Source organism: Rhopalosiphum maidis, chromosome 2, assembly GCF_003676215.2.
Source record: "Rhopalosiphum maidis isolate BTI-1 chromosome 2, ASM367621v3, whole genome shotgun sequence".
Taxonomy (NCBI): Eukaryota; Metazoa; Arthropoda; class Insecta; order Hemiptera; family Aphididae; genus Rhopalosiphum; species Rhopalosiphum maidis.
The window spans coordinates 68,628,838-68,751,285 of record NC_040878.1 but is presented as its reverse complement, the minus strand read 5'-3'; the positions used below and the strand labels follow the sequence as shown (position 1 = coordinate 68,751,285).

The 122,448-nt window shown below is 28.2% G+C and overlaps 5 protein-coding genes across 9 annotated transcripts; 4 read left to right on the top strand and 1 right to left on the bottom strand.

Annotated features, from left to right (window-relative positions):
* Positions 1 to 2,375: 2,375 nt before the first annotated feature.
* Positions 2,376 to 24,201, bottom strand: LOC113553132 (excitatory amino acid transporter). Of its 2 annotated transcripts, none has more exons than XM_026956300.1 (12): positions 24,048 to 24,201; positions 14,993 to 15,142; positions 12,339 to 12,464; positions 10,454 to 10,664; positions 10,125 to 10,167; positions 9,677 to 9,747; positions 9,301 to 9,447; positions 8,816 to 9,049; positions 7,419 to 7,610; positions 5,924 to 6,058; positions 5,693 to 5,780; positions 2,376 to 3,348 (listed from the first exon to the last, which is right to left on the bottom strand). In XM_026956300.1, the coding sequence occupies exons 1-12, from the start codon at positions 24,076 to 24,078 to the stop codon at positions 3,232 to 3,234; spliced, it is 1,545 nt and encodes a 514-aa protein (XP_026812101.1). In that variant the 5' UTR covers positions 24,079 to 24,201; the 3' UTR covers positions 2,376 to 3,231. The 2 variants fall into 2 exon arrangements, with proteins under 2 accessions (XP_026812101.1, XP_026812102.1); XM_026956301.1 differs by lacking the exon at positions 24,048 to 24,201 and adding an exon at positions 15,316 to 15,687.
* Positions 24,202 to 29,825: 5,624 nt separating this feature from the next.
* LOC113554570 (fatty acid synthase-like) lies at positions 29,826 to 44,787 on the top strand. Its single transcript, XM_026958468.1, has 32 exons — positions 29,826 to 29,938; positions 34,082 to 34,219; positions 34,355 to 34,507; positions 34,584 to 34,757; positions 34,826 to 35,026; positions 35,092 to 35,330; positions 35,387 to 35,617; positions 35,684 to 35,881; positions 35,939 to 36,067; positions 36,134 to 36,370; positions 36,434 to 36,853; positions 36,952 to 37,256; positions 37,329 to 37,473; positions 37,593 to 37,706; positions 38,891 to 38,999; positions 39,058 to 39,306; positions 39,363 to 39,539; positions 39,599 to 39,750; positions 39,814 to 39,969; positions 40,033 to 40,344; positions 40,408 to 40,610; positions 40,682 to 40,903; positions 40,963 to 41,050; positions 41,124 to 41,300; positions 41,366 to 41,545; positions 41,622 to 41,805; positions 42,039 to 42,210; positions 42,274 to 42,398; positions 42,458 to 42,705; positions 42,887 to 43,132; positions 43,244 to 43,484; positions 44,019 to 44,787. Exons 2-32 carry the CDS (start codon positions 34,084 to 34,086, stop codon positions 44,192 to 44,194), a joined length of 6,099 nt encoding a protein of 2,032 aa, XP_026814269.1. The 5' UTR covers positions 29,826 to 29,938; positions 34,082 to 34,083; the 3' UTR covers positions 44,195 to 44,787.
* An 8,718-nt stretch (positions 44,788 to 53,505) lies between these two features.
* On the top strand, positions 53,506 to 66,384 carry LOC113551934 (fatty acid synthase-like). Its single transcript, XM_026954524.1, has 31 exons — positions 53,506 to 53,641; positions 53,775 to 53,927; positions 53,989 to 54,162; positions 54,235 to 54,435; positions 54,501 to 54,739; positions 54,796 to 55,026; positions 55,093 to 55,290; positions 55,348 to 55,476; positions 55,543 to 55,779; positions 55,843 to 56,262; positions 56,362 to 56,666; positions 56,739 to 56,883; positions 57,003 to 57,116; positions 57,979 to 58,087; positions 58,156 to 58,404; positions 58,461 to 58,637; positions 58,697 to 58,848; positions 58,912 to 59,067; positions 59,131 to 59,442; positions 59,506 to 59,708; positions 59,780 to 60,001; positions 60,061 to 60,148; positions 60,222 to 60,398; positions 60,464 to 60,643; positions 60,720 to 60,903; positions 61,137 to 61,308; positions 61,372 to 61,496; positions 61,556 to 61,803; positions 61,907 to 62,152; positions 62,226 to 62,466; positions 66,162 to 66,384. Exons 1-31 carry the CDS (start codon positions 53,506 to 53,508, stop codon positions 66,335 to 66,337), a joined length of 6,099 nt encoding a protein of 2,032 aa, XP_026810325.1. The 3' UTR covers positions 66,338 to 66,384.
* Positions 66,385 to 73,389: 7,005 nt separating this feature from the next.
* Positions 73,390 to 90,514, top strand: LOC113551933 (fatty acid synthase-like). Of its 4 annotated transcripts, none has more exons than XM_026954518.1 (32): positions 73,390 to 73,535; positions 76,748 to 76,885; positions 77,001 to 77,153; positions 77,215 to 77,388; positions 77,461 to 77,661; positions 77,750 to 77,988; positions 78,045 to 78,275; positions 78,342 to 78,539; positions 78,597 to 78,725; positions 78,792 to 79,028; positions 79,108 to 79,527; positions 79,621 to 79,925; positions 80,002 to 80,146; positions 80,234 to 80,347; positions 80,681 to 80,789; positions 80,857 to 81,105; positions 81,162 to 81,338; positions 81,398 to 81,549; positions 81,613 to 81,768; positions 81,832 to 82,143; positions 82,207 to 82,409; positions 82,481 to 82,702; positions 82,762 to 82,849; positions 82,923 to 83,099; positions 83,165 to 83,344; positions 83,421 to 83,604; positions 83,838 to 84,009; positions 84,073 to 84,197; positions 84,257 to 84,504; positions 84,686 to 84,931; positions 85,043 to 85,283; positions 87,734 to 88,332. In XM_026954518.1, the coding sequence occupies exons 2-32, from the start codon at positions 76,750 to 76,752 to the stop codon at positions 87,907 to 87,909; spliced, it is 6,099 nt and encodes a 2,032-aa protein (XP_026810319.1). In that variant the 5' UTR covers positions 73,390 to 73,535; positions 76,748 to 76,749; the 3' UTR covers positions 87,910 to 88,332. The 4 variants fall into 4 exon arrangements, with proteins under 4 accessions (XP_026810319.1, XP_026810320.1, XP_026810324.1 ...); XM_026954519.1 differs by lacking the exon at positions 73,390 to 73,535 and adding an exon at positions 90,375 to 90,514 and having other exon boundaries at positions 76,750 to 76,885; positions 87,734 to 87,943; XM_026954523.1 differs by lacking the exon at positions 73,390 to 73,535 and adding an exon at positions 88,399 to 88,580 and having other exon boundaries at positions 76,750 to 76,885; positions 87,734 to 87,943.
* A 17,731-nt stretch (positions 90,515 to 108,245) lies between these two features.
* Positions 108,246 to 121,294, top strand: LOC113552187 (mucin-2). Its single transcript, XM_026954927.1, has 2 exons — positions 108,246 to 108,708; positions 118,745 to 121,294. The coding sequence occupies exons 1-2, from the start codon at positions 108,597 to 108,599 to the stop codon at positions 119,842 to 119,844; spliced, it is 1,212 nt and encodes a 403-aa protein (XP_026810728.1). The 5' UTR covers positions 108,246 to 108,596; the 3' UTR covers positions 119,845 to 121,294.
* Positions 121,295 to 122,448: the final 1,154 nt, after the last annotated feature.

Below are 122,448 nucleotides of genomic sequence, written 5' to 3'. Positions count from 1 at the left end.
TTTATAATTTCAATCCTAATTTTGTTTGTTTTTCTAAAAATAATCAACAGATAGAAGCACGTGATTATTACTAAATTATTGATAAAGTAAATATTACTAGTATCACAGTTCTGTGCTAGTATAAACAAAATCACAGATGTATAATAAACATATTAATATATAATGATATATTTATTTTACTACTTATATGTGCATAAAATATAGTTCGATTCTGATGATAAGTTCTGTAATAAAAACAATTTTGTATTTTGTTATTTCAAAAAATTCATTTAAAATACTATGGTTGCTGTTCTAAAATTCATGTACATCTAGATATACATATTTAATACAAAAATTATTATCAATTTTTAATTACTATTTCTATTAGGTAAAGGTAGGTAGTAAGATTATCGGAAATAACTTCCAATTTTTTATCAAAATGACTAGATGATACAATCAAAGCATATTTAGCTTATTTTATTTTAATGGACAAAATTCGTGTCATTATTAGAGCTGTATGAAATTAGTCTTCCTGTTCCTTCCCTTCAATTTATGGAAAGGGGCTGAGGGGGCTTCAGACCCTCCCGAAATCCAGGAAAGATTTATTAAGTCTGCTTTATATTACTGATGATACATAATTTAAAGGGCAAATAACAAAATATTTTAGGACAAATTTGTGTATCGTACTACCGTTGTATATTTAATACGTTTAATTTAGATTTTTGGTGTATTAAGTCATATACTGGGCTTAGGACAATTATGGGCTTATGGCAGTATTATTATTATATATAATATTTGATGTAAATCTACCATTATTGTCGAGATTTAACTCGGTTAGATAAATATTACGATAAACAGATCGACTATACTATTTGACTGGATACACATTGCAACATACGTATACTTGGATCCCACAGTTCAATTAAATCTATAAAGAGTTAATGCTGAGAGCAAGAGACAGGAGCTTCCTGTAGACGCTTTTGGGTAGGTATTCGATTTCGATTCTAATAGTGTCTTGAGTCGTAACTAGTTTGCTATATAGACACTTATTATTTATAAACAGCACGATCGCTTGATTAGGAAAAGTAGGCTGTTGGCCTATAAAAGAGACTACGGACTGATAGTATGTACCTATACGATTAAGGAAGTTCGTTAACCTCTGCTGTAAAGAAACGAGAAAAACATCTATTGTAGGTATAGATTTATTTTATTAATTCTATATACACGCAGTTTCGTGAAACATTTTTTTATACATTTAAACAATAGTAGTACATAAAATAATTTGTTAAATTAATAAGATATAATTTTGTCATATCAAAAAAATATTAATTTTCATGATAACCATCTCTCCATGTTAATCATTATTTTGTTGATTTAACCTAGATTTTTATTAATTTAACTCGTAGAACGTTTTTTGACATAAAATATATTATCTATTTATAGTATAATAAAACCATCATAATATTATGTGCGTATGAAGTCAAGCTTCGTCGTTAAGAAATGTATTCAGCGATACGTGTTTGAGCCGTTTGAGGTGGTACTATATAATATAGTATACTCAATAAAGCTACGTACGCATACCTTACATCATAATTTTGAGCTGGATGTAAGTCTGTATACTATGTATAATGTATATTATAATATATACTTTTACTCTGTGTTGCTTCGGATTTAGAAATCATTTTCCCATCAAAATTCCATTAGTCGAACATTCGAGTTCTTTTATATTAAATCGTAAATATTTTGGAGAAAAATTGAATTATTTTTTCTGAAGCTATAGAATGTAATCGTTTAATTTGGATTTTCGGCTATAATGTAAGTATTCGTATGTACAATGCAGGACACAGTTTTTTACTGTTTCCCCCCAAAAATTGGGCCAAAATCAACACAAACGGTAAGAAACGGAAGCTCATCACTCTGTACCTGTAGCTATAACTCTTGGTTACCTGATGCAGTCTTATAACTTCCGACGACACCGCGGTAATAAATTATTAATTCATATCGATGACAATCTTTTACGCCCAGTTAAATGTTTTGTTTTGTATTTTCGACAGTTTATATTATTATATTAATATATTACGCAATTGATAAAAATAATCATAATAATACAACATTTAGGTAGTCAAATCGGATGATAATCAGTTGTGACTTGTGATTTAAATACTATATAATAATTACGTAATAACTAATAAGTAATAATCCATAAAATATAGATACTAAAACGATTATAATTCAATAAATGTAAATGTTTATATTAAATATATATAATTTAAATAAAAGTAATTAAATAAACATATGGCAGATATATATAATATTCAATAGGTATTATATCATATTAGTTAATAATAATATATACTGACACGATAAAAAACACAAATAACTTACTAATAATAATTTCAAAAGGGCACGAGGGTAACACAAAATGTTTTAAACAAAATTTTAAATTGTTTAAATGTTGTACAAATTGTATTATTAATATTGATTTCTCGAATAAATTAATACCAAAATAATGAGTGTTATCTCTTACTATGGTTACGAGGTGTATTTTAATTAAAAAACGATTAAAATAAACACAAATAATGAGGTTCTGATCATATGGCAATCTAGGCAGGTATATGTATGATAATTATTGGTCACAGGCTAAAAAATATAGCATATAAAATATAATGCAATTATCATTCGTTTCTTTTTTTTAGTTTGCGTTCACGTGTCATACAGATTCACAGATTTGTATACAGTAAATATATTAGCAAGAGTGTATAAACCGGAAACATTGCCGGAAATGCGGCGTATTTAAAAATTGAATCGTTAATTAAAATTCGAAAAAACCCGACGTCATCGTTTAGGTACTCAAATAAATTATTCGACTGTTTCAATTTTCAATTATCATAATACCCGCGAAGTATATTGTACACACTACGTCGAATGATTGTATAATTTATGTGCAACTTGACGCGGAGACAATTTTGGTTTTACCATCGCGCTTCTTAAAAACATTCATGACAAAATATTAGGTACGTGGTTTAAAATTGGGTCATGGTCATACGAACACGGAAGAATAATAATAAAAATAGGTAAAATACTAATACTATTTATAATAATAATAATAATAATAATACGTTCGAGTCATAATATATGAATTGTCGTCTGCAGCACGTGCGATTTATCAGCCTCCGCCGTACATATAAATTATAATCCCGGAAACTCGTCGCAGTCGTTACGTATATTATAATACGATTGATATATTATACTTTATACTGGCGTGTTGGTAAAACTCTGATTTGTATGTGCGTTTTGTTCTTGTTCTTGTATAACAAACGTACCGTTGACGTGCGCTTCTTCGGCTTCTTTCTCATTTAAATCGTCGTCCTGTTGAGAGTAGGAAAAATATATTTTAAAAATCTGTTAAGCAATAGCAGCAAGTAATAAAGTATCGTGTATATATGATATTTATTATAAAGCGGTACATATTTTTCATTTAATTTCATTAATATAGAAATCGTATTTTTTTCCGGTCGTTGTACGCTTTTTAACTTTTTAGTTTAAGCTTTTTAACTTTGCAACGTTCTATTAATATATTATATCGCGTATGCACCAAGGGATAAAAATTATTATTATGTGATAAAGATAACATATTATGTTCGTATTAATTATTGTACAATACAAAATTGCAGTATTATTGAAATATTGTAACAAATATAGAAATGTATATGTATTAGATAATAATAAAAATAAATAAAACAAAAACCTTTAAGAGTGACGAATATAATATAGTATAGATACTAGGCATACTATTATAGGTATCTTTTTTAAAATAAAAAAAAACTATGGAAACAAAATATTTATTGTCGAAAATGTTGATGTGGCGTAGACGCGTAGTAGCAGGTTCGGCTGATCATTCAATTGAGTGTAAACAGTAACGATGGATAGTGCATAAGTACCTACCTATTACTAAACATTGCTCGTGACAGTTGCAACTTGTAGATACTAGTTTATACTACTATACTTACTATCGAGTGTCGATTGACGATTGTAATTTCTACATATAAAGAACATAAAATAGTATTGACTATTGGTATACCTAACCGTATTGTATGTACCTATCTGAATAGATTAAAATATATCGAAGTGTATTACTAATCGATTATTCAAACCAACCAAGGACGTTTGAGAAAATATTTTTTTGAGAGCCTCTCGATTGTTTATTGTATATACTATCTATACGATGATTGGCAAATTTATATTATTTATTTTCATATTATTCTGCTGTAATCATATTTTTCGATAAACATGAAAATGGATGTTATTTATTATTATTAATATTATTTGTTTTGCAGGATTGCGTAACCACCACTATCACAGGGACAGAGCATACATCTATTTACATAATATACCAATGTGCCATGCTGAAATTATACACTTAAAAACTTTAATAACGAGTAATGACGTTACACCTACGAGGCTACGAACTATAATAATACTGCATCGTGTCCGATGAAACCTCGTTTTTGAAGTTGTGAATTTTCACCGTTTTCCTGATTGGCAAGCAGCCAAGTATTACAGGATGTCAGTGATGTAATGATGTAAATAAAATATAGTCATCGGTATACCTTTAGGTATATTTGTCATGCTATAAAATGACGGGAATACATGTGCAATATCTATTCGGTGATTTATAAATCGTAATGAATATCTGAAATGCGATAGTCGAATTAACTTTAATTTATGTACATGATACTACTAATCTACATAATTAGTGTACAATACCTATACACAAAACTACATGTTATACCTTATGCATAGATATCCCTGGTTCTATTTATAAATATATATATATGTAGTATTATATTATTAAAGTTATTAAATTAACACATATGCATATTTAGAAAGGGTTGAAGGGTAAAAGAGACTTAGTTCCCGCAATAATGTCCATAATCCACGGTAAATAAAAATAAATACACCTTAGAAGTTACTTAAAAATGCCGCTGACTAATGGAAAAGGGAAATACAATGATTCATCATATAATCAGATTTATAAATTTTATAAGCTACATGGAATTTATTTTTTATGGATATATTATGGTAAATTCATTACCATAATATACAATTATTTTTATATAATTCAATAGATATTATATTTACTAAGTTGTCTATAATGACACGTTTTAAATTAGGACATAGCCGTGCGCAGGAGATATACCCCGAAGTTTTTTAAGGGGTGAACATCGACTCTGGAAAAAGCTCTTTTTGAGCAAGAAAAATAATTATTGCATATACCCGGAAAAAAGGTCTGCGTATTTATTGCTTAATTTTTTTTAATTGAAAATACTTTTTATGGTTAAAAATATACAAAAGATGGACGATAACAACTAACAAGTATGATAGTATATATTAAGTTACAGCTGTTTAAAATTTGTGATTATTTTGTCGTGAGGCGGTAGGCACTACTTCATACGTGTTGGCGATTACGCGTATCTTTATATTTGCTATAAAAACAAAAAAACTATAGTAGGTAGCACTATCGACTATTGTCATTATATAGGTCCTCGGTAAAGTGAATTTACTCCGAATACAATGATAATAACGTCCGTAATAAATGTTGAATTGACAAACTTTGTTCGAACCAAGTTTGACCGAAAAATTGTGATTGTCTAACTATACTCTAGCTTATTATAATACATTAATACATTATACATATATTATTATGTGTTACCTGCTCTAATTCCTCTTTGGACAAATGTTGAACAATAGCCACCGTGTAACAATCTCCGATCAGGTTGTTCGTAGTCCTGAATCTGTCCCTGTTTTGCGATATATATTAATATTATAAATTATGATTCTTTTGTAAAACGTGTGTATTATACATTTATATATTATATAATAGAGATACTAGATATAATGGTATATATCTGTGAACTGTCGTAATGTTGTATAGGATACTCACACTAGCCAATCGACAGCAAATAGTAGAGATACGTCTTCGGTGGGTATGTTGATGACGCTACACAGCATTACCACCAAGACGATAGCAGCCGACGGAATAGCCGCCGAAGACATACTTGCCGCCGTGCAAGCCAACCTGCAGTCGATTGTCAGCAAAATAATAAATTACTGATTTGTGAGAGGCAGTACAGACATTATGTGCATTTTTTTTTTTGTTATCAACAAATAAATTCAAACACTGATCGTTATTATACTTATTGAAGACACGTTTTTTACCTATTGGCTTTTATTAAAAAATATATATCCATGAGGTGGATTGCGTCATTACTGATTTGTAACGATTAAAAAAATATTCTAGGTAGTGCCCCGCTGTTACAGATTAGTGGTATACTATATATAACTATTTATATTTATTTTACATATGGACATATACTTAATAGTTAATTACCATATTTTGATCGAAGTGTAACTGGTCCGGTGTTCGAATTTTTATCAGAACTGGTTTTTTAGTCAAGCATTTTATTATAGATATAAAAATAGCCCAAATTGTATTATGAACACGATAAAGTAACTATAATAATCACTTTTTATTAATCAATGAGAGTAAGATACGATTTGGTATGTTAATTTTATATGCAATGTAAAAATACTTCCATTATATTATACAGGGTAATTCACCAAGTATGTTCACCCTCTTTTAACGTTTAATAATGCGTTTATTTGAATTCTAATTTTTTAAATTTCTAAGGTAATTAAAGACCATATTTTTAAATACTTCGGTTTCTATACCATTTTAGGAGTGAATGGTCTTATATCTATTAAGCTTATTATCATAGACTTATTATCCTTTGTACGGGAAATTGATAACTTAAAAATTACCCAATAACATTTCAATTTAATACTTCAACATTTTAAAAAAAATCATCTGTTTAACAATTTACAAAAATATGCTAGTTCTCATTTTTCAAAAAAAAAAAAAACCGTTATTGCTACAGTACAGTAAAGAATACTTATTAATGGCATAAAAATCCAAGTATTTGAAAATATGGTCTTTATATTTTTTACTTATAAGAAAAAAAGTTGGAAAACATACTAAGCGAGTTATACTGGTGATATACAATCGACATTGTGTCTTAGTCTGAATACAATTGTTTACTACACTCACTAATGAGTAATAGTAATGATAATTATCTTTTAATAAATATTAATCTTATATAATATTATAATCTATAGAGAACAGATCATATTAAAATTTAAAATATACGTTTATTGTTGTTTTGGAACCGTTATTGTTTTTTTAATGTAAAATATTCTCATATTGTATTGGCGTTAACTGTTAAACAATGTTGTTTATACATAATATTATTGAACGGTTTATGGAAAAAGTCGAAAATCAAAATGGTGAGTATCGAATAACGTGTAATTCGATACGTATTATACTATTATATTGTTATAAGGTTGTATTATATATATCATAGAAACCTTTGATATCATACCCGATAGTGAAAATTTCTCCAATGCCTAGTTGCAAGTTATTGATTTGTGCCAAGAATAATAGTGCTACACTTAGGTATAGAGCCGAGCCGTCCATATTGATTGTACCAATTGGAAGGACAAATTTAGTGATTTTCGGATTCATCTTTAATTTTTCGTCCAACACTTTAAATGTTATTGGAAGAGATGCTGACCTAAGATAAAACGTTAAATTATAAATTAAAATAAAATTTTTAAAGCTTGAGATCATAATATAATATTAATCAGAAAATAACACGTAGGTAAAATATTTGAATGTTATAGATACCTACATTATGATTTATGAATCCTTGAAGTATTTAGTTTTCACTAGTCATTCATGAGTCATCATTATTGATTATAATTATAAAATATTAGTATTTATTTATCAATTTTTTAAAAACAATATTTTTAATATCTATTATAGGTTAAGTAGTTAGTATCTATAGTCATCTATACAAACGAAATAATATGTAGAATTATGTTTTATAGCTCAAATTAATATTCATATAACTGAAATGTGTATACACTATACAGTGTATATAGTATCTATTTTAGTATATAAAAAACACTTATAAGTCGTAACTATTAGTTATCAGTGGCATTGCCTAACTTTGCTGGTCAACCGTACTGTAATGTTAGCTATTAAGTAAACACAAAATATTCTTAAAAATAATTTTGTTTATGAAATATGTTTTATGAAAATGTGATTAAAATTAGTTTTAGAAAATATTAGCCCATAATAATTAAAAAGTTTTTAGGTTAAATTTGGTCTTTTTTTATGTTAAATTGCATTATTTTATAAATTGAATAAAATTTTAAAATAATTTCGAGAAAATAAAAATTAATTTTTTTTAAAAACTGACAATTTATAGAGATAATTAAAAATAAAATAAATTTAAAGTATGCTTACCCAATTATTATTGATACCAATCGTTTTATTTTTTTTTACATTTTGCTATAATTTCTAGATTAGTTTTCAAAAACTATAATTACACAATAATAAATAAATATTTCTGTAACTTGTTTTATATTAATTTGAATTTAAAATTATACTTTCTTTTTTTTATATAAAACGTGGTTTTTAATCCAAATTCTATATAGTTGTAAATGTTATAATGTTTAATAGGAATTTATGTATTGTTATTTGTTTGAAGAAACTTTGGTTTCCATAATAATTTAACAAGTGTATATGTAGGTGGAATAAATTCAGCGATTAGGTAGTGCAGAAGTAGAATATTATAGTCATATTTTGTAAAAACGAATACTGTAATATAGTTATTATTTTTAAAATGTCGATAGTTCTATCCTTATATTTGTATACATTTCACGGGATGATATTTGATTAATAGTATTATGATTATACGAAAACAAGTCTTACTTGGAAGCAGTGGCAAACGCGGTCGCTAGAGCGGGTCCCAGTGACACGTAGTACGGCCACGGAGACTTCTTCACGATCACAAAATAAATGATTTGTATGACTACCAGCTGATAAAATAGGAAACCGCCGACCGTCGTTACGATGAATAAGCTGAGCTGAACCAGCGTGTTGGTGAGATCGACCAGTGTGATGATCTTACCGCATATGACGCTGGCCACTCCAATGGGCGTAAACCTACAGATACGTTCTGTAATAGAGGTTACTGGGTGTACGTGCAACAATATAATATTATGTAAATGTTATTTATATTATAATACGGTATAAATGGATGACGATTATAGCAATATCTTCCATCGTCCTAGCCCCGGACGATGGATATCGAATAAACCATATGCGTATGTGTATATGTGTATAGTTATAATATACTATATATATATATATATATAGATTTTGTTAGACGCTTGCAAGTAGTGTACAAAATTTACCAAATCACTCCGGTGAGTATCTTTTGCATCACCTCGTAGGTGACCGTGAAAAAGTTCAAAACGGGTTGTTTACGTTCACCCATCGTGCCCAGTACGGTTCCGAAAATCAAGCAAAAGAATATTATGCCCAATGTATTTGTACCGTCCCTGCAAATGTTTTAAAAACATTTTTTATTTTCTTCAAAAGAAGTACCAAACAGCAGATTTTGGCACGATGGCTAAAGATTTATTTATATGTATATGTAAGCTATGAAAGCGTGTATAGTTTAGAGTTTAGCTATATTGAACAAAGTCAAAAGTTGAGGCAATTATATTATTAAATATTATCTATAGCCATTAGCCAACTGCACACGCAGATAATGTTGTAGTATATTACTTGTATTTTACGACTTTTTTCAACGTTTTCGTGTTATTAAAACCCATGACAGTCTCATATTCGGTTAATGTCTGAAAATATTCACAATTGTCAATATACAAATTAACTATATACTATTTTGGATACTAAATAAAAACATAAGTGGTGAAGATGATTTTTAGTAATTTTTAATAATGAATGAATTTTATATTTTATTTTAAATTATATTTATGTTATATTTATATACGTGATTATTTTATTATTTCTAAAGACAATAAATTGCATGTATTTCAAAGGCGATTTAAAAAGTGGTAATATTTTATATTATTTTTATTGATTGCAATTCATAAAATATTATTTTGAAGTTTGAAGTAAGAGCATTGAGTAGTTACAGTACTTTTGAAAATATTAATACTTATATAATATTATACAAATATTGAATAGTATTTAGGTATTAATTATATCTTACTTGCTGAATTGTAGCTTGAAACAAATTTTCTGGCAATAAATTCCTAAAAAACAAAAAATAGTAAAGTAAATTAAAATTTAAAGACAGTAGTACGTACTAATTATATTTATACAAATTTTAAATTATTCGTATACTTACAAAGTATAAACTATAGCATATTATTATTTTATAATATATCAATATTATTTTTTGATGTTTATTTTAATATCTACTCGTATATATAATACAGTTTGATTGATTAGAATTTAAAATTCTGATCGTTGACCACTTTTGAATCGTTAATTTTCACGTCAAACAAATACGATTGGTTATAGTAATATTTTACTTACTTTCCCATATCTAAAAATCCATCCATAACATTCATTTTTTTAGGTCCTGAAAACGACGTGGTATTTGTCAACCTTAAATCCGGACTGCCGGGATGAACGAGCAGACCGAGCGTTAACCCCAAGCAGACATTAAAAACAGACGTAAGGACAAAATACACAATAGTTCGGACTGCTACATTGCCGTTTTTGCTTATGTCCAAATTAGCAGCACCTGGAAATAATGTTCGTTCATGATGTATATAATTAATATAAATATGGCTACACTTATAAACTATATAGTCTTAAGTAAATTAATATAATAAATATATTGGCTTATTATTTATTAGTCTATTCAATAGACTAATAAAATTAGAATAAACTCTATTCTATACATTGTACTTTGTAGTACTTAATGTGAAATAGTGATATTAAAATAAAATCATAGAAACTGGAAGATTATAATTTTTGTTCACACTTATCAATTTCTATGCCAATAAAACATTCGTAAAATAAAAATATTATTTAGTAAAAAAGAATGAAAATAAGTATTCGCGGATAAGGTGGTCAAGGTAGGTATAACACTACAACAATAAATTTAAACGATATAAATGTTTGATATTTATGAACCATATAAAACGCGAGTTATACCTTCAACGATTTAAATAGTAAATATGTATTATGTATTTATATATTGTAATATTAACCTCAATGAATATATCAACAAAGTTAAAAATAAACTAATAGAGTTATTAGTTTTTTTCTGAAGTGTCTGGACTTTTGATGCAGCAAACAGTAGAACAAAAATCTATCAAAATGTGAACCATATTGTGGCATTGTTCAGATCTTAATTCTACGTTTTGAAATTGCAGAGGAAATATATCTTAGTTTTACTTTGTTGTATAATGATTTATGTTACTGTTTAATACTAACAGATTTCAAAAATGTTTTATTATTATATATTTATAAATCTAAACTCTTAACCTTATAGAATTTAATTAATTTAAGTACTTAGTAGTAATAGTAGTAGTAGTAGTAGTATGATGGATTAGTAGTAGATAAATATATAAATATATTTAAGTAGAATAATTAAAAAATACTAAAAAATATAATTTTTTTCATAAATGTTGTTTTATATTGACCTTTAAATTATGTAAGAAATATTTTAGATTTCGTAGTAATAAGTGTTTGTGTCCTACGTTAAATAAACACTGTATCATTTTTATAATTTACAAATATTTAATAGGTAAATTTAAGTTTAAATATTCTTTAATAATCCCGTTTAAAAAGTTAATTTTAAAGGAAAAGCATTAAATATACCAAATGAAACAAATCACAAAGTTACTGCTATAAATATTAAATTTACATAAACATTAATGAAAAAATATATTATCTAGATTTTAGATAAATCATTAAATTATATAGAAATTGTACATGTCTGAAATGGATATTTTTCTGTTATTACAGTCTTAAGGCTATAATAGAAATTAAAAATATATATTATTGTACTTCTCATTATATATTATAAATTTATCTAATAGTTTTAATAACACATAAAATATGATTGATTTATTATTTACTAATTAATAGATTCCAAACTCCATACATACACTAAAATGTTTTGCTATTTCAAAGGACTTAAGCAATTATCAAATAACTATAAATATAAATTATACGAGTCGTTTTAGAGAAAAAAATATTGATAAAAAAATAATTTTTATATACAGTATGGTTTGGATGTAATAAAACTAATTCAACTGAAAACAATTTATGTTTACAAAATGTACTTGTATGCGTCCTATTTTTAATTTTGCTTTTGAGTCATCACTTATCAGTTTTTAATAATTGCATTTGACTGGTATATTAAGTTTGACATACTATTTAATATAAATAATAATACTACACTTACCAATAATTAAACATGATATAATGAATGGTAACACCATCAACTTTAAAGTCCTCAAGAAAAGGTCACCGGGATATGAAATTAGAGTGATAGTGTCACTACTAAGATGCAACGGTCTTAATGTTAAACCTGAAATCAAATCAAATAAATTGAATGAACTATGATTTGGTATTATTAATAAAATAATAAACTTCATTGTAACTATTGTAAGTATTCTAATATACATTTATTTATTTCGAGATTCGAAAATATAGAATATAAAAGTCTTTAGTTTAATTTTAATTAAAAATCTGTTTTAAAATATATCATATTATAAATTGTTATTGGTGTAATTAAATTAATAAAACACGTATCAATGTATCATGTTTGTAAGAAATATTATGATAAATTATCATTGCAATTTTAAAATTGTATTAATAAATGTTTAATGAAGTATAAGTTGTATAATATTATAAAAAACAGTACATTATTAAATGATAAATAAGTGCCTTTTAATTGTTGATAAAAACTATAATATATTATGAAATTTAATTATAGAATCATGGTAAAAAAAAAAAAAATTGCCGGATTAAAATGATTCTCATAAACATAGGTCAATATAATATTTTAATTGGTTGCATTTATAATTATTGATTTTGAAAAAAAAATCATATTTACTGGTTAATGGGTGTTTTCAATTATTTTTATATTACAGATTAATTTTTATTTTGTTAAAATTACTAAAAAATTAAAACAACTTCAATTTGTACATTTTTATTATAAATTTTACAATACTATTGGAATACAGCAATTTCAGATGAAATAAAAAAACAATGAATGTTATAGATGAAAATTAATCTAATAATATTTTATATTTTTATTATTTTATTATTTATAATGTATTATTAAGTGTGGTTTTAGGTTTAAACGTAAGTAGGAAGAGTTATATAAAATAGTGTTATAAACTATACAAAGAAATAAGCTATACGTATATGTGTATTTTTTATTTTTAAGCAGTAAATAAATAATTTAAAACTATAAAAATAGTCCTACATATTTGTTTTTGAAATTTAACAAAGATTATTTTTAATGATACATTTTTATCATAATTTTTTGAATTTATAATTGTTATTTTAAAATTGAATTAAAACTATGAAGAAAAATATACTTGTCCTAAATTAGTTTAAAATCAAACTAAATATTAAAAATATTATTAAGTGTTCATAACATTTACGTCATCTAACATCTAACATTATATGGTAACTTATATTTATGTAAAAAAGGGTTCAGTTCGTAAAAATATATAAAATAAAATAAAAACAATTAAAAACAATACCAACTACTAATTTGAAATTTTTTATGTAAGAATATGTTGGCAGTTTTATTCATACATAACGTAAGTACTCTCTTTAAAATCAAAAATATACACTCTTTGTTTCTTATAAAGAATATACAATTATTGACCTTGAACGACTTCAAGGTTATGAGTTTTGTACATCTGAATTTCATTTAACTTAGCTTGTACGTATATATTGTTAGTATTGGTATTGTGATTAATATGTACCTATAAGTACTCGTATGGTATGCGATTCTGCACCCACGACCCACATACATTTTGTATAATATTATCTCACCTAATTGATTATTGTTATATACATCATACATTATCTATAATACGTTTAAATACGTATACAAATATTTTATGTAATAAGCTAGTAAACAACAAATTGTTCCAAAAACAGTAATTCTCAGGTATACTCAGTGACTAATAATTAGTTAAATTGTGGCTCTTGAGCGGAATATAGTGCGGGGTTACCGAATAAACTATAAACGGGTCATCAAATTTTTGATTATTTAGTAATATTTTCAATTCGATACTTAAAAAACTACGAACAAGTAATTTTAGTTCTATATTATATATACAAAATTGAAGATACCACAATAGGCCACACTGTTACTCCTTAAAATCCATCCCCGGGTATACTTATTATTATAATATCGATGTACCTATGCAAAGATTTTAGGAGAATATTTGTCCGTTAGGTAGGTTTAAAGCATGATCTAAGGTATTATCTTAGTTCACAGTTTAAAGTGATTTCATTTTTATGTAAGGTCATGAAAATTAATAATTTTAAATATTTCATTGATGTAAGTAGGCATTTATTGTTATCTCTAGGAAAAGGTAAGTTTAATGCACTCGATTTAAGAAGTTTATGTAGGATTTGTGTAATAAAATACAAATAATACAAATGTACTAATTAGTAGAGAATATTGAAATTATGTCTAATCAAAAACATGGATTGTGTTTAATGTGTTACATAAAATATTATCATTACAATATCTTGGGTAATTTTTAGAAAATAATAGATGTACACATAATACGTATAATATTATACAGTAGGTAGTTGGCACGTGATAATCTATACTAAATTTAGATTTTTACCCACAACCTGGACTGAAGCAACGGAAAGTGACAACAATATAAGTAGAGATTCTGTACCTATTTGATACAGAAACTCTAATCCGCGGCTGCTTAAGATTTCACACAAAATAAAATCGCAATAATTCTATACGATCAATCTTACATAAATTACAGGAATTTAAGTACCTAACATTGGAACAACTACGCGTATATTATTACATCTCGCTGGCCACCGTTTAAATAAACACGCACTCACCCAAGAGCACTCCGAATGCGACCGATACCAAGATCAATATGAGTAACTTGTTGGACTTCAGCCATTTCACCAAAGTGTTCACGTTGGGCGAATTCTTGACCTTTGAAATGATGGTGAACGTCGACTCTGCTCGTTGTCTTTCCATGTCGTCTGTAGAAAAACAATATGACACGTAAAATAATGGGTATAGCACAAAATAGATATATTATTGTTTTCAATTTCGGATTTTTCATGGTCAGAAACAAAGTACTATGATATCGCCATCGTGTAACGCGGTCCAAAAACGACGTATAGACACGGATGTACTATCGCGTTAATCTAACCTCTGGAGTGCGGCGCGGCGTGATCGTCAAAATGGATTGCGAATACGGAAGACTGCAGTTTTTTACCGCGTATAATCGTAGACAGGCAGCTACATATAATAGTGTATAGGCAGATGTTGTGTTACGATAAATCAATAATATTATAATATTGTACGCGACCCGAAGATTTGGGCATCGCTGTCGCGCTGTACGCGGTCGAAAAAAATGCGCGGAGCCTCGTGATTTTTGTACACACGCGACTGCAGACTGCTGGAGGAAACGCGCGCAGAACAAAACCGCACGCAACGACGACGACAGTCTACCTACGATGACGATGACGATGATAATGGCAATAACAATAATGATAATATTACATCGTGCCAGCGTGCGTTGTACCTGTGCACACACTCACACACACGGTCGTATTTACGAGTGAATTATAGACTTGTGCGTGGTTCGACGGTTACCTGGGTGGTGGTAACCAGGGGGAACTGGTTTTCGGGACGAGAATGTCGGACGCCGACGCGGTCGCTTGCATGGGCTTCGCGCGACGACGCTCCAGCCGACCGCGACGGCACTGCGTGCACATCGATATTATTATATTATTATGTCCGCCGCCGCTGACATTATTTTATTTTATCGTTACTGTGTGTGTGTGTGTACTACGCGTAGTTCGTGTAGAGAAAAAAAAACTAAATTATTTTATCATGACGGTCGCTCTTCGTCGGGTCCGTGGCAGCGGGGCACGGGGGAAACTGCGACTGGCCGCGCGATTTTGACACCGTGCGCGCCTCGGAAGGAAGGAAAACCGCTATAATATTGCTGCAGCTGTATAGGCCTATATTGTAAGACGTATATGTTGCAAGTACGTTTTATTTAATGCCCCACCGATTTAGTCCTCGGGGTCACGTCGCAGGAGTAACGGTCATCAGGTGTATACAAGTATATAATTCATATGGTGATGTACGAAATCGCATTAGGAGTATAATACGTCTAAGTAGGTCTGTACTGCAGTCTACTACACGTGTATAATTTATACTATATTATTATAGTCATCTGTTGTCATACGGCGTTTATTTATTGGGTTATTCTTTTATTTTTCGAGGGGGAGAGGGTGATTATAAGTGATGACCTTAAAAAAAAAACTAAACCTAAAATTGTCTTTTACATTTATTAAAAACATTTTATTATTAAAACATAAAAATAATAAAAGATTTATTGTGTGGAAAATATAATTTTGGTCATCATCGTCATTTCTGTAAATAGGCCATTGCAGCCTAATACCTGAACACAGTATGTGTACGGATGTTGGGGTGTCTTACAGCTCATTACTTCGGCGTAATTACAGTAAACGCTAATTTTTTATACTCCATTAAATTATCGATTAGCTATAAATATGATTATTTTATAACGTGCTTAGTCTTCTGCAGGACATAAAGATTCTAAAGTAAAAAATATGTTAAGCAACAAATGATGATTACAAGTAATTTTGCATCTGGTATGTCACACGAATAAGAAGAGTTAGTCTTTAAGCGGAGGTTAAAGAACAAACAAATGGTCCAAAGGAATTTATAGTTACGGGATATGCAGTAAAAAAATGTATGAAATAATCTATACCTAGGGGCTAGGATCCTAGGACAACACAATCTTAAATACGGTACTGGTTGTTTGTTTCCAAACACGTCTGATCACTTACTGTGTATAAATATAACATATAGGTACCTAAAATACTGCTCTATCTGCTGACTATAGCTTATAATAAATTATGTAACTACATGCTTAACCATTTGAATACTTAATGAAAATTCTTAATTCAAGTTTTAAAAGATTTACATAAGTATTAACTCTATAGATTGGTAACCTAAGATTCTTAAGAAACACGAAAACAAACGGTTTAATATGTTTTGATTATTAGATAACATAAAGCTAAGGAGACCACACGAGGTCAGTAGGCAGTTTTTGTAAATTTGTAACGATGGCGCAATCTTAAAGATGTTGACCGCACCTAACTATACTTCTCTTTAGGCGTATAAGATTTCTATGTTAATAGGTTTTTCGATTTTTTTATTCTTTGATTTTTGTTTTTTTAACATTGTGTAAACTGCATAATATACCTAATATAATATTATGCCTATTGACAAATAGGTGGAAAAACCAGATAGCATTCAATTATTTCATTATAGATTTTGAGTTTTACACATTCACTTTGATATCACTATAAAAGGTTTAATTTTGAAATAGGCATACAAAAAAGAGTAGACGATACGTTATTATATACTTATATATATATATGTAAATATTAAGATTTAAGGATGGTGAAACACAATGAGTAGTCGCATAAGTGTGAAATTTGATAATATGCTGCATTAAATATTAATATTTAATATAATATGCGTAATACGTACTTACCTACCAATTAAGAAAATTACAGTGATAATTAATTTATATTATACTATATTACATTCGTATTAATTTTGTACATTAGACTTTTCATCAGAAGTATTTCAAATACAAATTAGTCGATTTATATTTATCAAAATTAAAAAAATCATTATTTTACAGCTTACAATAAATAATCAGTCCATATTGGAAAAAAAGTAATTTGTATTTTAAAATACAGTCCTTATGAGTTATTGCTTCCTTTTCCTTTCTATTCTTTGAGGATGCTTCAATTAAGTTTATCAAGCTTACGTGTTCACTATTGTACTAATCAAATACTTATAACAAAAAATGCATTGTTGATTATTTTAACGATGCATAATCATTATCTCCATAAATATTGTCGTACCCCCCCCCCAAAAAAAAAATATATATATATTAATACATAGATTAAAGTACTGCTTATCTACATAAAACTAAATGTTTGAATTATATACTAATTGATATAATTATTAATTACTTTATACAAAATATAACATTTTATGAAAAGCACAAATATTTATTTTAATAATGAGTGTTATTTATGTTTAAGAACTATGTTCGTCAAGTTGGCTCTTTAACTTTATTCAGACATTTTGAAAATTATGTTCACAGTTAGCAAGTTGTTTGTATGAATTTTTAAAGCTATTTTTAGAATTTTCAAATTCATATTATTAAGTTGTTGGAGAATAGGGTAGAGTAGAGCTAATTGTACGCAATCCTTAATAATCAGCTCCGAAAGCTTAAAATTATTTAAAAATATTTTCTACTATTATCCAAAATTGTTAAAAAATTGTTTTTAAAAATATATTTTATATTTTATAGTTTTAGTAAGAATTATTTTTTACGAGAAATCTTATACCAAATTTTCAATACTTAGTTATAAAAAGTAAAGTTATTATGAATTTCTAAATATAAAATAGGTGCAATTTAGTCAAAATTCTCTTTTCAAATGAGTATAAAGAAAATGTTGCCTATGTATTTTTAGTATTTTTATATAAATATATGATCAATTAACTTAAGTAAAACCTTGTATTAGATTAAAATATTTTTATGTAAAAAATCATTTTTTATTAACATTAACATAAAAAAACTAAAAAAATTCAATTTTTTTTTTTAATAGCTTAAAAATAGTCAAAATATTTCAAAAATTTTATCGTAAATTAAAAATGATAAATAAATGATAATATAAACATTGATGAAAATGCCAAGTATCTGAGTTGACATAAAACTTTGAAAGCTTGTTCTGACTGGGGAACTTACTTGCAAATTCTGAAAATAAACTTTCTAAATCTTGCTAACTGTAGAAAATATATTAAAACATGTTTAGATTTTCTGAGTCGACATTGAAGGGTTATGTGAATTGGCTCTGCTATATCCTATTTTCCGATAACTGCCATAATTTTCCTTTGCATATTTTAAAAAAATTCATGTAAATTCTTGCAAACTATTTGTTAACTGTGAGCATATTTTAAAAAATGTTAAAATAAAATTGAAAGGCCAACTTCACGGACTCTTAAGAAGTTAACAATTACTTTAAAGTTTCAAGCTTAGGAATAAAATTTAGAAGTTGTTATATAATATCGATTATGTAAATAAATAAATACGTATAATCTACCAATAGTTATTAATTATATATTTATATATCCATTTAAGATAATTAAGTGTAATGTATATTTTGATTAAATAATTATATCATGTTATTTTTTTTATAAACATATAATAATTTATTATTTAATTTTAGTTTAATTCTATATTATGTTTACATACATGGACATAGAAAAATGATATCTGTATAATACAATTTTACTTTTAAATTTTAATCATGCTGAAGTCTTAATTATTTCAGTAATTATTGATCGAATTTATTCATTACGAAAACATTATGAGTACGCGAGCCACATATTTGGTACAATGATACTGTACTATCATATTAAATAATTCGCAGTTTTTTTCAAAACTAGAAAAAATATTAAAAATTAGGAGATTAATGAAATTAAAATGTTGAAACGTCAATATTTTCAGAAAAATAAACTCTAGAAAATGACCATCTTCAATTTTTTTTTAAATAAATAAATATAATTTGTAACTTTTTCATCATATCATAAAATTAAATTAAAACATGAAATATTTGTAGTTCTTGTCCCTCTGAATCTTATTAAAAAATCAAAATTATGATATTTCCATTATTTAAGGAGATATCGCAATGAGTATCAAAGTAATCTATTTTTATATATAATTTGAAATTAAAAAATAATCTATGATACGCAAGGCCGTCCCAAATAAAATAACTATTTAAACATAAGTTAAATTTAATTAAAATAATAATTGAACTTACTTAAAAAATTTAATTTTTCTATTTTGAAAAATCAAAATTCAAATGTTTTAAATTATTTAACGAACTATATTTTAGTACTTAAATTGTATTATAGTATTTGTGTTGGACAGTTGGTAATTGGAAAATTAACTTATATACCTTCGTCGTTATTATAAATTATAATACACCTATTAATAAATTATTATGCCGTCATATTTGTACTTTGTAGTATTTAAAAAATTATTTATAAATTGTATAAAAAAAATATAATTTGGCAAGTGCCTACTCAAATACTTAATGTATCAATATGCCAACTGACATATACATATTGACACATGTATATACATATACACTTGAAGGGTGAGACACCCCCTAAAAGTTAAAACTCCCTTCGGGACGACCCTGATACGCACGTGCTTATTATTTAAAAAAAAATATAAAACAAATGCACACTACACGTTTACAACAGTCGTCAAGCTTCACTCATAAAATAAAAATAAAACAAATTTCGATTTAAGATTTAATTAATGTAAACTGTAGTAAGTAGTATAACTATAATATTAATCTCATGAATCACACAACACATCTATTGGCTGTACCTTGGATGACGATTTACCGACTGGCGACTATCAACATTCACGGAAAATATAGTAGTTTCAGTTTATTTTTAGATCATTTACAGTGAAAAATAAACTCAATAACAGATTAAAGATACCAATGTGTCAGTGTCGCACGTTCTTTAAATTGACAATTTAATTATATATAAATATTTTATATTGCATAATAAGTAGTTATATACATTTTATCCGTTTATACTGTATACACGTATTTACGAAATATGTAATATTTCGTTTTTCGTAAGTAAAATTAGGTCTTTCTAGGCTATAATGAAACGAGTCCGACTGCCGACTGGTGTTTTCGTTGTGGGGGGGGAGGGTGAGACACTCCCCAAGAACCCCTTTCGGGACGGCTCTGATGATACGTGATAACTATCGTATTAATATAGTAGCGGTGTTTTAATTAAAGCGTGAATGCGATGATATTCTATTTAACGGATTACATATACGAACAACAAATCAATTTAAATGTGTTCTATTTTTAATGTTCTGATCCATCTATTAAACGTATTATATAATTTTAATAAAAAGATTTACATTGGACATCGAATCTATACTTGAATTTCCCATTTTTATTTTATTTTATATATCTTAAAACATAATAAATTTATAAATTCAAATTTGTCATATTTTAATTTTTGGAGAAAAATTCTAAAATGTTGGAAAGGTGATCTCATTATTTCAAAAAGACTTAACGAAAAATGCGTGTGTGTTAGAAAAAACATTTACTGCCTTATATATCTTATTGTCAGCTTTAGACATTTAGTATAGGTACTGTTAACTAGTTGATTTTTCTGTTAGTGTTCGTCCGCATGTGGTCAAGAGGTTAAACTATAAATAATGTTCTTATCAAATTATATAAATACGGCATAACTGGATCTTATAGTGTTTCTATTATATTGTAATAATACGTCAATCATAAACATCCCAATTTTCCCTTATTTAAAGCTTTACTCACTCTTATATTCAGTAGTAAGTAGTAACACTATATAAATTGTGGAAACCATTGAAACACAGTGATGATTTATAACATTATAAAAACCCCAAAAGTGTATGGTTACAGTATACTAATTTATATTAAGTATTCACAAAACTATGGTTTTCAAAAACCTTGTCAGCTATAAAAATAATTTATTTTATTTGTTTTTATTTCAGATACTAAATATTTTAATTTCGAAATAGGTATTGAATTCTGTGTAATTATTTTAGTACGATTAAATATCCATAATCCTACCCGGGCACATGTAATTTGTATGTCTCCGTCTCTCTATAATAATAGATATATTGCGATAATAATTTAATAATTTAATTAATTTAGGCAAAAATATTCTATCACTATCGGTATTTATTATTTAAGTAAAAAACAAATAATCAAACACTAAGCGATGCATCATTCGTGTTTGTTTTTACAAGGTTCTATAATTTTTTTTTGATAACTGGAAGTTTATGCAAATTTACAACAATATTGATGTTAACGTAATTTATTATTAATCGTAGATTAAATTTTGTCGACCCCTACCTTGGGAATTTCACACAAAGTGTGTCGGCGAAATGGGGCAACAAGTTTGTTGAAGAATGATTAAAGCTAAATGATAAAGATATATTGATAAAATTTTAATATATTATATAGTTGCATTCTAGCCTCAGTCTTAGTTTTAATTTTGTTTGTATAATAATAATATTATTATTGTAAAGATTAATTGATGTCAATATATTGTTATAGGCGTTATAGCTATATATATTTTTTTTTTTTTTGAAACAATGTTATTATCACCTACATTTATAACTGTTGGAAGTATTAAATAATAAAAATAATTATTATCACTTGTATTCTATTTTATTATTATTATTATGGATGATGGGTAGATAAAAAACCAGTATAATTACCAATATCTTTACTGCGATGTCGCAGTATGAAACGATGTGATTCACCTTATTTTCAAAGAAGTGGGTTTCATTGATCGAATTTATCAACCGCGAGTTTAGTCGAATATGGATTCAGCGAATGCAATCAAAATAATATACGACGAACCGTATAATAAAATTGCCACAACGACCTCTCTGTGGCACGTCGCACGTGAGATCCGAAGTTTACATACAATAATTATTATAATAATAATTGTTATTTACATACTGCATAAATTACTGTTTGTTAAATCCAACAGACGACGGCCGAACAATATTATATTTTCGCCCCGTTGGTTCACGTATGTTCCAAACGAATATAATATATTATATAGCTTATGCCTATTAGGTAATTTGATACTAATAATACCAATAATAAAGTATCTACTATAGGTCAGATATTATTATTATGAGGGATAGGGCGTGCATTGTTGTAGTATTATGATAGAAACAGATAAATTACATATTTATTCGGTAGATATGAAAATAATATTATAATATATTATGTGCTGCGGAGTAAACGTGGACGGTGACTTTTCGCGAAAAACAAAAAAAATGAAAACAAAATGATTAGGAATCTGCAAACGGGTGCGCGTGGTCGCGTGGAATACATATAAAATCGCGCACGTAATTGAAAACCGAAAATAACAAATCAGTGATGTCTGGTTAGGTTAGGTCTTACACTCTTACAGACAGCATCGCAACTGCAACGGCCAACGACTATTATATACCTAATATAACGATTGACAAGCATCAGGTTCAAATTTTGTAAGTGTAATGTGTGAACGTGCACTTAGTCCCAAAAATATAAGGCCCTGTATTTCACATATTTACTTATTTAACAAACATGGTATAAAATACGGTTTTTGAAAATATTTTTACTTTAGATTCTGAAGCAGTGAATGCATTAGTACACAATGATGAATATGTATTTTTTCCTTTAATATAATGATACTTTTTCTAATCAGCTGTGTATTAATGTTCAAAATCTAATTATTCAAGAGTTCAATAGGTAAAAACGATCAATTATTATTTTATCATCTGTGTTTATATAACCTTAACGCCTAAATATACTCAAAAATATCAATCATATTTCGGCGATATTAACGTTTTCAAATAAATTAACAGTGCTAAATGTTTATTAAATTATACTATTATATACCGCGGTACTATTAAACGTGCTTCGTACGAACCTATTAGAATTCATTAAAAATACATTCTGTATATTAGTCTAGATTCGGAAAAATCAACAGATTTAGATGTGGTAATAAGTATAGGCACACTAAAATATTATTATATAGTTTATTATTCGACTAGGGCTCCATGTCGGATTGCTTATAGTCCAATTTTTTTTTTTCGAATCTGGTCCCGACAAGCAAATCGTATTATATTATAGTAACATGAATACCCACTTAAAATTATGTGTTAATAATGTATAATATCACATGTAGGTAATAACCGATAGGTGTATATTATATTGTGCATCGATCACTCACTGATGTTGTTGTTGGCATGTTTGATTTTCATTCCTGCAGCGTGCCCGCCGCCGGATCTTTCAGCTTATCCCCACGATGCCGACGTAGTATGGACGACGGCAATAATAAAAACTGCAGCCGCTGTGTCTCGACGAAAAGTCACGGCGACAACTGCGACTGCGGGAACGATTGGAGCGGTATCGGCAAAGGCGAAGACGACGACGACGACGACAACGACGACGACAACGACGACGATAATAATAATATAATTATACGCAGCTGACCGTTGGACATTGTCGTTCGACGACCACTCGTGCTGAGCGCACTTCCTACAAAGGGCTTTCGGGGTTTGTCACACAAGCTCATACACCACACACACACACACTTGCTGGTGTGTCGGTGACGCCGTCGGTTCGCCCGTCATCGCGGCGTTGACGTAAACATAAATTATAATGACGGCGGCGTCGAGTGTCACAGGTGTATACAGGGCGATTATTTTGTAAAAGTGTGATGGTGTGTGTTGAACTGTCATATTTTATCCGTGGTATAAATTTGCGCGTTTGGAATTTTTTATTTTTAATTACATTTTTATTTATTTTCGTTTGTAGTGTATTTTCAATTTTATATTCCACGTGTAGCTGAATATTTTTCTGGCGAATTTGATATTCGCGAAAATCGGACTTCTGCAAACCACTAGTTAATATTAGAGTTATGTGTATAACTTTTATGTAAACATTATTTAAATTTCAGACGATTGGAGTGATGTGGAACAAGGATATTGGTCTATACTTGTCTAAAACTTTAAATACCTTTATCTTATTGCATGACGTATAAATTATAGTTGTTGTGGCTATAACTGTGATAAGACATCAGTGGCGTAATTAGGAATTTGTCTTGGGGGGAGAGGGATTACTTTTGTTTAGTAGAAAACTGTTAACTTTAGATGTACATAAAAAAAAACCTTAAATTCAATTAAAAAACATAATAATTATTTGTAATATCCTTATTTGATTAATATTAAATTATAAATATTGAAAAATATTAGTGGGCGTTAGTACTTTTGCATTGGGGATCTATCCCTCTCAGCCCCCCCCCCCAATGGGGCCCCTATAATTACTCTCCTGTAAGACACTGTACACAACTATATGTATTATTTCAACATTTTTTTCAACATTTAATGTTTTTAAACCATGTGAAAACAATATTATCAAAAGCACAACTTACATTTACCAAGAAAATTACGATTTAGTGGTCAAAACTACCTTGTATATACTTTGCATTATAGTAAATACACATAAATGTATAATAATATTTTTGTAAAAAATATTGTGATTAAAATTGTCCATGCAGTAACGAATATAATATACGATTTATTTATAATACAAATTTCAAGTTATTATAATACAAGTATAACGATATCATATTGTTATGACTTCGGTAAAATAATTCATTGACATATTCCTGCAGTGTGTTTTGATTTTTCTTATGCTTTTTTAATCTGCTTTAAATGTTGTACTAAATAATTACCGCGCTGTTGTACTTATAGGTATATTTATACTTAATTATCAGGATATAATATTATTTATCAAATAAATACTATTATCTATTACTTATTAGAATTAGTGTTTAAGATACATATAATAATTAAATATTAAGTACTTGTAGATACACGTTTTGTACTCCTGTTGAATAAAAATATTTAAAATATATACTACGATAACATATTCCTGTATTAGATATTCATTGGATTTTTTAGTCTAGTGATACCGGTTTTTAAAAATATTTTTTTATTCACATTTTATCATATTTTTATTTTGTAATAATTACAAATAAATCTTAAATAATCATGTTTCACATAATGTAAAGTTGAAATCTGCTTGATTTTGATAATGCATAAAAATGTCAAGCTCTCTCTTTACACTCATATCTAAAAAAATATTTGCATATAGTAATACTAATCTTAATAATTTTAATCATTATAGTATTCTACTGCAAACTATGGTCTATTATGTAATCTATTCATGCAGAATATTTAGGTTAGGCTAGGTTTGGTTTGCCATATTTCATTTTACTTAAGTCAGGAAAAATATATTTTGTATAAATTTTATGGGAAAAACTGTTTACCACTACTGGCATTACTCCACAGTCAATTATTAATTTCTAACATGATATTTTATTGTAACTGAATACCATTCATACCTTCAGAGACCAACACTCTATGACATATGTTTGTAAGGCAAAAACTTACTTAATATTACAAATCGGAATAATGACTAATCGACAAAATTATCGATTATTAGAAAATATACCGATTAGTTATAGCAAAATAGCTGCGGGAGAACAGGAAAACAATGACTTATTTATCAATATTTAATCGTCATCACCAAGCTAGGAATATAATTTTTAAACGAAAAATAACTAAATTGATAATATTTCATTCATCAGAGCAATATTGTTTTTATACTATTGGAATGTTTAGTAAAAAATAAAATATAAAACAAATTGATTGAAGTTAGATTCCAGGACAATTGGTCGCTCCGTAAGGTGAAAACTTTGTTTGGACAACGGAACGCTATTTTCGGTTAGATCTAGTTTGGTCAAACTAGTAGGTATGACAATATAGAAATATATTCGTTTACAGTTTAGAGAAATATTTTATTATGTTTGAAAATTTTTACCGAAATAAGTAGTTTTAAATGAAAAAAATCGGATAGGTACATATACTTATTCTAATTATAATACGGGTATTTCTTCTTTATTTTTGTGCTTGTAAACTATATAACTTCTATAGTTATATATTATTAAAATCAAATCTGCATAAAATTTAATTTAATTTAATTTTAAAACCCCACTGTAAACTTTCGTTGCCTGCAATAACTGTATAATGTGATCAGAACTGTGATCATATTATTTTATTTTAAAACTTTTTTGTGACAATAATAATTGGACTTCCGCAAATTAGAATTTATTAGACGTATGTTTGTTAAAATATACAAAAAGAAATAACTTTTAAGTCAAAGACAGTATATACGTAAGTGTAAGTGTGATGTAAGTGTATAATATATTTTAATTAATGTTATATAAATTATATAGCAGAATAATATGATAATATTACTAATATTAAAGGAATATATCTGAGAATAAATTTAGACAAACGATTAATGTGAGGCCCACATAGAACAACGCCTCTACACTGAAATAATGGGTAAGTCAATGTCTATTTCAATATTCAGCATAACTATATAATGTATACTAATTTTATGAATAAAAATTATTATGCATATCAGTCATGACGTATTATAATAAACAGTGTGATTTACCGAGTTAGGGTGAAGAGAAAACTCAAAACCTTGCAATAAAATGCATTATTAATTAATGAACGATTAGTTAATGAAGAATCTAATTGAATATTCCGTACACAGGAGTTTACCTATGTGACCGTGTTACTTATTATGTTATAATGTATATATACAAATATAAATGTGCCCAACAAACTTAAAATAATAAAATTTCACAAAATATTTACATTGTCACTTAAACTCCTTAAAACCATTCCAGTGAATATTCATCAGTGGCGTGCCTAGAAATGTTCGATGGGGGAGATATATGTTAAAAGAAAAGACCTGATTTAATTCCATTAAAACACACAAAAACTGTATAATTATACCAAAAAATACATAATTCTTAAATATAATTAAATTCTTTAAAAAAAAAAAATTGATGAATGTATTATTTTTTTGAATTAAAATTAATAATTAAATATATTTGCAAATTATGTTCATTAAAATTAAATCTTTTATTACTTAAAATCTATTTGTATAAAGAAAAAATACGTTCTATTAACTAGTAACTAGTAGTTATTAGTGCATATTAAAAAACTCAATAATTTGGGCGTTATATATAAATAAACATCTGCTTTACCCGACATGACTTCATAGTAAGATTTAATAGTTTTATATCCTTTATTTTTTTTTCAATTATTTATACATAAATTTATCTTTAGTTTTTTTTTCCATTTGGACTAGGAATATTTGTTAAAATATCTTCAGTTTTTCTAAACCTATTCAATGAATAGTATTCATACTTTAAGTAGCTCACTTTTCGATTCTTCCAAGTTTGTAAGATTAATGGATAACTCAGATAAGTGTAATTGTATGAATGCAATAAGCTACATTAATTATTTTGACTCTAGTAACTATCGAATTTATATACTTTGTTTACTTTTTTCATAATATTATAATAATTAATACGTATTTGCAATTTTTTTAATATCCACATTATAATAACGGGTAAAACATCATTTTATGAAAAACATTTTTTTATTCATTTAAAAATTGAGTTTTCAGGTGTTTGTCCTACAGATTATTACGTTTGTGAGGTATTGGTAACTACAGTTACAAAGTTCATCATAGCGTAAATAATGAGTTTATTACATATGAGATATGAAACAAGAAGTATTATAAAAACCGAAAACCACCCAACTTGGAAAAGCTATATCCCGCTAAAAATTAACAAAAATAATAATTTGAAAGTTAAAATTCATAAAAAAAATAGCCCTATTAATTTAGTACATTTTAAATATAAGTTGCCATTTGAAAATAAAAATATATAGTGGTTTACCTATTAAATAAAAAGGTGAAAAAAACAAAAATTGTATACAGTTTAAGAAAAGCACGAAACAAGATATTTTGAAAAAAAATGAAAAACTCAATACTTGACAAAATAATGAGTGTTTAATGATAAAAGAATTACTCTGTATAGCTCTTTAAATTTGATACACAAATGTGCGCAAGTGGTCTTAACAAATATAGTGCCTTGCACCTACAACAATATGAATAATTAATAACGTAACATGTAATAATCAAACTTCATTTAATAAATAATAATATTGACAAAATAGGACAATAAATATAAAATATAGTAATAGGTACAATATAAAAATGTATTAAAAACTAACTTTTCTCCTTTTTATATCCGCGAATTGATCAATAATATCATCATATTTTAATAGGTCAGTAATTTATTTTTCTATAGAGATTACAGCTAAGTTGGTGACATTTTCTTTTACAATTTTACATGAAAAAAAAATGATAAGTAAATTTTTTTGCTCATCAACTTGACTTTTTGTATTGTATATATGAAAGTGGGGCCTGTTCAACTGTGACAAGGGTCCAGCTGCCCTTGCCCTAGGGACGGCCCTGTATAATTGTCTATTAAATAGATTTGGGCAAACTCTAGATTCATTTTTCTAATAAAAAGTGTTAACAAAAAATATAATAATAAAAGAAATACAATGTTGCTTATACTAATGCAAATAAAATACTTAATTATTAAATATGTTTTAAGCTATTTTAATTTAATTTTTTTAGAGACTGCTTCCCTATCAGTAAATATTAAATACACGCACATGTTATTATATATACTCTTATTTAAACCTTCCTACTATGTACAATAATTGTAAATAAACTAAAATAAAATTTGCTGATACTTCATTAAATTTCAATACATTATGACGAGTAAATGTATTATCAATAAAAACCTAATTTCTATAAACAATAAAAATCATACAATTATTTTTCCGATAAATATGTAATAATTAAGATGATATTATTATACACTTTTTGCATTATGCCGACCCTAATTAATAGTCAAAAGTGCGACCTCTGTTATCGAATAAAATAAAACCATAAAGTTTTTTATAAGATCCAATCATAATACAGGCGTAGGTAACGGGAATAGATTTATAGATTTATTATTTTATATTTTTCATTTTTATGCTTATTCTCATTTTAGTGTTCAATCATCATCTAAATATCAAGTAAGATTTCATTTCACTAGTAACTTCATTTCAAGTGGATTTTCATTTTCCGCGTCAATTTGCTTCATTATACATTTTGTGGCAATAAATAAAGGTTCGTAAAGTTTTAAATTTAGAATAGAGGTAATTACTGTAGGAAATTGCAATTTACATCGAATATTATTATTAACACTTACAAGACATAACTCAATAATATTGTAGTATATTTTAAGATATTTAGTCTTTTTTTGAGCTATAACTATAAGTATTTTAAATTTAGTTTTGTTATGATTTATGTTAATAACATGTTTATTTTTTGTTAAAAATGTAGAACAATGTTTTTCATAATTTATTTTTAAAATAATTTAAAAATATTCAAAATACGTAGTCAGAATTTGAAATTAAAATATTGACTAAATTTGATATTTAAACGTTAAGTAAAGATATAATACATGATACACTATCAAATATTTAGAACAGTTTTAAGTAAATATATGACAGAACGAATATAATTATACGATTCTACTGTACGTTGGTAGGTTTAGATTTGCATGCCATAATTATATGCAATGTTTAATTTTTCAAAAATTAGATGAGCCTATTATAGGTTACATAAACGTTTATTAATATAAATATTAAATATAATATAAGCCATCCTTAGAAAATTGTAATTGATGCTGAATCACCCACTATGATAACCAGCATAATATAAAAAATGGGATGCTTTTGATTGTGTCGCGTATACATTGATTAATTTAATTTATATACATAATAGTGAAATTCTTAATGACATTAAGTACATTTTAAACCTACACTATAGAGCACAATGTGTTCCCTGTTATTTTTCGAAGTTATTGATTTAAAAAATAACTGAAGTGAGAAAATCATATCATGACAAATAAAAATTATATTTTATATCTCGTTTATCGTTTATCGTAAACTTTAGTTAAAATTTATTGCAATCTATATTAAATTTATTAAGTGTAAAGTTAAGGCTTAAAATTTAACTTAATCTATTATTTAACGTTTTTTGTATTGAATAAAAAATCATGAAGTAGATAGTCCTTGTTATACTTTAGATGTCGAGAGTACCTCATCATTGAGTAGTTTACTATTACAGTGACTATTACATATGTCTTAAATTTGAATTCAACAATAAATCATTTCATACGATAAAATAAAATTGTAATCAATGATGGTCTAACTTTTTGATAGCTAAAAAATTATTTTAACGATGCTATTACAATTTAACAAATTTCTGTAATGTTTTTTTTTTTTTTATATATGATTTCTGATTATTTTTAAAAGCCCTTTTTGCTTTTAAACAAAGTACAAACTGGATCTAATTTGCAGCAGAAATCACCCGCAAGATTCAAAGTAGAAAATCGAAATATTTTTTTATATTAAAATCTATAAAATATGTCTTCAGACGCAACAATGAAAGAATAAAAAATACTCTTTAATTTAAAATCAATACTCAATTTAATTTAGAAATCTAAAAGTTAAACGTAAAGCTATATACAGTAGTTCAAATTTTAACGAAATTGGATAAACGCATTTTTCCGCAAATTATTTTTGTTATTAATATAGTTGTATTAATCATAATATATTAACTGTAGAAATTTGATACATTAATATTACATTGTTTTTTCTATAACTATCCATACGTAATGATATTTTGAAAATATTTTTATTAATTTTAAGCTATTTAAAGACGTTTGAAATTTTAGAATTGTTTTCTATATAATAATATAATAATAAAAATGAATATGTCATGTCGATAAAACTGAAAATGCAATGCAAAGTTTCTTGTAAGTTACATCAATTTTTATTTAATAGTAATGATTATACTTACAACAATTTTTTTTTATTTTAAGTTTAATTTTTGGCAAAATTCGCCAAAATCACACACATTTACAAATTATTTTATTGTAAAAAACACTTGACCTTTTAAATTTTCATATTTTAAGTTTAAAAATTACATAAAACACCCTTTAGATTTAATTAGAGAAAATGAAGATTAATTTAACCATGTTATTTTATTGTAACACTTTGTTTATCCCTCATAATTAATGATTTAAAATCACTTACAATATACATCCAAAATGATATTGATATTTAATAAGTAACTAATTAAAGATCTCGTGATTTGGGAATATTATATAATAATTTATAAATTATACAAATAATTATATAAATTATAGTTCCTTAAATGTGGGCGCATATCAATTTTTTTCGCTGGCACGTAGCTGTTTATTTACGGTTAATACCGTATTAACTTAATAGTATTTAAACGCCTCTTTTATAGGTTATAGTAAGATTTGTTTGATTGAGAATAATTTTGTATGAGTGTGCATTATAAAAAGTTATTATAAATTTCAAAAATGAATGAATATATAATACACAAAATATTCTAAAACGTATCATTTAAATACGTACCTATTTATAATTATTAATTATTTTTATTATATCTTCGAGCCTTAAGGGATGATTTGAGAAATCTTGTTTCATCTTAAAATTTCATAAAATTTAAAATTGTAATTCTTTATTTTTTTTTTTTTTTTTGTTAATTTATACTTTCAATGTAATGTTTATAAGGGTTTAATCATGTGTATCATACATAGGTAAGTATATTTGTATATTTTACAATACTATAAATGGATTGTTATAAAACCAGTACAGTAAATGACATTGGAAAGACGACCTTTAAATAGTAAATATAAATTTCTATTTTAATATAAATTGACCTTTAATAAATCATTCATTTATTGAATGTTTAAATTATTATTTTATAAAATCCAGAGTGCGAATTAAGCAAAATCCATTATCAATATTGTTTTGCTGATGTTTTATTTAAAGATTAAAATGTTTTAACATCCCGGTGATGAAGAACACGTATAAAAACTAATTTCACATTTTGACTCGGTACGATAAAATACTGGAATTGTATGAATAGTTATAAATTATAACAGAGAAAAGAACAGTCAAAAATGTTAAGCATGCAGTAGTAACTGTCTTGTAAAAAATACTTTTTATCATTAAAACACTAACACTAGTATGTATTCGAATAAAAAATTATTAAAAATACTTTTAAAATATTATTATAAAAATATATATTACGAATACTTACAAAATATTTGAATACAAGTACAAGTATTTTTTTAAATATTATAGTGTCTAATGTTTATTAATATTGTTTATTACTAATAAATTATTAGTATAGGTACCTATTATGTTACTACTTATCTTAGATTTTAACAATTTCACAAATACTATAACATGTCTCACTATTTAAGGGTAAATACATGTTCACACATATATTTCATTCAAATATATTTCAACTAGTATTGATAAAATTGTAGATTTTAATTTTTCTAAAATAAAAACCAATACAGAACCCTTATAAAATAAGATGTGGCATTTTATAAACTTTAAACATTTTTGTGAAAAATAACTAATACACAAAAAAAAATTAAATTTAGAATATCATAAAAGTACTTAAAAAATTATGTAAGTACAAGCATTCAAATACTTATAATTGTATATTCTACAAGATTGGTAGACAGTTTACTTTACTCATATTTAATATTATTTTATGTAGGTATTACTAACTACTGAAATTTAAATTAAATTTTAACCTTCATAAAGATGCTACATTGTTAACATAAAATAACCACTTTTTGATAACTGTTTACCTGTTTAAAATGTCAAAATTATAAGAAACTACACCTATATTATGTTTTGTATGAATAGGGTTGTAGATTATATTACAAATTAGTAATGTTTTAACTACACTTACGTACAGTTGTTGATTAACCTTCTTGGCGTCCAGAGGCACGCTCAGTGTTCAGAGCCCCCCCTTGTATAAATGTATAACATAAACAAAAATAAAAATTTTTTTATCTCTTGAAAATTACAAACAAATTGTCTGTTAATTGTTTTAATTATTCGTAACAGATATCGACAATGAATTAATCAATGAAAATAATTAAATTAAAATAATTGGATTTATTTTAAACTATTATCATTAAAAACTTAATTGAAATACATTAGTAATTGCTCAATAGTTTTGAACATTTGAACTTTCAATATTTAATATTATTATGATTATTATATTTAAATTAATAATGTGAAAAATAATAAGATTAGGTAATTATCCTTATTTGAATTTATCGGATATAAATTATCATTGTTGTAACTAATTTAATGAATATTATTATTATTGATATCATTATTTTAACAAATTATTTAATTTCAGACATGTCGGAAAAAAAAGAAGTAGTCATAACAGGTATTGCTGGTAGATTCCCAGAATGTAACTCTACTGAAGAATTTAAGCAAAAATTATACAATAATGCGGATTTATTGACTGTCGATAACAGAAGATGGTCTCCAGGTAAATTTAATTTAAAAAAAAAATGTTCAGTAAATATATTAAATACTTTTGTGTACATACGATTATATACTAATTATCAAGTTTAAGTTTAAAATGTTTCTAAAATACCAACTAATATTATACTATATTACATAGGTATGTATGGAGTTCCATCAAGGACAGGAAAATTAAAGGAAATAAGTAAATTCGACGCTGAGTTTTTTGGAATTCACTCTAAATTGGCAAATGCTATGGACGTACAACTTAGGATTTTACTTGAGGTTACTCACGAAGCCATACTCGATGCTGGTATTTTTTATAACAAAGATATTTTACATAGATAAATATATTTTTCCTGCATTCATATAATAGATAAAAATTATAGGCGTTAACCCACAAGATATACGTGGAACGAAAACGGGAGTATACGTTGGTATGATGACTACAGAGTCATCAGATTATTTTGAACGTACGCCAGAAAAAATGTCAGGATATGAAACAATCGGTGCAATTAGATCAATGCTAGCAAACAGGCTATCTTTCCAGTACAATTTTAATGGTATTTACATTTAAAATTTCCAATTTATTACAGTTTATTGGTTACGAACATTAAATAATTTTAAACAGGTCCGAGTGTCGCCATTGATACTGCATGTTCGAGCGCACTGTTTTGTTTGCACGAAGCGATCACCGCAATAAAGACCGGCCAATGCGATGCAGCTATTGTTGCAGGAACTAATTTACTTTTAAAACCAGCTATTTCAGTCATGTACCATCGTTATAATATGCTTAGTCCTACAGGAACAAGTAGACCTTTTGACATTGGTGGTTAGTACCACCTAATAAACTTTTATAATTATCGTCAGCCAGAATAACATATATATTAAATATAGCTAACGGATACGTAAGAAGTGAAGCTGTTGTTGCTCTATACATAAGAAAATCAACAGATGCAAAACGAATATATGCAACTGTAGTAGGAACGTCCACAAATACCGATGGGTTCAAAATCGAAGGCGCCACATATCCATCGCAGTCAGTGCAAAGTCAACTCATTAGAGATACTTATACACGTGCAAATTTAAATCCCAGAGATGTCCATTATGTCGAAGCTCACGGAACAGGGACGGGTGTAGGTCAATTAAATTAATAACTATGAATATTTTTGAAACAATCGTATTTATATAGGTTGGAGACAAACAAGAGTTGAATGCCATTTCGGATGTGTTTTGTATTGACCGTAAAAGTCCTTTGCTTGTTGGATCGGTCAAATCAAATGTGGGTCACGCAGAACCAGTATCAGGTTTAGTGTCGATAGCAAAGGTGCTTTATGCGTTGGAAACAGGAATTATTCCAGCTAATATTAATTTTGAAACATTAAACCACAACATTCCAAAACTTGTTAGTGGAGAATTGAAGGTAATTGAATGTACAGTTTGTATGATAAAAGTTATACTTTTGTATTAATTGGTGTAAATCTATTAGGTTGTTGATAAGCAAACACCATTACCTGGAAATATGGTTTCCATTAATTCATTCGGCGTTGGAGGATCAAATGTCCACGTAATTCTAAGAGCTCACGAAAAAAATGCACAGGCTATATCATTACCAACACTCGAAATTCCTAGACTAGTATTTCTATCAGGACGAACTAGAGAAGCGTTAATTGAACAATTTGATACAGTTAGTTATTTACATAAATTAAAACAATATTTTATGTACAAAAATGTCCCTTTTTAGGTTGAAAACTATGCAGATAATAATGATTTGTTAACTTTAATTAACGATATATATAAATCAACAATTCCTGGTTATAAGTTTTCTGGTTATTCAATTCTGGGACAAACCCCTAAGAACGTTGAAATAGCTGTAAGTTTTATATTTATAAACAAATTACTTAATTGAACATAATCAATATTAATATGATGATTCTAGCAAGGTAATGGTTCCGGTGATAAAAGGCCAATCTACTTCATTTTTCCAGGCATGGGAAGTCAATCGTTAGAATTAGTCGCCGATTTAGTGAAGTTTAAAGTTTTCAAACAAACTGTAGACAATGCACATTCAATATTAATTCCATACAACTATAGTGTTTATGATTTATTTTATAAATCTGACGAAAGTACGTTCAAGAGTATTATCAATGTTACCATCACGATTATTATTGTCCAAGTAAATGCAACTTATTATTAACTTCGCACAATTATATATCATTTGTACTGTAATGAATTTTAGATCGGTCTCGTTGATATTTTACACTCACTTGGTATCAATCCGGATGGTATTATCGGCCATTCAGTCGGTGAACTCGCTTGTGCGTATGCTGACGGTTGCTTCACATTGAAAGAAGCGTTATTGACAATGTATTGGAGGTCTAAAATCTTGACACAAATTGACGTTCCCGCTGGTGCTATGGTTGCAGTAGGACTATCGTGGGAAGAGACGCAAAAGAGACTTCCTGAAGGTATATTAGCTGCTTGTCATAACAGTGCAGATAGTGTTACGATTTCGGGACCTAAAGATATAACTTTGAAATTCGCTGAAACTTTAAGACAAGAAGGAATATTTGCGAAGCCCGTTGACTCGATGGAATATGCTTTTCATTCGCCATATCTAGATGAACTTATACCGGCGCTGAAACCTTATTATGAAAAGGTATTTATATTATTAATATTTACGCTTTTATAATAGGTTTATTGATACATTGAACAAGCACATGTATTTAAATGATAAATTATTAATTTTTTGATTAGATAATGGCAAATCCCAAACCACGATCCAATCGGTGGAAGAGTACATCGATACCTGAACACCAATGGAATACGTCTGAAGCCCAATATTCGTCAGTAGCGTATCATTTAAATAATATAAGTTCGCCAGTTTACTTTCACGGTGCAATGAAACATGTACCCGAAAATGCTATAGCAATTGAAATTGCTCCTCATTGTTTATTACAAGCGATTTTGAAGAGATCGCTACCCCCTACCGTCACAAATGTCGGTCTGACTAAGAAAACTGTTTCGAATCATATGAATTTCTTGTTAGAAGCAATTGGAAAGTAAATATTTTTCTATCCGTATTCTCGAATATGATGTTTATATTTCTGATAATATGATAATATTTATTAAAGGTTATATATTGCCGGTGCAGAGCCGCAATTACATAATTTGTATGGTAAAGTTGAGTATCCTGTAGTTAGAGGTACGCCAATGATATCTCCAATGTTAAAGTGGGATCACACGAACGACTATGTAGTTCCCAATTTTGTGGAAAAAGTATGTTAAACCAGTTAATATTTATACAATACATAATTCTATTTATATAGTTGATTAATCGTATGTAATTTACATTAAAATATATTTTATTAATTCATTAAAAAATAATTTTAATATAGAATACCGGATCGAATGATAATCAAGTTGAAGTCGATATAAAAACAGATCAAGATAAATATTTAATCGGTCATACCATTGACGGACGTATTCTGTACCCAGCTGCAGGATATATAGTAAGGATCCATATTTTTTGATACGTGCTGTTTTAACAATACATAAAATGCATTATGGTACTTACAGTAAATGGCATTAATGGAATTCGTATTTTATGTTAAAAAAGTTTATTTTTAATTTTAAGTATTCATTATGACAGTTTAACGAAATATATAAAGAAAAATACATAGTAGTCTATTTTGTGTTAAATATGAATTTAATTCTATATTAATTAATGTAATTTTTATTTCTCAGTTTTACTTATAACTTATGCCATTAAATGACATAAATTATAAACTAATTATTTCGACCATATTTTCAACAGTTTAATTTTATTTCATCTTCAATCAATCATTTATATTAATGTGGGTGGAGTTTTTATCTGGATTATTTTAAAATTTAATGAATTTAATTTTTAAGACTTTTTAATTAATATTAATACTATTAAGATTTAAAAAAAAAACAAATTGATGGAGAATTTCGAATGTCTATAAATAGCTTAAAAAAGTCAATAAATATTGGTACCCTCCGTTTTTACCGAATCAAAATTTCCGAAAGAACCTTTTCCTTATTGGGATATTTTCGGAAAACCCTAAAACCCGAAATGTTTTTTCCTAACGATCTTTCCCCGACGGTTATTGTTCCGAAATAAAATTTTTTAAAAATTTAAAAATTTTTTTATAACTTGGAGCTATAGTGACTATGTATGGTTTATAATTTATCGATTTTAAAATATTTAATAATAACACTACAGCATTTATTATGTTACTAATAATTATTAATTTTATTAATTAATTTTTAGTTTTATATGCATTAAAATTTATCTTTGTTAATATCGATTTGGGAAAAACGTGTTGGAAGAAAAAATGCTATTCGAGAAAAAGTTCATTCGGTAATTTAGATTCGGGAAAAATACCGGTGACCTTAAATATTCAATTGTACAAATTTATTATAACTTTAAAATACATCAAATTAACATTTAATTTTCTGGCTTTTATGATCATTAAGAAAGTAACATTTTTGAGTTTTAAATCCAAATTCTGTTTAAATATATTTCTACAGTAAGATCTGAATTTTTAGTATGATACACAATTTTGTGTAAAAAATTGTGATCTGTCTATCACAATAGACAGAAAAATTTATGTACAACAAATTGACAAGCTCGATTATTTATTATGATTATATTGTATTTTTTTTATTTTAGACATTAGTATGGAAAGCGTTTGCAAAACTACAAGCAAAATGGTTTGAGGATGTTCCAGTCATTTTTCAGAATATAAGATTCTTAAGACCAACTGTCCTTAATACCGAGGGTACATGACATCATAATAAACTAATTAATTATCAATTAAAAATATTTTTTATATTAAGGCAGTGTTCAGTTCAACATTAATATACTCGATGATTCCGGCGAATTTGAGTTAAAAGAAGGAGGATCATTGACAGTTTCAGGACGTGTAAAATTATTAAACCAAAGTTATGAAAAAAAACAAATAGAACACCTTGCAACAATTTCAGAACAAATGGAAATAAATTCTGATGATTTTTATAAAGAGTTGAGACTTCGTGGATATCAATATAAAGATGCATTTTTAGGTTTTGTAGAAGCAAACAGTGAAGGTGAGATTATAAAATGACTTATTTAAACAACCCATAAAATGAAATCTGTTAATCAGGTTCTAGAGGTAAAGTTAAGTGGACCGGAAATTGGGTATCATTTATTGATACTCTTTTACAATTTGAACTTATATCTATAACGACTAGAGAACTTCGTTTACCAACACATATTAAAGAAATTGTTATTGACCCAGTGTATCATAAGCAAATTACAGAGAGATCATCAAATCCTACAGGTAATAAACAATTATAAATATTGGTAATTTAAATTTTATCTCTAATGAATTATGTTTAGAAATCGAAGTAAATCATTTTGTTTATGCTAAGACAACAAAGTCGGGAGGAGTCACTATTTCTAAATTGAAAGTGACGCCTGCACCATTGAAAAAAAACGCCCAACTACCAGCAACTCTGGAACGTCACTCATTTGTTCCGTTTATATATAAAGTAAGTACATACGCAATTTAAAACTAAAAATTAAAAAAAATAAAATTATCTTTTGCATAATAGTCAAAAGAATTATCTACGTATGAGGTGCTTTATTCTTTGATTGGATTATTCATGGAAAACATAGGCGTACACCTTGTGAAAGCAGCGGAAATCCATAACAACAACTTATTGGCTACTCAAATCGTCCAAATAATCGAAGCAGAAGCTAATTTTTATGTGAGGAAATATAATGATATAATTCTTTTTAAACGATACACATTGACATTAATGTTGATTTAGGTGGACTATACAGTTCTATCAAACAACCCAGTTAATGTCGAACAAAGCAAATTATCATCATTAGATATTGACGTTGTTGAGTTCAATATTGAAAATGCATCATTATCTGATGAATACCATTTGATAGTTGCTGATGATATTCATTTTGACGGTACTTTATTGGGTAAAATTTCTGCAGCATTATCTCCAAGAGGATTTATTCTTTTGGTTGAAAATATTTCCGCACTTGCCTCGACTACATTAAAATCATTGAACCTCCAAATAGTGACAGTTATTGAAAACAATGATAAGAAATACTTTCTTTTGAAAAAAGTATGACAAATAACTGTTAGACACCATTGAAATAGGTTTTAGAGTATCAAATACTTGTTTTAGCTATCTCCAAAATACCAGTACACGGCTTTAAAAATCGAGGATGAACAGTTTTCATGGGTGGAGTCATTGCAAAAAGAGTTAGCTGACATTAATGGATGTACAAACAAAAAAGTGATACTGTATAGCGATAAACATATCAACGGTGTACTCGGTCTGTCTAAATGTTTAGTAGAAGAATATAATGGTGAAGAAAATCCTATTAGGTATTTGATAATTTAATTTGCTCAAGTTGATATTTAAACCGTAATATATGATAAAATATATTTTGTGTTAGGTGTATACTAACTGAACCTGGTAAACAATATACTTTGAAAGATTTTGCTTCATTACTTGAAAACGATCTGTTCTTTAACGTGGAAAGAAACGGTGTTTGGGGATCCTACAGACATTTACCAATTGATGTGAAAATTGCTTCAACCGTTCAAACAACCCAAGCCAAAGTGACCGTACAGTCCAAAGGTGATCTGACAACACTTCAATGGGTCCAGTCGTCAAAGTAGCTATTTCATTTTATTTTCGTTCTGCGTATATTTTAAATTTCTATGTTGCTTACAGATACTTCAACAGCACTGACACCAGTGGTTCCATAAGAATAGCTTATGCTGGTGTAAACAATGTCGATTTATCTGCAGTTTCTTCAATGGTTAATGATTCAAAATTAATAGATTATATTATTATACGTTTTTATGTAATGCACGTATTCTTTGTTTTTTTAGAAAACCGAATTCGGAGTTGAATTTTCTGGTACTAAAAAAAATGGCCAAAAGGTAATGGGATTGGTTAAAACCGGTGCTCTATCAACAACAGTCAATGAGAGTAATGCAATTTTATGGAATGTACCAGAAAGTTGGACTTTGAGACAAGCCGCAACTGTTCCGTACTCATACTTTGTGGTAAAGTGTAAATCATAAAATCGTAATCGTCGAGTCAATTAAATACATTTCTAACAAATATCTAGGCCACTTATGCTTTAATACACAAAGGAAATTTATCGGAATCAAAAAATGTGTTGGTATTTGCTAGCGAAAACAGTATAAACTACGCGGCTATTTCTATTGCACTATCTCTCAAGTGCAAAGTCTTTATTGTAGCTGAAACTAACGAACAGCTTGATGTTATTAAATTCATTTACCCAGAAGTGAGTCATTGAAATGTTTATTAGAAAATTGTCGATAATTGGTCACATAATACTATGTTTATCTTGTATATTTAAGGTGAGTCAGGTTTCAACTACGAGGTTTGATTCAAAATTCATTCACATGGTATCAGCGTTGACTCTAAATCAAGGAGTCGATTATGTTATTTTGCCTAAGTATTGTTCTGAACACCTGCCAGATCTTCTTGCTGATGAAGCAAAAATTATCATTACCGAAAATACAGACATATCAGTGTTATCAAGTAAATTTTAAAACACATTTATAATACCTTTATGATATCGCCGTCTATACTATCTATATCGTTTTATATGAATTGAATGAATTTTACAAATAATAAAATGTATATAATTTATATAAATATAACAATAAATATACTGCGTGTTAGTACTTTTAACAGTATATTTATTTTTCTAATAGCCAATTATTTATTTAATAACAGGTGTGATAGTAATCTAATTATTTTATTCTGTTCAGATTCTCCAAATGGATTTGGAGTTATATCAGCAAAGTTTGAAGATATTCCTATTTTAAATAATCAATCTGCAGATTTGATTTATTCATTCATCGATTCAAGAATAAAAATGGGTGTTTTAAAACCACTACCGTTAACTATTTACCCATATTCTGATATCGAGTCGGCTTTCAGGTGAATTTAAATCATATTGGATGTTTTTATTTAACATATTATTCAATTCGTTGTATTCATTAGATCGTACGCTACTAACAAGACTGGAAACAAAATAATTATTGAAGTGTCTGGGGATTCACCAATATTGAACTTTGCAGCCTACCGACGGGTTTATTTTGATCCGAGCAAGAGTTATATACTTTCGGGTACCTAAATTTTTATCTTAATAAATTTTGACTCTCGATATAATTGAAATGTATTTTAGGTGGCCTCGGTGGATTTGGAATGGAACTTACCGAGTGGGCAATAGAACGCGGAGCCAAGAATATTATTCTCTGTTCTCGAAGTGGAATTCAAACGGGGTACCAAAAATATAGAGTAAATGTTTGGAAAAGCAAAGACATCAAAGTGGAAATCAGCACATTTGATCTGACTAAATCTTCGGGAGCTAAAGACACTGTCAAATTGGCTCTCAGTCTAGGCCCACTTGGTGGAATTTTCAACTTAGCTGGGGTACGAATTTCATTGTATTGTATATCGAGTTTTTAAACGGTATTTCGCATAATACCTATAATTTTTATTTCATTTAGTATGTTCTTATAATATATTATACACATTTTTTATAATTTAATATAAATTATAATACATATATTATAATAATATTCACTAAATATAATACTCCTTGACGATTTAGGTTTTGAGAGATGGAATTTTCGAAAATCAAACAGTTGATAACTTCCAGACTGTGTACAACAGTAAAGTCTTAACTACTAAATATTTAGACGAAGCGTCGGAAGCTGTTAGCAAGGACTTGGATTATTTTGTCACGTTTTCGTCTATTTCTTGTGGCCGTGGCAACAGGGGCCAGACCAATTACGGTTATGCAAATTCTATCATGGAAAGGATTTCGGAACAAAGACAAAAACGAGGACTGCCGGCGGTAAGGAATAAATCGTTTTTACACTACATATCATAGAATGATACATTTTACATTAGATACGTCGGTACCTCTTTAGATTTTTATATGTTTTCACCTTTTTTCATTACACAGCAATCTATCCAATGGGGAGGCATAGGTGACGTAGGAATGGCATATCTATTAACTCGTGGTAATGAAGAAAAGGAAATCAATGGTACACTGGCCCAAAAAATATCGTCTTGCTTAGGGGCGTTGGATACACTATTAACACAAAGTTCATCTGTCGTTGCTTCGCACGTGATACCAACCAAAAGAAAATTAACGGAGAATTCAAAATCACAATCGCTCATGGAAATCGTTTCCGGAGTTATGGGTAATTTTTTGACTATTTTTAACGTCTTAATAAAAAACTATTATATTGTTGAAGAACCATGAATGATAGTAAACGAAAATAAATTAACTATAATTTAGTTATTACTATCATTTATTTGTATCGAGTACTTTTTCATAGTATAATATTTATTATATAAAAATTACTGAATAATATTCTTTCATTTGATTTATATATTTATATATTTATATATACTAATTACTAATTACTATAACTTTAATTTAATTAAATATTTTTTTTGTTTTGCCGCGTGATATACTATTAGTTTTCAAATTTAGTTTTTTCTTCTTGAAATTCAAGTTATTGAAATTGTAATTTTCTTTTTAAAAATTGTCTAGTTTTATACTCAAGTGTAATTTTGAGAATTGTACATAAATAGTTTTTATTATTTTTTTTTAAATTCTAACATTTTTTTAATAATTATTATATTATACATCACAAAATAATTATAATTTAATGTTTAATTTTATTACGATTTAATACAATATGATTTAATTGTTTTCTTTCATTATTCAGGGATTCAAGATCCACTTTCAGTTAAACCTACATCTACCTTAGCTGATTTAGGAATGGATTCATTAATGGGAGTTGACATCAAACAAACTATTGAACGTATGTTTGGACTGTCATTGAATAATTCTCAAATACAACAGTTGAAATTTAGTGAATTGGAAAATGTGGGTACTAAATGAAACCTGATCTAACATTTTTGTATAATTTAGGATAAGTTTGATGTAAATACGGATTATTTTAATCTGTATTAGTTAAAACAACATAAAATGAATTTAATTGTATAGTTTTTAAGTTTAATTTCAATTATAATTTTAGATTTAAAATAATTAACATTTGGTTTGTAAAGAATTTTATTTTTTGAAAAAAAATTCTATGTTTTTGTTTTGTTTATATAAATAAGGAAAAATGAATAACGTTTAATAATATTGCCATGTCAGTATTTTACTGTCTTGGCTACATATTAAAACATATCTAACTGAACGTCGATATGGGTGGATTTAAGAATAATGAAATATCTGGACTAAACACATAATATTTATCTATAATGCTACAAATGTTAAATGAGATTATAGTACCTATTCATTAAATACACGTTATCTAACATTCATCATACTTTTAGTAAGTGTACTATAATATTTATTACGTGCCTATATTTTGTACATGACAGTATGTTTTTCATAGTGAGTGGTTCTTGCTGCAATAGAAAATACGTTTAGATCTAACTTTTTTTCTTTTGTAGTTATAATGTCGTCGAAATTATTTATTGAAATGTTTATAATACGAATTATAGTAGTAGCTATAATAATAAAATATGTATTTTATGTTATAGTGTTAATGATTAATTTCAATTATAATACTTTGGTTTGTACGAAATTGTATATGTGTAAAATACTAAAATTGTTATGATTTTGATTATTTTATATATAAATAAAAAAAAATATTAAAAATGTTTTATTATTTTATTATGTTTTTATGTATTTTTTACATGCATACATTTTAAAACCATATCTAACTAACTATTGATTTGGGCTGATTTAATAAGATTAATAAAATAGCTGGCCTAAACATAATTTAATATTTACCTACATGGCTTTAAAAATCATATAAGATTTGTACGTACATTAATAAATATTGTATGGCAATTCGTTGTATTTTGTACCAAATGTACTATAATAAGTACTAATTTATAATATATAGAATCTTAAAAGACCTGTTATGAATTTAAATTATTCAATTAAAATTTCTAAATATTTTATCTTGGTACATTAATTATACTATGAAACTAAATTTGTAAACTCACACTGTAAAAATGTAATATAGTATATTTTGATAATTTATTATACAAATTATGTGATGTTTGTAACAGACAAGTTTAACAAACCGTTCTAATGAGTACTAATAAAAAACCTACTTATCTGTCAAGAATAATGATCTGCCATCGATAAAAATTGTATAAACATTTTTTTTTGAAGACTACTGTTTTACTATATTTTTATAGTCGACAAAATTAGACATAACTTTAAACTTACGAGATGAAAATAGCGACTGTATTTTTTTTAAAACCTGTAATACATTAAATTCGCTCAACTGCTTCACTCTTCAAATACCTACTTACTACTTTACTTTACTATATACTTTTAATAAGTTATTTTTATGTTAAACAAATCATAAAAATTTAATTTTTTTTTCTTTAGTATTTAAGACTTGAAAATTGAATTTCTTAGAATCTATACTTATTATTCAAAGCTTAATAATTTTACGAGGTTTTTTCAAATGTTGTTATAACCATTAGTGTTGTCGTAAACATTCTTTTGAGTAAACAGTATACACATAAATTAGGAAATATATAATACGCGGAGGCTCTGTGCCTCTGTCCTTATACAAAAGTTGGTAGTATACTCCATAGTGCAGGCTGTGTGCTGTGTTATATTACTAAATGAATACTGTCGTGTACTCGTATACGGGCATTTGTACATGAAGCAAAAAAATTATTGCTATCTTGTAAATAATAAATATTGCGATAATAATAATAATGCGCGAGATTATTGATGTGCTATGATATGAACCGCGACGTTATTTCCGCGATATTATTATCGCAACAATATTGTCGCGATAATTTGACAGGGTAACCTATAAGCCATTTTACTTAGATGTATCTATTATTAAAAGTTTATAAATGTATGATTATTTTTAATATAGTGAACATTTTGAACAATAATATGAAAGCAAAAAATACGATTTCAATGAGTAGTGCACTAGTGCACCTATTCTTTATTACAGTTTGGAATACCTACCATATTAATCATTATGGACTATAGTTGCCAAAACTATACAATTTTATAATATTATACTGTATCTTTTAAAATAGAAGTTTCTTTCATTTTTCTTTCAAAATTCAACCGATCCTAAAATTGTTTTTCTATATATTATAAATAAATAACTCCACGAAATAGCTGTTTTCGAATTTTGTTGTTTTTTAAGTAATTAAAAAGTATATATAAGTGATTTTTGACTTGTTTTATTTTAGAAAAAACGGCAAAAAAAAGTTAGAAATCTTATTGTCAGTTAATAAAAATATTAAAATACACAAGTAGATAATTAAGTTGTAAATTAATAATATGAAAAGTAAAGAATACGTTATAGACAACTAGGCAAGAATCACACCATGCGTTTTATCGGTATCGCAAAAAAAACGTATTTACTATTTTTATTTTATTTTGTCAATAATAAATCATTATACAATCATACGTTATATAATATAAATAATATAATACAAGTATACCTATAGATATTATTGTGTTTAAATGTACAATACGGACCGATGGTGAAATGATCCCTACCCTCCGCCCTAAATTCGCCACTGCTTGACACTATTTTCAACATTTAATTGACTATTTTCAAAACTATTTGGCTTTACTGTTTTTGTAAAGAATTCATGTAAGTATACTTCTTTTTTTATTGTTTGCTTCCTTCGTATGAATTTTATTTCAATTTGAAATATTTGTTTTATTTAATTATATATATTCAATTAATAAATTATGGTAATATGGTTATCATCAGATTACGATCGTATATCCGCGTACCAGATGATTCTCGTTATTTCGTTGTAATTAAAAAAATACTAATCGTTAAAACTAAAAATTTAGATTATATTTTCTACGATACCCTTTAAAAAATTTTCGACTAATTTTAATCTATTTTCACCACAAATAAATTTACACCATTCTACGAACTATAAATACAATATTGTCTGCAATATTTTGTTAATGACAGCTATTAATATCATAATAATAGTGTATAATTTGTAAGCAATTATTTTTTTTATCAATAACAACGGCCTCGGCGCTCGGGTAGCTGGGCTATTGGCTATAAGAATCTTAATTTAACTTGATAATTTACAATTATATATATATAGGAAACGTTTTACAATACTAGAATTCATAGAGAGAAAATGTAGAGAAAATCAACAAATACTTAATAAACAATAAAAATACAGATATACCTATAAAAACAATTTTAAATTTGTTTATGTAGTTCAGTCTCCTTTAGAAATGTTACTTACATTAGGGTTATCGGTGCTTAGGGTTTCTAAAAAAATGGTGTGTTAATTATACTTCTTTGGTAATAAATAATTCTTATGTAATCCTTTTTGTATATATAGTGATGTTCCTCTTAAAAAAAACATATTATATTATTAGTAATACATTATGTATTTTAAGTATTCAATTAGCCATTAGAGCAGTAGTGAATATAAGCGGAGCTTAATAAACTTAATTGCGGGTATCATTTTAATTATTATTTATTACGTATAATACACAAGTACCTACATGCTTATTTTTTTAGTAAGTGCCAACTGTAGTATAGCTTCAATAGTAATATTATGCAGACATGTTTATACTCTGATTATATATTAACTATGTACACTTTGAATAATATTATGTATAACTTAACCTTTTGTAACGTCTCGCATAATCTTGTTCTCAAGTTCGGTGTGTGGAGCGTACATTGATGAATATGGTAAGGTCGCAAACCCGCAGCCGAGATTTGGAAACCGGAGCATGCGGGATTTTATAATATTATATTGATAGAAAAAAAGTAAAAACAATCAGGAAAAAATAATTAACGCATTGTTTTTGAGGTGGTTATTTTGTAATATTTATATTAATAATTGAAAAAATGTAATGTGTAAGTTATGGCCAAGAAAAGCCATACGGCATAAAAACTTCGCCCCAAATAACCGTCACGCCAATAATAATAATAATAATAATAATAATAATAAAATCACAAAGATGTGGTACGACATAATAATAGGGCACGGCTCCGATCATCGGTACCGGCACGTATACCAATAATAATAAATATATATTCATAAACGTAATGTCGTTAAACACAACATCTACATCAGTAGTGAATTGTGCACAATATATAATGCCATTGAGCACAATAATAAATATATATATGTATCTAACTCAATAATTATTACCGGCCAAGGTATTTATTTCGCACATAATAAACAATAATATAAAACATCACCAAGAAATATCCAGTGTCCTGAGCGTCGTCCCCGAGACGCCATCGGTGATAGATTTTTCGACTACTCCAACATGTTGTCCGGTGGAGTGGAAGAAAAAAAGTGTCGTATAAAAGGCCGTTAGGCGTAACATGCACCGGACAATGTACGTCGACGACATTACCAAATGGTTATGTAATGATACTTGGCCGGTGTAATATGCTATATCTGATATTTTTATTGGTGGCACTAATTAATACACTGGCGGCCGGTCACTCCGGACCACGGGTACTGGGAGATGTTGATAGTGTGTGCGTGAACGTCTTTGTAGATTGGTGTCGTCTTCGGGCGGCGGCAGATGGGCCCGCGGGACGGAGAGCACTGTCGCATCATGTAATAATATGTTAATAAAATAGAAATATACGACATTGAATTCTGTCCGTTACACTTGTATGATACCTATCTGTATTTTTAATTCAAAGAGAAACTTTCATCCACACAACACGATCGAATTTTACTAGCAAGATCATTTCGTTCCGATCTGACATTTACGTGGTACGTATCCAAGCGCGATATTCCAAAATAATGCTATATCGATGTGTATTAAATACCTAATTATTAAAATAATTTCCAAACATTTCGAACAGCCATCTCGACTAAATATATACTCCAGTTATAAATCTATTACGGTCAAACCTTACTGAAATGTAAAATTATATATTAAACAAAATGCCTTATGTTAGATAATTCATTAATAGTTCATTTAATTGCAATAGATTGGTTAAGAATGTATAATAATTAAAAATGTATAATTTTTATAAACATGAATAAAATCATATATCATATATGTATATGTAATAATTAGAATGACATTATTATACTTATTAGTTATGATTATATATTGCTTTTTAATTAATGATCAACGGGTGACCTTTGTTATCGAATTAAGTCCGTAAACATTAATTTGAATGTGTCAGGTGGAGTGACTTGGGGTTAGAACCAACCAGTGAATAAGGTATTATTATCTCTTATTTAAATCATAGTTGCGGGTCACAAAAAAATTAACCAAGGAGCCACGTATTTGACATGCCTGATGTAATAGATAAGGTCTGGTGTTGATGATTTTTTTTTCAGATATTTTTGAAAAAAAATTAGACGCAGTTAAACGAAAACACGGATTTATCAGAACGACAATGAACTCGTTTGTTATATACGGTTTCTCGCTAATGTATTCATTCGATAGTTTTTCTACTTTGATGTACATTGCACGTGTTTATTCTCATTTGGTACACTATTTAGTAAGTCTAAAGCTGATTTTAACTTTCTGTGACATTACTTTTAATTGTAATTTTTAACAATAAATAAAGGTTCGTATCATTTTTAATTATAAAAGGAGTTTATAACCGTAGATGTAATAATGAAATTTTGTAAAATACCTATATTAATATTGTCTTGACATGTCATAATGTTCAAAATATTTTTTCTCTTACTTAGCAATTTATAGAAAATTAATTTTTTGATCTTTTAGGTTTGTGTATAATTATGTTGATAAAATGTGTATTTTCAGTACAAACATTTAAACATTTTTCTTTCAGTTATTTAAAAATATCAATAATACATACCTATAGTAGTATGTCTTAATTTTTTTTTTAGGCGTCTGAAATTTAAATTTGTAATTTTATAATTTATAATTCAATTAGAATTTAGATTTAATATTTTTTAAGTAGAGTATAATGTGTATATTTTTAAGAATTATAATCATATACATATAGATATATTGTATTTTATAATAATAAAAAGTGATTTCCATCTGAATAATTAATTTGGGTTTCTGGTGTTGACTTTATATGTGTGTAGTGTGTTCAAATCCTGTAATAATATAACATTTAAATAAGCGATTCCGGATCAACATTATGTTTACTTGAAGTAAATACTATCTATCTATTTCGAGTTGTTTTAAATGTACAGACACTAGCGAAGTTGGAAATGGGTAGGTTATATATTTGGATTATTTTTCATAGATTCAAATGCAGTTGGGAATGTTTATGTATTTACATTATTGGCTATAATTGCAATAATGCCTCCATACAATGAACAATTTGAAACTTTTGCTTCAAATCTTATGCGTCAGATGTACATTGATAATGTCATGATGATGCATTATATCTTCCAATAATGTGGGTTTTGGTATTATTGTTAACTTAAAAAAACACCAATACTTGAATCGTTCCATTCGCATTTAAATTTATAATTTTTTTAGTATTCGTTTATCTTTAATTTTATTTATTAATGATCTAAAAGATTTTCAAATCGAAGTATGCAAAAAAATTCAAAATTACGATCAACAAAATAAAGTAAAAATAATTCTCACATAAAAAATTATATTGTAAAAAATTATAATTTATAGACTGAAATATTATAAACATTTTAAGTTTTTTTAAATTCGTGTGTTCTTGATACAATTATTGTTCGAGCTTTATGTATTTTTGAATTTCACGCCACTTTGTGTATTTCATTTTATGTTATCATTTCATGTGACGTAGGGTCGTCCCCGCAGTTGCGGCCTCGGTCGGCGATATCGGCAACGCGTTATCGTGTGCGACCAGCCACCTGTGCGGTGTGGCCCTATCAGTAGCTTGATAATAACCGTTAGGTTCTCGTTTACATTTAAAATTCTCGATTATATGTCCGTGTTTTCTTCAAAGTTCCAATGTTCAGTGTCAAATTCAGTCAAGTCATTCTCGCAGAATCGCCTAAGTTCATGTCTATTGTGCTTTGGTGTGCGTTGACACTTTGGAACTTGGCTGAAAGGTTATAAAAGCCGGCGCGCACGGGCGCCTCGTCCTCCATTTTTTTTTATCAGTTTTCTCTTGTACGTGTTTTTTGGAGCTTTTCTGTTTTTTTGTCTTTCGTTTTTCATGCCTGCCGTTGAAAATCACGTTGTGATTTTGTGAATTAGCTGTCTAGTAATTATCGTTCGAACAATCCATACTGTCAACCAGTGATGGGGTAAATTGGGTACGATTTCTGGTGGTGCAGTGGCATATTCTCAACTTATAATTATTTCCAACACACCAATAATCCTAATATCCTAATAACTTCCTAAGTAAAATTCTTCCCTATAAACTATAATATATTTCTTTAAATAAAAAATACATTTTGAATTATTTTAGCAGTAAAACTTTAATTATTATAATACAATAAATTCCCGTTACAACGAATATCACTACAACTAAAAATCTCGTTATAACGGAAGTCATAAAAGTCTCCTGCCGAAAAGCAAGGCTTATAAAGAGTTTATTCGAATTTTCATTATAATGAAAAAAAAATTCGGTTCCCCGGAGTTCATTGTAACGGGATTTTACCGTATTAATAAAAAAAAAACAATCAAAAATGTTTTTTGTTTATTTTAAGTTGAGACGATGTCCTCTTTCCACAGATCCCGAATCAAATTCAACAATTACTTGGTCCAAATTAATATTATTCTTCTTTTCGAGCTGCAAAGTAGCTAAACTACTAAGCCTTTCTTGTCTCATAGTCGTTCTAAGGTAAGTTTCCCCTCTTGTCACCTCTTTAGACAAGAAAAAGATTTTTTGCAACCTGCTGTATTAGTAGGTATTGTTCGGAATATTTTTAACGTCTCTATAATTAATAGAAACCTTTTTGAATGTCATTTTGTTTTATGTATTCTATTTTAATTCTAATTTGTCAGGTAGTACTGAATTATTGTCATATTTTTGATTTTACTATTTCAGAATATAGATAGAATAATAATTTAACTGATAATGCCTAATACATACACGAAAATTACAATTTTGTATCTGTATCTTAAAATTTGCTCATCTCCAGATTTACTCTCATGACATTCAATTTTAAAATATTATATAGGTATTTCTGTTTTAAATTATATATGTACCATAGTAATATTGTATATTTTATTAGTTAACAATAATATGATGGTTGAGTGGGTGATCAATCGATTTTTATCGCATAAGTATATTGAGCAAATTTAGTTAAAATTTATTCTAAAAAAATATAATTAAATATTATTTATTATTTATTTTTTTTGTCTTGTCTTACTTCTATTTTTATTATTTATTATGTTTTTACCAATCAAATAAATATGACGCCGTCGCGTCAATGATTGTTGACACGTATAGAAACTTAGGCATATATATGTAAATGCAATTAGACGAATAATTGATAAGAATAAGAACTTTGTGAAGGTAAAAAATAATTTTAAAAGCATTTTTTTAAATATGTCTGTTATAATGCATTAAATTGATTTTTTAAGGCATTTTTCTTATTTTTTAGAGCATTTATGTCTGTTCCCTATTTATTAAATATGAATTATGAAAATCATTGAATTTTCCACCAAAAATTATTTTTATACCCTTCTATTGTTATGAATATTGATACTCGTTTGATGTACAATAATTTGGTGCAGGTGAAACAAACAATGCGTAAACAATAATCGGTCCTTTGCTTTACACCGGTCGACTTCTTCGTTCGCTTTGTATTTGGCCTTGTATATCCAGCCATTAATGATAGGTTTTTTATTTAGAGACAAATCTACAAGTGACCATGTTTTATTTTAATTCAATGACGACATTTCATAGCTTCATAATATGTAACTGGATCATTAAATGCTGATAAAATCTATCTTGACCATACAACAATGTTAAACAATAAAAATGACAAAATGTTATAACGTTAAAACAACCAATAACGGCAAAACGATATATATTTTTTAACTTTAAGCCATGGTTTTTGTATTATTCTTATTATAATTAAGCGCTCATATTATACTTATTGTTACTTTTAGTTACACAGATTGATAAATTCAAATAAATAATAATAAAAAAAAATAACTAATTTATGATATATTCTTAAAATGAATCAAATGAAATCCAACCGTCATAAAAAAACGACTAAAAATTTAATATTATTGTTAAGGTTTTATTTTATTTATTTACAGGCATGATAGACGTAAATGATGTAGCAATATCGGGTATTGCTGGAAGATTCCCAGAATGTGACACTACTGAAGAATTTAAACAAAAATTATACAAAGACACAGATTTATTGACTGTTGATAACAGAAGATGGCCTCCAGGTGAACTAAATAAATATTGGATTTTTGGATAATACTACGTACTCAGTTTAAGAATAAATATTGAGTTTAAATCATAAAAATAAAATGTTTTCAAAATACAACCTAAACATTATGTTATATTACAATTACATAGGCTTGTATGGAGTTCCATCAAGGACAGGAAAATTAAAGGAAATAAACAAATTTGATGCAGAGTTTTTTGGAATTCATACAAAACTAGCTAATGCTATGGATCCACAAATTAGGATATTACTAGAGGTTACACATGAGGCTATAGTCGATGCAGGTATTCAAATAAACTAAAAAAGGTGCAAATTTATTTATGAAATGGTGTTTATAAATCGCAGGAATCAATCCAAAAGATATACGTGGAACGAAAACTGGAGTGTATGTTGGTATGATGACCAACGAATCTTCAGATTTTTTTGAACGAACACCAGAAAAATTGACTGGATATGAAACTATAGGTGTAATTAGATCAATGGTAGCTAACAGGATATCTTTTCAATTCAATTTTAAAGGTATTTATATTTAAAATTCCGGATTTAACTTAAATTGTTGAATACGAATTTCAAATAATTTATTATAAACAGGTCCGAGTGTCACCATTGATACTGCATGTTCGAGCACACTATTTTGTTTACACGAAGCGATCACCGCAATAAAGACCGGCCAATGTGATGCAGCTATTGTTGCAGGAACTAATTTACTCCTCAAACCAGCAACTTCAGTCATGTGCCATCGTTATAATATGCTTAGTCCTACAGGAACAAGTAGACCTTTTGACATTGGTGGTTAGTACCACCTAATAAACTTTTATAATTATCGTCAGCCAGAATAACATATATATTAAATATAGCTAACGGATACGTAAGAAGTGAAGCTGTTGTTGCTCTATACATAAAAAAATCAACAGATGCGAAACGAATATATGCATCTATAGTAGGAACGTCGACAAATACCGATGGGTTCAAAATCGAAGGCGCCACATATCCATCGCAGTCAATGCAAAGTCAACTCATTAGAGATACTTATACACGTGCAAATTTAAATCCCAGAGATGTCCATTATGTCGAAGCTCACGGAACAGGGACAGGTGTAGGTCAATTAAATTAATAACTATGAATATTTTTGAAACAATCGTATTTATATAGGTTGGAGACAAACAAGAGTTGAATGCCATTTCGGATGTGTTTTGTATTGACCGTAAAAGTCCTTTGCTTGTTGGATCGGTCAAATCAAATGTGGGTCACGCAGAACCAGTATCAGGTTTAGTGTCGATAGCAAAGGTGCTTTATGCGTTGGAAACAGGAATTATTCCAGCTAATATTAATTTTGAAACATTAAACCACAACATTCCAAAACTTGTTAGTGGAGAATTGAAGGTAATTCAATGTACAGTTTGTGTGATAAAAGTTATACTTTTGTATTAATTGGTGTAAATCTATTAGGTTGTTGATAAGCAAACACCATTACCTGGAAATATGGTTTCCATTAATTCATTCGGCGTTGGAGGATCAAATGTCCACGTAATTCTAAGAGCTCACGAAAAAAATGCACAGGCTATATCATTACCAACACTCGAAATTCCTAGACTAGTATTTCTTTCAGGACGAACTAGAGAAGCGTTAATTGAACAATTTGATACAGTTAGTTATTTACATAAATTAAAAGAATATTTTATGTACAAAAATGTCCCTTTTTAGGTTGAAAACTATGCAGATAATAATGATTTGTTAACTTTAATTAACGATATATATAAATCAACAATTCCTGGTTATAAGTTTTCTGGTTATTCAATTCTGGGACAAACCCCTAAGAACGTTGAAATAGCTGTAAGTTTTATATTTATAAACAAATTACTTAATTGAACATAATCAATATTAATATGATGATTCTAGCAAGGTAATGGTTCCGGTGATAAAAGGCCAATCTACTTCATTTTTCCAGGCATGGGAAGTCAATCGTTAGAATTAGTCGCCGATTTAGTGAAGTTTAAAGTTTTCAAACAAACTGTAGACAATGCACATTCCATATTAATTCCATACAACTATAGTGTTTATGATTTATTTTATAAATCTGACGAAAGTACGTTCAAGAGTATTATCAATGTTACCATCACGATTATTATTGTCCAAGTAAATGCAACTTATTATTAACTTCGCACAATTATATATCATTTGTACTGTAATGAATTTTAGATCGGTCTCGTTGATATTTTACACTCACTTGGTATCAATCCGGATGGTATTATCGGCCATTCAGTCGGTGAACTCGCTTGTGCGTATGCTGACGGTTGCTTCACATTGAAAGAAGCGTTATTGACAATGTACTGGAGGTCTAAAATCTTGACACAAATTGACGTTCCCGCTGGTGCTATGGTTGCAGTAGGACTATCGTGGGAAGAGACGCAAAAGAGACTTCCTGAAGGTATATTAGCTGCTTGTCATAACAGTGCAGATAGTGTTACGATTTCGGGACCTAAAGATATAACTTTGAAATTCGCTGAAACTTTAAGACAAGAAGGAATATTTGCGAAGCCCGTTGACTCGATGGAATATGCTTTTCATTCGCCATATCTAGATGAACTTATACCGGCGCTGAAACCTTATTATGAAAAGGTACTCATATTATTAATATTTACGCTTTTATAATAGGTTTATTGGATACATTGAACAAGGACATGCATTTAAATGATAAATTATTAATTTTTTGATTAGATAATGGCGAATCCCAAACCACGATCCAATCGGTGGAAAAGTACATCGATACCTGAACACCAATGGAATACGTCTGAAGCCCAATATTCGTCAGTTGCGTATCATTTGAATAATATAAGTTCGCCAGTTTACTTTCACGGTGCAATGAAACATGTACCCGAAAATGCTATAGCAATTGAAATTGCTCCTCATTGTTTATTACAAGCGATTTTGAAGAGATCGCTACCCCCTACCGTCACAAATGTCGGTCTGACTAAGAAAACTGTTTCGAATCATATGAATTTCTTGTTAGAAGCAATTGGAAAGTAAATATCTTTCTATCCGTATTCTCGAATATGATGTTTATATTTCTGATAATATGATAATATTTATTAAAGGTTATATATTGCCGGTGCAGAGCCGCAATTACATAATTTGTATGGTAAAGTTGAGTATCCTGTAGTTAGAGGTACGCCAATGATATCTCCAATGTTAAAGTGGGATCACACGAACGACTATGTAGTCCCCAATTTTGTGGAAAAAGTATGTTAAACCAGTTAATATTTATACAATACATAATTCTATTTATATAGTTAATTAATCGTATGTAATTTACATTAAAATATATTTTATTAATTCATTAAAAAATAATTTTAATATAGAATACCGGATCGAATGATAACCAAGTTGAAGTCGATATAAAAACAGATCAAGATAAATATTTAATCGGTCATACCATTTACGGACGTATTCTGTACCCAGCTGCAGGATACATAGTAAGGATCCATATTTTTTGATACGTGCTGTTTTAACAATACATAAAATGCATTATGGTACTAACAGTTCTACAGCATCACATTTTACACTTATTGTAGAAATGGTTGTTTTTAGAAAAAATATGATCTAAAACACATGCAAAATAGTACCTTTTAATGAATATAATTTAAATTATTTTAATTTTAAAATGGTATCCATTATATTTTATATTAATTGCCATTAATTGAATTGGTATTTTAAGTTTTAAATTAAATTTTAAATATTAGTATTCTTTATGACTGTACGATGGAATATATAAAGAAAAATACATATAAGTCTGCTGTATATCAAAAATGAATAAAATTTTATGGAAATCGTAAGTTAAAAGAGTCAAAATACTTTTTAAATAGTTTTTATCGAATAAATTAGTGTTTATTATTAATAAAATTGATGGCTTTTGAATTTAAATAATTTTTTTTTTGGTGTTCTGAGTCAGAAGACAATCAAGTCGAAATTAAAATATAATTAAAACAATATAAATATTTAATTTGTCATACTATTGACTGATCCATATATATTTTACATTATACATTATTTACTCGGTACCTGCTAAATTTCGTAAAGCAGAATGTTGGTTATTAAACGATAATTGTTATATTAATTATTTTAATTTCATATCTAACGAAAAGAACAACTATAAATTATTCAACTTTAAATAATGGTAATTTTAATATCGTTTCTTATAATACCTACTTTAAAATAATATATATATATATTAAACTTCTTAGCTATATATTAGATAACTACCCTTTTAATCTATTTTTTAGAAGTTTAAATAATGGTTAATAATTTATTTATAAGTATATACATATTTTAATGTAGACGTTGGTATGGAAAGCTTTTGCAAAACTACAAGGTAAATGGTTTGAAGATGTTCCAGTTGTTTTCCAAAATTTAAAATTTCTCAGGCCAACCGTTTTTAATACAGAGGGTACAAAAAATTATAGTAAATAAATCTAAATATATTTAATAAATTACGTGTTTTATCAATATAATTAGGCACAGTTAAATTTGAGATTATCATCTTCTATGCAACAGGCCAGTTTGAATTATTAGAAGGAAAAGCTTTAACAGTTTCAGGACGTGTAAAATTATTTACAAAACATTTTGAAGAAAATCAATTAGATCAACTAAAAACCAACTCAGAACAAATGGAATTAAAATCCGATGATTTTTATAAGGAGTTGAGACTTCGTGGATATCAATATAAAGATGCATTTTTAGGTTTTGTAGAAGCAAACAGTGAAGGTAAGATTATAAAATGACTTATTTAAACAACCCATAAAATGAAATCTGTTAATCAGGTTCTAGAGGTAAAGTTAAGTGGACCGGAAATTGGGTATCATTTATTGATACTCTTTTACAATTTGAACTTATATCTATAACGACTAGAGAACTTCGTTTACCAACACATATTAAAGAAATTGTTATTGACCCAGTGTATCATAAGCAAATTACAGAGAGATCATCAAATCCTACAGGTAATAAACAATTATAAATATTGGTAATTTAAATTTTATCTCTATTGAATTATGTTTAGAAATCGAAGTAAATCATTTTGTTTATGCTAAGACAACAAAGTCGGGAGGAGTCACTATTTCTAAATTGAAATTGACGCCTGCACCATTGAAAAAAAAACCCCAACTCCCAGCAACTCTGGAACGTCACTCATTTGTTCCGTTTATATATAAAGTAAGTACATACGCAACTTGAAAATAAAAATTAAAAAAAATTAAATAATCTGTTGCATAATAGTCAAAAGAATTATCTACGTATGAGATGCTTTATTCTTTGATTGGATTATTCATGGAAAACATAGGCGTACACCATGTGAAAGCAGCGGAAATCCATAACAACAACTTATTGGCTACTCAAATCGTTCAAATAATCGAAGCAGAAGCTAATTTTTATGTGAGGAAATATAATGATATAATTCTTTTTAAACGATACACATCGACATTAATGTTGATTTAGGTGGACTATACAGTTCTATCAAACAACCCAGTTAATGTCGAACAAAGCAAATTATCATCATTAGATATTGACGTTGTTGAGTTCAATATTGAAAATGCATCATTATCTGATGAATACCATTTGATAGTTGCGAATGATATTCATTTTGACGGTACTTTATTGGGTAAAATTTCTGCAGCATTATCTCCAAGAGGATTTATTCTTTTGGTTGAAAATATTTCCGCACTTGCCTCGACTACATTAAAATCATTGAACCTCCAAATAGTGACAGTTATTGAAAACAATGATAAGAAATACTTTCTTTTGAAAAAAGTATGACAAATAACTGTTAGATACCATTGAAATAGATCTTAGAGTATCAAATACTTGTTTTAGCTATCCCCAAAATACCAGTACACGGCTTTAAAAATCGAGGATGAACAGTTTTCATGGGTGGAGTCATTGCAAAAAGAGTTAGCTGACATTAATGGATGTACAAACAAAAAAGTGATACTGTATAGCGATAAACATATCAACGGTGTACTCGGTCTGTCTAAATGTTTAGTAGAAGAATATAATGGTGAAGAAAATCCTATTAGGTATTTGATAATTTAATTTGCTCAAGTTGATATTTAAACCGTAATATATGATAAAATATATTTTGTGTTAGGTGTATACTAACTGAACCTGGTAAACAATATACTTTGAAAGATTTTGCTTCATTACTTGAAAACGATCTGTTCTTTAACGTGGAAAGAAACGGTGTTTGGGGATCCTACAGACATTTACCAATTGATGTGAAAATTGCTTCAACCGTTCAAACAACTCAAGCCAAAGTGTCCGTACAGTCCAAAGGTGATCTGACAACACTTCAATGGGTCCAGTCGTCAAAGTAGCTATTTCATTTTATTTTCGTTCTGCGTATATTTTAAATTTCTATGTTGCTTACAGATACTTCAACAGCACTGACACCAGTGGTTCCATAAGAATAGCTTATGCTGGTGTAAACAATGTCGATTTATCTGCAGTTTCTTCAATGGTTGATGATTCAAAATTTATAGATTATATTATTATACGTTTTTATGTAATGCACGTATTCTTTGTTTTTTTAGAAAACCGAATTCGGAGTTGAATTTTCTGGTACTAAAAAAAATGGCCAAAAGGTAATGGGATTGGTTAAAACCGGTGCTCTATCAACAACAGTCAATGAGAGTAATGCAATTTTATGGAATGTACCAGAAAGTTGGACTTTGAGACAAGCCGCAACTGTTCCGTACTCATACTTTGTGGTAAAGTGTAAATCATAAAATCGTAATCGTCGAGTCAATTAAATAAATTTCTAACAAATATCTAGGCCACTTATGCTTTAATACACAAAGGAAATTTATCGGAATCAAAAAATGTGTTGGTATTTGCTAGCGAAAACAGTATAAACTACGCGGCTATTTCTATTGCACTATCTCTCAAGTGCAAAGTCTTTATTGTAGCTGAAACTAACGAACAGCTTGATGTTATTAAATTCATTTACCCAGAAGTGAGTCATTGAAATGTTTATTAGAAAATTGTCGATAATTGGTCACATAATACTATGTTTATCTTGTATATTTAAGGTGAGTCAGGTTTCAACTACGAGGTTTGATTCAAAATTCATTCACATGGTATCAGCGTTGACTCTAAATCAAGGAGTCGATTATGTTATTTTGCCTAAGTATTGTTCTGAACACCTGCCAGATCTTCTTGCTGATGAAGCAAAAATTATCATTACCGAAAATACAGACATATCAGTGTTATCAAGTAAATTTTAAAACACATTTATAATACCTTTATGATATCGCCGTCTATACTATCTATATCGTTTTATATGAATTGAATGAATTTTACAAATAATAAAATGTATATAATTTATATAAATATAACAATAAATATACTGCGTGTTAGTACTTTTAACAGTATATTTATTTTTCTAATAGCCAATTATTTATTTAATAACAGGTGTGATAGTAATCTAATTATTTTATTCTGTTCAGATTCTCCAAATGGATTTGGAGTTATATCAGCAAAGTTTGAAGATATTCCTATTTTAAATAATCAATCTGCAGATTTGATTTATTCATTCATCGATTCAAGAATAAAAATGGGTGTTGTAAAACCACTACCGTTAACTATTTACCCATATTCTGATATCGAGTCGGCTTTCAGGTGAATTTAAATCATATTGGATGTTTTTATTTAACATATTATTCAATTCGTTGTATTCATTAGATCATACGCTACTAACAAGACTGGAAACAAAATAATTATTGAAGTGTCTGGGGATTCACCAATATTGAACTTTGCAGCCTACCGACGGGTTTATTTTGATCCGAGCAAGAGTTACATACTTTCGGGTACCTAAATTTTTATCTTAATAAAATTTGACTCTCGATATAATTGAAATGTATTTTAGGTGGCCTCGGTGGATTTGGAATGGAACTTACCGAGTGGGCAATAGAACGCGGAGCCAAGAATATTATTCTCTGTTCTCGAAGTGGAATTCAAACGGGATACCAAAAATATAGAGTAAATGTTTGGAAAAGCAAAGACATCAAAGTGGAAATCAGCACATTTGATCTGACTAAATCTTCGGGAGCTAAAGACACTGTCAAATTGGCTCTCAGTCTAGGCCCACTTGGTGGAATTTTCAACTTAGCTGGGGTACGAATTTAATTGTATTGTATATCGAGTTTTTAAACGGTATTTTACATTATATTTGTAACGTTAAATATTAGAATATACTTTGTATTTTTTATCGGTTTAGATTTTGAGAGATGGAATTTTTGAAAATCAAACAGTTGATAACTTTCAGACTGTTTACAATAGTAAAGTCTTAACTACTAAACATTTAAACGAAGCATCGGAAGGCGTTAGCAAGGACTTGGATTATTTTGTCACGTTTTCGTCTATTTCTTGTGGCCGTGGCAACAGGGGCCAGACCAATTACGGTTATGCAAATTCCATCATGGAGAGGATTTCGGAGCAAAGACAAAAACAAAGACTGCCGGCGGTAAGAAATAAATTATCGGACCGTCTAAAGGTGTTATAGAAATAATGTTATTTTACCATTTTTTATTTTTCAGAAATCTATTCAATGGGGAGGCATAGGTGACGTTGGAATGGCATATCTATTAATTCGTGGTAATGAAGGAAAAGAAATCAATGGTACGTTGGCCCAAAAAATATCGTCATGTTTAGAGGCGTTGGATATACTATTAACACAAAGTTCAGTTGTTATCGCTTCACACGTAATACCAACCAAAAGAAAACTGATGGTGAATTCAAAATCACAATCGCTCACAGAATTCGTCTCCAGTATTATGGGTATGTTTTTAACAATTTTTAGTGATAAAATAAAACATAATTTTTTTTATCTGAAATGTAACACGATTCCATTGCTGCGACATTACCAGCTATGGTAAAAAGAAACGTATATAATAATAATATTTATTTTTATCAATTTTATTGTAATTACTATAAGTTAATATACCCGATTAAATAAATAACTAAAAATAATATACATACAAAATGTTATGAAAAGTTTATTAAATTAAATTTTTTTAATTTATGATAAATCAAAAGGTAATTAATGTATTAGTAATGATTATTTGTTTTTAAACACTTAAATAATATAAAATAAAAATATAACAAAAAAATAGTATAAATTACTAAAAATTGATTAGAACAAAGAACAAGATCAGGTTCACTAATAACTCTTTTCCAAACTATTTTACCAAACTAGTCATCTCTTTTTAAAGCCATTTGTAGTATACTGTCACGCAAAGGAAGACTTCGAACATTAAATACTTTACGACGTTTATTTGCGGGTTTTTTATTTTTATTTTTTAAAAAATTGTCATCAATATTTTCCGCACAAAAAAAACACGTTAATTTGAAATTAAATAAAGGACGAGTAGATCGCAACTGTCCCTTTATAGGCGATTTAATCGGCACATCATGATTCGTATTAATCTCATCCGGTTTTATACGATCAATTCTCGCGTATTGTTTACGACAATTAATGTGTACTTTAATAGAATCGAGTCCTTGCAAAAGATTATTTTTTCCATTATTACGCACAACACTTGCGTTTATGAGAGATATTATACCTTTTCTTTTTACAACAACAAAATCATTGACAGTTAATTCATTTTCACAAATAAAACAAACAGTATCAGATATCACGATTGCTTAAATTTAATCAATATATTAAAACAGCGTGGAAAATAGTCAGCAAAGAGCACACAAGCGATATACGTACCGTATAACAACGAACAACCTAACCGTATAACATGTCGATAACAATAATCATTATTCGATATTAATATTAGCTTTTAATTTTGTTTAGCCTATTACTAGGGCCCGGATTTTAATGCAATGTGCATACTTTTTTGGTTGATCTTACACAATGCAAATTAAGTACATAATTCGTTTCATGTAACGAGGGTTTCAAAGCTACAAATTGTATTTTGCATTTTTAGCATTATTGGGTCATTTTATTGGTTTTTAATGCATATTTGTTCAATATACGATAATTAGAAGATCTTTGGAGTTTGAACATATTAGTATTAAACAAAATATTATTATTCAATGCAATGCTCAAAATTTAGTAAGTACAATAGGCTCTTAGAATTTTATTTTTACATAAATTTTAATCTATATTTAGGTATGTTTAAAATGAATAATATTTCCCCAATACGGCCAAAACGTAAGCGTATTAGCATCAAGTCATCATTTCAGATTTTCAGTTTTTTTCTTTTTTAATAAAATAATAAATAATGATTATAGCTTATACGGCATTTTAAGGTCATTTTTTCATTTTTAAGGTCTTTTTGTGGTAAAATGCATTTTTTAAAGGCATTTTTTGCTATTTTTTAGAGCATATTTGTATGGTTTTAAGTGCATTTAAATCCGGACCTACCTATAACGAATTTCGATTATAATATAAATCATAAATAGTAAAAACCATAATAACTATTATCCAAACTATAAATAAATCAATAATACAAGGATGCCTAGACAGTATCGTTATCGTGGTTTTAATTTTACTTTTGTAATAGTATTTATATTTTACTAAATAATATGTGGTGCACATATAAAATGATTATAATAATTAAATTATTTATAATATAGTGTATATCAATAATAATGTTTAATTTTAATATGTTAATATATATATATATAAAAGAAAACCGTAAATATTGCGTTTTCTACTGGACACGAGTGCGGCGCGCGGCGCGGTGCGTCGCCAACTTGCCGCCTATACATAGTATTATAGCTCGCCGCGTCTAATATTTAAATATATGGATAAATGTTGCTCTTAACCTATTCAAGCTACAAAAAAAATAATGAAATCATATTTGTTCAAAATTAGATTTGTGATAACTGGATTTTGAATATTTTGATGTAATTATATAAATATAACAAATTTTATTTTCAGTTTTTATACAGAATGCTTACTTCCAGAAATAGTCGATCCCCAGTATGGAAAGAGACTGTTGGTAGATGACATTTTAGATCCTCAAAATATTTTAGAAAATATAAAAACAAAACAAACAAAAAAATGAAAGTAAAAAACGAAAAATAAATAAAGCTATTTCTAAATGTATTGACGTGCAATGATAGACAGCTTCCAATTTATATATTTGTATATTTTTTAACATTATATTATAATAATAATTAGTAATTACTACTATTATCATATCATGATAATTAATATTCTTTAGATATTATATATAGTTTTATTATTTTATACAACTTGACGATTTATTATGTGCTTATCATTCTCGTATCAAATGTACTTATTGTATATTATATAGGTTGTAATTGTTGTAAATGTAAATATACAATTATTTAATTAATAATTAAAAAAAATAATATATATTGGTGTCAAGTATAATTAGTTTTATTATATTTTGAATTGGCTTCAATTTGTTTATTTATTATCAATACATTTAATAAATAAATAATACGTAATAGACGTACCTACTAATTAAAAATAAATACAGTATTTGACTGATTTATGTAAATAATTAATATAATTAGGGATTTAAATCACTTATTATTTAGACTATTATAAGTTATCGATTTGTATCGTAAGTACATTGATTACGTTTGTCACTTTATTCTACAGGCTATTATTTATTCATAATAAGTAACCGTGCAGACTGTAGGTATCTAAGGTGTTTTTTTGTTATATCGATTTAAATTTCATAATTTTTTTTCGTATGTGGTTCAGCGTTAATAAAATTAACTAAATCATCAAATTCTCTTCAAGTTTAAAAAAATAATTATTTAAATCGTACTTTTATTAAACAAATTATAATAATTTTATGATGACGTGAGATATTTAATACGGCGTGCAGAATAATAATACACGAAATATAAAATTCGATATCGGTTAAAATATTATTTGGTCACCAACATTATTGTTATCGTATTGACAATAATTATTTATAAACTGCGATATGAAAACCAGTTTAGACCTATTGTACGGTACGGCTGTAGTCGCGCGCGGGGTGGTGGTATGAACATTGTTCTCGAACGCTGCCGCTATATTTAGCAGAGCAGCACATGACGACTGTAAATTTATGATTTTTTTAACCAAAAACATGTTTTCGTACTTCCCGTTTTCCTCAGCTCTCGTTAGTCGTAGAAACATAATTTGAATACCAAAATAAACTTGAGAAGTTCCTCTAGAGGACTGTGTTCCACTTTTTTGATATCTTTTTTTTCTATTTTATATGATTTTTTAAAAATTTTAAAAATTTTGAAAATTTCAAATGCAAATATCTCCAGTTTAAAAATAAAAATTCAAAAATCTGGAACGAGGTCATATAGAGGAACGTTTCAAGTTTATTTTGGTGTATAAATCATGTTTCTACGACTATCGAGAGCTGAGGAAAATGGGAAGTACGAAAGCATGTTTTTACGGTCGATTTTTCGCTACCAGAACGGCCTCTTTAATTTTATTAATGAAATAAGCCAATATTTTTTGAATGTTTTCTTTCATTATTTAGGGATTCAAGATCCACTTTCAGTTAAGTCTACAAGTACCTTAGCTGATTTAGGAATGGATTCATTAATGGGAGCTGACATCAAACAGACCATTGAACGTAGTTTTGGCCTGTCCTTGAATAATTCTCAAATACATCCATTGAAGTTCAGTGAATTGGAAAATGTTGGTGCCAAATGAAAATTTACCAAACATTTTTGTGGAATTGAGTGTAATTTTGATGTTAATACGGATTACTTTAATTTTTACCAGCTAAAATAACAAAATATGAATTTTATGTTATAGTGTAAATGTTCAATTTAAATTATAATTTTAGATTGAACATGGATAATATTTTGGTTTGTTCGAAATTTTTATTTTTTTAAATGCTATTCTTTCGTCTGTTTATATTTAAATAAAAAAAATATTAATTACGATTTATTATTTTTTATGTTAGCATATTATTTATATGACTACATTTTAAAACCATATCTAACGAAACATAGATTTGGGCATATTTAAAAATAATAAAATAGTTGATCCTAAGAAGATTCAACACCTGCGTATGTTGTCTCCATCTTACAACTAGGTACATAACGTCATGGTAAATTTACGCTCAGCAAATCGTGTTTGCTTTCGTTAGTTTAAAAATTAAAGTGAATCGACGTAGTATAAAACTTGATGATAAGAACATCATCTGTGTTAGTATGTTGAATTTTTAAATTACATAGTTTTTATGTTGGTTACGCGCATTTTTTTTATGCATAACTTGCTAAAAATTAAACTATCATAAAAAACCAACATACTAACACAGATAATGTTCTTAATATTAAGTTTCATAATAGTTTGGTTTACTTTAATTTTTAAACTAACGGAGCATAGGCGTATTTATGGGGGCTTGGACCGCTTGGAGGGGTGCTTAGCTCCCCAGTTCGAAAAATAGCCCCCTCAAAAATGTTGAACCACCTTAGTTTAAAAAAAAAAATCAATAATTTTTACGATATTTAAAATTAATAATTATTGTCGTTGATCAAAAAAATTATATCGATAAAAATAATTATTTATGTTTTATGCCACTTTATCCATTACATTTCTTATAATGTTATACAATAGTGCGTTATTTCTGTCTATCAATATTATGTCGTTTAGGTTAAATTGTGCTTATTTTAAATATTTATTTAAATTTAAGAGGACGTCGCATCCGCATATTTTGTTACCGTCTTACACACGTACGACATAGACAAAAACAAAACGTGTTTACACAGTATCAGTAGAACTCGCTCGATTTTGTCCATTGTCTTTATTCAGTTTATTGATTCCTTCAGATGTATATGTGGTATTAAATGAAATAATGCGATAGATTCTACATTTGTTACAAAAGTCTCATAAATTATTTCTTTTTCTTTCCATTGATTTTCATAATTTAATAACTTATTATGATCAACATTTTTAGAATTAGATGAGTATTTTAGTGTATTATAAAATACAATACTAACTGATGGTAGGTACATATGAATCAAAACACAATTTCTTTTGTTTTTTGTCATTTGCAATTAATTTTAATAACTTTTTTTAATTTTTATATTTTATCTACTACTGTTCAATTTATTTTTAGTCTTTCCCATATTTTAGCAATTAATTGTACGAAATAATCTGACTTTGAACTTAATGCATTGAAATAAAGTACCAAATTTATAGGGGTACACTCGTTATGTAGAAAGCATATGTAGTTATGTAGTGTATGATGTGTATTAGTGTGCTGTATGTTCAGTGTTGTATCTAATAACTAAAAGAATTAATTCAATTTTATATTAACATTAACATAAAATGGTTATAGAATTATTACAACTAATTAATTGACCAACTATGATTTTTTTAAGAAAAAGAATATAAAAATGAATACCTGTGAGTAAATATTATGCAACCAGCGTCATACGTATTCTGCGCGTTTTTTGATTTTATTGGTATAAATGCAATGCAAATTGGCTTTTCACGTATAAAATTATAGATAATACATAAAATAAGCATACATGTTAAATATTAAATTACATAAATAATGTGGATAACAAAATATTATTAATAAAAAAATAAAAACATACTAAAATAAAAAAGTAAGAAAAGTCTTAACTAAAATGTAGTATGCTGTGTCTGTATTCACGTCCACGCCATGGACCATAGTCACGCGTCGAGTCGTTCCCTTATCTATGTTTTTTACAATAAAGTCCGTAGATCTAAGAGTACGGCTAATACGAGGCACACGGCGATGTTCGACAACGGTGGATATAATTATTATAGATATCCATATAGTCCACGGATATAATATTATGTGTAATACAATACAATTAATATAATATAACATTATTATTATTATAATAATGACAAAAGGAAGTTTAATTTTGAAGACTAAAGAAATACAGACTAAAAATAATAAATACTTATTTAATAATAATTGCTAATCGTTATCGTCGTCGACGACGTGGACAAAAAACAGAAATAGGTAATTATCGCAAACTCAAATATTTCTATAGCTTATTATTTAGAAAAATTGGGTATCTCCCTATCATTGATTATTATATTTTTTATATTATTTTAACGATTTGTAGATTAGTATCCGGGAAGTTTTTTTACGTAACATATATATAATTATTATGCATAATATATTTTCCTATTGGCTATTATTAGTTATTCTTCTTCTTCTTATCGTGTCGGGTGTCCGGTGCTAGACAATAATCTTTATATGTTATGAACATTGAGCAACGTTTAAGTTGGTTTAAATATATTAGTTTTTGTTCTAGCATGTAGGACGTAGCAAAATAATTGTTTATAATTCTTTAATTACATGCAAAAGTCATAAATAATTTTGGTCACGTCCTTATTTCGATACAGTATTAAACAGTTTATAAAACTGTTTGTGCTGGTTTCAGAATTAATAATAATATAAACATTGCTTATAATAAATTTTAATGTATTAATTTAGTAAATAATTAAATTAAATTTTAAATTAAAAAAAAAATGTGCTCAATCTGATTAACCTATTTTTTTAATGTCTTTTTTAAATGTATTATTTATGATTGTTGTAGTTATTTTATAAATAATAGATCTATCAATAAATTTATCAGAGAATTGTAACTTCACCTTCAAAGTTTACATTAATGTTAGGTAGAGTAATTTTAAGGCACATTTTATACCGATAGGCGATAGGGGGAAATATATTTTAGAAAAAGGAATGATGTAGTCAATCTGCGCCTGACTGTATTTATATATATAATATATTATGGTAAATTGTTTATAAACTAATGAAATTACATATTTTCAAAATACATTTTTCTTATTAAAATCAGAACGATTATAATTTATAATACATGATTTATTTTGTTTCTCTTTTGGAATATAATTTTTCCATTATCAAATTTAATAGATTAAAATAAATACAAAAAAATTAGATACCTACGTGTTTTAAATATAAATTTAATATTAGTTTTTATTTTTCAGTTTTAGATACATAAACAATATTAAGAGTAACAAGTGATCATTACAATATTTCATTGTCTCCGGGTGATTAATTTATTCTATGCGGCAATCTCGTTGATCACTTATTATCAGTTAAAGATTAGTCCATCATTATATACAAACTTAAGTTTTTGAATGTATAACAGAATGATATTTCATCGAAATTATTTTATGTTATGAGTATTTATTATTTTTATTATTGTTAATATTATTACTGATGAGTCGGTCTATTTACTAAAATATTATAATTATTTATAACCTAACCTTTAGGTAATATTAATTGGCATTAAATTAATTGACTCAATTTTTTCAGTATATTTAATTAATATAAATATTTCCTATAATATGTAATATTATACCTAAATCGAGTAATTATAGCTATTGGAGGCGATTCCAGTACAAGAGAGTCTAAAATAAGAGGCCATTCAAGCTAATGATATTTTGGAAATCGGGAGGCAATTCGATAGTAACCTTTTTAAAAAACAATTTACGGGAGGCAATTCGAGGGTCAGATGCAAGGCAATTCATGTGCGCCTCTATACAGCACAGAGAATTCCCCGATTTTTTAATAGTATTAATCATATTGGGTCATGCTGCATGCTCGTGCAGCATTGCGATATAACAATCGTAAATTGATCGCACGATACTGGTTAAGTAAAATTTTATAATTTACTAGCTGTCCCAACACGGCGTTTCCCACATATTGCAAAAATATTGAGGGTCTTAATCGAGATAAAAACTATCCTATTTTTTAATTAGGATCAAATTACACACAGTGTAAAAAATTTCATCAAGATCGATCCAGTAGTTTCGTAGTTCATCTCGGACAAACACTGTGACACGAGATTTTTATATTACATACGATTTGTACTGCGGAGTATAGACACGGATGAGTGTTTCACGAGTTTGTGACGTATTTTTCATGTAGGAAGTAGATATTTATACTTGCTTTAACATTTAGTTTCAGGATCTTATCGTTTCGATAAAAAACCATAACTTAATAAATGTTCATATATTTTTTTAATTCTTTATTATTTTAAGCATTTGTCTATCTCTATCTTATTGATCATAATTATGTAACTAATGTCTAATGGCTTACGTGTTTACAATATACATATTATTATATTACGATTAAGTAGGTAATAGAAAATTATCGTTGTACTTCATCCTATAAGTCGGTAATCAATAATTCTTATGTAATCCTCTCTGCATATGCTATATATAGTCTTCAAATATGACGTCTAATAAATACATATATAATGTATACCCTTTGGAATTATTACATAATACACAAGTTTATGCTCATTTTACAGTAGGCGCCTGCTATAATATCTATAACCACTATAGTAATATTATACACATTTTTATACCAATGCTAATTTAGTTATTAACTAAATAAGTATACTCTATAAATAATATATAATATATATTCACCTATACACCTATGTATAGGTATATGTATATAACTTTAAACTTAACCTTACATGATATCTATTTATCTAGGTACTAGATAAATAATTGCTGTCCATTAAATATTACATTAATCGAACTAAAAATCATTATGTTGTCGAATGATCTTCAATATTTAAAAAGTAATAATATGATTAACTTTTGATAAAAAAAAAAAATGTTTGATTTGTAGTGTTAACTATTATGATGAAATAAGACTTTTTTGTTCATGAAACATTATACAATTTCCATATAAATATAACTATGTTGACAATAATGTTATAATTAAGAATGATAAGAATGATAATATTATAGAGTTACCTACCCTAAAAATCTATCAAATATGTATGCATTTATACTCGCATAATTACCAAAATATGCTCAAAAAAAAAAAATAAATAAATAACTATAATAAATTCTAAAATGTTTAATTAAATGATTACTTATATCTTATAATATATTATACACTGCAAATGATTTAAATTATTGATAAAAATGGCATAGATTTTGATTTTTGAATTTCTGTTAATTTGAAAACCAAACAAAAATGTTTTTAATAATGAAAACAAAAAAACAAATTTAGCTCCCTAACTGCATTCTGATATTTGAAAAACCTCGAACGATTTATTATTTCGTGAACATTTTCGATTCATCAAGTTAAAAATGTCTTAAACATTTACGAAATTGTACATATGCTCTGAAATTGCAAAAAGTCGTAAAAATGCAAAAGTATGCAAAATAAAATGTTTTATACAGAATTATTAGGCCATGAAACAGATTTTGATAAAAACTAGCTATTTACCAATAACCAACAATAAACCAATAACATTATGCAAATGTAACAAATGTCGATCCTAGATATAATAAAATAAAATTATACTCTATACATTCAATATGGTATATGGAATACACGATACGTCAAAAGTCAACGAAATATATAATATATTCCAACTAAGTTTATTTTTTAACACATAAGTACCTATCTTACTTCCTCCAATCAGAATATAAAAGAAAACAACTTTATTAGGCATATTAATTATTATGCATGATCGAATGATATTACATTTAAATTTCCGTAAATTAGAATTTTTTAGAGATAATAACTGTTATTATGATGAATTACGAAAAGAAACGACCGTGGAATCAAATACACAAATGTGGCCTTTGTTATCGAATAGAGAAGTCAATGAACAGATTTATTTTCATTTTAGAGATAAACTTTCATCCAGCCAACAAATAAGATTATATTTTACTAATAAGTTCATCTCGTACCGATCATAACTCTCTGTGGCACGTATTCATGAATGGTATTCCAAAATATTGTTGTACTAATTTATATAAAACGCTTCATTATTAAAATTATTTCCAGAAATCTCGAAGCGAGATTAATGCAGCCACTTCGACTACAATACAAAAATATACTCCAATTATGTCTATCACTCTTATTCACACCTTCCTACAATACAAAATAATTTAAATGAAGTAATGTAGGTACATAGGCGTGCGTAGACCTGAATTTCGGGGGGGGAGAGTGCCTACAATTTTTTCGGGCCTTCTCTTAACAAGACATATACATATTTTAATAAATTATAATGCACGAATAAATATTACTTATATTATATCACATATTAATCAGTGGTATTACTAGTACCAAGTAATATAATATTTCATTTATAGTTGCATCTAAAATCTTTTTTCAAAATAATTGCAATATTTATTTATTATTTTTACTTTTGTAGTCAATACAATTTAGCTGTTATAATCATAATAAGTTTTATCTCACAAATTTAAAATATTTTACGTTGTATAATTTTTTTTATCCCGAAACATAATTTTTTTTTACGACATATTTTATAAAAAAATACTATTTTTATTCTAGTAACATTAGTTAAAATACAGGCCCATATATTATATGCTATAGCACTTAAATTTTAGGGCCCCAATTACATGTACCCAGACAAACCCGGAATCCCCCGTATGCATTCCTATGTATAATTATATAATTCATTGATACTTCATTTAATTGTAATAGATTGATTATGAATATATAATAATTATAAAAACATCATTTTTATAAACATAAACAAAATAATAAAATCATATATCAGATATATGTGTAATAATTAAGATGATATTATTATATATTGCTTTACATCGAAACTAATTAATAGTCAATGTGTGACCTTTGTTATCGAGTACAAGAAGTCCGTAAACGTTTATTTCAAAAATCTAATCATAATTAAAGGTTTAGGTAGCGGGAATAGGTGTCAGATAAATAATTTTATTCATTTATTAGTTTTTAGTTTTTATATACACGTTTATTCTTATTTTATTGTTCGATCGTCGTTTAGAAATCATTTTTTACTAGTTAGTAAAGTTCAAGCTGATTTTCACTTACCGTGTCATTTTTTTATAGTATAATTTTTGACTACAAATAAAGGTTCGTACAATTTTTATTTACAAATAGAATTAATAGCCCTAGTATAATCATTAAATTTTGACAAAATATCTGTATTAATATTTTTTTGGCGTGTCATAATGTTCAAAATATTTTGTCTCTTTTTGAGAAATTTATAAAAATTTGTATTTTTTAGTTATTTATAAAATTATATTGATAATAATTTTATTTTTAGTATAATATGCTTCAATAGTTTTTCTCTCAGCTATTTAAAAATATTAATAATACATATTATTAATTAATATATTTTGGTTTTTGATTTTTACTTTTAAATTTTAATGCGAAAATGCATGCGTACATTTAACACTTTTTTAGTCCATTAAATGCACAGCCCTGCTGGCTGCTAATTACCTATTCGAAAATTTGGAGGTACGTACGCAGGTTATGTACACTCTTTACGTGGGTAAATTTCTTTGAAAAAAGGTTTCTATTGTTCACAAATTATGCGCAAATGAGTTGTAGCCACTTTTAAAGACTTGAATCTTCGCTGTACTCATGTTATTATTTTACTAAACACAATTCGTTAAAATTCAACGCATCCATTACATGACCTAGTCAATGACGATAGGTCACATTAAACTACAATCAAGGGTTATAATTATGATAAATAATTTAAATTTGTTTACAATTTGTAATTTCTAATTTATAGTAGTCTTTAATGTGTATATTTTTAAGAACCATTATCTTATATATATATATACATAAATTGTATTTAATAATAGTAAAATATGATTTGAATTTAAACAATTAATTTGGGTTTCGAGTTTCTAGTATTGAATTTATAATTTATGTGTAATGAATGATCAAATTCTGCAATAATATAAAATTTAAATAATAAACGTTCCCAGATCAATATATGTTTAATTGAAGTATAAATACTATCTATCCATTTCGAGTTGTTTTAAATGTATAGACACTAGCGAAGTTGGAAACGGGTGCGTTATATTTTTGGATTGATTTTCATACATTCAAATGCAGTTGAGAATGCATATGTATTTACATTATAATTGCAATAATATTTTATATTTTTATCCGTTAGATTCGTCTTGACGAAGATGCATCATATCCTCCAACAATTTAGGTTCAGTATCATTGTTAAATTAAAAATAACCAAGGCTTGTAAATCGTTCGTTAACATTTTAATTTATAATTTGTTAGTACTCGTCCATACAAATTCAGTTACAATAAATAAAACAAATTAAAAGGGACTCTCAAACCAAAAATAAAGAAAAAATTATATCGCAAAAAACTATAGTTAAAATACAAAAAAAAAAAAAAATATCTTGAATTTTTAAGGTTTTTTAAATCAGCGTGTTAGTGATATAATTTTAATGTATAAACGATGTTATATTAAAAACTCAACAGAGTTTGCATGTACCCTTCAGGTATAGTGTAGTAGATCCGGGAGAATTTACACATGTCATTAAAATCGGAAGAGTTTATAATCACCCCCCAAAATCATTATTATTTGGGTTATTATAAGTTATATTGATTAATATTATAATATAATAACTATAAATTATGAATCAATATACAAAACTGATAAGTTTTAACTCAACGCCCAATTTTGGTTAATACTTATTACTTTGTCTTTTAATGCTCAATAAATAAATCCAGGGGTTTGCACAATTTAGGTGCCTAACTAGTTTTGATATTTAATTGAAATGTTAATATTAAAAAATCACACTGTATTGATTAATGCACATACTATTGAGCACATAAAAAATAGATAATAAATATTTTATTCATAAAATGATTAATATATCACGTAAATAAATAGATAATGTATAACACGTGTTATACTCAAATACATTTATACTTTCAAAATCCATTCACAAAATTATTTCTGCCTGGCAACGAGCTATATTCTTTATTTAATTATTATGATTATGTAATTTTAATTGTTTTTATAGTGGCCTCGAGTTGTTATCTGATATTGATCGTTATTATAATAATATTATGATTCAATAAATAATTATTATATATATACTATATGGTTAAGCGTGTAAAATATTATTAGATAATATTATGACATAACAGGTTTGAAATTAAAAAAGTTATTAAATCGAATATATCAAATAAATTACTGATAGATACATAATAATAAATAATTTGTAATCGAGAATACAAAACAGAAGTAATAAAAAAAACTTGGAACATTGCTGATATAGTATCAAATGAGAATGATAACATGGGAAATGTATTGACGTCAATATATATGGCACATGACATACTCAAAAACAATATTCAATGAATTTCAGTTGTCAATAATTTCGAATTTTTTTTATGTGATATTTAGTTTCAATGATATAACAATATTTTGTGAAAAATGTCAAGTGTGTAATATAATTATGAAAAATACCTTGCCCTGAGATAACAATGCATAAATACAGGGCATTAATAGTTTGAAATTCTTTGTAATCTATCTAACCAAATATCGTAGACCAATTTCGTTACAAAATGTTGAAAGAAATTCGTGTAAAATCTTGAACTTGTAGTTCAGGTGTGACGTATAATACATTTCTTATGACAAGCTATTGTATTTATTTATTGTATTGAATATAATATAAGCACAAATAAATGTAATTGTTTTTAGGTTTCAAAAAGAGTATTGTAAAAATTCAAAAAAGAAAATAATTATTCATAATTTTTTCTACTCACTCGTGATAGCCAATATTTCATTCATACAAATTCGTTATCTAAAAGGAAATAAATAAAGAATTAATTAAAGGAAATATCTAACGAAATAAGACTTATTTAGACATTAAAATTAACCTTAATTGTAATTATGATAATAACCTAATTAATGTTAAAAATCAATATCTATGATTAAAAAATTATTTTAGGATATCGTGTAAATTAATCATTCTTTAACTAATAATATTATGTACCTCTATTATTATAATACAAACATTTTTATTATTATTTTTTTTATAATCAACGCTCATATGTATCTAGTATAACATTTATTTACACGTATTATAATAATTGTTAAAAAAATTATCATAAAAGGAAATATTTTGATTTACAATAAGTTATATCCTTAATATAAATGAGTTATATAAAAATAAGTAGACATATTTGATTGAATGAAGCTTGAAATAACCTGAAATAAGCTACTTATACATTTTATTCCAAACCCTATTAAAAAAAATATATATATAAATAATAAGATTTTGATCATTTATTTACAGGAATGCCAGAAGCAAACGATATAGTAATATCGGGTATTGCAGGACGATTCCCAGAATGTAACTCTACTGAAGAATTTAAGCAAAAATTGTACAATAATGAGGATTTATTGACTGTCGACAATAGAAGATGGTCTCCAGGTAAATTCAATTTTAAAAACTTGTAATGTAAATATATTGTACACTCCTATAGTCTTATGTACAAACAATTATTTAATATCAAAATTAAAATTGAATATTATATTGTGTTACGTAGGCATGTACGGAGTTCCGTCAAGGACAGGAAAATTAAAGGAAATAAACAAATTTGATGCAGAGTTTTTTGGAATTCATACAAAACTAGCTAATGCTATGGATCCACAAATTAGGATATTACTAGAGGTTACACATGAGGCTATAGTCGATGCAGGTATTCAAATAAACTAAAAAAGGTGCAAATTTATTTATGAAATGGTGTTTATAAATCGCAGGAATCAATCCAAAAGATATACGTGGAACGAAAACTGGAGTGTATGTTGGTATGATGACCAACGAATCTTCAGATTTTTTTGAACGAACACCAGAAAAATTGACTGGATATGAAACTATAGGTGTAATTAGATCAATGGTAGCTAACAGGATATCTTTTCAATTCAATTTTAAAGGTATTTATATTTAAAATTCCCGATTTAACTTAAATTGTTGAATACGAATTTCAAATAATTTATTATAAACAGGTCCGAGTGTCGCCATTGATACTGCATGTTCGAGCGCACTATTTTGTTTACACCAAGCCATCACCGCAATAAAAACGGGTCAATGTGATGCAGCTATTGTTGCAGGAACTAATTTACTTCTCAAACCAGCTACTTCAGTTATGTACCATCGTTATAATATGCTTAGTCCTACAGGAACAAGTAGACCTTTTGACATTGGTGGTTAGTTTAGCTAACGAAATTTATTTGATAAATTACTATAATAAATTAAGAATTTCAATAACCAGAATAACATATAAATTATATTTAGCTAATGGGTACGTAAGAAGTGAAGCTATCGTTGCTCTATACATAAGAAAATCAACAGATGCAAAACGAATATATGCAACTGTAGTCGGAACGTCCACAAATACCGATGGGTTCAAAATCGAAGGCGCCACATATCCATCGCAGTCAGTGCAAAGTCAACTCATTAGAGAAACTTATGCACAGGCTAATTTAAATCTCAATGATGTCCATTATGTCGAAGCTCACGGAACAGGGACGGGTGTAGGTCAATTAAATTAATAACTATGAATATTTTTGAAACAATCATATTTATATAGGTTGGAGACAAACAAGAGTTGAATGCCATTTCGGATGTGTTTTGTATTGACCGTAAAAGTCCTTTGCTTGTTGGATCGGTCAAATCAAATATGGGTCACGCAGAACCAGTATCAGGTTTAGTGTCGATAGCAAAGGTGCTTTATGCGTTGGAAACAGGAATTATTCCAGCTAATATTAATTTTGAAACATTAAACCACAACATTCCAAAACTTGTTAGTGGAGAATTGAAGGTAATTAAATGTACAGTTTGTATGATAAAAGTTATACTTTTGTATTAATTGGTGTAAATCTATTAGGTTGTTGATAAGCAAACACCATTACCTGGAAATATGGTTTCCATTAATTCATTCGGCGTTGGAGGATCAAATGTCCACGTAATTCTAAGAGCTCACGAAAAAAATGCACAGGCTATATCATTACCAACACTCGAAATTCCTAGACTAGTATTTCTTTCAGGACGAACTAGAGAAGCGTTAATTGAACAATTTGATACAGTTAGTTATTTACATAAATTAAAACAATATTTTATGTACAAAAATGTCCCTTTTTAGGTTGAAAACTATGCAGATAATAATGATTTGTTAACTTTAATTAACGATATATATAAATCAACCATTCCTGGTTATAAGTTTTCTGGTTATTCAATTCTGGGACAAACCCCTAAGAACGTTGAAATAGCTGTAAGTTTTATATTTATAAAAAAATTACTTAATTGAACATAATAAATATTAATATAATGATTCTAGCAAGGTAATGGTTCCGGTGATAAAAGGCCCATCTACTTCATTTTTCCAGGCATGGGAAGTCAATCGTTAGAATTAGTCGCCGATTTAGTGAAGTTTAAAGTTTTCAAACAAACTGTAGACAATGCACATTCCATATTAATTCCATACAACTATAGTGTTTATGATTTATTTTATAAATCTGACGAAAGTACGTTCAAGAGTATAAAGAATACCATGTTCACAGTTCTAATTGTACAGGTAATTACTGTTGTTTGTCAACTGTGTACATAGAAAGTTATATAATATTTTTTAGCATTAAAACTGTAACTATTTTTAGATTGGTCTTGTTGATATTTTACATTCACTTGGTATCAATCCTGACGGTATCATTGGTCATTCAGTCGGTGAACTCGCATGTGCATATGCTGATGGATGCTTTACATTGGAACAAGCATTAATGACAATGTATTGGAGATCTACAATTTTGACACAAATTGACGTTCCTGCTGGAGCTATGGTTGCAGTTGGGCTGTCGTGGGAAGAGACACAAAAAAGACTTCCTGAAGGTATAATTGTTGCTTGTCATAATAGTGCTGATAGTGTTACGATTTCGGGACTCAAAGACATAACATTGAATTTCACCGAAACTCTACAACAAGAAGGTATATTTGCCAAGCCCGTTGACTCGATGGGTTATGCTTTCCATTCGCCATACTTAAAAGGATTTATTCCGTCGTTGAAACCGTATTATGAAAAGGTAGTTCTTAGTAATTTTAAATTAATTTAGAAATATTTTATGATTACACTTTAATGTGACATAAACTGTTTTTATAATATAATTTTTTAATAGGTAATGTCAAATCCCAAACCAAGATCTAGTCGATGGCTTAGTACAACATATCCCGAACATCAGTGGAATTCACCGAAAGCCCAATATTCGTCAGCGGATTATCATTTAAATAATATAAGTTCACCTGTTTACTTTCACGGTGCAATGAAACATGTACCCGAAAATGCTATAACTATTGAAATTGCTCCTCATTGTTTATTACAAGCAATATTGAAGAGATCACTGCCTTCTACAGTTACAAATATCGGTCTGACTAAGAAAACTGTTACGAATCATGTGAATTTCTTGTTGGAGGCAATTGGAAAGTAAATGTTCTTTATTTGTATTCTTGATAATGCTAATTATATTTTCATTCTGATAATATAATTATATTTATTAAAGGTTATATATTGCTGGAGCACAGCCACAATTACAAAATTTATATGGTAAAGTTGAGTACCCTGTAGTTAGAGGTACTCCAATGATATCTCCAATGTTAAAGTGGGATCACACAAACGACTATGTAGTTCCTAATTTTATAGAAAAAGTATGTTAAAAAAGTTAAAATATGTTAATATTTTTATATATTATTCAGAATTTATTTATTTTAAATGCACACTAATATATTTTTTAGAAATCTGGGTCAGAGGATGATCAAGTCGAAATTGATATTAATTCACAACAAGATAAATATTTAATCGGTCATACTATTGATGGACGAATACTTTATCCAGCAGCTGGATATTTAGTATGAATAACATATATATTTTTTTTAATTGATTTTTAAAATTTTACTTTATACAATAAAAATGTATATCTGTCAAATTTTACGTGTTATAATGATGGTTACTCTTTGATAAATTCTTGATTAAAAAAAATTGATTGACATAAAACGATTTAATTTAAAATTTGATTATCTGAATTAATCTAACTTCATAATTTAAGTCTATTGAAATACAATATGACCTCTTATAATATGTTTAGAGTACATTTTAGAAATGAGCCCTTCAAAACATTTTTCATATAAGTAAAAATTATTCATCATCTATCTATTTCTCAATATATGAATATTTTACTGTAGACGTTGGTATGGAAATCTTTTGCACAACTACAAGGTAAATGGTTTGAAGATGTTCCAGTTGTATTCCAGAATATTAAATTTCTCAGACCCACTGTTCTTAATACTGAGGGTACATAAAATCATAATAAATCAATATATTTTTACTGAATAAATTATGTTTTTATGCATATATTTAGGTTCAATTAAATTCGACATTAACATATTTCATGGGTCAGGTGATTTTGAATTACTAGAAGGAGGATCATTAACAGTTTCAGGACGTGTAAAATTATTAAACCGAAGTTTTGAAGAAAATCAAATAGAACACCTTGCAACAATTTCAGAACAAATGGAAATTAATTCTGATGATTTTTATAAGGAGCTGAGACTTCGTGGATATCAATATAAAGATGCATTTTTAGGTTTTGTAGAAGCAAACAGTGAAGGTAAGATTATAAAATGACTTATTTAAACAACCCATAAAATGAAATCTGTTAATCAGGTTCTAGAGGTAAAGTTAAGTGGACCGGAAATTGGGTATCATTTATTGATACTCTTTTACAATTTGAACTTATATCTATAACGACTAGAGAACTTCGTTTACCAACACATATTAAAGAAATTGTTATTGACCCAGTGTATCATAAGCAAATTACAGAGAGATCATCAAATCCTACAGGTAATAAACAATTATAAATGTTGGTAATTTAAATTTTATCTCTAATGAATTATGTTTAGAAATCGAAGTAAATCATTTTGTTTATGCTAAGACAACAAAATCGGGAGGAGTCACTATTTCTAAATTGAAAGTGACGCCTGCACCATTGAAAAAAAACGCCCAACTACCAGCAACTCTGGAACGTCACTCATTTGTTCCGTTTATATATAAAGTAAGTACATACGCAATTTAAAAATAAAAATTAAAAAAAATAAAATTATCTTTTGCATAATAGTCAAAAGAATTATCTACGTATGAGGTGCTTTATTCTTTGATTGGATTAATCATGGAAAACATAGGCGTACACCATGTGAAAGCAGCGGAAATCCATAACAACAACTTATTGCCTACTCAAATCGTTCAAATAATCGAAGCAGAAGCTAATTTTTATGTGAGGAAATATAATGATATAATTCTTTTTAAACGATACACATCGACATTAATGTTGATTTAGGTGGACTATACAGTTCTATCAAACAACCCAGTTAATGTCGAACAAAGCAAATTATCATCATTAGATATTGACGTTGTTGAGTTCAATATTGAAAATGCATCATTATCTGATGAATACCATTTGATAGTTGCTGATGATATTCATTTTGACGGTACTTTATTGGGTAAAATTTCTGCAGCATTATCTCCAAGAGGATTTATTCTTTTGGTTGAAAATATTTCCGTACTTGCCTCGACTACATTAAAATCATTGAACCTCCAAATAGTGACAGTTATTGAAAACAATGATAAGAAATACTTTCTTTTGAAAAAAGTATGACAAATAACTGTTAGAGACCATTGAAATAGGTTTTAGAGTATCAAATACTTGTTTTAGCTATCTCCAAAATACCAGTACACGGCTTTAAAAATCGAGGATGAACAGTTTTCATGGGTGGAGTCATTGCAAAAAGAGTTAGCTGACATTAATGGATGGACAAACAAAAAAGTGATACTGTATAGCGATAAACATATCAACGGTGTACTCGGTCTGTCTAAATGTTTAGTAGAAGAATATAATGGTGAAGAAAATCCTATTAGGTATTTGATAATTTAATTTGCTCAAGTTGATATTTAAACCGTAGTATATGATAAAATATATTTTTTGTTAGGTGCATACTAACTGAACCTGGTAAACAATATACTTTGAAAGATTTTGCTTCATTACTTGAAAACGATCTGTTCTTTAACGTGGAAAGAAACGGTGTTTGGGGATCCTACAGACATTTACCAATTGATGTGAAAATTGCTTCAACCGTTCAAACAACTCAAGCCAAAGTGACCGTACAGTCCAAAGGTGATCTGACAACACTTCAATGGGTCCAGTCGTCAAAGTAGCTATTTCATTTTATTTTCGTTCTGCGTATATTTTAAATTTCTATGTTGCTTACAGATACTTCAACAGCACTGACACCAGTGGTTCCATAAGAATAGCTTATGCTGGTGTAAACAATGTCGATTTATCTGCAGTTTCTTCAATGGTTGATGATTCAAAATTTATAGATTATATTATTATACGTTTTTATGTAATGCACGTATTCTTTGTTTTTTTAGAAAACCGAATTCGGAGTTGAATTTTCTGGTACTAAAAAAAATGGCCAAAAGGTAATGGGATTGGTTAAAACCGGTGCTCTATCAACAACAGTCAATGAGAGTAATGCAATTTTATGGAATGTACCAGAAAGTTGGACTTTGAGACAAGCCGCAACTGTTCCGTACTCATACTTTGTGGTAAAGTGTAAATCATAAAATCGTAATCGTCGAGTCAATTAAATAAATTTCTAACAAATATCTAGGCCACTTATGCTTTAATACACAAAGGAAATTTATCGGAATCAAAAAATGTGTTGGTATTTGCTAGCGAAAACAGTATAAACTACGCGGCTATTTCTATTGCACTATCTCTCAAGTGCAAAGTCTTTATTGTAGCTGAAACTAACGAACAGCTTGATGTTATTAAATTCATTTACCCAGAAGTGAGTCATTGAAATGTATATTAGAAAATTGTAGATAATTGGTCACATAATACTATGTTTATCTTGTATATTTAAGGTGAGTCAGGTTTCAACTACGAGGTTTGATTCCAAATTCATTCACATGGTATCAGCGTTGACTCTAAATCAAGGAGTCGATTATGTTATTTTGCCTAAGTATTGTTCTGAGCACCTGCCAGATCTTCTTGCTGATGAAGCAAAAATTATCATTACCGAAAATACAGACATATCAGTGTTATCAAGTAAATTTTAAAACACATTTATAATACCTTTATGATATCGCCGTCTATACTATCTATATCGTTTTATATGAATTGAATGAATTTTACAAATAATAAAATGTATATAATTTATATAAATATAACAATAAATATACTGCGTGTTAGTACTTTTAACAGTATATTTATTTTTCTAATAGCCAATTATTTATTTAGTAACAGGTGTGATAGTAATCTAATTATTTTATTCTGTTCAGATTCTCCAAATGGATTTGGAGTTATATCAGCAAAGTTTGAAGATATTCCTATTTTAAATAATCAATCTGCAGATTTGATTTATTCATTCATCGATTCAAGAATAAAAATGGGTGTTGTAAAACCACTACCGTTAACTATTTACCCATATTCTGATATCGAGTCGGCTTTCAGGTGAATTTAAATCATATTGGATGTTTTTATTTAAGATATTATTCAATTCGTTGTATTCATTAGATCATACGCTACTAACAAGACTGGAAACAAAATAATTATTGAAGTGTCTGGGGATTCACCAATATTGAACTTTGCAGCCTACCGACGGGTTTATTTTGATCCGAGCAAGAGTTACATACTTTCGGGTACCTAAATTTTTATCTTAATAAATTTTGACTCTCGATATAATTGAAATGTATTTTAGGTGGCCTCGGTGGATTTGGAATGGAACTTACCGAGTGGGCAATAGAACGCGGAGCCAAGAATATTATTCTCTGTTCTCGAAGTGGAATTCAAACGGGGTACCAAAAATATAGAGTAAATGTTTGGAAAAGCAAAGACATCAAAGTGGAAATCAGCACATTTGATCTGACTAAATCTTCGGGAGCTAAAGACACTGTCAAATTGGCTCTCGGTCTAGGCCCACTTGGTGGAATTTTCAACTTAGCTGGGGTACGAATTTCATTGTATTGTAAATCGAGTTTTTAAACGGTATTTCGCATAATACCTATAATTTTTATTTCATTTAGTATGTTCTTATAATATATTATACACATTTTTTATAATTTAATATAAATTATAATACATATATTATAATAATATTCACTAAATATAATACTCCTTGACGATTTAGGTTTTGAGAGATGGAATTTTCGAAAATCAAACAGTTGATAACTTCCAGACTGTGTACAACAGTAAAGTCTTAACTACTAAATATTTAGACGAAGCGTCGGAAGCTGTTAGCAAGGACTTGGATTATTTTGTCACGTTTTCGTCTATTTCTTGTGGCCGTGGCAACAGGGGCCAGACTAATTACGGTTATGCAAATTCTATCATGGAAAGGATTTCGGAACAAAGACAAAAACGAGGACTGCCGGCGGTAAGGAATAAATCGTTTTTACACCACATATCATAGAATGATACATTTTACATTAGATACGTCGGTACCTCTTTAGATTTTTATATGTTTTCACCTTTTTTCATTACACAGCAATCTATCCAATGGGGAGGCATAGGTGACGTAGGAATGGCATATCTATTAACTCGTGGTAATGAAGAAAAGGAAATCAATGGTACACTGGCCCAAAAAATATCGTCTTGCTTAGGGGCGTTGGATACACTATTAACACAAAGTTCATCTGTCGTTGCTTCGCACGTGATACCAACCAAAAGAAAACTAACGGAGAATTCAAAATCACAATCGCTCACGGAAATCGTTTCTGGAATTATGGGTAACATTTTTAAATATTAATAATAAAATGTAGGATACTGTTATATAACTATGAATTACATTTAACAATATAATATATAATATAATAATAGTTTTAACTCTTAAAAGGACGCCATATTTGTATATGTTGTCTCCGGGGCCGTATTAGCGCATAGGCACTATATGCACTGTGCCTAGGACCTACGAACATTTTGGGGCGTACAAAAATAAAATTTGTGGCTACTATTTTTTTTTTTTTTGTTATTTTTTAGTTGTTTAATACTTAAATACAATAGGGATAAAGAAATATTCAAATTGGCGTAAAATAAGTTTTTTTTTATGGTTTTAACAATTTAATTTTCTATAGTTGTAAACTGGGTAAAATTAACTGTTTTTAAGATTTATTAAAATATTAGATATATTTTATATTATCATATAAAAGTTTAGATTTTAAAAGATTAACATCGGAATTCAACATTTCCTCTCCTAAACAGAATGTTTTAAATAACTAAATAAATAATAAGTACTGGACATCCATTGGCAGAAATAGGGTAGGGGCTAGAGGGGGCTTAACAATCCCCAAAGAGTCCACCAAGCCTCCTCAAAGTTTCTTGCAAACATACAGTTTTTGTAGTTTCATTTTCATAAATTATATTCTTAAAAAACAAGAAATATAACACATAATAATTTTTATATTATAAATTTGTTCGTATAATATTTTACATAATATTTTATACGAAAATTATAATTATAAGTTGGAACACTGTCCTATAGTGATTTGTTTTGTTGTCTGTTGAATAATACAAAATATATAATATTATATTAATTTGGAAATACAATATACACAGTGATTCTTTTATTATTAAATACTCATTATTTCAAAAAGTATTCATTTTTTTGAAAACATTTTTTTACATAGTTTGAAGTTGTTAAAAAACAACGTTTATATTAAAAAATTATATTTTTATTGAATGGCAACATAGAGTTTTAATTTCATAATCCAAAGTAGAATAATTTTCTGAGTATTTTGATACATAAAAATCGAATTTAGAGCGAGTATTTAAAGAGTTATACGTATTTAAAGTTTAGACAAGCCAGATAAGCGGAGTAGTGGACAGACATTTTGCGGGGTAATCCGTACTACTCCAGTCCACGCATCTAAACTTTAAATATTGAGAACTCATAAATTACTCGCCCTAAATTTGATTTTTATGTATCAGAATACTCAGAAAATTATTCTTCTTTGGAATATGAAAATAAAACTCTTTGCTGTCATTAAAAAAAAAAAAAAAATCTTAAAAAAATATAAGGATAACAAATATTTAAAAATATAATTTTTTAATAAAAACGTTGTTTTTTTTAACAACTTGAAACAATGTAAAAAAATATTTTTAAAAATATGAATACTTTTTGAAATAATGCGTGAATGTTATATGATAAAAGAACCACCGAATAATTTTTCACAGTTAAAAAAATAGTTATTTTTTGCTAGATTTTCATTTAGAGTGGTAAATTACCGAAACTGGAGAACGGGTTTTGTTATTTGAGGTCTTGTTAGATTCACTTAGTCTAGGAGAAGTGTTGTGAAAATTTTCAGAACTTTATCTTCAATCGTTAACTCACTACAAAGCTATAAAGCTGAAAAACATAAAAATCTCCCAATAAAATGTGATTTAATTTTTTTTGAAGCTCTATAGTGAATTAATTATAAAATATAAAGTTCTGAAAATCTTCATGCACTTCTCCTAGCCAATGTGAATCTACCAAGACTCCAAATAACAAAACCCATTCTTCGGTTTCAGAGATCTATCTCATTAAATGAAATGAAAATAAAATCCATTATACATACATATTGGCATATTGCATACAATTAATAAATTTCTAACGGCTTTGGTTAATGAGAAAAATCGTAGCCCCCCAAATTTTTCAATGGATTTCCGCCTATGTGGACACCGCAGTGTTGTATAAGCGCATAGGAATTAAAAGTACTGTGCCTAGGACCAAGGCTGCAACTGAACCTAACCTAACCGAAGGGAGGGATTTTTTTAAATATAAATACTGAAAGTTTATAGTCAATTAACTTTAATCATCACTAAAAAATATTTCTATTCTTAAAAAAATCTTGAAAGGTCCGAACCCCTGGACCCTCCTCCAGCTACGGCTTTGCCTAGGGCCTAGGGCCTATAATTGTCCTCTTAATTATCATAAATTTTACTTGTATCGAGCACTTTTTCATAGAATAATATTTATTATTTAAAAATCTATCAGTATTATTCGTTTATATTATTTATGTATACAGTGGACTCGCGCTTAATTGACTCATTCACCTATTGGCTATTAGACTCAAAACTAATTAATTAATTTTTAATTAATAATTTATATACTATGAATCATAAAATAATTTAAATTTAATGTATAGTTTTATCTATAAATAAAAATAATAGTCTTCAAATGTTTTCTTTCATTATTCAGGGATTCAAGATCCACTTTCAGTTAAGCCTACATCTACCTTAGCTGATTTAGGAATGGATTCATTAATGGGAGTTGACATTAAACAGATCATCGAACGTATGTTTGGCCTGTCATTGAATAATTCTCAAATACAACAGTTGAAGTTTAGTGAATTGGAAAATGTGGGTGTTAAATAATAATTTAATCAAATTTTTCCACACAATTGTCAAGGTACTACTTTTTTAAATAAATCTAGTTTTATTTTAATGTTATTATAATTATATGATATATTTTAAGACCATGGAAGACCTAAGCACAACAATTACACATAATTTACGTTAATTTAATTAGAGTTGTACTTAGTGAAACATGGCTGCACGGGGAACTGATCCCTAGCAGTCTAAAATTATTTTTTTTACATATTTTAAGTTATAATTGATAACTTTTTTTTAATTTTAACTTTTATATAAGTAGGTATACTTTTCTTTAGTTCTCATTTCTTTATAGATATAATTTAGATTGTATATAAAAATAAAAACTACTTTAATGTGAAAACTTAAATGTTAACAATTAATAATACATCAACTAGTGATTAACCATCGATTAATACTTTTAATACTTTCCCCAACGTACAATATTAATTATAACATCATTGTTAATGTATTTATATTTTTTTTTGTTTCCAGTTCCTGTTTATTTTTTTCTACATATATTATACATTGACTTTGTTTTTATAATAACTTGTATTTTATACTTATATTTTTTTACTTTTTTGAACATCCTCGTGTATATATTGTGTAAATAGTTAAGCTTACAATTTAATTTGAGAGACAAAGCCTCTTCGAGCTTTGAGCACATAAATAAAAATTGACCCTTATACGATATAATATTTTATTCAAAATATTTAATTAATATGGGCGTTATGTCATTTATATGTCTTATATTAATAGTACTATTTAATTTATTTTATTAACATTAAATATCTGTGATCCCAAACTATTAACCACAAGTATTCACTAGACGTACAGCGGTTGTTATTATAAAAGACACAAATGAATATGGTTATACCTATAGAACACAGAATGTGTGTTTAAATTACAGAAATATTATCAATTAAAATCACAGTCAACTGTCAATAAACTATGGATAATTTGAAAAATATTATTCTTTTTCAATAAAAATACATATAATACACATTATATTGCGGCAACGATTTGTTTTGAATTAAATAATTAATAATAATAATAATAATAATAATTATTCAATTTACCAAACTTTATGATATTATCGGTTACCAGACATGGTTTTTAATTTCGTATTTCATGAATTTTTTTCATACGCTGCACATCATTTTAGTCGCCGCCTTCTCGTTGTCGTGTGTTCTGGTGAATCGCACATACCGTTATTTCGCGGACAGAATTATTTTCGAGTGACAGTTCAACACTTTTGGTGTTTAATTTGTCCAGTAAAGTATTTAGGTAAATGTTTATTGTATACAATTGTTATTGCTGATAGACGAGCAACGGTGTGTTCGCAAGTTTTTTCCACGCACTCGCTCTATATTATGTAGGATATACATAGGTGATATATGCAGTGTACAATCGAGCATAATATTATTGTAGACGCGGTGGTATGGGATATCTGAGAAGGATGTTTATCGACGATATTCTTCTATAATACATCGCTGTATAATGTTATATTGTTATTTATATTTTGTTATTTTGTTGAACAAACACTCGTGTTTTTCATTCGGCAATAATAATGAGTGGTGTTCACGGCCTTCCGAACGCAGAATAGGTACCACGAATTATGATAATATTATAATATTGTAATGCCGAGACGGGTCATTGAAAACACGCAAGGAATTGTGGAGTATTTTTATTCGGCGATCGGAGTAGATCCGTCAATATATTAAACGCCACCGGTCAAAACGACGAATAATATTTACAGTTGGAGAATTGTTTATGTTTGATTAATATTCTCATCTAATAGGTTAACGAATCTCAAATAACAATAATATACCGGTGATACCTAAACCCCGGGACTTTTATTCAGGATAGAGGGTTTTTAATACATAAAAATAACAGTTGGCAAAAATATGTATATTATTATAATACGAAACGTACCCAAGTTCCAATATTCAACGCAATATATTATTAATAATCATTAGATTCAGATATAAACATTGAATTTTAAAGTAATAAACAAAAGTTAATTTTACTGAAAAAAGGAAGATGATACATTTATAATTATGGACCTCTTCAGAGACACTTTTGTTTGTATCGTGCTTACGCTTTAGAATTGCAAAACAAAACTAGACTAGACAGACTAGTGTTCGTTTAGAATGGTTTTATAGGTTTTCAGAATATTAAATTTAATAACATACAAGAGCCCGGTACACTTTCTATTTATCATACATAATTGTACATATATTGCCGTACTAGAACGCCCTAAAAAATAAGGAATTATATAGTTAGATATGTGAATGAAAATAAATCTAATACAATTGTATAATATTTTCTGTATTCGATAGAATAGATAACTTTTAATACCGTAACCACGAGGCTTTAATTAAAAATTAAAAATTATCAGTTGTTCTATTAAAACAACAATAACAGCGTTATTATTATTAATATTTTTTTTTTAAACATATTTTTATTAGGCAATCTATTACAATAATAAGACAATACAATTTTATTAAGATATGATATTAATACACACAGGGAGCACATAATGAAGAGAACTGTCAGTAGAAGAGGAACCTTCGTAACAACGGTTTTTAATACAATAAATAATAGTGGTTGTTAAGTATAAATAATATTTTATGTACCTATATATTCTATATATAATATATATATATATAATTTACACTACTGTATAACAAACCGATATAAAAATGGTATTTTATAAGATTTAAAACAATATGAGTATTGTATATTTCATTTTTTTTTTTTTTTTGGCTCATTCCCATAATGCCGTGACTAAGTTATAACTTATAAGTATATATTATCTTTTTTGTTTATAAAATCAAACACATATTATTATATTAAATTGTATATTATTAAATTACAATTTTAATTGACCTATCTTCTTTAAGCTTGTGTTGGATATGGGGAATTACTAAATATTAAATATTAAAATAATAATATAATATATTAAACAACATAAAACAATATTATATGAACATAAGATAAAATAATACAATACGACATCTATACGAGATATGAGAAGTTAAACAAAAAAACAGTATAATAGGAGACAAATGAACAAGAAAAAACAGAATTTTAACAAGCATTCTTCTCCAATTCTAGAAATAAATATTTATATACTATATATTTTATTATTCCATGCATAATATGATATATGGAATGAATTCCTCAAAATATTTGAAAACAAAAAGATCCAAAATAATGTGACGTATGATTATTATAGTTGATCACGATTACTCATTCCAATTAAAATATTTCAATTAATTAATCGATTAAGGTAGGTACTATAATGTAGAATTTTATCAATTTATAATGTTTTAATTGTCCGGGTATCAAATCATAGTGAACAAAATTTAGACGGATAATGTTATTATTTATTAAAATTGAATATTTTAAATGAAAGCACTGCATGCTGTAGGGTAAGTTAAGACTAAAGTTGTAAACAATTTAGTTTAATTTTTTTTAAATTAAAAACAAATTAAATTACATCGATGAAAATTGAATATTTTAACGATTAAAATTAAACATGCATGATTATTGCTAAAAGCAAACATGATTTTATTATTCAAGTATTATTATGTTTATTTGTTTATATAAATAAATAAATCAAAAGTTCTACGGTAATTATTCCTATGAATTAATAAATTATCATCGTAATTTTGTCTTTTGATAACAAAATATTTACAGTTAAAACTAGTTTAACAGTCCTCGTGAATAAATTAAAGTATAAAAAACTTTACCTAATTTAAATTCATTTAACGGATGATATAGTTATGTAAATACACTAACAATTATTGAATAAAAGATTATTATTTGCCCGCGAGGTATAAAGAGTTATAAATTATAATTGATTCTAAACGTCATCCTTTTAATTAAAGTAATATTTTTATGGATGATTAGTTCGACTTACCGGTAGGTAAAAATGGTAAATTTATGTTCTTAGAAACGTTAATGCTGAATTATTTTTACAGGGGGATGCGTCAATAGTTCTCTCAATTATTACAATATTTATAGTATCAGTCCACACAACATTTGCTCTCCGTAATTGTTTACTTCTTAGTACACATTAAACATACATTAACGTTAATGTGGGCGTTGAATTGACCAATCGTAAATTTCATTTTCATATCCCACTTAACAAAATAAAAATAAATAAATTACTTTATTTACTTTGTCGCGTGTTAAAAAAAAAATAATTTATAATATAATTTCAAAACCATAATTCACATTTATAATCTTCTATAGAAATTTATTTAATTCAAATATATTTTAACCCAAATTAATGTATAATATTCTTTAGTATCTCCTAGTTCAAAATCAGCACCTTGTTTTTAGGTTTACTAACTACTTATAATAATTATAGTGAAATACACTAAATCTATGTTTTTAAATTATGAGATTTATCAAAAACAAAAAAAAATTAAAACTATTTTGATCAGAAGTCGTGACATATTACGATCGTGATTCGTAAAATAATTGATGGACAATTAGCCATGAAGTACATATTACGGGCTACGAGGAAATAGATAGCTTATGAGCTATTTTTGAGAATAGGTCACTTCAAAAAGTACAATATTTACGCTATAGTCATGCATAATTACATTACTATTAAAGTATTACAATATTAAATCTGTATGAGTTTTAATTTTTAAATAAACATTTTATCGGCCAAATCATAAGATATTAATCACTGACATGTCTAAATCCATGTTGCTTTTTGCGTTTATTATTTTATAATTACATGTCATTGTCATAATATGATATTAGTTTTTAAAACGTACAAAATATTTTAAAAACTTATCGATGACTGATTCAGTTGATAATTTTACGAGTTAAATTATGATACAATTTAGGGTTCATCAACCATTAAGCCAAAAATAAATTCAAAAATAAATTTACTAATCCATAGTAACTTATTTGTATAGGATATTTTATAATTGTTGTTAATAACTGCCTACAAACAGTACATACTAACTTAACTCTACAGATTATGAAATAAAAAATAACGATTGATTCATTTTTAAATTTATCCAAATGTATGTAAATTACAATTAAAATGTACATAAGCTACTGTTATACGAGTGAAGTTTTTTGACAATGTGGTAGATAAAGAGTTGACTAAGATCGAGCATGCTTCACCGGTTCACCGTGGGACCACGAGTCTGTAATTATTACATCATTTCAGCTCCCTCAATACTTGAGCTCTAGTTTTCTATTTAGCCGAACTGTATTTCTCCAAATTCAAAAGTCACATTTAAAGTCATAGCGACTCCTATATTCATAACCTTTTATCTATTTTTGGCGTCAGAAACCAAAAACAGGTGGAAATAGCTGCGCCACCTTAAACAATTTAATACCTAATGGCTGATACAATATAACCACTTATCAATTCGCCCTGAGATGCCATCACTGCAAAATATTTCTTCTGCACTCTAACAAAACCTGTTATACCAAATGTATTTCTTCTATTTGTTGTACATTTGTACTACACGTTGACATTTTAAATAAATTATAATAATTTCTGGTATAATATTTTTTTGATAACTGAAATACATATTGTGCACTCTGCACTATGTTACCAGACATATCATGTCACATAAAGTACATACAGAAATATTTGATATCGATCATCGGATAATTATAATACATCTTTGCAACAGCTGTATGTTATAGTGTTGGCGCGCGGATAATATAAACTGTACCTGACAGTGTGGTGGTGGCGTGACATCGTAAAAACAAAAGACGGACGCAGTCCGAGAGTGGTCGATGATAAAAAAAATATTAAATTTATGAAATAAGTACATGTCCTTTTATATATATATATATATATATATAAATGCAGAGGAAATCTGCTTCTACGCGTCTGCGGCAGCTGTCGTCGCTTAGTATAATATTATTAAGGTAGGAAACTCTACTCTCTCTACAGAACTGTCCACGAGATACCACGGTATAGTAACAGACACCCGGAAATAAAAGGGGGACGGATAAGTCATTTTTTTTTTTCATATACATGGTCGTTGGGTCATGGAGTGGTGGAAAGAACAGGGTTATTATTTTTGCAGTATAGTAGTTTCGTCCGCGTTTACTCGCCGTGAGTCCCGCGACCCGGTAAGACTTGGCAACTGCTAACCACTTTGAACAACCACAATAATAATAATATTATATTATAAGTTGTAATCTGCAATCGACGGAGCCGCCGAAATAGTCATCTCCGGTCGGTCAGCCCGCGCGACAGACACGTATGTGCGGATGTCCCAATTAAGCAAATAAACCTAGCTCTGTCCGCGGTGCATATATAGAACTGGTTCAACGCTGCCATAAACATATATATATATAATATAATATAATATTATATTATACAGGTATACTTATGTTGTTATGTATATATAAACGTCAAGTACCTATATATGAGTATAAGTAAGTTTATGCTCGCGCGCCGTGACTTTCGAATGAATTATCCTTTTTCGTAAGCGCGTAGTAAACCTACGACGATTTTGTATTAAATATATAATATGTATTGTGTGTGTGTGTATATATAATAGGTGTATTGATGTCGTACGCGCCGTTTTCCTTTCTTGCCTCTGACAAACGGAAAGAAATTTTTAAACATATATCGTTGTCAAATCCTGAGGCAAAACTCCACGTTTCCCGGAAATAGCGTTTGTGTCGGTCGCGTTTATCCTCGAAAAAATGAGACTTGATAACCTACCTATAACACGTAGCCTAATGCGATTACTTCTGAGCATAGAGTTACAGTTTGGCCCTACCGATCGAGTTTCAGTTAAATCATTTATTTAAATGTTTTTGTTAAGTCTAGTCGACTGTTCATGTAATGTATAATAATGATTTGTGTTTAATTGTAAATTAGATTTAATTAAAAATTCTTAAATATATATGGTATGAAAAATATAAATAATATAAATGTATTATAGTCGATTTTGATTATAATATATGTATAAATACATGATGGTTATTTTAAAGGTTAACTTATTTTCCTGAAAAGTTTTAATGTTTTTGGAAATATTTAATTTTAGATGATTTGAACTGGTAAATACAAAACAAGGAAAACATTATATTTTTCACTATTTACTTACAATTTTATCGTCATCATTTTTAAGTATTTTTCTATTTATAATGACAAAATACATAAACATAATACCTATTTAGAATTACCAAAATTACCTTTTACAGAATATTTTTCTGAGAATTTTGATGTACTGAAATCTAATTAGTTAATTAGTTATAAAATAGTCTAATGTGTAGTACACATAATATTATTAATATTATAATTAAAACTTACATATGCATTTACAGATAGATGTTATCACTAAACAGAGGCGTTTACTACCGACGGAGAGCTGTCAAATGATATTTGAGAGAACCAATCGCGCCCATCGCCCATGCATATCATTAGTTTTTTTTATATCATATTATACTTAACGTATATTTACGTAATTACGTAAGTTTATAATATTACTTATCTTACAAAGCATTTTCTATAGATAAAATATTCTGTTTTAGTCATTGTTAACTTTGAAAGAAAATACGAATTTAGTAATCGCATTTTGGCATGCCACTATTTGAGGCCCTGTCCCCAATGTAAACTCTCAAATACGCCACTGGGGATTTCGGAGTGTCGGGTCGTTAACATTTAGCGAACGTCTTGCGTCAGCTTTGAAACGTGTTCGCTTTCACTCGTCGACCAAAAAACCGTTAAAATAATTCAAAACAATAACGTGCATTCAGATGATAATTCTTTTATTATTATTATTGTAATTAATTATTGTTTATTTATTGTCACTATTATTTTTTTTTCAACAACCGTATGACTTGGCATTGATACTCGACGAATTCTGAGTGTGCCGAGACAATATTATACAGGTGACATATCTGTGGACTTATTTCTAGGGGGGCTAACTCAATATTATTTTTTGAGAAAAATAATCGTACCACCGATTCCTCTAATAGAATTCTGATTTCACTTTCGGTGACAACTTTCGTATCACCCTTGAACGATCTGTCAGCGGACTATTCGGTGAGGTGCTCTATACGATCGTTGTACATATTATTATTTGTACCAGCGACTGTTGGTTATTGGTAGGTACACACAACACTCGAGCCGATGTTTAGCCGCAGTCTGATTCTGAAAATATGGGTTTTGCGAGATGATTAATTAGACGCAAATACTACTCTACAAAAATATTCATACAAGGCTGCGTTATCTCAAGACATAAAATTTTTAAATTATTCAGCTGGTAACCGGTATTTTTATTTCAAATTTGAATATAAAACGTTATTCTAGATAATTTTCATCTTAGTACCAACAATAGTTTGTGTTCGATCAATATATTTTTCGAGTACCTTAAACGTGTTTTGGATTTAAAATGTGTTTTGTATAATATATTATACCGTAGGCGTGGGAATATACCGATATCGCATAGACAATATACATATCTATTCAAATTTGAAATTAAAAAATATAGTCAATCGAAGAACAAAAAGTTCCCCGAAGATGATCTCTGAATGATTTTTTATAAGGCAGCGAATACACGACTCGGACTCGTGAGTTTTTAGCGTATACGTATATATATGAATCTCGATGGTTATTTATTGCACAATAATAATATATTATTGAGATATTGTCGTAATGCGTGGACGTGCTGATGTTATTACAACGGGGCCTCCTCTCGTCGGACGGGCACGCGATAATTATCGGTTGCCCGGAGAATTATAATACATTATAGGTACCTAACTGGCATAAAATGAGAATATTATTAAGTCCTCGACGACGGCGGCGGCGGCGCGCGCACTTGGGTACATACGATATATTATTATTATTATACGCGTATTATGTATAAATGTACAGTGTAGAAAGCGATCCGGCGACGCCGCCGTCGAAAATTAACGAAAAACGTGTGTAATATATTATAGTCGCCAGTCGGTATATTATGATGTGCCTATACATATAGCCCGTACATTAAGTGTATTTCGGTAAGTGCATACGATTCTACGGCGAAGGGTGATTTTTCGTTTATAAATTATAGTATTATACCTATAATATCGTAATATTATATAGAAATGTGCACGACATAATGCACAATGTCTGTATACGATTTACGACGCGCTGAGCCCGTTATAGAGAGGTAAATGTCACGACGATTTCTCTTCGCAATGCCAAAAATTATCGACAATAAATATACGGACGTCGTGTAATTATACGTGCATATATATATTATTGTATGATAGGTATCATAGTGTATATCGTGCATCTGGTCGCCGCCTCTGCCACCTCATAATATTCTCGATATGGATTTAAGTGAAACTTATTGGCATTGTTTCGATTCGAACCCGGCGCGCGTTAGACAAGCAAATCACGTATATAATATAATATCGAATATAATGCGTATTGGGCACCACGCGAGAATAATGTGTACGACATGTAGTAAGTATGTGCACACGGGATATATATATAATGTATAGTGGCAGTATACCGTGTAGTAGGTACATATAAAATAATATTATTATAATATATTATATTATATATTATTCTTTGACCGAAAAGAAACCGAACCGATGACGACCGTGGTGTCGAAACTACTGAAAATAAATCAATAATCCGTGTGAGGTGAATACCGATGATACGCATTATACAAAGAATATTATGAGTATTAACGGACCTAAGTAGTAAACACATTTGCTGGAATGATAATATATTATAATATATCAATATTATTATCGTACAGATATAAATTTCACTTTATACTATATTTTATCATTTCACCCGTTTCATTGATTTCAATTTGATTCTAATCGAATTGACATTGTTTCGCTTTATTCGTGTTTTGTTTTCTAAAATGTCTTATGAAATTCTAAACTACACGCGAACCATGCACATTACTTTACAGAATGCATCAGTCAACAGTTATAGTAGTTTTAAATAATTAATAATAAATACTACTGGTGATTTAAGGCGCCCCTTGGCTCACGTTTCCTTATCGTCTACATTAATAAACTAAGCCATTTTTAATAATCGTGTCGTAAATATTATGTTAAAACTTAAAAGTTGTAAGTAACAATATTTTAAGTAGACGTATTCGATATGTTGTTGGCTAAACAATAACGTTTTTGACGATTACTAATTTTATTTTATTTCGACTATGTACCTATTATAATTACTAAAAAATTTTCTTTAATATTTTCTTTATACTTATACACTTAATTAATATGATTAGTGATTTACTATACGAATTATATATAATATATATTGAACAATATTTACCCCCTCATTAAAAAAAAAAAATAATTATAAATATTAAAACGCAAAATTCTTTAACCGCCACTGATAAATACAAAGTAAATACTGATTGGTAATTGGTATTTGCAGATATTATTGTAATTATTGTATTTTAGATTTCTGGGCAAAAAAGTTACACAAACCTATGTTTAAGTCTACTATCTTACTTATAATATACTACCATATAGGTAGTTAGATCTTTCATTATTTTTCATTAAACACTGTCACTCGTTTATAAAATGTTTTCAGTGTTCATTAATAGATGAGTACTAACTGAGTAGTATATAATAGTGTATAGTGGATATGATTTTTATTTTCTTGAAAAATATTTATTTTACATGTTTTAATAAGGTATTAAGGTATTATTTTAATTTTGCACGAAAATATATTAAAATTATTTAAAAACATATTATTCATTTATTCGCATAGTTATGTATATGAATTTAAATACTGTTTTCACGTTTTCACTAATTTTTTTGTAATGGAAAGTTCATTAAATATTGATTCTAATGTGAGTAGGTTAACAATCAAATGATTTGTGTTTAAATTTACATCTAAACATAATGTAGTCGGGTTCAATTGACGATAGCAACTAGTTTAAAAATATCCTGTTCAATGATTAACCTTTACGAAGTTACACGACTGTACAGATTTTAAGAAAAACGTGTTTTTCTTAAATATCTCGCTTAGTTGTTTAATTAATTCAAGCGAAATCGTATTAAAGACTAAAGTACCTAATGTATTGTCAATACTCAATATGATATTGAATATAGATATATTAATAAATAAATAGACATTACTTTTTATTGAATCATTCGAATTTCAAATTGTGATTTACAAACATTGTTGAAATTATGTTTTTATATTGCGGCGTCTAGTTCAAAAATGAATTATCATAGATATCTAATACCAACAACGAAATCGTGAGAATAACTTAATTACGACCATCTAATACCATTTAATCCCAGCCGTACGATACCTGTAAGAAATAAAAATTATGTATTTTTAAATTACAATTATTATATTGATTACACGCCTCTTACTATATTGTCCTCCACAAAGTATTTATATGAAGAAACATTCTTGAACAAAGTACTGTGCCCCTATTCCTTATTTTATAACACGGCTTTAGATACACTAGATGGGTCTTGTATTTTTTTTAAACTTCCTCTATACGTGCACTTTCCCAAACAACATATTAAAATATTTTTATAGAACAGTTAGGTATACTTTTTAATAATAATTAATTTATAAATATGTGCTTCTGTATCATCACCAAGGTATATTGGTATGTAAGTAACAAATAAAGTATAATTCACAATAGCCATCAACTAAGTGGCTAAAAGCTTTTAAAAAAAAAGTATAATCAAGTATAAATCTCTCAACTAGCTTAAAAAGTGGGCAATCTATCTACAGAAGTAGAAAATACATATTTCGTTTTGATCGAAAGTATATCCATAATTTTTTCGACTGTTTGGCAAAATTTTTATTTGAGTACCTATGCTTCTGCCATATCCGGTTTTCCAAAAACGAACTATCCATCAGTTTTCCTATAATAAAGTCAATAGAAGTTCAGATGAGAAGTTTCAGATTATGGGACTATCTTGTACCTTTGTAATAATATTATATAGACATTTTGAACAAATTAAAAATATCATCTATTCGCTCAAATTAAATAAGGTGATATCCCGATATTAAATTTCAATAAATACACATGTTTAATCGGTTAATATATATATTAAATAGTTTTATCGTACCATCAATTATTATACTGATATATTATAAACCAATACAAATAAAAGGTTAAATAATATACGTGGATGGTTGAATCATTACAGAGCACATGAAAAAAATAATGCTTATTATTACAATTATGAGTACCTATGTATGATACATTAATACTAACATGATATACATACTAAAATAATTACCTATATAAAAGAGTCCCCCTTTTTACCCGTGAAAGTATAACATTAATAATGTCCTTTCAAATTAAAACATTAGCTGAGTTTCGAAGATTTCACATTCAATACTTTAGTACGTTTAACGAATACAAAATGTAAATTATAGTTAGTATACTTATACAATTATACCTATTATATTTGTAATATATAGATAGGTTAGGTAATACATATTGAATAGACTGTACATTTTTATACTATTGAATTATTTATACTAAATTTATTATTAGTCTTTTTTCTAAAAAAATTTAGATTACTTTTTAAAAAAAAGAAAGGATTTAAGGAATTGTTATTATTAACGTAGGAAAATAGATGCTATATTATTGAAATAATGAGTTATTCAAAACGATCCGTCTGTCACTAGGCAACTGGCTCCTAACTCGCCTAATCTTACTCTAACTCGTACATTGAAGGTACTGTTCAGCTAAGAATAATTTAAATAATATTAATTTATAATTTAAAAATAAATTTTGCATAAAAGTGGGTATTCCACAAATTTAATATGCTATTAAGTTATATTATGTCAATCTAATATTAGGTGCATAGACTAATTCATAATTATTTTATAATGTATTGCATTCGTCGCACTTATATTGCCGAGCCCGTATAATACCAGTTTTCCACTAACTTTTGGCATACGACTAATACTGGTGGACCTTTGCTCACGATTCTTTTGATGTCCGTATTATGCCAGCATTGGATCAACACTTGGCTGTAGATAACAGTATGATAGTACTAGTGTACTGCTACAAGTGCCGGCTAATACAGTGGCCAATGTTGTACCCGTAAGAGTCAGCCAACTGTTGGGGGTATCCATTACAGACGTAGTAATGTGCCCGTTATAAACGGTAGCGTAAATAATATATTTCCGATTGGGGTGTACCATATAGCCGCACATAACCATTACCATCTACCACGGAAGAGCTAAGAATCAATGAAGTCGATTACAACAGATATGCTAGATCAAGTACGGGATGAATTTACTATCGTTACAATAGAATAATATTATGTAGTTCGTATAACGGTGTAACTAAGAGAAGTCATATAAATAAATTAAATTTCAAATATTATTCTTTTATTTGACGTATCAATTACCTATAACTCAATCTAAACCTGAAAACTTAAAATATATTATAGCTATTTGTAGCCAGACGAATCATTTTGAATAGCCCTATTGATCTAAAGATCAAAGATAAAAATGACAATTAAAATAATTTATTTATCACAGAAGTATTTACGGTATAACAGATATTACAAAACACGAGTACTGATGTCTACCAAAGTACTATATACACTAATATTTGACATAAACGTATTAAAATAATATATTTATAGTAAGCGATTATTTAATACAGTAAAATTAAATTGAATATATTTGTATTTCATTAGCGACTAGTACTAGCTTTAGACATTAAATTATCAATAAACATATCACAGATAATGTTTAGTTATTATTTTTTTAGAATTAATTTGTCTCTTATCATGATTTATTTATTTATTTTGTTAATCAGTGTTTACATAACTTGTGATTCTACTCAATTAATTTAATAATATCTGACTAAAGTATAAAAATATTCATAACTTATATGCTCCAACGAGTTTAATAAATATCCAAAAGTTTGACAATATTTTTTAATGTATAACAGTTTTAACTACATGTTTTTTTTTTTTAAGTTAAATAATTCTTTTCGATTTTTGAAATAAATTACTTACCAGACACAGTGGCGACAACCAAGAGTTGTATTTTTGCATTTAAATAACTTGCTCAGGTTTCGTTTTTAACGTGGTTATTAATGAGTGGTTGGTCGTATCTATCTGATTACCAGACCGCTTGGCGCTGATAACCGGTTAGGAATAGGTATTAAAATATCACAGCATCATACAATTCACATTTGAGTGGTATACACGCACAGTTATGTAGGTTACCTCATACTGAGCGATGTTATGCTTTCTATACGCTTCCAAGTAATATTTCATTGACAGACTACCAGTCACGTGTTATTAGACCCTAGGCTATAAAGTGTATTACAATTGATTATTCATTCATCCCGACGCAGCTATTATTAGCATCTAATTTTTGTTTCAAAATTAATAAACTTAAACAGTTTGCCTATGTATATGTATATATATATATATATATATATATATATATATAAATTAAGCTATACTTATACTACTCGTATAAATGTATAATATACGTTAAATACTTCCTATTTAAATCATTTAAAAAATATTTGAAGTGAAATTAATGCTTAAATAATAGAATAGCTTATAGATTTTTATTTTTCTTAAATTTTTCACTCTGTGCTAATTTTTAGAAACTAATAACTAAATAACATTTTAAAACAAGATTATAAATATTCTCAATGCATATTAATAATAATGAATAGCATATTATTATTTATTACATTTTGCAGTAGTTAATTTATTATGATGTGTGGCCCGTGGATTATATTTTAATTTTCATTAAGCAATATTATACAAACAAATTTTCCAAGTACCTATATAATTAAAAAATAATATAACAAGCAATAACAAATATTAAAAATATCGGAATTTATAAATATTGAGTATAGCCCACTGTAGTAAACCACATAGTTTAGATGAGTTATTATTATGTAAATAGGCGTGTCCGAGTCGTTAGAAACATTAACCGTTCTAGTTCCTATACAATTTAAAGCGATAACCATCAGATTCTAAAATATATTCAAAATAACGTTGTCTTCTGCAAAATATTGTGAGAAAAAAAATTAATTTGAAAGTTCGCACACCAAATTTGTTTGCAAGTATATGATTATATTTAATTAAATTTTAAAATCTCTATACTTATAAGAGTTAATCATACGACTTTGTTTTATTTCAGGCATATAATGTATGAATATTTAGGAAAAAAAATTATTGACTAGATCTTAAATAGCCGTAACTTATCAATGCATAGTGATATAGGTACAATTATAATTATCCTATAATAGTTACCTACCAAAACGAAACTACGTATGTGCCGATAATAGTGTTAAAATGATATTATTATACAGTTGTTATAAAATTCATTAGTGCAATATTATTAACACTCCAACTTCCGTCGTGCTTTCTACATTATACGCGACGGCGGCGGAATTAATAACCTAATATTTTACTCAACGCGCGACGCCCGGAACAGTGAATTTTCAAGCTTAAGCGCTGTAAACGGCGTATAATATATACCATTTTTTCGTTTTGGCATATTGAAATGGTCAAACGGTAGACAGACTACATCATACGTGTATATGTGTTATTAAATATGTTTTAAAAATACATTTTCTCATTCTACAGAATAATACCGTTTTGTTTAAATCATATTATATATACTAAAAGTCTCTCTCACCTGTATACTTTCGCTTTTCTTTTGTAACCACAGTAGAAAATATATGTAATACATAAACATGTGTTAAAAGCGCTAACATTTCCGGCTAGACGGTTGTTAGTAGATAGTAGGTATTTATATAGTATTTATAAATATAATATATATGCACGTGTAATAACGGACTGCATATGCAATTTTCATTCAACGTATAATTCCTATCTGCTGAATGCTAATAAATCTACATGTTTAGAAATTGGTACACACATTACACATAATATATAAACATAGATGTGATAAAATATGAATTGTTAATTTTAAAACCATAGTATAATTTAGATATTACAACATCAACTAATTACTAATTAGTTCAGCCATTTAAAGAGTTATGAATAATATTAACATTAAAATAATAATAAAAAGTAATTAAAATATTAATATTAATAATATTACATTGGTATACTGATTAATATTATTACATTTAAGAAAAAATTCAAGACATAAAATAAGCTCACAGGATGACTATTGTTTTGCATCCCTCAATGGTCACAAGTCACAACACATAACTGAGCTCACGCAAAATAATTCTTTAGAATGCGTCTTGTTACAATCGATACAAAAAGGGAACACAAAGTTATTTTCTGTAAATGTTGTCAAAAGCGTTATTTATTTGCAGGTTATACGAGTCGATAGGTAGATAGCCCAGATTGCGTCGGAAAGGACAAAAGGAAAATACTTTGGGTTAGGTTAGGTTGTAAGAGGACAGTCGAGAAAACAATGTGGCAATAAAACATTTATAGAACTGACACGCACATACGAATACCGTACATATAATGTACCTATAACGGAAATAAATATTCAATAATATATACTTTTTGTCTCTCGCACATAATGATTAGATTTCGGTTAGACTTTCATCGTATACTAATTGTAGTTTAGCGTAAATTTAGGAGTGTCTAGAAATATTTATTAGTCTAGTAAACTTATATATTATATATTATATACATCTAAAGGACCCGCGGGGGGAATCGCTAAAATTTCGGTCGTATTATATTCAGAAATGCAGTTTGACAAGTTTTGTTACTCCCAAGTCCAAATGTGTTTTTTTCCTCTGCCTCAATCGTGTTACAATTAGCATGTGGATCATCATCTGCTGCTGTTGCTGCCGACGCCGCCACCGCTGCTTCTGCAGTTAGTGTTGCGGTTATATCGAGAGCCGTAGGGATGCCGCCACTGAACCCCGTGCACGCGCCCACCACTTTCTCTCCGTGCGAACATTCGGTTTCGTTTACAAATACATTTTTAGCCGTTATGCTTTCTCGCTCAAATCCTGTCGGTAGTCGTAATCGTTATAATGTTTTTGGATACATTTCAGTGCTCTACGATTATCCGGTCATCGGGGTCACGCGATCAAGCCATTAAACCCAACGCGTACGTATACCTACTCGTTTCGGTTTCGTGTCTGATTATTATTTTATGTTTTGCGTGATTTACTAAAACTTAATCTTCGTATTGAAAAAAAAAACACCTGTAGATTGTTATCTACGCCTATCGTGAACCATCCTTATTGGAACGAAAAGTGTTCTAGTTTTTTTCATCGACAAATATCTATTGACTTCCGTTGTATAAGAACTTTTCTTACACTTTTAAATCAATTACATGGTGGCGAATCTAAATTGTTTATTTGATCCTAGCCTGATAATATATTTTTAGTGTAAGTATAACTCACAAGTTGATGTTTAAAGGTATTTCTGCAAGAAACAATATATTTTATATAATGTTTAACTTTATAAATATAAATTATATATATTATATACTTTATACAATATGTATATTTTTCGTTCAAGTTAAAAAACTGAATTATCCAATTATTCTTACCAGTACCAATTATTTCATACAATCATGCAATGATGTATATAAATTATTTTTAAGAATAAACATGCGTATTTCTACATTTAAATACTTAATTATATTATGGTGTATAATGAACTGAATTTACTTTTAAGTTATCACAAAACTGTATGATTTTAAATCAAAATTTTTTTGGTAGCCATTCTTTGCAATTGTTCAGTTCATCACTATTCACTGCAAAACTGTTGATTTAACCCAAATAGATAGAATACTAAAACATTAATTATAGGCAGTAATGTAGTATATATAGCCTACATTAATGTATACATACCAAAATGTTTATGAATACATTTTAAATAGTTTTATAAAAGTATATATTAAAAAAAATTAGAATTCCTAATAATAAAAAGTACAGTTTTATTTTATAAATAAGACGTGAGCCGCAAGTTGGCCAACCCTGCTATATAGATATATTGATAACCACCAAAGCTAGGACAGACACAGACTGGCTACAATTTGTAATTAATAAATTTGATAAAAAAAAAAAAACAACCTCACATCATTGTAAATAACAACAGAACCTTCGCTTTACTCGAGATCGATAATATTAAAATGTATAAACATTTCTAAATCTTCATTCTCAATACTTGTAAAATAAATGTATAAATAAAGTATAAAAATAAACAGTTTAAATTCTTATAAACTTATTGGAATGTAACGGAAAAAATTACGATACGAAATACCAGGTTTTTTTAGGTCATGCCTCATTAAAATACAGGGGCAAAACACTCAACCACTTATTGACATATCATTATTTTTATTCTGACATCTTAGATGACAGTTTAATAAACAAATAATGATCCATTTCACACTTTATAGTTGTTTGGTTATGGTATACGTTTCAAGATTCTGAAGCTCAATAATTGTTCAATATTTTGTTTATAATATTTATAATTTAGATCATTTATATTAGTGCATTAGATATCTATATCATTTAAAGTTGTACTTTTCAATAATATATCAACATGTGTCCAATATATAGTCAAGTTGATTAAAACACTTTACTATAGTTCAGTCGTTAAGATCGGATATTAAGTCAAATATTTTCAATTATAAATGTATAATACACATTACACATTTCATTCCAACCAGTGAAGTATAACTTAAATTTCAATACACACAATATAGGTAGGTACACATTTTTATAAAATAAATGGAACTACAACTTTCAATTTTGACAAAAGATCGTTTCATTCAGATATGTCAGGATGATAGGATGATTGACAACCAAAAGTGTGAATTTAAAAATAGTTAGTTTTTTTTATTCGATATAATTTGAAAATGTAGTAAGTTAGTTAATTGTAATAGGTATTCCTTTAACATTTATTTTAAGAGCCTAAACTGTAGATTTATATTACATTTTAATATTTTATGGATTTATGGATACTGTAGGACATATTAAAAGTGTATTATATTTAAAATGAATGGTAATTGATTTAATATTTGTATTTTAGTTTTTAAATATATTATCTTATTGGGCCAAGTCAAATTAAAAAATAGATCATAATATATCATAATGCTATAAATGGTTTTTCTTCTTTGTGTAGAATTTTATAAATCTGAAGGAAAAATCTAAAATGTATAACAGTTATATAATATATTATTATTATATGTATGTTTATAATATATTATATACCTATTAGTACATATTAAATCAGATTATTCTATATCACATATATTTTTTTTAAATAATTAAATTTATTTTTTTGTCAGAGGTGACAAAATACACCTAATAGTATGCACCCCTAAAGAGTAGTTATTTTTTAAATGAGTTATTACATGAATTTAGAGGTTATTACGTAGCATTTAACTTTATTTAAGTCCATCCTAATCTCATGAGTACCTACAACATATATTTTCTTCCTATTAGGTAGGCACTAAATCCACAAACTCGAAAGTTATTGTTAAAGTTAACTGATATAATATTATTAAATCATTCGAGCAACGTAAATAATACGAGAAAACTTCACATAAAATATTATAGACAGTGCATGTTATGTACCTACTTTTTTAACGTTAAAAAAACATATTTATTATATAAAGAGAATAAACAATTATTGTGCTATTGATAATAATATATTATATGCTATGTATGTAAGTAAAATAATTTGTTATAAACGATACTCGCCGTGGATCATTTATTGAAAAAGGAAATATAAAAATAAAATAATAATAAAAAAAAAAACGTTTCTGCTTTCCAACAATATCCGTTTTAGTATCGGGCAGAGGTCATGAGCCGGCCGATAGATCCATACGCACAAATAGAGGTACCTACACACACTCATCGTTCGCGTATACATCACCATATATACCGGGTATATACCTATATGTTCGGCGTACGTATTATCGTCGTCGTCGTCGTCATAGCAGAGAAGCGGAGAGTCGAGTAAGTATCGTATCTACCGGTAACGATTTCAATTTCTATAAAAAAAAATACACACACACACACACACACACTAAAACACGACGATGCGTGTATATTGTAAAACCAGTCCGACAGAAAGATTGAGAGAGAGAAAGAGAGAGAGACGCGTAGACGGACGGTTAGACACAGACACGGGCTGTGCACCACACTGCAGGAAACGCGGCGGAGAAAGAGAGTCCGCCCGTCGTGTAACCGGTCGAACGTTCAATTTCATTCACAAATCCATCGACTTTCCCCCTCTCCCTGGAAAATATGAATCCACCTCCCAACCGGCCCCTGCAACAGGTTCCCCCCCGCAGACGTGTCTCGGAGCTTTACCCCCCCGTTGAGGCGTGCGCGTGACTGATACTCGCCGGGCGGAAAGCGTTATTCATCATCATTGCCCGGCAATAAGTGGCCCAGTAGAGGTGTGCGTGTATATGTGTGTGTGTTCATGGTGAATGTGTGTGCGCTCGCGCCAAAAAGTCGAAAATGCCGGCAAACCTCTTATCGCGGCAGCACGGCACCCCGTACGACAGTCCTACGCGCGACGCGTGAATCTTGTTTAATCCTCCGAAAATAGCGAACACGCGCAGGACACCGCTACAGTCGGAATCCTTTTAACTTTTCCGAACGTTTTATTATTTTTATTTTCTCACTCGCCGCTAAATCGTATTGGTTTTACGTCGACGGCACAGGCGTTATACTATTATTATAATATTATTACAGTATATAATAGTCAAATCGCATAAAATTTCGTGCGCGATGATTGCCAAGATGCGGTGCTTGTTTGTAGTTAACGTGCTGGTGTTGAAGATCGTGGTCGGTGCTGCCGAAATACCCAACGGTCAAGCACCGTGGACTCACAAAGACACTGGTGAGTATCGATTTCAATATTGTTGTTTTAAAAACCATTTCTGGTTAAATCCTTTAGTGGCCGAGTAATATATGTATATATATATACACGAACGAATATAATATTATCTACGTCGTTATTTTTATTTGTAAACGCAATTATAGATTTACGACAAGACATAAACTAGCATACACACAACACACATTTAAATTGAAAAGTTTTACGTTATATTTACTAACAATTCACGATAATAATACCTTTTTAACCATCACTATACAATATACATAGATAATAAACTAAAATTACCGAGGGAAAATATGAATACTTGTAGTGTAGTAATAGTTAGATTTAGTTGTTAAAGGGTATAAAAACTGTCAGAACAAACGATTAACATTTTGGTTGTAGATACGTGTAAAATTATGACTATCTCAAATATTATATTATTATATAAATTATAATGACACTGCTTAACATTTCCATAAAACCGGTTCGTCGATTAGTATTATAATGTCAACTAGTACTAAATTTTATTAAAATTCATCACGACACGAATATATTTTCTAAATTAATATCCTATAATCTACTTTGAGAAACGTTTAGGAAATGTTTAAATTTGTGAAAATTAAAAAGTATCAATTCTCCGTTTATTCATTGTTATATTATTTCAATCAATATAAATAAATAAATAAATAAATTGATCTTGTCATTTTTGAATACCTTAAACAGTTTCAATGACATATAAAAGTAATTTTAATGATCGAAATTGAATTACACTTGTTCGTTTATTGCTTATAAAATAATTTATATGTGTAAATAAAAAAAAAAAAAAGACGTATTTTTAGAAATTATAAAAGATAAGTACTAATACGGGATAATGTTGATTAGATATCTCATCAAAAATATACTTAATCTCAGTATATACAATGTACGAATTTGTGGTTGAAAGAAAATGTCTAACCACAGATGAAATTTAATTTTTAATGAACCTTAGGGTTCACCGGCTTGACCGTCTTTAATAATTTTATTGTGAATTTCAAACTTGATTTCACTAAAAAAAAATATACTGGCCTGAATTTCAATTCACGAAGAATATTAAATGTAAAAGTTTATCAAATGCTATGTATTATTTTATTTTATTTTAAGTTATAACCTTTCGTATTATTAAACCTATTTATTTTTACTTTTACTTAATGAATCATTTTATATTGAAAAAGTGAACATGAAATATTATTTATAAACTGAATACAATATTACAAAAACAAATGTGTAAAATAAAAAATAAATTATAAAGAAATATTATAATAAAGTAATGTAATAATTTCAATACTTCAATAATTTTTACGTTAAATTAAAACTTTCTTATTATATTATAGGCAACAAAATTTATAAATTTCTACCATCTATTACTCGTCGTTGAGCTTAGTCATTTTTAGTAAGCGAATATAACAAAATAACCACCTGCATGAACAGGTACAGAAATGAAACCATAACAATATACGTAGTTCAATTTTTTAAGAAATATATTTATAATAATACACTTAGCTAAAAAATGTAAAAATTTAGAATAAATATAATTTATTTTGAGTAAATTACATTCAATTAGTTTAAGATATATTTATTAGTCTATAGATAGGTATACATTTTCATCGAGAAATATTTATGTACCTATTTTACAATTATGCATAGGTACAAGTTTACAACTACGTACAACTAATGATACGCATATTAGAATAATTAATTTATAATATGTATGCAGTATGGTATTTAGATAAACCGCTGGCTTTTAAAATAGGTAATGTATAAGAGGTGCCTACTGCTATAAATTATAATATAATCAGCTGTCGAAATACTTGAAGTTCAAAAAAAGGGTAACCTATAAATAATAGTTATCATTAAATATTTCGATTTTTAAGGTATCGAAGTTTTTTTATAAATTAAAAAATATTAATATGCGCATACTACTAAATAACCATAGTAGTTTAGAAAATAATGCTTAACTGAGGTTTTATGCAAATGGTGGAAATCATATGAATTAAAACCTAACAAAAACTATTATATTTATTTATTATTATTTTTATACTATTAACATTTAAAACCCTATAATATAGTTACTCTTAAATTTCAATAACTACCACAGGTACATGGTTGTGTGTAAAGAAAGTGAAAGATCAATGACCAGTCTATAAAACTGAATCATCAAACCAAGAATTTATTAATGAAAATTGAAACTTGTTAAACAGCATAATTAAAGTTAATGAGGATTTTTTTTTTTTGAAATTGGTTATCTAAACATTCATATGTATTAGAAAATAAACAATACAATCTATATTATTTGCACAATTATTGAACATTTTAGAGTTGACACACCTTACTGTAAAATAATGCATCGATAATTTATTTTTATAATATTTATTATTTAAAATCAGAAATACTTCGATCATTTATTAAAATAATTACAACAATTAGAAATTATAACAATTAATAATCATTTTTAAATTATATTACTCATGTTAGGTTATTTTACAAAATATAATAATTTATAATATGCCAGTTTTTGAGAAATCCGAGATAAATTAAATATTAATCAAATAACTTTTTATGTTTAAATTATAGTTAATAAGACTCTTAAATGTATTTTTATTAATTTAAATGTCAATAATTTTTAAAAATTAGTTTGAAAAATAAATATTAATTTTTATTGCAATTGTAAGGTAATTGGCCTAGAGACCATTTATAAAACCAAAACTAAAACCTGCAACTATACAAAATGCTATTAATGGATATATGTGAAATGTAAACATATGCCATTTATTTTTCTTATTGCGTCTATTATAGTTCACAGATAGTTATTTATTTATTTATTTTTTTAAATAACAAATATAATGCTTTTCAAAACACGATATTGGTTGGTACTCGTAAGATCATTGAAAAAGAGTGCAAACGAACTGTGAATGTGTACAGAGCTACCCACGGTAATTACAAAATAATTAGATAATTAAATCAATAAGAATTGATTCTACAAGGGAAAAATGTAAGAAAAAAAAAAGAGACAGTGATAGAAATTAAGAAAAAAAAAAAGCAAATACCTATACGAATATAAATGATCGTACAATCGTGATAGGTTTTTATTATAATTATAGGTAATCGATAGCTGAAAAAATACGTGAGTTATTCGGTCAACATTCTTAATGATTGCAGTGCACGGTTGACGACGAATCAATTAGCTGTCGAGTATAATTATTATATATAGAATATAGATAATACGCAATGCGCTGCAGCCTTAAACCCCAGTCAGAAGACGATTTCGATAACTTTTCTAACATAATATAGATGCGTATACTTCATTGTACTTCGACGCGACTTGTCTGCAGCCCTGCAAGGTATAATGATATCTATTGTGGTACGATTAAAATTTTAAAATATATATCATATCACGTAAGTGTTTCAAGTTTTTAAGTAGGTTTTAGTATTGTATGTTATATATCGTTTACGCACAAAACGTATTTAGCCAATACTGACCGTATAGTTATCGCGACGGTAAATGACCATCGGTGGTGGGTCACGGGCGGCTTCTTTGACAACTTTCACTGCGCGCGGGAACAAACTCGACGTATGCCCAGACGTCCGGTGAATAATTTCGCTCGGATATTACACGTACCTATCTGGCTATGTTTATATAGACTCGGCAAACGCATATGACGAATCCACCGTGTACCGAAAGAAAAGCTATTTAGGTAAGCGTTTGATTGAAATATTAATAAAAATCGATTGTTAATATGATATGATATAATAATATAGTTTTATATTATTTATAGCATCATAATATATTATTATCATATATTCGTATCTATAGTAAATAAAGTCACACGCCAGTATTTGGAAACGTGACGGACGGTATTTTATTAATTTATCAAATATCGATAATAATAATATGTGAAGGATACAGAGCAAAAGACGCTAACTTGAGCTTTTGAAAACCTGTTTTTTTTATAAATATAGGTTTAGTGAACAACGTTTGACAACTCAAAGCTTACAATTAACTAATTAAGTTCACTATTTAAACAGCCATACTACTAAAAGGTTTTAACCAATACAATTTAAAAATGTATTATTTAATAGACATAGAAATAGAACGTTTCGATTTTTAAATATTATAGTCACGTCATAGGTCTCAACCATTTAACCGAGTTTTGATTTCATTAAATCATAATTTGATACTGTATGTAATTGGTTTTTTGTAAAAAAACGCTGATAATCATTTTTTTATTTTCAAAATTCGATTTAAAAATAACGCAACCCTCGTAAATGGGTCGTCCTGTCCACTCGCTGCGTTCTACAAGGAAAATTGCAAAGACATTATAATTGGGGGAGTATATGAATAATATAACGCAGGAAACACATGTCCCGAGGGATCTTACATATTATTATATTATGTGTGCAGTTCGTGTGTGTACCACAACCACAAGTGGTCCGTGTGGCCTAAACGCGTAGGTCGTAAACTAGAAATCAGATAGTGGCGCGGATTTCTGTAATTGATAGCTCCTTCGCGCGTCTAGACCGTAATTCCACGCGCATATGTGTACATATATTATAATATGTAAATTATCATTACGGTTTTTTTTTTTTTTGATTTATATTATTTCGTACACACGTACGTTATATATTATATATACGATTGGTGTGCGAGATGTGGCGATGAGGAGAGTTGGAGTGTCGGCGATATGAATAAAATCCCCGGAGGAGACCTCACAAGTGGGAAAATACTGGTCGACAATAATTATATAATAGTAATAATATTGAAATAGAGTTTGTTTTAATATTATACTCGTACATATTGAAAAAAACACGCCACAGCGGCACACTTGTGGACAGGCAATAGATTAGGGTTAGAGGGGATTTTGCACACCTCCCTCATGAGGGTTTTGTGAAGATGGATTTAGTCGTATGCATAGTAAATATATATAATTTTAATATTCGGGTATATCGCGGCATATACAGCGATTCAACAATAATTAAATTGAAAATTCCATCGATTTAATTTGCATGATACTATAGTATTATTATTTTTAACTAGAACATGTCCACTCCCCCTGGAAACTTTACTCGGATACGCAGTGACGTTTATTGCTTAGATGAGTTTTTTTTCCCGCCTAAAAGCAAGAGTAAATACATACGCGCTCATATATTATATAGAATCATACCAGTATAATACTATCACGTACCTATCGCGATAACCTATATACGTACCTAATACCTATAGTGTATACTCGTTTTGCAAATCAAAAAGGATCTTCCTAGAGCACATACATATTACATTAAGATGTCCATGTATTAATATTGCAGTGTTCGATGCCGACCCGCACGATACCGCCATCATTTAATATAATATAATATAAGAACTCGTGTCACGTTCTGATGTTCAGGCAAATACGCATTTATCAATGACACTATTTTTTTTCGCTCCAGTGTATAGGCAATTATTATTTTTATCTGTTTATTCTGAGTTTTATCATGACTACAGCGAGTTGCGTGCCACTACCGCGGTAATGAAATTCTGATATTTTAGGATTTCTGTTGGTCGGACTTAATAGGAAGACGACGAACGATGATTAATTGAGATCAATTTCATTGAAAAGTGATACATGGTTCGAATTTGTAAGGCTTTATTTTTTTATTTAGTGTATAAAAATATCAAAATAAATAAATAAACGATAATACGTCATAAATAAAATAATTCAAGTATATTTTAGAATTAATGAAAATAATAATAATAAAATTATTAATATTGTTAATGATATTTATTGTATAATTTAACCAGTTTAGAAATATATAAACTAAAGGTTAAAAGCTAAAATATTACTTTAGAGCAAAAAAAAAAAATAACAAAAGAAATTCATTATTTTTAATTATCAATTTTTTTTTTTCAATGATTTAATTAGTTCACATAAATTTACATTTTTATTTTTATAAAAAAATATTATCTTTTTTATTACTGGTTCTTCTTTATGTGCAGAATAAGTATTCTAATTTATATAGTAATAGTTATAAGTAATATTACTAATTTAATTAGGTACTATCATAAACTAAAATTAAATTAAAACAATTAAAATAGTTTAAATAAATTATACATAAACACATAAATATTATACTAAAATTAATTAAATAAATGAATAATTATTGTATGTTAAGTATTATGATATCTTAATAAAAGAAAAAAAATCGAAAAACATGCTAATAGAGTCTAAAATATACCTAATTAATAATATTTTTTTTAAATAAAAATTCAAATCGATCACATCGAAGTAAAGTTACCATTAATAATTACTTTATCATTATATAAAATCAGCACATACAGTATTATGTGACTTGCTTTAAACATATTGAGTAGGAGTGAAAGCGAATTATTTATGTTCACTCAAATTTGTATTCCTAACACCTTAACAACTTTTTTAAATGTATATAATCATATCCAATTTGAATTCTTGACAGATAAAAAGAATTGATTATAAAACAAATTAGCTCTGAGTGAAGAAACTGAAATCAGGAATTTAGATTTTACTTTTTGCTATTAATATTCACACCTAGATTTGTATGATAGATCATTATTTATTTTATACGACAGTGATTTTTTTTTTTTAGTTTTTGTTTCAAGTGAAACGTTTTCTGAGTTCTTGAATTGTCAATCATTTAAAAAAACATTGAATTGTATTTTGTTTCAAATAAATATCCAACTACTGCACTACTGTCCCTATCAATGAAAAATCATTCGATAGTATTATAATATAGGTCATAAATAATGGTTTAAAATGTTAGGACAATATAACTGCAATGTATTTCTAAATTTGTAAAAGTAATGAGTAAATACAAATCAACCAACTCTCTATTTAATATATTATTTAAGTTTTATATTGTATGTTTTATTTTCATGCATATTTTGCGTGTATAATTTGTAACTCATAAATAACTGCCATATTTACCAAACCAATAATTATAGGTGTAACCAAACAAAACCATCATAATTAATCCCAAAATGTTTTCATCCTCGATAATTAGTATTCCTGTACGGGTACCTAGCTATTTTGCCGAACGAATTTAGTTTTCATTCGGACGAGAACGATAGACCTATATACATAGTATAATAGCATTGACTTATCATCTATTAATGAATAATTTTGCTTAAAAATAACACACACACACACACACACACACACACACACACACACACACTTCTTTGTACAATTGGTTAGTGCAGTTTGATACACAGATCCTAGACAAAAAGAAAAAAACTGATAAGTGTGTATAGACTTGACGTGGCTACGCGATTATGTGGGAGTCGTTTGTAACGCGTGCTTTTTATATACAGGTATATAATATAGTTGAACATAACCGAAAACTTGCTTCGAAATGTACACTACTATGTATGTAGCTGCCACAGATGGTGAAAAAAAAAAAGAATAATAATAATCGTCTTCCTGGTGTTTCTCGTCAATCCGTAAACGGTAAAAAACTACAAACAATAAGTGCACACACATTCGCGGCGGCACGTGTACTTAAACACAACCGGCGTACATATATATATATATATATACTCGACTTATAATAACATTAAAAGCGAATCGGTTTGTGACCGGTCAAAAGAACGTTTATTATTCTATATTTTACTCGCGTATATGCGTAGTATTATGACTGCGGATAGACGGCGGAAGGTACATATACCTACATATAGATAGGTAGATATAGCGCGGTTGCGACCCCCCGAGGCACGGTCAGTTTTTTTTTTTTTTTTGGCGGCAGCGATTGCGGACCACCTAATGGGCGTACGGCGGGATCACTAATTTGTGGCGAGCCGGCGGAAACGACGGGAAACTAGTCCCAATAGTACATTATATACATATCTATACTACCTATAGTGCCTATGCACTATGCGGCCGGTAAATATATAGGTTACAACTTGACCGAAAACGTTCACATGCACACACGCACACACATACATATATAGAAAATCGTAAACGAAAACCATATTTATAAAGACGGTACGTCATATACGTCTTAAAATGGGCGTGTTGGTGGAAAAAATCGTATTTTCGTCCACTCCTACGTTTAGATGCTGTAGTAAAACTATATTATTTGACTATTCGTTAATTTCAAAAACAAACTTTTGTTCTAAAAAATTATATAAACATCGAAGTAATACAGCCAGGGTATCGGTATATTATTTAAATGGTCACCGAGGAAATAAAACGGTCCGGGATAATCACAATTTTAACTGTCCCAGTCTTAAATTTAATTTTGGCTTTATATGGTATATTATTATGTAACCGTTAAATTGCCGTTTCACTAATAATTGGAAAATGTTGATATCGTATATCAATTGACCATTGCATGGTTATTGGCATTTATCGCATATGTAAATATATAACATTTTTTTAAATTTATTTTATTCAGAATTAATAAAATCTGTAAATATTTATTTTCACAACAAGCACAAACGATTTTTAAATGTTAATAAAATAATAAAATAATTATATAACACAGAATTTTTCCCATCCAAAAGATAATATTTTATTTTTTAAATAACATTGCAGCATCCTCTGCAGTATTGTGTAAAATTTTGAACAGTCGTAGTACAGTACTATTATCGTTTATGTAGCGCATGTGTACACAAATACTAAATGTAATCACTAATCAGACTATGTTAATATATAGCCAGATCGACCACACCCGTGCGCAGATCTATTATCTAGGTACGAAAAATGATGAAGATGATTGAAAATAAACACGATTAAAATTTAACACAAATTTATTATCAGGATACCAGTGCCATTTATTTTGATAAAAATTAAGTATACTTGGAAACACGATGTTGTCTAGTTGAACTAATTTAATCCTTTTTTAAAATTTAAACAAGTATTATATTTTTACAATTTTCTTTTACAGTATTACACTGCTGAAAATATATATTTTAATTTAAAATTTACAAATTTATCTAAACCAAAAAAATAATAATACTTATCAAAATGTGTCAGTTATAATATATATTATATTATCGTATTATCTGTTTTCTCCGTGAGGTGTTTCTAATCATAAATACAGTAATAGCTTTGGTCTTAAATCTTATTGTACATTTAGTATAAATGTACACTTCTCAAACGGATTTTAAGCCTCATCGTCATAAGAGTAAATTAATTAATATTATTACAAAGTAAACAAAAACTTTGAAAGACTATTTATAATATTTTACATAAGTTATTCTAATGATATATAATTTTATAATTTGCAGTTTTAGATAAATTACTTAAAAAAAAATAAAAATTAATAATTAAATTATGTTTCTCTTGTCACGACATTAATTACTTTTAGACTATACATTTATGACTTAATAATTCTCGACTTTTATCATGGTTCATTATACTCTTGGATATTTGAAAATCGAATGTATAGCATGATATTATAACGAAGCTAAATGTATCCAAAAATGATCGTTAATGCTGCAGCTAATAGATAATTAATTCATGAACTTCTAAATGATTATAATACAATTTTGATTTCATTTCATAATTGACTGTATCACGTTAAACCGTATACTATTTGCGGGTATTAGCACAACAGGCAAATATTATAATATAAATCGAAAATCAACGAACGGATTAGATAGCCAAAGAAATATATAAATATTATTCTATGAAATTAACACCGTCACACGTATAATGGCGATAGTAAATAACTATAATATTATAAGTAAGAATAAGCTCCAGTTTTGAGTGTAGGTTTTACTCGGTTTTGACTTTGCCGTGTAAATATTTATCATTAACTGGCCAGCGGTATTTATAAACGATGGGTATATATACCGTATAAATCACCGATACCATCGAAATAACATATACGACTTAAACGACTGTGCAAGCGCGTGGGTGTAAAAATTCAAAATAATATACAGTATCGGCGATGCGTCGTTATACGCCGTTATGAAACGAATCGATTCCGTTACGGCAATTCGAATGTTTATTATTATTATTGAATTTAATACATCTAACGAATTGCGTTTGCTCTGTTGCAGGTGCAACGTCCGCCGGCACGACGATGACGGACGGCCGAAACGTGATCTCGCCGCGGATGGACTTCGAAGAGTGGACGCCGTTGGGCCGCGGCGACCCGCTTAAAAACGACCCGACGTTCGACTACCTGCCGCCCGTGCTGGACCGGGTGCACTATTGGAAACCACCGCCGCCGGCCACCAACCGCGCGCACTACTACTCGTCCGCGTCCACTGCGACGCCGACCACACCGCCGTCGCAGGTCGTTCACGGCGGTTACAACCGACGGTTTTTCCTGACGGACTTCTCCAAGAGGGAACCGGTGGTCGCGGCTTACGCGGCTATTAAGCGGCCCCCGCCCAGCAACAGTCTGCTGCAGCCTCACCACCATCACCAGCACAATCACCATCACCCGCAGCAGCAGCAGCAGATCCAACACCACTTGCAAACGCTACAGTCGGCGCCCGCGGCCGGTTACCACTACTCGATGCACCCGGCCGCGCCCGTGCCCAGGACTCCGCTGCCGATGCTCACTCCGCCGCCGTACCAACAGTGGCCGTCCACCGTGAGCGACGTTCAGCGACAGTCGTCGATGTCATCGTCGTCGTTGTCACCGGACGTGCCGGGAAACGCGGCGGCCGAGAGCAAACAACCGCCGCCGACCATGGTCCGGGCGCCGACGCGACCCGCCTCCCCGTCGTCCAATCATTTAGCTGTCGTCAAGGCGCTGTTGGACGACGAAGTGGACCGGACCGCTGTCACGACGACCGGTGCCGCGATCACGGCGGCCGTCTGGACGACGACGACGATGCCGCCACCCGTCACTATGACCCCGCCGCCGCCGTCGCAAACGGCCACTTCGATGACCGCGGCCGTTCGGACCACTCCGTCCGTGGTCTCTTCGGACCCGCTGTTCTCGCATTACAGACAGTCGCCGGTCACCGGCCGGCCCATGTACCTCATCATACAGGGTCACTCGAAGGTCAAGACTTACGGACCGGCCAGCAAGGTGGACGATCTGAACGCCGCTCCGGCGATACAGGACCACAACCATATCGGCAGCCAACCGCCCGACGAACCGAGCCGGAGAAAACGCGACCACTACTACGGTTCACGTCGATGAAACTGCTAATCTTCGGTACCCGTTTTTTTTTTATCGGCTCCGCGAGAGAAGGCTTTCCCGACGGTCGTATGGCACATAATTTAATACACGACGCGACGTTTTTGTTAGAATATCGTCGGGTTTGCCGACTCTGCGCTTCTCGGTTTTGTCCTTTATTCGAATAATTCCAAATTTTACGTTTTATTTAAGGTAGTCGAAGAGTGTACAGTCCTTTGGCGATACGCTCTAGTCCCTCTTTATCAGTAATGTATCGACAGCAATGCTTTGACGCGGGTAACGTAAATTGAATCCAAAATAGTGGTTTCCTGTATTCGTTATTATAATACTTCATTATGTATTATTTATTCCTTAATAATATTATATGAGATAAATAAAACACTGAAAATTTGAAAAAAAAAATAAAATATTATCCATAGTATTTAGTTGAGTACTAATTATACACGTCGCTCGGACAATTGTCATACATTTATTACCAACCAATGTTATGTTCTATGTATATTAGTATCGATTTTAATATAAATGTATAACGTATTAAAAATGCATTACTCATAACCATAAGGAGAACTGTATCAGAAATCGCTTGTTCTATTTTAATTTTCGATGCGCCAAATATTTAGAGAAATCACCTGCTTAACTATTATTGAACCGTAAAAAATAAAAGTCTTCACTTAAAAACAAAGTTTGTCGTTCTACAAATCAAAACATTCAAAACTTCAATACGTAATATTTGATAAAAAGATAAAGCGATGTACGAACATGGCTGGTGAATCGCTCTGTTAAATATATATTATATATGTAATATATAACATTCAGATACGTTATTTTTTAAATGATGATCCGCTTCAAATCTGTAGATAATTATTTCGGTGTTGCTTCAATGCAGTAGTAAGACGACATTCCGAATTCCGATGCCATTGCTTGAAAATCGTATACCTACTATATATAAAATGACATTTGGTTTCAATACTGCGGTCAATTTAATGCATAGATGGATCAAACCTTACAAAAATCGTATAACCAATCGTGTCCGAACTGAGTATGACTATGATATATAGTTCATTAATTCTCAATCGAAACGCCAAATCGTGGTTAAAGGATTTTAAAAATTGCATTAAAACATAAAATGGTAATCGACTAATCAAGTATTTAATTTCTCACTACTGTATTATATGTATAACTCGATACTACCACCAAACTTAAAAATGAGGTCACCAATTTTAAATTATCCAATGGTCATAAATCATAATATTACGATATAATAATGGTAAATGGTAACATTTGAAATATTTGTACTTTATAAACATGCGTTAATTTTGAATCTTGGTAATCAATACTGTAATTTCGGATGCATTACTTAATATAATATGTAATGTATAATATATAATAGACTTGATTTTTAAAAGTCAGTTTGAACAGTTTTCTATAATAACGAAAAGAAACCGATTTTAGGGCGACACATATTATTTATACTTAGGTATTACATATAATATAATATTCATTAATTATTGTGTTTAGTCAATTCATTATATTATTCATTATTGATTAATAATTACCAAAACTAATGAAAATGAATAATTATAGTTTAAGTATTGTACTATAATATTTATTTATCTATAGAAAGTAATTTTGTCTAGTTTATAGATATTTACCAAAGATTAAAAGAAAGTAACATTATACAAGTTAATTTTACTTTTTAAGGTAGTATTAATAATGCGGTTATTGATTTATTGTAATATTACGATAATCCGTTTAATAATAATAATTATAATAATATATAGTTAACTTATTTTTTTTTATTGAATAAGCAATGTATGAGTAGAGTTAAATAAGTCGCTTTAAAAATTATTTTTAGTATTATAATATAATTTGTATTGGTATACATATTATGCCTTAGAATAGTTACCAAAAAAGCAATACCTATTGTACACTCTTGCAACTGTACATATACATAATATTATAATATTTACATTTAGCGTGAAATTATTGTTATTTGAAGCATTTATCTCGCGCAGAGAAAGAATAATTTATTTTAATTTAAGGTATTTATCGCTGCATGCGTTATACTATTTATTATACATAGTTGTAATAATTTATACTATTTATAATGTAAAAATTAGACAATAATTTTATTCTGGCAGTATAAAAATCGTTGTAATTATATACAATATATTTATGTAATACTTTATTTGTCATTTAAACAAAAATGTTCTTTTTGATAATTTAAAAATTGTATTAAAAAAAGCGGAAATCACTTTATAAAGTTCATGTGTTTTAGTATATGTAATTTCATCCGAACGGCGTTGTTGTTATTATTTATTATTATTATTAATACGTGTTATGTGAATAGCGTTTTATACACTTTAATAATAACATTGTACTTATTTTACTCTCCCGCGGAGTTATGCTATTTTATGATTTATCGATTAACCAACATCATATTTTGAGTTTCACCCCTCGCTCGTGTTATAAATTGTATTCACTTTTAGTATTTTTAAGATCAGTTTATCCGTGTATATTTAAAGTATGCAATCAAATATATCATTTAAACTTGATTATATAAATTGTTATTATATTATAAAATTGATAAAATAATAATATTCTATT

Coding starts and splice junctions, on each gene's coding strand:
- LOC113553132 (XM_026956300.1), bottom strand. CDS start 24,078: ATGAAAATCAAACATGCCAACAACAACATCA. Junction 5,781..5,923: donor TTTGCTGTCGATTGGCTAGT/GTGAGTATCCTA, acceptor ATCGCAAAACAG/GGACAGATTCAGGACTACGA. Junction 3,349..5,692: donor CCAAAGAGGAATTAGAGCAG/GTAACACATAAT, acceptor TACTCTCAACAG/GACGACGATTTAAATGAGAA.
- LOC113554570 (XM_026958468.1), top strand. CDS start 34,084: ATGTCGGAAAAAAAAGAAGTAGTCATAACAGGTATTGCTGGTAGATTC. Junction 34,758..34,825: donor TTTCCAGTACAATTTTAATG/GTATTTACATTT, acceptor AATTTTAAACAG/GTCCGAGTGTCGCCATTGAT. Junction 41,546..41,621: donor TTAAATTCATTTACCCAGAA/GTGAGTCATTGA, acceptor TGTATATTTAAG/GTGAGTCAGGTTTCAACTAC.
- LOC113551934 (XM_026954524.1), top strand. CDS start 53,506: ATGATAGACGTAAATGATGTAGCAATATCGGGTATTGCTGGAAGATTC. Junction 55,780..55,842: donor TCACGATTATTATTGTCCAA/GTAAATGCAACT, acceptor AATGAATTTTAG/ATCGGTCTCGTTGATATTTT. Junction 57,117..57,978: donor ACCCAGCTGCAGGATACATA/GTAAGGATCCAT, acceptor ATTTTAATGTAG/ACGTTGGTATGGAAAGCTTT.
- LOC113551933 (XM_026954519.1), top strand. CDS start 76,750: ATGCCAGAAGCAAACGATATAGTAATATCGGGTATTGCAGGACGATTC. Junction 80,790..80,856: donor CACTGTTCTTAATACTGAGG/GTACATAAAATC, acceptor GCATATATTTAG/GTTCAATTAAATTCGACATT. Junction 81,769..81,831: donor AAGCAGAAGCTAATTTTTAT/GTGAGGAAATAT, acceptor ATGTTGATTTAG/GTGGACTATACAGTTCTATC.
- LOC113552187 (XM_026954927.1), top strand. CDS start 108,597: ATGATTGCCAAGATGCGGTGCTTGTTTGTAGTTAACGTGCTGGTGTTG. Junction 108,709..118,744: donor GTGGACTCACAAAGACACTG/GTGAGTATCGAT, acceptor GCTCTGTTGCAG/GTGCAACGTCCGCCGGCACG.